Genomic DNA, 144,179 nt, shown 5'->3' on the forward strand with positions numbered 1-144,179 from the left:
GACCCCTCCTGTATTAATGCATTCACTGTTAAGCCACAAACCCCCCTGTCAGACCACAGTCAAATAACGGTGTTCCTAGAAAGAACAGGACAGCCCAGCAACACACTGACACAGCAATGCAAGCTGTATACTCTACACAACACCACAAATGGACTCCAAACACCACAGAAGAATTCATCAAAGCAAATAGCTCTATTGAAATTACCAATTATTAACACGTTCCAAAACACACAGTACCAAACTAACATGACAGCAGTAAATCTGACAGTTAACCAAATTACTGACGTTTTGAAAAAATAGCAATAAAAGCAAAACTCAAAAAAGTCAACAAGCAACACACATCAGAAACACAAACCCAAAGAAAAAGAAATGGTTTGATGACGAATGTAAAACTAAGACAAATATCCAATCATGTTTGTTATGCCAGTAATGCACATTTAATTGAATCATAGATATAGATAAAAACGTCAGCATGAGTTCCAACACATCTTTAAACAGATCACTGACAGCTCCTTATTGTAAACTTTCAGTTCCAAGAAATATGAGTAAAGACTTAGCTATTTATTAAGCTGTGATTGGATTTCCTTCGCAAAGAATTTCTCTGCAGCTTGTGGCGTTAGGAATACCTGGTCTGTCCCGTTGAAGGATTTACGCAGTCAGGCCAGATAAAGACATACTGGCGGCCCTCAGATTTTTCACATCGTTGTATGGGGCTCTCCGTTTCATGATATCCACACTGAAGTCTGAGAAAATGTGAACTCTGCTTCCTCTGAATTAATCTGCTCCTTTACCTGGAACCTGTGGACCTTTAAGATCATGACTCTCAGGCTTTCACCCACTGCTGGCTTTGCTCCAACTATGCGATGGGTTCTTTTCCAGAGAGGGTGGGGATACCAAGAACTTCCAAGACAAATTGGGACATAAACTCAGTTGGATTACCCTTCTCCATGCCCACTGGAATATCAACGACACCGAGGTTGTCCCGCTTCGAACGATCCTCCAGGTCATCCATTTTTGTTCTGAGTTTCTCATTTTCTGCCAGCAGGTTTGTGCAGTTTGTTTCCATGGAGCCGAGACGAGCATTGATATTTGTAACTGCTGTAACTGATATTTGATGACAGTGCAGTCTGCAATGGAGCAATTGCCGATTTGATTCCCAAATGCTTTCCAATGTTTGGCCATTCGGATCGTTGTGGTCAGGTCTCGCCGGATAACACTCCTCATCAACGGTCTTTTTGAGTACAAGGCCCTGTGGAGCTCGTTTCTTACTTGGAGGCCTTGGCATGGTGTTCGAAGAAACATATGATTAGAAAAGAAGAAAAATAGATACAAATAAAGGCAAATCTAAAGCAGCAAAGTTTTACTGATTGATCTCGACTTACCAGGAATAGAGCTGTGTAATAATTGTGGAGGACTGTAAAAGATGACTGTTTTATAGTAAGGAGCTCCCTTTAGTTCTTCTGCTTCATCAGACGTCCCCTAGTGGCCTTTCCGGGCAGAAGCTTTCTGCAGTACTTTATTATTCATTAACACTGATTGTGCTGCAGGCTTCTTAAATCTTTCCATGTGTAGACTGAGAAGGTGTTTTCATTGCATGGTGTTGATTTTTGGTGTGTTTTCTTTCTCAGGTGATGGTCCTGTCCATCGTTTGTTGGTGGCTGAAATGTAATGCTGGCTCCAGGAATCAACCACATTGCAGCCTGCCTTGTGCATCAGCACAACAGATTAATCTGAGTACAAATTGGAATGCTAGGAAATAATATAATAACAACCCCTATGATTTATATTCTTTAAGCAGGGAGTTCAGTAATTGCAAGCTACACGTGTGCTCTCACTCTCACACACTAAATATATGCGCAGAGGAATCGTTGCAACACACAAAAGTTAAGTTTTGTTTTCTTTTTTCTTTGAGGGCTGAGTGCTGTCATGAGAAAGAACGTGTACACGTGTGTGTCCACCCTGGTATTTAGACCTGCAGGGGCGTGTGCCCATTGATGAATAGGAATAGGACTGGGAACTATTGCTGCTGTAAGGGTGCTCTGACTCTACTTGGAAAAAGTTTTTTTCTCTTACAGGCCAGTTTGTATGCATGCTTTATGCATTTATTTTATTTAATTTATTTATTTAGTCATGTATTCATTTAACTTTTTTTCCTATGTTTGGCCTGTAAATAGTTTTGTAGCTCTCTCTTTCTGTTTTGTGAATTTTTTTATGACTTGTATGTGAGTACTTCTCTTAAAAAGAGATGTGGTTACATAAATCAAACTTTAAAATGCTTTTGGGACCTCGTTCTTATTTCGCCCCTTTTGAAAATCATGGTCATAATGCTGACTTTACTTTAATGCTTCCTTTCAACTGACAGGACAATCTTGCACATATAAAGGAATAAGCTTCTTCAGTGACCGTGTTGATGGAGCTTGATTTTCATAACTACTACTACCATACACAGAAAACATCACGAATCGTGATTTAGGGACCCTGAATCTAAACTGGGGGGACAAGGCCCCTAGTGCAGTATTTATCATCTTGATTGAGTGAGTCACTGCAGCTCAGTTACAGAGAAGATCTACATACTGTAGCACTAGTGTCTGATTAGCATGTTACAGAAAAGCAGCCAGAAGCTGTGCACATTACCTTGTACAACAGCCAGCCAGATCTCATGAAAGTAGTCAATAAAAGAAATGTCACTCTGCCTTCTGTCTGGTGTTTAAACAGGATATATTATATATTCTTTATTTCTCAGCCTCCTGAGCCCCTTTCCAATTACCCTTTTATCTAAACTCACCTAACCAAAGACAGAGTTGTGGCGAGTTGTAAATGTACACTCTCTCTTTAAATCTGTATCTTTAAATAGCTGTCTGGTTATAGAGATCGGGGCCACCTCTCATGTGTACTAGTGCTTAACTGTATTCTGATATTTTGCAACCACTAAGTCTGCTAAACAATTTAATAATAACAATGTATTTCGAACTCGGTCCGGGGTGTACCAGCATCAGAATCTTTTGGGGCAGAAAACTTCGAACGGTGAGACGCTGATTTTGGTACCCCATGGAATTCAGTATCCCCTGTAATTTCACGGCTGCGCAGATGCGTTTTGTTTTCTTTTTTTCAAAAGACGGCTGAATTGTAAAGTCAAGTATATCTGTGTTTACGCGCCACACTATTTTCTCCCAATAAAACTGTGATGTAGACAGGCTTGTTGTTTGACTTGGCTACCGTGATGTACTCAGACTTATTGTTTTGCTTAGTTTGAGCCACGAAAGCGTCACATTATATTTATTTTTAGCAATTCTATATATTGTTTTTGGCGTGAAATTCTGTATCGGAAATGTAAACTAATCAATGAGGTATCGCTGCCCAGAAAGACTTTGATAATATTTAATAAGCAAACAGAAGTAAAACAACACAAATACTGGGCAGCGTGTCTTTTTTTTACTCTTCTGTTTGGTTAAAGCTCTCTTTATCCCTCAGTGTAGACTGCAAATAAATCTTTGGCTGCGTTCACATTACTCCTAAAAAGTCTGCGTTGCAGTCGGGAGTCATGTTTTGTGTACAGTCTGTCCTGTGAAGTACATGTTCAATTGTATTAAACACTGGGGTCCCCCAATATTCTACATGGGTGGGGGTACAGTATCCCATAGCTATTGAGAAGACATAGAATTCTGTATCCCCTCACAATGTAATCAAAACACCAGTTTAATGGGATGTGATCTCTGTACAGTGTTTCTGCAGTTTGCTTAGGCACCAACATATTATGAAGACCGCTGTTAGCATTAACAAAATCTAAAATAAAAGCTGTCTACACTAGAACATAATGTTACAAATCAAAGTTTTATTTGAACAGCAAAGGAAAAGAAAAAAATATATATACTGTGTGTGTATATATATATTATATATATACTGTGTATATATATATATATATATATATATATATATATATATATATATATATATATATATATATATATATATATAAATTTCAGAAACTTATCTGGGCTAAAAATAAACAAATAGAAACAACATTAATAAACTAAATATAAATAACAAAGTAATGTAAGACTAGTTTGAAGTTGGCGGAAGAATAGTAATAATAAGACTATAGCTGCAAGCAGCAATACAGGGGGCCAAGTATGGAAAAATAGATCTGGCATGTGCCAGTCTGTGAAGATCCACGGGTGTACAACATTGTGGCTTGGAAGCCTCATTATTGACGAGAACATGATGGGAGACCACATGTGGGGGCTGATTCGTGAAAATGATTTACAGTATAATCGTAAATCTCGAAAAACTACTCACTTCTAAATCTTTTGTAGTCATTTTTGTATTACTTTAGTATAAATACATGTTAATTTGGATTCATATGTTGTATTTTTCTGACTTTATGTGAACGAAAAGACACAAATTCGCCCGTTTTCTCATTGGAAATAGGTAAATTTCAAAATATCACTGTCCTGGTCACAAAAGCAAAGTTTGTGGGGAATAATAGCCATTTTCTATACTTCTGAGGCATAAGCAATTAGGAAATAACACTTACTACCCAGGAACCAAAAAAAAAAAAAAATTGTTACACGGTGTAATTAATTCCATTAAACCAACACAGTGTTAGTCGTAATATAATTAACCGGCGTTTGCAGTTCTAACTCATATTGTTGAAGCTATACTATGTTGAAACGCTAACGTCTTTTTTTATTTTTATTTTTATTTTCCTTAACGCACTGTGTCGTCTTCATAAAACAGGGGCCATCTGCGTAGTGTCCCTTCTTTTTTTTCTTAACCGCCACATGATAAACTCAACAACAAAGCCAAGAGGAAAAAAAAACAGTTTTGGGCGGAGCTTATCATTATAAGGCCGTCTGTCAAAGGTGGGACGTACAGGCGATTCTCCTTCCTGATTGGTGCTCTGCATTGATTGACACGCTGCAGTGTAAAATTCAATCCCTTTGTGCGCGAAATTGCATTAAGGGGCGTGTAGTTTGTCTAATGCAGTTAATAATAACAATGGCTACAATCGCAGATTTTTAAAGGGGACTACATGTATACACTTGTAGCAAGAAAAAAAAGGAATGGTCCACATCTTTTGGTTGATGCTGTGGATTAATGCAATCCAAATGGAACCAGAAGCTGCAGCCACCACAAGCAATCTGTCAAAGAAAATGTAATGGATTGCATTAAAATTAAGCATCGATTGTAAAGTAATTATCAAGCATGGAAATCAACTTCATTATAATTTTGAAATTAATACAAATATATATTTAAAAAAAAAACAGGGAGGGCAAGGTAACAGCGTGTGGTATTTCTATGAGATTTATGTACAATTAAATTACTGAATATGAGATTCAGGTACAATTACATGACTTTTTACTGACAATAAGTAATTACATTAGTTATTACTGATAAGCTAATTAAGCTTAATTGGCTTTTAAACTGTGCTTGAACATATGTGGATATGACCACCTGTCTATATACACACACACAGACACACACACACAACAAAGTCAAATTTACCCAGTCCTCCTTCTCTTCATGGGAAACTTTCATCAGTGTTTCCTCTCCACAAATGCGGCACAGATCAGTTAAACTCTCTGAAATGCACACAATCTAGATTAGATTGCATTTTATTTAGCAGTGATATAACATTAAACCTAAAACAGAGAGGGTTTTTGAATTTAAGTGTTCAATTAAAAGCTTCTTTTCAAACAATTTAACACCAAACTGATGGTGCCTAACTCCAGAAATAACTTAATAATGGGAAGTTTAGTTATATTTTTTTTATTTTTACTTTGGGAGAAAAAGACAAGTTTACCTAAAATGAAAATGTAATGAATTTCAAATTAATTTCTCTTGACTGGATGTAATTATTTTACAGACACTCAGGAGAACATACATCCCATAAAATCAATATCCTTTTTTTCCAAAGAAGGAACCCCTGCAGAACAAGGAACCCCTGCAGAACAAGGAACCAATCCAATCTTTTAAAACCAAATCTGAACATCTGAACTGGAACTCTGAACTGAGTAGAGAAAATACATTTCTGGCTTACAAAAACAGCATTCAGCAATATTGTTACTCAAACCATTTGTTGAAGAAGGATTCAATACAAATGCCTTGTTGTTTCAATTGACACAAACCAGGCAAATGTTGGCCTATGAGTGCATACAATATTTTATTATAATAATCTATTATAAAACAAATATATTTTCTCAACCCATACATTTACCAGACTCATTAATTAAACTCTTAGCTATATCCCTTTGAAAGTTATTAATGGCATCAGTGCTGTTGTCGAAAACAATCCCTTCTCCGTTTAAGAGATATTCTGCAAACTTGAAAAATTAAGACATACTTGGAAAAAGTTTAAATGGCAATGTTTAATTAATTCATTATTGAAAACTGCTCAATCCTGGAGGTGGAGCCTAACCTGGCAAACAGAGGGCCCAAGGCGAGACCACACCCAGGATGGGACAATTGTAAATGTTATAACCATTATTAATACAAAATAATTATTATTGGAAACATATGGGAGTATTTTACAATAAAAAAAGTTAATCAAAAGTTAATTAAAAAAATCTATAGATAGCAATAAAAGACTTGTAAATGATTATGATTTTCATTACATGAGAGTAGATGTTAAAAGATAAGCACAATGTAAATATTAGTTCATAATAACATTAAAATAGATTGTTATTCTACCTAGCAATATTTAGTCATTCATTAATGTCCTTTATCCATTTGTCCTGGTGAGAGTCGAGGCTACCAAACAATATTGATTTACAGAATTAATATTGTTTAATGTTCTACAAAATAAAATCATCAGAAATATTTTTTTTTTTGCTTTCATGGTGACCCTGAAAATGTTTTTTTTTTTTTTTTTAACCTTGCAAACGTACACTCCACGTGATACACAGTCCCTCGGTTTTGGATGAGGAACAGTCAAACAGGACCATCTTGACATTACCACACCTTTCTTTCTCATGAAGGCTCTACAAAATAAATATTGCATAAAATAAATACAAATGTAAAATAAGACAATTTGGTTAAAACAACTGTCTGTCAACTACAATTGTTTGACAATTGTAGCTTTGTAGGTTTGACCTGTACATTTCTTAGAAACACCAAAATGTGGAACTTTAAGAAACTGAATACATTTCATTAGTCATGTATATTTTAAATGCACTGGTTTTTACAAAACAAACTAAAACATTCAACAATTCACACACAATTCACCACCTTCAAAATAATAATAATAATAATAATAATAATAATAATAATAATAATAATAATGACTATATGAATAGTTATACATATATAAATACCTCATTGTTGAATTATTTTCCACGGTCTGTCAGAATTCTCTTTGGAGCTCCAAATTGATAAAACATTTTCATAATGCATCCAGCAACCTCTGAAGCTGACTTGCTCTTTAGGGGAAAGCCTTCAATCAATTTTGTGTAGTAGTCTACAACTGTGCAGATATATTCATGTCCTCTTTCTGTTTTTGAAAGCTTGCCAATGAGGTTCATACCGACTAACTCCCGTGGTCCGGTTACCTGAAAACTGTAAACTGTTGAACTCAAACTCAAAATATAGTGTCAGATACTATTTGTTTTTAGGTTTATATATCTATATCTATATCTATATCTATATCTATATCTATATCTATCTATCTATCTATATATATATATATATATATATATATATATATATATAGTGTGGAAGAAAGGTGGTACAGCGAGGCTACAAAGTTAAAAAGAGTGCGAATATCGCTACTGTACAGACAGACGGCAATCGGAAAATACGCCGTAAAATAAATAGTCAGTTTGGGTTTAATGCAGCACACGGGTTAAGCAAAGGTAACTACAAGACCCAGAATTAATAGCGAAAGCAGGTAATGCATTGTGGGTAGTGGGCTGTATTTAAATCGGCTGAGTAAAGGAAAAAAGAAAAGGATAGGAAAAGGATAGGAAAAGGATAGGAAAAGGAGTTTAAAAGAAACACTGTTTGAAAAGCCAGTTTTTGAAGCACGCTGAAAACAAAGACCGGGATAAAAACAGTAAGCAAGTGGAACGCTGTAACCCGCTTGCGTACCGCTGGAACAACGAAGCACTGTTCTGGTAAAATTGTTAAATGTTGAAGTAAGTCGCTTGATATTATAAATGCTGTTAACAAGGTCGCAGTATTTGTTATTGAGAACTTGTGCTTGCATATGAACCTAGCTGGGGAAGTGGTTATGTACAAGCGAAGACGCAACGTGTTAGAAATTGCTATTCTCGTTCAGTAGTGTGTACACTAGAACAGCCGCGACGTGAAACAAGGTACCGTCGAGTTGTGAGAAGGAAACGACACGAGTATACGGACTGTTGTTGTGTGTAAAAACCGTCTTGATTAAATGCTGTCAGTACTGTGGAGAGAAAACGGGACTGTGTGTGTTCAGGCTGCAAACAGTTCTCTAAGGAGTACACTAATACCAAAGAGACTGCAGTGTTCCAAACGGCCTGGGAACACGGAGGAATAAGCACTGTGGTTTTTATACACGTTTTCTCCAGCAGCGGAGTATAAGCTGTGAGAGAAACATGTGGTTTTAGAAAAGGACTTAATTAACTTCCAGAGTTGTTCAGAACCACTGTTCGGACTATAAGTGCACAGAGCTGCTGGTTCCACGTAGTGCCAGGAGGGACAGTAGAGCGCCAGGGAGAGTGCACTACCACTGAACTCCAGGAGGGGCCGCACTGGAGAGGAGTTGCTGTTTCCAGGCAGAGGATTACAAATACCTACCATACCCTTCCACGCCAGGAGGTTTAAGTGGACGGTTTGGGGAACATTCTGGACACTAGTTCAAAGAGGAACTTTTTCTATTATTCTTTTAGCACTTATTTGAACTTTCTTTGGGATTTACCCCCAGCGTTGGTAGCAGTTTTATTTGCTGCTTCTTTTTCCACAGGGAGGAATAAATAATAAAACCTACCGTTGCTTGCATTCCTGTTGTCCGACCTCTCTTTCTCAAGGTTCTACCAGTCACTCGGTTATCTCACAAAAACAACGTGCACGGCGCCACCAGCCGTGTCACAATATATATGAATTGAAATGGTATAGTCAAATCATATCCAGTAAAAGTCTATACCGCAAAAGTTAACACTTTGATAAATGCACATATCTCAAAATGAATTATGAGAACCATACATACAACTATTTGGGTGTATGCTGTTGGTGCCTTTATTATTAAGCTCTTCTTTTGATACTGGGGACATTGAGGGATCTACAATTAAACCGAAAACACATTTTTATCACGGTTTGTGGAATGTGATCTATGTGAAAGGTTTGTAAATGTATGGATTGCTACTTTGTGAGATGAAGTTTATGTAACATGATTGAATAATACTGCAAGTCACCTTGGATGAAGGCATCAACCAAATGAAATAATGATAATATACTGATATGGGCTTGGTGGAGAACCCTATGAGTTTGTTTAATGGCATTTTTTAAGAGGGTCAGCAACATGAAATTAAACATTACATTAATATTTGCTCAAAAGTAAATGACAATGAACACAATACTACTGTGAGAATATAAACGGTCATTGTACATTCCAGGCCAGTAGCATCTAATTGAAACTTTTTTTAAACTCCACAATGGGCACCAATGGAGCTGGAGTTACATTCAATAAACATGTCATGTGCCTCCTGTGCTGTGGAGATGACTTTAACATTCCGTTTCCCACCAAGCTTATCGTTCCTTAAGTAGAACAGCTCCTCCTGGAAATTAATAATTAAAATAAGCAGTTTGTAGGTTTAGGCTGGATAGTAAATGGGGGGGAAAAATGTGCGTATGCATAACAATACAATGCAAACAGCAAGACAGTGATTTTTAAAGTCAACCTTAAACATGTGCTTGAAAATTAGCCCTATATGTAAAGCTATATGCGTAGGTTAATATACACTGAAAACACGTAGTAGATGTTCTGATACTTCTCACTGAATTAAATATTATAGTAGTTATAAAAATAAAACACCTTCTTGTTTTCTTCAGTAATTCTGGAAATTATTAGACATTTTGCACACGTTCACACACACACTGCATTATAATTATCTTAACCACTACCATTAAATCTTAACCACTACACACGTTTTGCAAAAGGGAAGCCTACTGCTTGTTTAATTTAGAGCTGTTCTGCTACTCTGTACCCTTGCTATCTGGCCACCAAGTTCAACGTCAATGTTTGAGGAACGGAGCGTCTTCTATCTAACACCACACACCGAAGAGTAAAAACAATATTTCAAATGACCGATCAGTATACTGTATTTAGAAGCATTTTTGTTTAACAATGCCACAAAAACATTATCCCTCAAAGCTCTGGAACATACCTGAATCACAGAAGCACATTGTTCTCGATGTGTCACATCTCTCATTCATGTACTGAAGAGCTGGAAACAGACACTGATTGACTGTGAACATGAGCAAAAAGTGGATGCGCATATAAACTCATGTTTTGATTACATTGTGAGGGGATACAGAATTCTATGTCTTCCCGATAGCTATGGGATACTGTACCCCCATCCATGTAGAATATTGGGGGACCCCAGTGTTTAATACAATTGAACACGTACCTCACAGGACAGTTTGTACAAAAAACATATGACTCTTGACTGCAACGCAGACGTTTTAGGAGTAATGTGAACGCAGCCAAAGATTTATTTGCAGTCTACACTGAGGGATAAAGAGAGCTTTAACCAAACAGAAGAGTAAAAAAAAAAAGACACGCTGCCCAGTATTTGTGTTGTTTTACTTCTGTTCGCTTATTAAATATTATCGAAGTCTTTCTGGGCAGCGATACCTCATTGATTAGTTTACATTTCCGATACAGAATTTCACGCCAAAAACAATATATAGAATTGCTAAAAATAAATATAATGTGAAGCCTGATTACATCACGGTAACAAAGTCAAACAACAAACCAGTCTACATCACGGTTTTATAGGGAGAAAATAGTGTGGCGCGTAAACACACATATATTTGACTTTCCAATTCAGCCGTCTTTCGAAAAAAACACATCTGCGCAGGCGTGAAATGACAGGGGAAACTGAATTCCATGGGGAACCAAAATCAACGGTATATGTTTATAAAGGGATTAGTGGCAAGTGAGCAGGTTTTATTTAACCCTTTACAACCCTAAAAAGCGTTTTATAAATTATTTTACTACCTAATGTCTGTTTTGCACTCTTGAAATAAAGAATCAGTTGTGTGCATTGGTTTCATGTTTACAGTGATATGTAAATGGTGACATTAATGGTGTGTGGTTCCTCATTGCTAATTTATTTGTTTTGTGTTTTTATTAATGGGTAATAGTAAATGAGTATGATTTCATCTCTATCTGATTTTTGATTTTTTTGGGGTGCTTTTTTAAAACATAAGTCAAAAGGTTGAAATGTATATTATATTAAATCAGCAGGATCACTGCCTCTTTAGGTCTTTTATTATATGCCAGGGGATATTATTATTATTATTATTATTATTTGTTTATTTAGCAGACGCCTTTATCCAAGGCGACTTACAGAGACTAGGGTGTGTGAACTATGCATCAGCTGCAGAGTCACTTACAACTACGTCTCACCCGAAAGACGGAGCACAAGGAGGTTAAGTGACTTGCTCAGGGTCACACAATGAGTCAGTGGCTGAGGTGGGATTTGAACCGGAGACCTCCTGGTTACAAGCTCTTTTCTTTAACCACTGGACCACACAGCCTCCTTATGTACAGTGTACCCTTATTTCAATTCTCATATTTGTTTAAAAGGGAATTTACAAATGTCAGCATAATTATCCACATTCCTTTATTTGCATTTCAGAAATCTGCTTCAGTTTATGCTATCATTGTCAAAGTGTGCCTGAAAAACACTGAAACAGTTTGAAAATTCCAAGAAGCATTTCATAATATGTTTTTTCCGTTTTAATTTGAATGCCAAAATAAAAAGTACAGGGGTAGATAAAGTTGAACTATATCCTACATATTTCATAGGTCTAACATCCATAAAAACCTACTGAAAAAAAGTGTTGCAGATAAAGTACTTTTTAGACACATTCATTAATGCATATAAATGTTTTATATGCTCTTAGGACAATGGTTTTAGAAACAACACCTTTTCAAATAATGCTTCATACTTGTTTGTGATTTGTGGAGGTTCTACAGTATATAGAATAAGAAAACTAGAACATTTACTAAAATGTTAAATATTAATATGCATCTATGCGTCTGAATATGTTCTGCAACATTCTGTTTCAATAGTGTTCCATCCAACTATAATTTATTTTAAATGTATAGTATGTGATGGCCTATGGCTCTTGTTCCTTTAAAACATTTCCTTGCAAAGCATTGTAACAATGTCACATTTTATTTACTATGTTATATGTAGATATGTAACAATATTTTTACATTTACAGATTGACAGAGAAGTAATCTGCCTAATGGATGATGACAGTCTGGCCAAATATGTCCTGATCTTTGGTGACAGGATTGCAGTACGCAATTTTTACAAAAGCAGAGAATCAGAATATAAGGAAAAAGCAGAAACAAAGAAACAGAACCTATTGCAGAAGCACAGACAAAATGATGCTACATAACAATGGGAAAGAAGTTGTGAACACTGGAAGGGATGGCGAGGGCTATGAGAACAACAGTAAAAGAAGATGTTTCTTTAAAGGCAACAGGCATGCAGTAAAAGAAAGTCGCAGGATTGAACTGCGATGGTTGCATGAAGGGAAGCAAGTCAGGAAGCGAAATGGTGGAGGAACCCGTGTGTTGGAAGTTCCCAAAACAGCAGACAAACAGGCACTTATACAGTTGGCGAAGGATTTGTTCTTTCCCAATGAAAAAATCCAATAAAGGTTCCTGGATTTCCAGGAAACAGTAATGCCAGATAGTTCAAATGTGGGGGAATTGTACAATGCTCTAAAATTGGGTGTTTTAAGATTCTACCTGGAAACCTATCCAATTTCTGAGAGTACATCAGATTCAGACAGTCAACCACAAAAGGATATTTTGTCTCAGATTGATCTAACTACAGACATAAATGACTCTAGACAATCCCTAGCTCAAACCCATGGCGAGGCCAAAGATGAGGGAATTAATCTTTCCACATTAGCCATGGAACAAGAGGCAGTTTTAGAGCCCATGAACAAACACAGTGAAGACAGGTCAGAAATAATAGTGGAACAAATTGCACTCAATACAAACGCTATAAGTGAAAAACCCATTGTGCATGAACCCACATTTCATGTTGTAGAAGGATTGTCTGCAACCAACATGGAGCCAATGCACCAATGTTTCTTGTATGAAATACTGTTTCGACCAGTGTCTGAGGACATAGCAGCTTCTCAGTTGACTGACACTCTCCCATATGAGACACCACCACCTCTACAATCAGTCAATTCACAACATGACCCATTCCACTCCAGAGAATTCACAATGTGTTGTGCACCTAGATTTATCTTCAATAGAGGTGGACAATGTTTCTTATAGTGTCCCACCATCTCCAAGAAGACTGACCCCTTCTCCTGAAGACCAGCCAATAACTAGATTACATAGATCTAATCTCCTTTGAGAAATGAATGCACACTTCAAGAATCCAGATATACTGTCAGCACAGCTAAAAATGTTCTTCATAGATGAAGCAGGAGCTGATGTTTTAGGACTGTCTAGAGGTGCTTATTCTGCCTTTTGGACAGAATTCTTTGCTTCTGTTGCTGAAGGGAAAAATGCTAGAGTTCCTGCCATATGTCCTGGGTGGCAAGAAGAAGAATGGAGGGCTGTTGGCAGAATTTTAGCCAAGGGATATTCAGACCACAGTTACTTCCCACTACAGCTTGCCCCAGCTTTCACAATAGCACTCATTCATGGAGAACACTGTTAATCCAGCTATTTTGCATGGGTCATTTCTTTCCTGTATAAGCCAAACTGAAAGAGATTTGGTTGATGCAGCAATTGAAGGCATTCTTACAGAAGATGACACAGATGACTTGTTGGATTTTCTGGACAGGATGGGGTGTACCACTATTCCATCAAAGGAAAACATGAAACAAGTCTTCCTACAGATTGCCCACAAAGAACTTATCCAGAAACCAAAATACACCCTTGATAAAATGTCAGAAGTCTCCAGAGTTATTCTGAAAGGGTTTTTCCCAAACAGTGAAGAAGTGGAGAAAATGTACACAGAGTAGATGCCAACTGTAACTGAAACTGTTGCAAGCAACTCCATCAACCGAAGCTGAAAGCCAGAGCTTCAAATATTTACAGCAATACCTCAGAGGTCTAGATGATGTGTCGTTAAGGAAGACGCTCCGTTTTATGACTGGCTCAGATGTCATGGCAGTGGAGAAAATCCAAATTATGTTTGGATGGTCCAGCAAGACGTCCAGTTTCACATACATGTGGCCTTGTGTTTGAACTTCCTTCAACGTACCAGAGCTATCCAGAATTGAGGGGGGAATATTTTGTCAAGCAAGGAATGTTTCAAGATGGACATTGTTTAATGTCAAGTACAATTTAATTTTGAAGAATCATTGTAACTACAATTTAGAACTAGTAGAAACTAAAAAAGATAAAAGTCTAAACGTTTGTTTCTGGAAGTTTTGAAAATGCTGTTTAGCACCTAAATAACCACCCAATTCATTCAGAATCTGGATTTGTCAAATTATTTACACCATTTTTGTGAAAGTGAAATCAGACTGTTAATGTTACAGCTATAGTAAAATAAAAGGCATTTAAGTCCGTAAATTAGTCGTGTAAATTTCTTGTTCAGAGTTATGTAACATTAACAGTTTGGAATTCCTATCACAACAAATGGTGTGAGTTGCAGTTTTGAGTCTGTTTTCTACAATTTCAGCTTTCCTTTTCAGGAAGCATTTCAGAAATGTTAAAATATAGATACTGTGCCTTGCATAAGTATTCACCCCCCTTGGACTTTTCCACATTTTGTAGTGTTACAACCTGGAATTAAAATGGATTTAATTGGGATTTTTACCATTTGATTTACGCAGCATACTTAACACTTTGAAGGTGCAAAATATTTTTTTTATTGTGACACAGAAGTTAATTAAACAAAAAAAAGACATTTGTTGGTTGCATAAGTATTCACCCCCCTGAGTCAATTCTTGGTAGAAGCACCTTTGGCAGCAATTACAGCTGTGAGTCTTTTTGGGTAAGTCTCTATTAGCTTTGCACATCTGGATCCTGCAATTTTTGCTCATTCTTCTTGGCAAAATTGCTCAAGCTCTGTCAAGTTGGATGGGGACCGATGGTGAACAGCAATTTTCAAGTCTTGCCAGATTCTCAATCGGATTGAGGTCTGGGCTTTGACTGGGCCATTTTAAGACATTCAGGTTCTTGTTTTTAAACCACTCCAGTGTAGCTTTGGCTGTGTGTTTAGGGTCATTGTCCTGCTGGAAGGTGAACCTCTGCCCCAGTCCCAGGTCTCTTGCAGACTGAAACAGGTTTTACTCTAGAATGTCCCTGTATTTGGCTCCATCCATCTTGCCCTCAATCCTGACCAGTTTCACAGTCCCTGCTGATGAAAAGCATCCCCATAACATGATGCTGCCACCACCATGCTTCACCGTGGGGATGGTGTTCTCAGGGTGATGAGCAGTGTTGGCTTTGTGCCACACATAGCGTTTTGCGCTAAGGCCAAAAAGTTCAATTTTGGTCTCATCAGACCAGAGAACCTTTTTCCACATGTTTGCTGTGTCTCCCACATGCCTTTTTGCAAAATCCAAACAGGATTTGATATGGTTTATTCTCAGCAATGGCGTTTTTCTCACCACTCTTCCATAAAGCCCAGCTTTGTGGAGCGTCCGGGTTATAGTTGTCCCATGGACGGTGGATCTCTCCAGCTCCTTCAGAGTTACCATTGGCCTCTTGGTTGCTTCTCTGACTAATGCCCTCCTTACCTGGTCACTGAGTTTTGGTGGACGGCCTTCTCTAGGCAGAGTCGCGGTTGTGCCATATTCTTTCCATTTTTTAATAATGGATTTAACGGTGATCCGGGGGATGTTCAAAGTTTGGAATTTTTTTTATAACCCAACCCTGATTGGTGCTTCTCCAGAACTTTATCCCAGACTTGTTTTGATAGCTCCTTGGTCTTCATGATGCTGTTTGTTTAGATATGCTCTCTAACAAACTCTGGGGCCTTCCAGAAAAAGGTATATTTAATCTGAGATCATGTGACACTTTAATTGCACACAGGTGGACTATATTCAACTAATTATGTGACTTCTGAAGGCAATTGGTTGCACCAGAGCTTATTTAGGGGTGTCACAGCAAAGGGGGTGAATACTTATGCAATCAAGACTTTTCAGTTTTTTATTTGTAAATAATTTAGAAAAATATGTAGATTTTTTTTCCCCACTTCGACATTATGGACTATTTTGTGTAGATCAGTGACAAAAAATCCAAATTAAATCCATTTTAATTCCAGGTTGTAACACTACAAAATGTGGAAAAGTCCAAGGGGGGTGAATACTTATGCAAGGCACTGTACGTGGTACTATATGTGATTTATGGATCATTTTATTTTTATATTATTTTGTTGTCTCTACTTCCTTTTATAAACATGTCTCCAGTTAACACACAAAAAAAGAAAACTTTTTTTCCCGCCCATACTTTACTTATTTGATACCAACAGGGAACTTTTCTAAAATCTTACAACACTTAACTAGTACCGCACACATTAGACACTGATGCTTTGGGGACATGGTGTTCCAAGTTCATCTGCTCGGGGCCACCATCCTGCCACATTATTGTGTCAGAAGCGGGATGGCAGTAATAAGATTCAGGGAGACAGAATTGCAGATTTAGCTCTTCAGTGCATGTTTATTTACACAGAATACAGCACACAGTATCACCCTCACCTTCACCCCACCTCCACCCCACCCCACCCCACACTCTCCACTCTTCTCCCTACTCAAACAACTCTCTCACATAGACCTAGCCCCCTCCCTCTCTCTCTCTCTATGTATATATATATAGATTTATTTTAGCTCAAAGAGCCAGCTGCCCAACGTTTCGATATGTTGTACATATCTTTCTCAAGGGAGCCTGTGTTTGAATCAAAACATTGGAGGTATTTATAGGTTTTTGACGGCATGACAACTACTTGTTATTGTTTACATTCAAATCCATGATTTATTCTTACATGATGTAATGGTGTTCTATATATTGTGACATCATTTTTACTTCTATCTTTGAATCTGTATTAATTCTAATTAACACTACTTTATATAAACTTATATTTTTATTATATCATGCAATGCTGGCTCTGAGGATCAGTCTTGATTTGGCCTCCCCAGCGCATCAGCATGCACAACTTTTGAATGAATTTTGTTTATTTATTTAAATGTTATATATTTATTTAAGTTAATTAGTTCATTCTTTTCTGTTGAGTCCCGCTGGCATAATCGTGTTCAGTCTATTTATCCATTTACTTTCTTTTATTCTTCTATATGTCGCATTGTCTAATTTTAGCTGTTCTAATACTACAAACTTTACATCATTTATGTCATGTCCTTGACTGGTGAAGTGCTGTACTATTGTTTCATTCATTTTTTTTTTTTATTTCCAATTAATGAAATGTGGTTCTGAATTCTTTTATATAAAGTATTTCCAGTCTCTCCAACATATTTGATTTCATCACATTTTTCACAGGCTATTCCATAAACAACATTGCTATTTTTACAGTAGGTATTAGTTTTTAGTGGATATGTGGTGTTCTTATGTTTAATTATATTTTTACTTTTGTCTATGTATTTACACACTTTCCATCTACTAGTGCACATGTTCGTAGAACCTATTTTGTCAATTATTCTTTTATGTTTACTGTGAACTAAAACATCACCTAAATTAGCTTCTCTTTTGAATGCTACAACTGGGGCCTTAAGAAATACTTTTTTAATTTTTTCTGAATTATGTAGAATCTGCAAGTGTTTCTAAACTATCTTAGAAATACTGGGCAAAAGTCATTACTAATGGGACTCTTTTGACCTTTTTATCTCTATTTTTATAATCTAGTAGATCATCTCTTTTTAGTTTATCCACTTTTCTTAACTCCGTCTCTATAATTCTTTCTTTGTATCCTCTTTTTTTAAGATTTGTTTTTAATACATTTCTTTGTTTTACATAGTCACTTTCTTTTGAGCATATTCTTCATATTCGTATTCTTATTCCTAGACCCTTTGGGATTTTCCTTTTAGTGTGTATCGGATGTGCAGAGGACATGTGTAAATACTGGTGCATGTCAGTAGGTTTACAGAAGAGGTCAGTCTCAATTGAACCTTCTTCAAGTTTTACTATGGTACCTAAAAATTCTATTTCTTTTCTTGTCCATCAAAGGTTCACCTTAATATTACTGTGTATTTAATTTGCCATTTTATGAAACTGGAAAAGAGATTCTTCTCCATGTGTCCAAACCCCAAAAATATCATCTACAAACCGAATGTATTCTAAAGGTTCTCTTTCCGATTTTCTAAGTAACTGTCTCATTTCTGATGGAGGGAACATGCAATTTATGTCATTTATTACTATCTCTATTTCATTACTTATTTCTCTAATTCGTCTTGCCGATGTCAATTTAGCTTCCTGCATTACCTTAAACAAAGTCTCTTTTAATATCTGATTACATTTAATCTTTCTGCTTTAATAGTCTTCATGTTTTATCTGTGCATTACACAATCACATACAAACTACAAACCGCAAGTGAACAATAAAGCAAACAATTATCTAAACAACACACACAGAGACATGGATTTGAATCGTACGCGCACTCACGCAATCAATCAAACATTCTCACATGGACACAATCTCACAACAACACACTATAGACACAGACAGGGCTCCGCCCTGTCACACCATGAAAGATGGATTCATTACTTTTGTTTTTCAATGTAGAGAAAAAAAGCCTAGTCTTTGAAGGGCTTCTGTTAAATACCAAGAGAAATATGTAACATTGACAAAAGTTGTTGTTCATTTGATATTGTTCAAAATAAAAAATGAAAAAAAATACATTTGAAAATTTATTTTATTTCATCTCACCTACATCAACCTTTAATTATTATTATGTGTTTAATGCATTGTTATAGAATTTCTGAGTCATTTTTATTTCTGATAAAAAAAATAAAATCAATCTGTTAACCGTCCAGACACATTTATGAGGAGCAGTGTTTGTCTTTAACATACTAGTTCGTACATCTGATAGCTATCATGAAATAATTACATAGAGAGAGAGAGAGAGAGAGAGAGAGAGAGAGTATAAATCTGAGTATATTGTGTTTTGAAGGAACTCATAGAGCAGAACTGCATCTGATAGGTTGGTTGGTGGGCTGTAATCATTTTCCTGCATCAATAAACAGCACAGTTCAAATACAGTTTTGTCACAAGGAAGGGGACCCTCCTGTACACATTCTTCCAGGCACATGTGGGCATGCTCAGCAGTGACCTCACACAGATGTGCTTGGGCACCATAGATGTGGCAATTTATACATCATCATTGGACGACCACAAGTACAACTTGACTCCGGCAAGGATGACTGTGATGATTATTACATAAGTGAACAATTCTGTTGAGGTCATCCTGTAGATAATAAACCAAAATGTTAGAATTGCCTTATGTCAACTAAATACGGGGGTTGCAGTTTGTGTATAATATATATATATATATATATATATATATATATATATATATATATATTATTATTATTCATTTCTTAGCAGACGCCCTTATCCAGGGCGACTACAATTGTTACAAGATATCACATTATACATTATTTCACATTATAGAGTTATCACATTATTTTTACATACAATTGCCCATTTATACAGTTGGGTTTTTACTGGAGCAATCTAGGTAAAGTACCTTGATCAAGGGTACAACAGCAGTGTCCCCCACTGGGGATTGAACCCACAACCCTCCGGTCAAGAGTGCAGTGCCCTAACCACTACTCCACACACACACACACACAGTACTAGAAATAAAACGCAAAACAATAAACTAGATCCTAACCGGCAAAGGTTTCGACGATTAATAAGATAAAAGTTGGTTATTCTGGTTATTTAACACGGTGGTCCTAATCATGTAACCTAACATCTATCTTAATTCAATCTGCAAACCATATTTTGCCAATGTGTTGATCCCAGTGTAATGGAATGGATATTTACTATATATTCATTATTTACCCCTGAAATACAGATGTATTTTTATTGGGCATATATGGCATTGCAATTAGACAATAATTGAAAAGATTAAAGTGAATAAATGTAATTTACTGTTTCCAAAACAAGCTAGTTTTCAATCAACTAAAAGGAGCACCGCAGCACCCAGGTTGCTTTAAAATCATTTAAAAAATTGCGAGACAAGGGTATACTCTGAGCACCGTTTAAATGGGAAACTTACCTGTATTATTTGTAGGAAACAGAACTGTATCAAGTTCTTATCTAAAAATTGTCCTGCAAATTTGTCATTATCCTTGAGACCTTTTCATCCAAAACTATGACTTTTGCTTGTGCAGGAAAGCCCACCAGCACTCAATCCTTTGGTTGTGGTTGCTTGAACCATACAGGAAACTTCACTGTGAAAATTCGTCTCCATGGTCAGATCTCATAAATCTTTGCATGTTCTCTATGTGGCCGTTTTCAGTTCCCAAATCTGCACGTATTTGCTTGGGACACCCCATTCTTCATTTCACAGCCTCCATAAAATAACTTGCTACTATGGCCGGATCACTGTTAGTTGTATATGCTTTTAACCAAATAATATGTCTAGAATAGCCATCGATTGCTCCGTAATGCAGATTCCGTAGGGTTTCAGTTTATCATAGGAATCAAGGTGCCATAGAAAATCAGGGCCTGAGTTGTGGAATGTTCTGCGTCTCAAATGATTTCTACCCCTAAAGTGAACTCCTTGGGAGTCAATAATATTAAGCAACTGTCTAACGTTATTCTAGCTGACAACAAATCCTTCTTGAATTTTTTTTAAGTGCATTAGTCTGTATCCATGTAATTGTCCAGAGTGTTCAATTTCTTGCATTAAATACAGCACCACGTCTAGTTCATTAGATTAGTGTTTTCGTCGATGCAGTCTTGTACTTTTCAAGTACCGTCTAAGTGTTCTAATGCTTATAATAATCCCATCCAAGTGCGCTAAACATTCCAAAATCTCCAAAGGCCTAATCCAAAATAAAATCGGATTTTGTTCACCAAGTCCGCCATGAGTCTCTCCTAATATCTGGGGTTTTGTGATATTTTAGCGAGATGTTGGAATCATATGCATGATGTTGGAAGTGTCGTATCTGATTTCTATTTCCGTTTTTACGAGATAACTATTTCCTTATCACGAAATAACTATATCGTTTTAACAAAATAATTATTTCGTTCTAACGAAACAGTTATATCATCATGTATGAGGTGCCGTTAGGGACATCATTCAAACTGACACCTCATACACTACACACTGAAATCTCATACACTACATGGTGAAATCTCATACACTACACACTGAAATCTCATACACTACATGGTGAAATCTCATACACTACACACTGAAATCTCATACACTACATGGTGAAATCTCATACACTACATGGTGAAATCGCATACACTACATGGTGAAATCACATACACTACATGGTGAAATCTCATACACTACATGGTGAAATCTCATACACTACACACTGAAATCTCATACACTACATGGTGAAATCACATACACTACATGGTGAAATCGCATACACTACATGGTGAAATCACATACACTACATGGTGAAATCGCATACACTACATGGTGAAATCGCATACACTACATACTGAAAATTCAAACAAGGTCAGTAACGTCACATCATAAAATACTCCCGCGTCAGGCAAAGGAGTTCATTTCAGTTTCACAGGTTGTCAGAATGGAGGGATTGAGGTGTACAGCGGCAGAGCTAATAGAACAAACTTTAACTAGACCTGGAATCATAAATACTCTTTCAAATGCACTTGATCAAAGGGCATCAGTTCAGAAATTAACAGTTTGTTTCATAGCGAGAAGGGGTTGTGGCATTCTGTGGCGCGTGGTCCGGACCACTCCAGCTGTCGGTGTTATGTTATGATTTCACAGTTTCCTTTTCATTTTCTTTATTGGCAGTTATGTTATTTTCCAAATATGTATCTTTCAGTAATTCATGCCAGTGTTTAAGTTTATAATAATGTGCTTGGTACCCGTTACCATTATCATGTGTATTTAGAAAATTGATTTTACACTTCCAGAAACGTTATCTTTTATATAAGGTAAATATTTTCTTGTTTTAAAACTTGCTGGTATAATATAGCCTATAGCCTACATATGCATTATGATCGACTTAACTACAAAATACACAATGACAATAATAAAACAAACATGGTGTAGCGGGTTTTCTGATGAGTTTCATAGAGATTTAGTTGTTGTAGATTTAGTTGTTTTTAAATGTCTTACGATGTTTTTCTATATGTTGTTTAAAGTTATGTTGACGTTGAATAGTACTTTTGCACTTTTGACAATGCCAGTGGCTTCTGTTTACTTTTGAAGAACTTTTCATTTCAGCACAATAACAGGGAATGATGCACTTGTCTGTGGAAATAAACAATAATAAAATATACTACTAATTATAATAATCTTGATTTTATATAGCGCCTTTCATAACCAAATATCTCAAAGCACTTCACAAATAAGAGAAAAACAGATAAAATAACACTAAACCAACCATGACATATACAAAGTGATCTACAAAATACGAACACAATTAGAAATAAAGAATTTAATAACAGCAGGAAAAAAGGCAATTTAAATAAGTGTCTTTTTAGGCGAGATTCAAAAACAGACAGCAGCTCATAATCTCTGATCTCAATAGGAAGTGTTTCTGTTTCTACACCTAGGTGTGTAGAACAATGTTACATGACAGAAAAATTTGGGAATTCGAAAGGATTGTATAATGGTTATTAACCAATGATATTGATTGATTAAGAATAACATGTTTAAAGCGTTGCAAGTTTACGAAATTAATAATCAGTGTATCTTCTTCCAATTATTTAACATTAAGAAACAAAAACGACACAAACACAATGTCTTGTGTGTGTGATTACGTCACCTATCAGCCCTACTTCTGCCTATCCTCGTGCATGTTACAATATAAATATAAAAAGGTGTAAATAAAATATGTCAGCATTGTCTATTAGTAAATGTCTGTTTTGCACTGTATTTGTGTCGTTTTTGTTTCTTAATGTTAAATAATTGGAAGAAGATACACTGTGATTATTAATCATTTGAAAGAGTATTTATGATTCCAGGTTTAGTTAAAATTTGTTCCATTAGCTCTGCCGCTGTACACCTCAATCCCTCCATTCTGAACCTGTGCAATTGAAATGATCTCCTTTGCCTGACGCGGGAGTATTTTATGATGTGACGTCACTGACCTTGTTTGAATTTTCAGTATGTAGTGTATGAGATTTCACCATGTGGTGTATGAGGTTTCACTATGTAGTGTATGCGATTTCACCATGTAGTGTATGTGATTTCACCATGTAGTGTATGTGATTTCAGTGTGTAGTGTATGTGATTTCACCATGTAGTGTATGTGATTTCACCATGTAGTGTATGTGATTTCACCATGTAGTGTATGTGATTTCACCATGTAGTGTATGAGATTTCACCATGTAGTGTATGTGATTTCACCATGTAGTGTATGAGATTTCACCATGTAGTGTATGAGGTTTGAAGATTTCAGTATGTAGTGTATGTGATTTCACCATGTAGTGTATGCGATTTCACCATGTAGTGTATGAGGTTTCACTATGTAGTGTATGCGATTTCACCATGTAGTGTATGTGATTTCACCATGTAGTGTATGTGATTTCAGTGTGTAGTGTATGTGATTTCACCATGTAGTGTATGTGATTTCACCATGTAGTGTATGCGATTTCACCATGTACTGTATGTGATTTCACCATGTAGTGTATGCGATTTCACCATGTACTGTATGTGATTTCACCATGTAGTGTGTGAGATTTGAAGATTTCAGTATGTAGTGTATGCGATTTCACCATGTAGTGTATGTGATTTCACCATGTAGTGTATGAGGTTTCACCATGTAGTGTATGTGATTTCACCATGTAGTGTATGTGATTTCACCATGTAGTGTATGTGATTTCACCATGTAGTGTATGCGATTTCACCATGTACTGTATGTGATTTCACCATGTACTGTATGTGATTTCACCATGTAGTGTGTGAGATTTCACCATGTAGTGTATGCGATTTGAAGATTTCACTATGTAGTGTATGCAATTTCAGTGTGTACCGCATGCAATTTCAGTGTGTAGTGTATGAGGTGTCAGTTTGAATTATGTCCCTAACAGCGCCTCATAATCATGTGCTGAATTTTATTTCGCTCTACGTGGCAGCAATACGCTTCTTTATTATTTCACCTTGTGAATGAAATTTATCCATTTTGTATTGGTAGCCAAATTGAACTTTTCTTTCATGACCAGACCTATTTTATTTACAATTGATTTGAACACCCAGACTTTTATTTTTTTTTTTTACCTGGTGTGCTTTTTATAAATAACTATTTTGCTATTACTACTTCACCAAGTCTCACCATTAAACCTTTTTAACTGCTGTGCTCTGTGGCTTTGGGCTACATAGATATTTAAGAAATAACAATGTTATGTGTTGTTTTTAATTACGTGAAAAAGAATACCTGTAAAAATGGGCTAGCCAGAGGGAGGGGCCAGGAGAAGACAGGTGTTTAAGGTTGGAAGCAGCTGCTTCTTTTGTTTGTATTCCTGGTGCAAGTTGTAGGGGCTGCAGATACAGGACAGTCTGCTTTTCTACAAGGCCCTCTCAGACTCTGACCTCTCCTCCCTGCTCCAGGGTCACAAACCCACCACGTGTGCCTTGGACCCCCTCCCCACTCACCTCTTTCAAGCTGCTGCTCCTGCTCTACTCCCCTTCATCTCCTCACTCCTCAACACCTCTCTACTTTCTGGCATCTTTCCCTCTGCCTTCAAAAAAGCCTCTATCACTCCCCTCCTCAAAAAACCCACCCTCGATCCCACCTCCCTCCAGAGCTACCGTCCTGTCTCCCTCCTACCCTTCACTCCAAAACCCTCGAGCGGACTGTACACCGCCAGCTCTCTGCTTTCCTGTCCAACCACTCTCTGCTTGACCCTCTCCAATCTGGCTTCCGCTCTGCTCACTCCACTGAAACCGCCCTCCTGTCTGTCACCAACTCACTTAAGTGTGCCCGAGCTGCCTCTCTCTCCTCTGTCCTAATTCTCCTCGACCTCTCTGCTGCCTTTGACACTGTTGATCACTCTATTCTACTATCATCTCTTGCTGACCTGGGGATCTCTGGCACTGCTCTGGCCTGGTTCTCCTTCTACCTCTCCAACCGCACTTACCAGGTAACCTGGCGTGGAGCAACCTCCGCACCTCACCCTCTCTTAACTGGAGTCCCCCAAGGGTCAGTCTTGGGTCCTCTCCTGTTCTCTCTCTACACCCGCTCCCTGGGCCCCCTCATCGCATCCTATGGTTTCTCATACCATTTCTATGCTGATGATGCTCAGATTTTCCTCTCCTTCCCCACCTCTGACTCCACCATCTCCTCCCGTATCTCTACCTGTCTGTCTGCTATTTCCTCCTGGATGCACTCGCATCACCTCAAACTCAACCTCTCTAAATCTGACCTCCTTTTCTTTCCCTCCTCCTCCCCCTCCTCTGATCTCTCTATCTCTGTTCCTCTGGAATCTACCACACTCTCTCCCTCTTCCTCTGCTAAGAACCTTGGAGTCACCCTGGACCCCTGCCTCTCTTATTCCCAGCACATCTCCACTCTGGCACGCACTTGCCGATTCTTTCTGAGCAACATCCGAAGAATCCGACCCTTCCTCACCAACTACGCTACCCAGCTCCTGGTCCAGGCCCTGGTACTCTCCCGCCTAGACTACTGCAACTCCCTCCTGGCTGGCCTCCCTGCGTCCGCCACCCGTCCGCTCCAGCTCATCCAGAACTCTGCTGCCCGCCTGGTGTTCTCTCTGCCTCGCTTCGCCCACGCTACTCCACTACTCCGCTCGCTCCACTGGCTCCCGATCACCGCTCGCATCCAGTTCAAGACTCTTGTACTAGCCTACAGATGCCTTGACCAGACTGCACCCAGCTACCTCCAGACCCTCATCTCTCCCTACACCCCCACTCGACCTCTCCGCTCCGCCTGCACTAGAAGACTGGCTCTACCTCCGCTACGCTCCCCTGCCTCCCGAGCCTGCTCCTTCTCCACCCTTGCTCCGCAGTGGTGGAATGACCTCCCTACAGATGTCAGGACTGCCCAGTCCCTGACCACATTCCGGCGCCTCCTTAAGACTCACCTCTTCAAACAGCACCTGTTGAACTTCTCTGTTGTATCCTTGGACACTATCACCCTTCATTTAAATATGCTTTATTTTGCTCTTATCTGCCCCCTATTTTACTACATTTAATCCTGTACTTCAGAATATTGTAATCTGCCAACTGTTTAACCTGTAGTATTTTGCACTTAATCATATCCTGATGTAACTATCGCTATCTAATCATATCCTGATGTAACTCTCACTATTATCTGCTGTAATATTGAATTGTGGTTTGTCACACTTGAAAAAAAAATATTGTAATTCTTGCTCTTATTGTATGACTTGTATTGTAACACTTGAATGTATTTGCTTGCGATTGTAAGTCGCCCTGGATAAGGGCGTCTGCTAAGAAATAAATAAATAAATAAATAAATAAATAAATAAATAAGGCCAGGGCCTTTCAGCTCGCTAAGCTTATGGTCCCCTGGAACACAAGTCTCCAGTGGTGCACATATAGAATAGGGATCTGTATGGCTGTGGTCCCCTGGAACACCAGTATCGGATGGGGTAGATATGTTTAACAGATAGGATTGGACATACTTAGCTGGGAGCAGCTAAGGTGAGAGGATTGACAGGACAAAGCAGGAGAAAAGCAAGTACCCTGTTAAGGTGAACCAGATGTTCTAGAATGACTGGTCAGTCTCCAGACTATCATGTGCATGGGGGGTTTCTTTAGGATCTGTATAAAAAGGGGGTTTCTTTGTCTGTAATCCACGAGAATTGTTATGTTCAGAGCCTCACAACTCTGAAACTAGACTTTGTGTTCATAAACTTCGTATGCTGTTTCTTCTTAATAAAACTCTAAAAAGACAACCAGAGAGGTTTCATGTTTCATCCCAGTCTGCACTCACAGGTCAGCAGAGCAGCAGCAGCATTAAGGGCTATTCATAGTCCAGGATGTGCAACCTACTCACAGAACAATCGAAAAATAATTGGTGCGCGTCTTGATGTGTGAGGCGCAAGGTGTAGACGCGTGCATTAAATCATGAAGTTGAAAATTTTTAACTTTTTACTTCCATTTCTGTAGGGAGAAATGGAAGTATATACACGACAGATATGTTAAAAATAAGAAAAAAGAAAGTGCATCTGTATGTCAGCTAGATTACGCACCTGTTCCAGAAGTCTCTGAGTCCCAGGTTGGGCCACCAGCTAGGAAGAAGAGAAAGAGTTTAGATCCTGTGGAAGAAGCTTTGCTAGACAAGCTAAAAAAATATAGATACATCAAAAGAAAAAAACGAGTATGAATCTTTTGCAAAATTATATTATTTGGTGTGTTGGGTATAATATTGTTACCATAAAGGACTGAGAACTATTGCTGCTCTAGGGTGCTGTGACTCTACTTGGAGCAGTATCTGCTGTAATATTGAATTGTGGTTTGTCACACTTGAAAAAAAAATATTGTAATTCTTGCTCTTATTGTATGACTTGTATTGTAACACTTGAATGTATTTGCTTGCGATTGTAAGTCGCCCTGGATAAGGGCGTCTGCTAAGAAATAAATAAATAAATAAATAAATAAATAAATAAATAAGGCCAGGGCCTTTCAGCTCGCTAAGCTTATGGTCCCCTGGAGCACAAGTCTCTAGTGGTGCACATATAGAATAGGGATCTGTATGACTGTGGTTCCCTGGAACACCAGTATCGGATGGGGTAGATATGTTTAACAGATAGGATTGGACATACTTAGCTGGGAGCAGCTAAAGTGAGAGGATTGACAGGACAAAGCAGGAGAAAAGCAAGTACCCTGTTAAGATGAACCAGATGTTCTAGAATGACTGGTCAGTCTCCAGAGTCTCATGTGCAAGGGGGGTTTCTTTAGGATCTGTATAAAAAGGGGGTTTCTTTGTCTGTAATCCACGAGAATTGTTATGTTCAGAGCCTCACAACTCTGAAACTAGACTTTGTGTTCATAAACTTCGTATGCTGTTTCTTCTTAATAAAACTCTAAAAAGACAACCAGAGAGGTTTCATGTTTCATCCCAGTCTGCACTCACAGGTCAGCAGAGCAGCAGCAGCATTAAGGGCTATTCATAGTCCAGGATGTGCAACCTACTCACAGAACAATCGAAAAATAATTGGTGCGCGTCTTGATGTGTGAGGCGCAAGGTGTAGACGCGTGCATTAAATCATGAAGTTGAAAATTTTTAACTTTTTACTTCCATTTCTGTAGGGAGAAATGGAAGTATATACACGACAGATATGTTAAAAATAAGAAAAAAGAAAGTGCATCTGTATGTCAGCTAGATTACGCACCTGTTCCAGAAGTCTCTGAGTCCCAGGTTGGGCCACCAGCTAGGAAGAAGAGAAAGAGTTTAGATCCTGTGGAAGAAGCTTTGCTAGACAAGCTAAAAAAATATAGATACATCAAAAGAAAAAAACGAGTATGAATCTTTTGCAAAATTATATTATTTGGTGTGTTGGGTATAATATTGTTACCATAAAGGACTGAGAACTATTGCTGCTCTAGGGTGCTGTGACTCTACTTGGAGCAGTATCTGCTGTAATATTGAATTGTGGTTTGTCACACTTGAAAAAAAAATATTGTAATTCTTGCTCTTATTGTATGACTTGTATTGTAACACTTGAATGTATTTGCTTGCGATTGTAAGTCGCCCTGGATAAGGGCGTCTGCTAAGAAATAAATAAATAAATAAATAAATAAATAAATAAATAAATAAGGCCAGGGCCTTTCAGCTCGCTAAGCTTATGGTCCCCTGGAGCACAAGTCTCTAGTGGTGCACATATAGAATAGGGATCTGTATGACTGTGGTTCCCTGGAACACCAGTATCGGATGGGGTAGATATGTTTAACAGATAGGATTGGACATACTTAGCTGGGAGCAGCTAAAGTGAGAGGATTGACAGGACAAAGCAGGAGAAAAGCAAGTACCCTGTTAAGATGAACCAGATGTTCTAGAATGACTGGTCAGTCTCCAGAGTCTCATGTGCAAGGGGGGTTTCTTTAGGATCTGTATAAAAAGGGGGTTTCTTTGTCTGTAATCCACGAGAATTGTTATGTTCAGAGCCTCACAACTCTGAAACTAGACTTTGTGTTCATAAACTTCGTATGCTGTTTCTTCTTAATAAAACTCTAAAAAGACAACCAGAGAGGTTTCATGTTTCATCCCAGTCTGCACTCACAGGTCAGCAGAGCAGCAGCAGCATTAAGGGCTATTCATAGTCCAGGATGTGCAACCTACTCACAGAACAATCGAAAAATAATTGGTGCGCGTCTTGATGTGTGAGGCGCAAGGTGTAGACGCGTGCATTAAATCATGAAGTTGAAAATTTTTAACTTTTTACTTCCATTTCTGTAGGGAGAAATGGAAGTATATACACGACAGATATGTTAAAAATAAGAAAAAAGAAAGTGCATCTGTATGTCAGCTAGATTACGCACCTGTTCCAGAAGTCTCTGAGTCCCAGGTTGGGCCACCAGCTAGGAAGAAGAGAAAGAGTTTAGATCCTGTGGAAGAAGCTTTGCTAGACAAGCTAAAAAAATATAGATACATCAAAAGAAAAAAACGAGTATGAATCTTTTGCAAAATTATATTATTTGGTGTGTTGGGTATAATATTGTTACCATAAAGGACTGGGCACTATTGCTGCTGTAGGGTGCTGTGACTCTACTTGGAGCAGTATTAGTAAAGCTCAAGTGAAACCCAAAGGTACTTACCCTGAGAAGAGGCCGGGGAACCTGCTGGCCGTGTCCTTGTAAAGGAAACAAAAAAGGGGAAAAGTTGAGTGTTTTAACAAAAATGAAGACCATGGGATATTACATGGGAAAAGGGTAGCATTGATATGAAATGCTAGAGCTCTATTTTGGTAAAGACTGTCCAATGTTTTCTGCAGTGTTTTAAAAGTTAAGTTTCATTTTCTTTTGAGTGGCAGCTTCTCGTAATGTTGGCTGCATGGCTGAGGGCTGAGTGCGGTCATGAGAAGGAACGTGTGCACGCGTGTGTCTGCCCTGGTATTTAGACTTGCAGGGGTGTGTGCCCATTGATGGACAGGAATAGGACTGGGAACTACTGCTGCTGTAAGGGTGCTGTGACTACTAGAGTTTTTTTTTCCTCTTACAGGCCAGTTTGAATGCATGATCTATGCATTTATTTATTTAGTCATTTATTAATTTTATTTTTTGGTTCTGTTTTGTTTTCATCTGTTTTGCCTGTAAACAGTTTTGACTGTCCCTTGCTTTTAAACCACCAGCTGTGGTCATGAGGAGCTCTCTCTATTTTGTGAAGATTTTTTTCAAATAAATAAAAACAGCTTTTGGACTTTTATTGTGTGAGAACTTCTCTTCAGTCTTCAACACCATCAGGACACTTCCTTTAGCCTGCTGATCCTTAACTATACAGGATAACATCCACTAACTTACAGAAGTTTTCACAGAAACATATTGTACATTTCATCTTGAGAATTACAATTATATTACTTGATATTCTACATTAGATGTGTTCTATTTCCAGTGTAGTATTCATCACCTTGATTGAGTGAGTCACTGCAGCTCAGTTACAGAGAAGATCTACATACTGTAGCACTAGTGTCTGATTAGCATGTTACAGAAAAGCAGACAGAATCTGTGCACATTACCTTGTACAACAGCCAGCCAGATCACATGAAAGTAGTCAATAAAAGAAATGTCACTCTGCTTTCTGTCTGGCGTTTAAACAGGACCTTTGTGACTGCTGATGAGCATTATATATATATATACACACACACACACACAAAGTATATATATATATATACACACACACACACAGTATATATATATATATATACACACACACACACAGTATATATATATATATACACACACACACACAGTATATATATATATATATATATATATATATATATATAGTGCATTGCAGACCCCTGACCAATTCTCTCATATTACTGAATTACAAATGGTACATTGAAATTTCATTTTCGTTTTGAAATTGGTTTTCTGTTGGGAAATATTAAGAAAAATAAAAAACTGAAATATTTTTATATATATATATATATATATATATATATATATATATATATATATATATATATATATATATATATATACAGTGCCTTGCGAAAGTATTCGGCCCCCTTGAACTTTGAGACCTTTTGCCACATTTCAGGCTTCAAACATAAAGATATGAAACTGTAATTTTTTGTGAAGAATCAACAACAACTGGGACACAATCATGAAGTGGAACGAAATTTATTGGATATTTCAAACTTTTTTAACAAATAAAAAACTGAAAAATTGGGCGTGCAAAATTATTCAGCCCCTTTACTTTCAGTGCAGCAAACTCTCTCCAGAAGTTCAGTGAGGATCTCTGAATGATCCAATGTTGACCTAAATGACTTATGATGATAAATAGAATCCACCTGTGTGTAATCAAGTCTCCGTATAAATGCACCTGCACTGTGATAGTCTCAGAGGTCCGTTTAAAGCGCAGAGAGCATCATGAAGAACAAGGAACACACCAGGCAGGTCTGAGATACTGTTGTGGAGAAGTTTAAAGCCGGATTTGGATACAAAAAGATTTCCCAAGCTTTAAACATCCCAAGGAGCACTGTGCAAGCGATAATATTGAAATGGAAGGAGTATCAGACCAATGCAAATCTACCAAGACCTGGCCGTCCCTCTAAACTTTCAGCTCATACAAGGAGAAGACTGATCAGAGATGCAGCCAAGAGGCCCATGATCACTCTGGATGAACTGCAGAGATCTACAGCTGAGGTGGGAGACTCTGTCCATAGGACAACAATCAGTCGTATACTGCACAAATCTGGCCTTTATGGAAGAGTGGCAAGAAGAAAGCCATTTCTTAAAGATATCCATAAAAAGTGTTGTTTACAGTTTGCCACAAGCCACCTGGGAGACACACCAAACATGTGGAAGAAGGTGCTCTGGTCAGATGAAACCAAAATCGAACTTTTTGGCAACAATGCAAAACGTTATGTTTGGCGTAAAAGCAACACAGCTCATCACCCTGAACACACCATCCCCACTGTCAAACATGGTGGTGGCAGCATCATGGTTTGGGCCTGCTTTTCTTCAGCAGGGACAGGGAAGATGGTTAAAATTGATGGGAAGATGGATGGAGCCAAATACAGGACCATTCTGGAAGAAAACCTGATGGAGTCTGCAGAAGACCTGAGACTGGGACGGAGATTTGTCTTCCAACAAGACAATGATCCAAAACATAAAGCAAAATCTACAATGGAATGGTTCACAAATAAACATATCCAGGTGTTAGAATGGCCAAGTCAAAGTCCAGACCTGAATCCAATCGAGAATCTGTGGAAAGAACTGAAAACTGCTGTTCACAAATGCTCTCCATCCAACCTCACTGAGCTCGAGCTGTTTTGCAAGGAGGAATGGGCAAAAATTTCAGTCTCTCGATGTGCAAAACTGATAGAGACATACCCCAAGCAACTTACAGCTGTAATCACAGCAAAAGGTGGCGCTACAAAGTATTAACTTAAGGGGGCTGAATAATTTTGCACGCCCAATTTCTCAGTTTTTTATTTGTTAAAAAAGTTTGAAATATCCAATAAATTTCGTTCCACTTCATGATTGTGTCCCACTTGTTGTTGATTCTTCACAAAAAATTACAGTTTCATATCTTTATGTTTGAAGCCTGAAATGTGGCAAAAGGTCGCAAAGTTCAAGGGGGCCGAATACTTTCGCAAGGCACTGTATATAATTTTATTTCCCAGCCTCCTGAGCCCCTTTCCGATTACCTTTGTATCTAAACTCACCTAACCAAAGATAGAATAAGCAGATCAGACAATGTAAGGTCTGTTGCAGGCAGCTAGAACAGCAGAGCAGCTCCTAAACACAGACCAATCAAACAATAAAAGAATGACATTATATTTGAAGCTTCTTACTGTTTGCACCTTTTTTATTAAGTGAACAAGCTTCTTCACAGACTTCTCGTTTTCCTCACAGTCACACAGTTGTTGCCCACAGTTATTTTCAAACCAGTAGCATACAACGATGGGTAACTCATCAGGGATCTCCAAGGGCCGGGTTCTGGAGTAGAGATCACTGGAGTCTGGTTTGTCATATGGTGTTAATTTCCTAAATACAACCACAGCATCATAGGAATCTTAAAAACAAAACAAAACAGAACTTGTTTTTAGTTTAAAAAATGTACAACCCATCCACGTTTTCTACAGTCAGCACTCACATATCCGACCCTATAACACTTTGACTTCAGTGACAGATAAACGAGTGTGAAGCATATCTGATTATTTCATCTGATTTGACATGTATGTAGGTGAGCACGTTGTAACCACAACCCCCTGCCCTGCACACATACACACACACATTCCATACGGAAGGAAAAAATATGTCTTGGGTTTGAGGAACTGTACAGGGAGACGTATACTGTAGCGTTTTATTTTCTTTGGCACTGTTGTCGTTTTCTTTGTTTTTCTTATATCTGACATAACACATGAGATGGCTCATGATGATGGTGGATCGTTCATGGAAGATTTGATTCAGCAGGGTCAAGGCAGGATATTTACAGCAATCTGTCTCAAATCTTTAACTATCTGAAGACGGTCCCCCTGTTAGTTTTATTCTTCATCAGGAGGGGTCTTTCATTGATTCTGTCATTGAAATTTGTTAAATTTGATACAAATGTCAAATACATAACTGAATGGACTGTGTTTTAAAATACAGTAAGTATTTCGATGTACTGTAGTTGGTTCTCTTGGTACAGTACTATATTTTAAACAGAAGTATTTGAATTCAAAACAATATGATTCTGAACATATCACTTGCCAAAAGAGACGACATGTGGACTGTAATACAGTACATACTTTTAAATCCAGTATGTATTGTAGCAGTATATAAAATTCCCCATTAGCGACCCAACAGTAAAATCAAATTAAAATACCCATACACAGAACTGCGTAAAACATAAAAGGCAATGCAATTTAGCAAAAGATTCAAAGAAACACCAGTTTCCAGAACTAAAACAGTATCCAAAGTCAGTATTCAAAATTGCAGAATATAGTGCTTGATAAGTCCCTAATGTCACAGTTCACTTGCAAATGAAAATGCACATTAAGATCACAGATTTAAAAAAAGAAAATGCATCACAGTATCTAAAACTAATGATTAACTTTTACATTACAGTCGCTGGTCTCGTTTGCTTTGTTTTGATTGCATTTTCATCAGGTGAAACTGGAGGAAATTCACAATAAAGACAAAAAAAACCGCGGGCTGTGATGGATAATTAATTAATTGTAACACTGAAGAGATGGGCTTTGGATCAGAAAACTGGTGACGGAGTTGGAAATCGTGTGTGATGGGAAAGTACATTAATTTGTTACACATTTTATATATATATTATATATATATATATATACACACACACACACACACACAGTATTTATATATATATATATATATATATATATATTGATTTTATTCTTAATACAAGGGCAGTAAAACGTGACACGTGTATCTGCGTAATGGATCTCCGAGTGCTGACTGAATTATTATTATTATTTGTTTATTTAGCAGACGCCTTTATTCAAGGCGACTTACAGAGACTAGGGTGTGTGAACTGTGCATCAGCTGCAGAGTCACTTACAACTACGTCTCACCCGAAAGACGGAGCACAAGGAGGTTAAATGACTTGCTCAGGGTCACACACTGAGTGAGTGGCTGAGGTGGGATTTGAACCAGGGACCTCCTACTTACAAACCCTTTTCTTTAACCACTGGACCACACCGCCTCCTCATGACATATTTTTCCTGCCAGGCACTCCTTGCTGATTTGTGGTGTCAAGTTTAAATATGTACAATCTGCAGGTTAGGTTTACTGTTAAAAGTTTAGCCATTCACTGGGTGTTTAAAGTAACCCAGAAAGCATTATCTTTCTGTTTATCTTCTTTCAACGTTGGTACTAAAGGCGAGCTCTGCTTTGAAAGGACTTGCACACACAGCGTAGTTCATCAAAGAGGAAGGCTACCCACCACCAGACATGGATCTATATTGTATGCCAGAAAGTTTCACTGTATTACAAGCCCCACAGAAATCCTGTTTTTTATTGATGGTAGAGGTAGACACATACAGTAAAGCAAGGTTTATTTAAATTACAGGTACGAGTATTTAATTTTATTTTTTAAAAGCTCTGTACCAGCATAGTGTATGATGAAGCAAATAAAGTAGTTTTATATCAATCCAGGTGCAGTATCTAACTTGGGTATTTCATTTAATATAGGATTTATTTATTGTGCCTTGATAATTTCTAGTGTATTGAAGTCCATCTCAGTACCAGCTCAACAGTGGCACCAGCCAGATTTAATTGAATTTACATTTTCGCTGCAGGGGGAGGTTGGGTCATTTAAAGTGGCTGTATAAACGAGTGTTCAGTTGCTTCCTCTTTCTTGCAATAATTTGTCAATAAGAGGCAATAACAAGGATTTGAAAGCCTTGGATATCAAGCTTTAAAAAAATGTAATATATTAGATTCTCATTCATTTTCAGTTCAGCTATGTGACAGGTATGGTCATGTATGTTGCAGCATTATTAAAGAGATGTTCAATAAACATGACTAATATACTTACTGATATTTCCAGCACTATTCAGTGCACTCTTAATGTCATGAAAAACCCGGGTAACTTCATGAACATACAGAAAAGACAGCTTCGGAATGTCAATACAAACTGATACTTTATATCTTCCTCTTTCTTCAATCTTCCTTGTAAATTGTTTACAGATCTCTGTATTTTGTCCTCCATGTTCATACACTAAAATTCAGAAACAAAAAGAAATATAGCTGATTGATATACATTTACAACAGTTTCTTACAGCACAGCCAATTTCCTGTCCACACCTTTCCTCTTAATAATTGTAATAACTTTCCTTATTACTATTATGTTCAGCCAGGGAGATGTATATTGGTCAATTACCTACGTCCTCAGAATTGACTCTTGTTTTTTTTATTATTATATCTCCAGGATGTTTCTATTTCTGAGTCAGCTCTCCATCTGCCCTTGAATTTGGGCTTGATTCTGACCAGACAAGAAGGGTACATTTACAGAGCTGAATCCAGCTACTCCAAAAACACACTCAATATATTTTTATTTTATGAAGTACATATAAATGACATTACCTTTAAACGGTCTGGTTTGAACCCATGCCATTTTATTCCTCCTCTCCTATAAAGAAAAAAACACAAACTTTGCATTTACCCTCAATGCTAATCTTGAAGAATATATTGAAAAGAATGGTAGTTCCTCGTACAAGTTAGAAAAACGTGTTTAAAACTACCGAGAGTCTCTATACAGCTCCAGGAGTTTTGCTGTTTTCACTGTGTTGCAGCAGCAAAACTAAATCAGTTAGAATTACCATCTGTACCACTACCAAAATTCTGAAACTTTCTTACATCATATGTGAAGAAAAACGTAAATACCTCTTATACACAATAAGATATAAGTCATCAAACTAAGGTAAAATTGTTATTCTCCTTCTTCCTCTTCCATCTACTTTTTAAGGATGTGTAGCAACTTTTCAAACAGGAAAGCTAAACAACTGGACATCTACCAGTCATGTGATTCCACATGTTGGTCAACGGCAAAATAAACCAGGGAATGCAAGCAGTTTGATATCCACACCATTTATATTAAACAAATTATTTATGTTTTAAAACAGCACATATCACAAGAAAAAAGAAAAAAAATACTGTGGTTTGAACTTGCAACATGACATTTTTGAAGAACACATGGGCTTAGCCCGCTGCGCCACTGCACAGTTGTCAAAATGTGGTAATTTTTTAAGCTTGCATCCATGCCTGACCAGCTTTCGCTGAAAACCTGAAAGAGCTGATTGATTCTTGACATTTACTATTTCCTGTTTGAAAATATCCAGTTTCCTGTTTGTTTGGTAGATACCATAGAATAGCATGTAGCTTCCTTGTCTAAAACTCTGATCTCTGATAAATTGTAGTTCCTCGTTTAATTAAAAATAAATAAAAGGAATCATTTATTTGTTAGAAATAAATAAATCCATCCATCCATCCATTATTATTAACCACTTACTCCTTTACAGGGTCGCGGTGAGCCGGAGCCTAACCCGGCATACACAGGGTGGAAGGCTAGACTACACCCTGGACGGGACGCCAGCCCATCGCAGAGAAATAAATAAATGATTTAAACAAATGCATAGAGGAATAAATACATTCAGAAATAAATATTTTTAAATAAATGTGGAAATGAATACATGTTTATATTATAAATGTATAAATTAATTAACAAATAGCAAGCTAGAAAACTACATGTCATATTAATTGATTTGGCTGATGCATTTATGCGCAGCAATTGACATTTATATACCTATATAAAAAGTACAAGTTTCATGTAAATATATACGAGATAATTCCTCGTACGTTAGAAAAACTTGTCGGAAACTGCCGAGATTTAGTTATACAACGAGACACTAGTGATCCTTCACTTACAGCCTCTGTGGAGTTGTGGTTAGAGCACTGTGCTTCTTACTGGAGGGGTGTGAGTTCAATCACAGGTGGGGGACACATTGCTACTTTACCTAGATTGGTCCAGTACAAAAAAAAAAAAAAAAAAAAACTCAAGTGTATAAATGAGTAAATGTATGTAAATAAAAATAACGTCACAATTGTAAATTGGCCTGGATAAATTAGTTATCTAATTGAATGCGAAGACACTTTATCATTATTATTGTTTGGCACTGAAAAAATGTGTACATTTCAAACTTTGCATATGATTTGTATCAAATTAGCTTTATACAGAGCTTATTTGTATCCGAATATCTCATAGGGTGCTCAAAGCAACCCACGAAAACATATGAGTCGATGGGGCTGACGGACCACCCTGTACTAGTGTATGAACGATCCTTAAGAGTGTAGAAAATATAAACCATGTTCACAGCGCTGTATGGTGCAGAACCGTAGAACTGTATAAGAACAATAACCGCAGACAGGTAGACAGACACACACACACACACGGATGATGTTTCATACATTTTTATATGGCACAAATGCAGCTCCACAATCGGGAATAATATATATATATATATATATATATATATATATATATATATATATATATATATATATATATATATATATATATACACAGTACCAGTCAAAAGTTTGAGTACACTTGCTGGAAACTAGGTTTTTTTCATAATTGACAATGTTTTACGTCATATAGTTTCTGTAAATACTTTAAAATGAAAACACATGTTACAATATACAAAACAAAACAGAAGGAGTATCAAAACAATGTTCAAGAAAATTGAAAATTGTCTCTAAATCTTGGATTCCTCAAAATAGCCACCCTTTGCCTTAATAACAGCCTCACAAACACGAGGCATTCGGTTAACAAGTTTCAGCAGGAAATCACCCGACATGTCTTTCCAGCTCTTCTGCAGCAATTCCCAGAGATGTAGGGCACTTGTGGGTAGCTTTGCTTTGACTCTTCTGTCCAGTTTGTCCCATACAAGTTCTATGGGATTGAGGTCTGGAGACTGGGCAGGCCAGGTCATTAGATTGAGTTGTCCTTCACTTTCCTTATTCACCAGATAGTTCTTGCACAACTTTGAGGTGTGTTTCAGGTCATTATCTTGCTGAAGAATGAAGGACTGCCCAACTAGCCGTAATCCTGATGGAATGGCATGCCTCTGAAGTATGCTATGATAGCCATGCTGGTTGAGCTTGCCATGGAATTGGTAAAGATCACCAACTCTGTCAACAGCAAAGCAACCCCAGACCACGACACTGCCTCCTCCATGCTTGACAGTGGCAACCACACATGCAGAACTCATGCGCTCACCCTCTCTGCGTCTTACAAATACTCGGCAGTTGGACCCAAATATTTCAAATTTTGACTCATCGGTCCATAAGACCGACTTCCACTCCTCAAACGTCCAGTTTCTGTGTTTTTTGGCCCAGGCAAGTCTCTTCCTCTTATTCTGCACTCTTAACAATGGTTTCTTTGCAGCAATTCTTCCAGTTAGGCCAGCTTCACGCAATCTCCTCTGAACAGTTGATGTTGAAACATCTGTACTTCTAGTAGCATTTAGCTGAGCTTGTATTTCAGGGGCAGTTAATCGCCGGTTTCGCAGACTTGTGACTCGAATGAACTTGTTCTCTGATTCTGAGGTCACCCATAGAACTGTACACAACACATTTAATCTAAACCCCTTGAAAGCCATTGTGGCAATGTGCCCCGCCCCTGTGTGCTTATTATGTGTTGTATGTTGCGTGCGTGTGTTAATGTTGGTGTATAGTCATTGGTACACGGGATATAAACGAGTCTGTGTTTCACGTGTATTTAAAAAGTGTAGATTTGTATTTAGGCACGAGGAGAGCACAAATCACTTCACGTGCTGGTTAAATGTAATATGTGAGCACGGGGTTGCACGTAATGAATTCATGTGCTGGGATTCAAGTGAATAATTAATTAGTAATTGAATCCCAGCACAACAGTATTTATAGAGACACGTAGCACTCAGTCGGGGTTGGGTGTTCGAGAGTGGAGAACGGGTGAGGAGAAGGAGGAAAGTAAAGGAAAGTAAAGTGAAATCTAAAAGTGTTTGTACTCACCGTGTTTGTTTGTCTCTCCGTGCACCGTTTGTTAAGTGTTTAGTACGTTTTGTTTGTCTGTTTATTTTGGCGCAAGTGCCGTGTCCTGTTTTGTGTTTAAAACCTTTTATTTTCTGTTCTGTTGATTAAATCCTGAGCGCGATCAAGCGCCCAGCTTCACCAAACCACATCTCTGTCTGTTTATTTCCTGCTTCTGGTCTGACGCCACCCACTCCGGCCGTCTTTGTGACACGTGGTGTCCTGCGTGGGATCGACAGCGCCTCCAGGACTCAGGCCAGAGCAGGAACCGCATTTTTTGGATTAAAAAAAAAAATAGTAAAGCGAGGATGGGAAGAAAGAGCTGCAAGAAGCAGCAGCAGCAACAACAACAGCTGCAGCCCTCATCCTGCATGCCGGGCTGGGAGGAGGACAGCCACAACGGGGCAGTAGCCACCCCTCTACCCCCACTGGCACCGGGTTCCCCACCGTCCCGGGAAATATGGGACTGGCTGGTGCACCCCGAGGGGAACTTCGCCAGTGACCTCCCCTGGGTTATTCACGCACTGCAGATGCGAGATGGGAAACGATGGGAGGACTGGGAGCAACAACACAACCCGGCATCCGTTCGTGACCTCACCATGGTGGTGCTGGGGTACCTAGCTGCAGACATGGGAGGGATGCCTTCCAGTGAGCAAGAGGGAGAGGAGCAGTCGCTGCCCTCTCCAGTACCTGAGTGGGAGGAGCCTGAGCGTCCACAGCCCAAGCGGGAGGAGCCTGAGCGTCCACAGCCCAAGCGGGAGGAGCCTGAGCGTCCACAGCCCAAGCGGGAGGAGCCTGAGCGTCCACAGCCCAAGCGGGAGGAGCCTGAGCGTCCACAGCCCAAGCGGGAGGAGCCTGAGCGTCCACAGCCCAAAAGGGAGGAGTCGGTGCGTCCACAGCCCAAAAAGGAGGAGGTCGGGGATGATGGCTGGGAGGTTTTTTTAAAGAACCTCGCGGCAGAGTTATGCCCTGGCTGTGGGGCTTATGGGCACACGTTAGCCATATGCCCCACCCAGTATGAAGAGGAGCGTCCAGCGCCCAGACGGGGGGGACCGCGAGCGTCCAGCGCCCAGACGGGGGGGACCGCGAGCGTCCAGCGCCCAGACGGGGGGGACCGCGAGCGTCCAGCGCCCAGACGGGGGGGACCACGAGCGTCCAACGCCCAGACGGGGGGACCGCGGGAATCCGAAGCCTGAGAGGCAGCTGTTCCCACCTTCACCAGCAGAGCAAGAATGCCTGCTGGTTTCCCCAGCACAACCAGCAGAGGAAGAATGCCTGCTGGTTTCCCCAGCACAACCAGCAGAGGAAGAATGCCTGCTGGTTTCCCCAGCACAACCAGCAGAGGAAGAATGCCTGCTGGTTTTCCCTTCAGAGGCAGAGCCGCACCAGTCCCCTGCAATAGGGGCGGAGCCGCACCAGTCCCCTGCAAGAGAGGCAGAGCAGCACCAGTCCCCTGGAAAAGGGGGAGACTACACGCTGCTCCCACCTCCATCGGCAGGAGACTACACACTGCTCCCACCTTCACCGGCAGGAGCAGAGCAGCCGGAGCTGCCTCTGCCTCCACCACCTACACCGGCAGGAGCAGAGCAGCCGGAGCTGCCTCTGCCTCCGCCACCTACACCGGCAGGAGCAGAGCAGCAGGAGCTGCCTCTGCCTCAGCCACCTCCACCGAAAGGAGCAGAGCAGCAGGAGCTGCCTCTGCCTTCGCCACCACCACCGCCAGGAGCAGAGGAGCAGGAGCTGCCTCTGCCACTTCCAGGAGCAGAGGAGCAGGAGCTGCCTCTGCCTCTGCCTCCGCCACTGCCAGAAGCAGAACAGCAGGAGCTGTCTCTGCTTGCCGTACCTCCACCACAGGGAGTACGGTGGCCGGAGCCCCAGAAAGGGGAGCTGTCGGCCACGAAGAAGGGGGAGGAGGTCTTGAGACCACCAACCCCAGCAGCAGTTTCGCTGCCGGAGATCGTGGGGGAGGTCAGGAGACCTGCTCCCACTGCAGCAGTTTCGCTGCCGGAGATCGTGGGGGAGGTCCGGAGACCTGCTCCCACTGCAGCAGTTTCGCTGCCGGAGATCGTGGGGGAGGTCCGGAGACCTGCTCCCACTGCAGCACTTGTGCTGCAGAAGAGACTGTGGCCGGAGCCCCGGAAGAGGGAGCTGCCGGCTACGAAGAAGAGGGGAGGTCAGGAGACCATCCCCCAAGCAGCCTTTCCGCTGCCAGGACTGCCCCGGCTGAAGGAGTCAGTCTGGGAGCTGTCAGCACGTCTGCTGACAGCATGGCCAGTAGCAGCCTGGCTACTGGCAACATTGCCACCTGTGGGCCCCTGGAAGCCTCCCTTCCCAGCCCGAGACTTTGGCCTGGACTGCTGGATTTTTAAGGGGGGAGGTGGCCGTTGAGGCCATGTGTGCTGCGCACAAGGGGGGGTATATGTGGCAATGTGCCCCGCCCCTGTGTGCTTATTATGTGTTGTATGTTGCGTGCGTGTGTTAATGTTGGTGTATAGTCATTGGTACACGGGATATAAACGGGTCTGTGTTTCACGTGTATTTAAAAAGTGTAGATTTGTATTTAGGCACGAGGAGAGCACAAATCACTTCACGTGCTGGTTAAATGTAATATGTGAGCACGGGGTTGCACGTAATGAATTCACGTGCTGGGATTCAAGTGAATAATTAATTAGTAATTGAATCCCAGCACAACAGTATATATAGAGACACGTAGCACTCAGTCGGGGTTGGGTGTTCGAGAGTGGAGAACGGGTGAGGAGAAGGAGGAAAGTAAAGGAAAGTAAAGTGAAATCTAAAAGTGTTTGTACTCACCGTGTTTGTTTGTCTCTCCGTGCACCGTTTGTTAAGTGTTTAGTACGTTTTGTTTGTCTGTTTATTTTGGCGCAAGTGCCGTGTCCTGTTTTGTGTTTAAAACCTTTTATTTTCTGTTCTGTTGATTAAATCCTGAGCGCGATCACGCGCCCAGCTTCACCAAACCACATCTCTGTCTGTTTATTTCCTGCATCTTGTCTGACGCCACCCACTCCGGCCGTCTTTGTGACAGCCATATACTTAGTGACCCAAATCAGCTTTTAGAAATCACTTTGCGACCTTATTTCGCCCCTTTTGTAAATCATGCTGTAAGTGTGATACTGGAACTCACTTTAACAGTAGACAAGCATGCGTTTTTCTGTCCAATGAGCCGTCAGAACGTTTTAAAAAAATAAATAAATAACCCTCCCACTCAGTTTTAGTGCTTTGCTCTATTACGCGGTTCAGTGACTAACTTTCTGTTTAAACAATCACTGCTTGTGTTTCAATAAAACAAATCAATAAAACACAACCTTCCAGAGAATACAATTTTATTTTGCATGGATGTAAAATCCTTGTACCCAAGTGTCCCTCATAAAGAAACTTTAGAAGCTTGTCAAAAAGCACTAGATAATAGACTAGATAAATCAATGCCTACAGCAGAGGTGCTGAACATCATCAACATAGTTTTAGAAAACAGTTATTTTACATTTGTTGATAATTATTACAAACAGAACGATGGTACAGCAATAGGATCTAAATTAGGAATGCATTTTGCCAGTACATACATGGGGAAATGGGAAGAACAATTACTTAGAAAATCGGAAAGAGAACCTTTAGAATACATTCGGTTTGTAGATGACATTTTTGAGGTTTGGACACATGGATAAGAATCTCTTTTCCAGTTTCATAAAATGGCAAATGAAATACACAGTAATATTAAGGTGGACCTTCGATGGACAAGGAAAGAAATAGAATTTTTAGATACCATAGTAAAACTTGAAGAAGGTTCAATTGAGACTGACTGACCTCTTCTGTAAACCTACTGACATGCACCAGTATTTACACATGTCCTCTGCACATCCGATACACACTAAAAGGGCAATCCCAAAGGGTCTAGGAATAAGAATACGAAGAATATGCTCAAAAGAAAGTGACTATGTAAAACAAAGAAATGTATTAAAAACAAATCTTAAAAAAAGAGGATACAAAGAAAGAACTATAGAGACGGAGTTAAGAAAAGTGGATAAACTAAAAAGAGATGATCTACTAGATTATAAAAAAAGAGATAAAAAGGTCAAAAGAGTCCCATTAGTAATGACTTACTCTAAACTTTTGCCCAATATTTCTAAGATAGTTTGGAAACACTTGCGGATTCTACATAATTCAGAAAATTAAAAAAAGTATTTCTTAAGGCCCCAGTTGTAGCATTCAAAAGAGAAGCTAATTTAGGTGATATTTTAGTTAACAGTAAACATAAAAGAATAATTGACAAAACAGGTTCTACGAACATGTGCATCAGTAGATGTAAAGTGTGTAAATACATAGACAAAAGTAAAAATATAATTAAACATAAGAACACCACATATCCACTAAAAACTAATACCTACTGTAAAAATAGCAATGTCGTTTATGGAATAGCCTGTGAAAAATGTGATGAAATCAAATATGTTGGAGAGACTGGAACTACTTTATATAAAAGAATTCAGAACCACCTTTTATTAATTAGAAATAAAAAAATGAATGAACCAATAGTACAGCACTTCACCAGTCAGGGACATGACATAAATGATGTAAAGTTTGTAGTATTAGGACAGCTCAAATTAGACAATGTGACATATAGAAGAATAAAAGAAAGTAAATGGATAAATAGACTGAACACGATTATGCCAGCGGGACTCAACAGAAAAGAATGAACTAATTAACTTAAATAAATATATAACATTTAAATAAATAAACAAAATTCATTCACAAGTTGTACATGCTGATGCGCTGGGGAGGCCAAATCAAGACTGATCCTCAGAGCCAGCATTGCATGACATAATAAAAATATAAGTTTATATAAAGTAATGTTAATTAGAGTTAATACAGATTCAAAGATAGAAGTAAAAATGACGTCACGATATATAGAACAGCATGACATCATGTAAGAATAAATCATGGATTTGAATGTAAACAATAACAAGTAGTTGTCATGCTGTCAAAAACCTATAAATACCTCCAATGTTTTGATCCAAACACAGGCTCCCTTGAGAAAGATATGAACAACATATCGAAACGTTGGGCAGCTGGCTCTTTGAGCTAACATATATATATATATATATATATATATATATATATATATATATATATATGAGTTTAGATGCAAAACGCGATATATATGCCATTCGCACCGAAAATGAGGTAAAAGCAGGATCATTCATCTCACAGTGCCTACTTTCTGATATTCCTTTGTCCTCAAAACACGATATACGCCATGTTACATACAACTCAAATGATTGTTTCTTTCCATAACACGCTATACGTCAGGCTTCTAATTTAGCAAAATCCGACATCCTCTGAGCCAATCAACATACAGTATCGCAGTCGTGTGACCCTATTGGCAGCGCCCAGGAGGTATAGTAGCGTATTTAATCTTGTAAATTGTGATTTTATGATTAAATGATGAATAATTTAAAAAAATATGCAAGAGTCAAATTTCTAAGAGGGTGTAGCAATGGTGAATAAGCATTCACAAATAATGCTTAGAAAACTGTCACTCAATTGGAACTGCAGCAGTGTGGAGTAGTGGTCAGGGCTCTGGACTCTTGACCGGAGGGTCATGGGTTCAATCCCAGGAGGGGGACACTGCTGCTGTACCCTTGAGCAAAGTACTTTACCTAGATTGCTCCAGTAAAAATCCAATTGTATAAATGGGTAATTGTATATAAAAGAAATAATGTGATATCTTGTAACAATTGTAAGTTGACCTGGTAAAAGCTGCCTGCTAAGAAATAAATAATAACTGTGAAATCTCCCTTGCAATGTCAACCCCACTTAATGGTGTTTTACGTTTGTGTTCTCCCTCTGTGCGGGATGCAAAGTTTATTGTTTAATTTAATCTATTCAGTCTATTAATCTATTAATCTATTCAAAAAGAATTTAATCTATTCAGTCTTGAACAAAGAAGACTACGCGCAATCTGATTCAAACATTCAAAATCCTAAAAGGTATAGACCCAGGGGACTTTTTTGACCTGAAAAAAGAAACAAGGACCAGGGGTCACAAATGGAGATTAGATAAAGGGGCATTCAGAACAGAAAATAGAAGACACTTTTTTACACAGAGAATTGTGAGGGTCTAGAACCAACTCCCCAGTAATGTTGTTGAAACTGACACCCTTGGATCCTTCAAGAAGCTGCTTGATGAGATTCTGGGATCAATAAGCTACTTACAACCAAACAAGCAAGATGGGCTGAATGGCCTCCTCTCGTTTGTAAACTTTCTTATGTTTTATGTTCTTATGTCATTAGCAAAGGGGGCCGGTGTAGCATGAGAAACTGCATCCCATGAGATAGTGCACAGTTACGTGACCAAACATGTCATTGAACAACAGAGTATGATATACTGCATCCCCTTCCTTTATCAACTAAACTTTGTGTTTAAAATCAAAATATCTCACTAACGTCTTATGTACTATTAACGTATTAAATAGCAATTCATCCCCTTTATTTTGATGCAATTCATGTCCCGATCTGACATCACACAGGAAAATAGAATACGGTACACGAGTACTGCGAGTGCACATCTTTCCATTGTAGGTGTTTAACGATTATATATTTGTGTGAAATTCATGGTTTTTATTTTTATTTCAGCATGCATTAAAACATAAAAATGTGAATCTTATGTGTACATGTAGTACTTAATATACTTCATAAGGTACAGTTGAGTTCAATTTTAGGGACACATTGTGAGTCAGAGTCAGTGTAAAGTAATATTTAGCCAGCTAAGGCACCAGAGGCACGGGCCTCGGTAAAAAAAGCATAGTAATAATTATTGATCTCGGCTCTTTTACACGTTGCTTTACCGCAAAACAAAATGCATTTAATCCGTTGTTATTTTATTATTATTATTTATTTCTTAGCAGACGCCCTTATCCAGGGCGCACATGAATCCCTGAGTCCCGCTGTGCTTTTCAACATCTTTACTATTTACTTATAACGTGTGATTGATGTGTGAAGTAGGCTACTGTCAATTTAATATCGTTTTCCGCTATTTTTTCTGACGATGTACCTGCTTTTAAATAAGTTTTATGCCGATTGTTTTTCTTAAAAATTAAAACAAGCTGATTAACTTTTAAGACTTCTTTCACTCCAGCGAATAACTTAACGCGCAGAATAAAGTGAATTGTCTCCATTTTAAGTAGTGCTCTTATAATGCAAACACATAATTAATCATCACAGACATTATTCATTTTATATGACTAGTTTAGCGAGGGTGAAGTCTTTGTTTGATGAAACATTTATGTAGCTACAACCTCCAAGCAGCGACAGGAATGTCTAGGTAAAAAAAAAATTGTTGATTAAACTTATGAAACTGAGATGGTTTAATGATGCTAATTACAACATTAAAGTTGTATCAAATCAAATCGACTGGTCAACCAAAAAGCTTGAGCTGCAACCCTCTGAACTACACATTGGTTATGATGTGCTGACAACTCACGCTGCTGAACTGTCTCCAGCCTGCTTATGAGACACTGCACCCCTTCAGAAAAGGTGTTTTCATAGCTACGAGATACCGCACCCCCTCAGAAAAGGTGTTTTCATAGCTACGAGACACTGCACCCCCTCAGAAAAGGTGTTTTCATAGCTACGAGACACTGCACCCCCTCAGAAAAGGTGTTTTCATAGCTACGAGACACTGCACCCCCTCAGAAAAGGTGTTTTCATAGCTACGAGACACTGCACCCTCTCAGAAAAGGTGTTTTCATAGCTACGAGACACTGCACCCCCTCAGAAAAGGTGTTTTCATAGCTATGAGATACTGCACCCCCTCAGAAAAGGTGTGTTCATAGCTATGAGATACCACACCCCCTCAGAAAAGGTGTTTTCATAGTCATGATAACAAATATGAAACAAAAGTAAACAATGAAGCAAACTGCACTCAATCTCGTTTTGTGATAAATGTAGAATGAGGGGTGTAGCAGGGCGATTGCCCTGCACGTGTATTTAGTGTTGGTATCATTTGTATGGGGAAATGGGTTTATTGTGTGTCGTTTTGGAGTTGATTTGTTTAATTGAATTATTGTTTTACAGACGGGTGCTCGATTGAGACTTGCTGCCTGCTAGGTTTGGTTGAGGGGAAGGGCAGCAGGTGATTGGCTGTGCTGGACCTCAATCAGCAGGTGGGCGGGTCTTGACCGAGTGTCCGTCAGTTCAAAAGCATCCGCGGGAGATGGTTCGAGGCGACTGTAACACCATGCCAGAGGGGAGCGGCGTGATACTTGGGAGGAGAGGGTCAGCTCTGCAGGAACAACAGCTACGCAACCCTGAGACTGCAAGCGGTGCTTGTGAAGGCAATGCCCAGCCAAGGCCGTATGAAGCACCAAGAGTCGTTGTATGAATACCGGCTCATGAGTAGGTTAGTTAGGGGATTGTGATCCCATGTGATGTATAGCGAGGGTTACGTAGTGTAGCCGGTTCCTGGAGCGGGACGCCTCGTTTATAAGGCTAGCGCTCGCCCTCTGGGGCACCTTTTATTTGTAGTTTTTGTACTGTGTTTTATTTTGCCTTTTGTACAGCTTGCTGTATGTGTCCTCTGTGCGTTACCATGGCTGATAACGTCACATGACCACCTTTACATTCGTTTCTGTTTGTATTAATAAATCCTGCGCGCCTGTGCCGGCGTTTCAACTCCACCCCCCCAGTGTCTCTCTGTGTTGTAAACAGCGGCTATCCACGCAACTGACGTAAGACCCGGTCACATAGGGAAACATGCATTTTTCAATCATCATTAGCAGTCTAATGTAATGCAGCGTTGTGTTTACCGTTACGGTTACACATTTGCAATGACTGCTGTTAGGTTGCTATGAAGTTTTGATATAAGAAGAGGAGGAATGATGAGGCGCAGATACAGGCACTTGTAATAAAATCCACTGTGTTGTGCTCGATCTTAGTGTTGCAATAAATGTCCATCTTCTCCTTCATGACACCCGAGCCTGAAGACGTTCATGTTTCCGAAGTATAACTACAAAAAACAACGTTCACATTCCAATAACACCAGGGCCGTAGCCAGCCATGAAAAATCACAGAGGCACTTTACCATGCATAGCAAATAAGCAGCTTTTTCTTTGCAACATTCTAATTCAATATATAACAAAATATGAAATGCAACATAGTTTTAAATCCTAATCTTTCAAACTTGAATTTTAACAGTGATGTCATTATCCAAATACTGAGAAGGCAAGAGTGCTTGCATACATAAAGATATATTCACGGGGTGGAGCTATGCCACCTGATAGTGTTTATTGACAGAGTTAGTAAACATATACACATGGAGAGAGGGGCTCCGCCTCTTCCAGGCCCAACATTTACTTGATCGATAGACACGATAAACAGGAGGGGGGCCACCGTCTTTGAGGTTACCCGACATACGAAGAGGCTCGCGAACCGGAAAGAAAACATAAAGTTAGTATTTGTTAAAACATATAATGCGTGGTGTTCCACCTCTTTGAAGCCCAACATAATAGAAGGGGGGTTCCGTCGCTGAGGAGACCCAACAAACAGGAGAGGGGCCACCGTCTTTGAGGAGACCCGACAAACACGAGGGATGCCACCGCTTGGGGACCCTCACATAGAGGCATCAGACCTGAAAGAAGAATCCCAAAAGAAACATACATGCAGATGGAAGGGTTTGGCCGGGGGTCCCCTCTGACTCATGGAGAACCCTCCTCTATGAGGTAAATGAAGCGGAGCTTAACAAAGGGTTGGAGAATGTGGAATCACTAACCCCCCAAAAGATGGACCCCCGGCTCCCCGCTGACGCAACATGAAGAAAAAAGAGAGAACCGCCAATGCATAAGAAAGAAGAAAAGAGAAAACATTTAGACGAAAGAAAACAAACGCTTAACGTGACAAAGGGGTTAGTAGACTGTACCCTAATGACTATGTGAAGACCCTCTGCACAGTGGAAAGAAAAAAAACCCTTTCTTTAATTTTATTTCTTAGGGGGAAATCTTTGGTGGCTCAGGCAGAAAGGTCGTCCCCACTCCGGACATACTAGCAATGGACTGATGTGCGGAGGATATTTCAGATGATGAAGAACGAATATAACTTTCAACTGCTGATGAAGTCCAGCGCCCCATATTTTTAATTAAATGCTGGTTAATGTTGCCTTTTGCGGCTGAAGTAGCTGCCCCTATTCTAAATGAATGAGGAGTGTAGAATTGCAAAGGAAGACCTGCTCTGGATACCACAATGGAAAGGTGTGTTGAAAACCAATGCCTTGATACAATGGACCGGCTTGAATTGATAAACAAACATCTCAAAAATCCAAAAAATGCAGATAGACATATGACTTCCATAGTTAAATAATCAAATGGAGAAAAACAGCCGTGGCGGAGAATTGAAATCAATTTACTGAGAATGTCTATAGAAATAGGCAGGCGAGCAGAAGGAGGAGCCGGAGAGCACTTGGAAATTCCTCGTAAAAGGAGACGAACCGCTGGAATTGATAATAGAGTTGGGGAATTGATGGACATCAAGCGAAATTGATGCTGAATTCCTGACAAATATAGTCTGATTGTAGCTGGTGCCAGATGTAGAGAGTCCTTTGCATGCACTATGAACGCCATGATCCAGTCCTGGTTGAATGGAGTAGGATTAATCCTGCTTTGTAAACAGAAAGTTACATAACATGTCCAACCTGTAGAGTACGAGGATCTGGTAGATGGGACAAGTGCTGATGCCATGTAATCTTGAGCTGAATTAAGAAGTTTATTAATAGTTGGATTTAGTTGAAAATCAGCTGATTGAACTGTGGCGTTGCTGCTGGATATTGCAGAGCTGAGGGCAGCAAACTGTGGAATTTGGAAATCTGTAAACGGGAAAGAGCATCAGCTGCATTATTAAAAATGCCCGGTAGGTGGCGAGCTTGTATTAGGAAGTTATTAGAGACTGAAATCCATACTAGCCGCCGCAGCAATTGCATTATAAGAGCGGAGGAGGAACGTCCTTTATTTATAATATGCACTGTAGTTGAATTATCACAGTAAAATAGTATTGATTTCTTAGACCAGAGATGACCCCATAGCTGGGCAGCTGCTACTATTGGGTATATCTCTAGCAGAGCTGTGGATTTTAGATGAGGAGATATGTTCTCGATTTCCTCAGGCCATGTACTGCAAAACCATTGATTATTAAATAGACCTCCGAATCCCAGAGATGAGGCATCAGTAAATAAAGCCATATCGTGAGGAGCTGAAATGAAATCATCATAAAACATAGAGAGACCGTTCCAGTGCTGAATAAGCGCAGACCACATTGTAATGTCTTTCCTAGCTTCTGAAAAGATATTTAAATAGGAGTCCAGATTTTTTGCTGTTGATGCCAGCACTAGCAGCCGAGATATAAACGTCCTCCCCTGTGGAATGATACGTATTGCAAAATTAAAGTAACCCAGCAATGAAAGCAGTGCCCGTTTTTTAATTGTTTTACTGATCTGAAAATCCTGAATGAGCAAACGAATATGGTTAAGTTTAGACTCAGGCAGGCGGGATTCAAACTTTTCTGTATCTAGAATGATTCCAAGGAATTCCAAAGAATGAAGGGGACCGATTGATTTTTCTTCTGAAAGCGGAACGCCAACTTCAGAAAATAAGCTTTTAAGATTGGAAATCGCTTCTGCTGGTGCATCTGAAGGAGGAGAAATTACTAAAAAATCATCCAGCAAGTGGACCAAGAACGGGACATGATAGACATTAAGAAGAATCCAGCATAATGCTTCCGACAGGGTATCAAATATCTTCGGGCTGCTGCGGCAGCCGAAAGTCAATTGAGTGGCAAAATAAAACTTCCCTTCCCAGCATATACCAAACATGTGACGGAGAGAAGGATGGATTGGCATTACTTTAAATGCGTCTGATATATCTGCTTTTGCTAACCAGGAACCATGACCTGCTAATTTAATTGAATGTATTGCGTCTGCAATAGTGATGTAATGCAGGGAAAATTGATCTTGGGGAATTAATGAGTTAGTGCTGCTGGTGCTTGACCCCCGTTGTGCTGATAAATCAATAATGAGATGCTTTTTTCCTGACATTTTCCTCGTGGCAATGCCGATAGGATTAATTCTATATACTGGAAAAGGAGGAGCTAAAAATGGACCGACAAAAATCCTTTTTTAATTTCTTTTTCGATGAGAGACTGCACTGATTGTGGATCTTGAGTCGCTGAATAAAGATTTTTGCTTTGGAACGAGGAAGAAGGAATTTGAGTAAGACCGGTTGAAAAACCATTTTTTAATCCGTCGATCAGGTAATTAATTAAGTTACTGTCGGGATGATTCTGTAATTTACTTGATAACGCCAGGATGTTTATAGGAGTAAAGACGGTGAGCATCGGGGAAAGTCACTTGCGTTTTAAAGGGCAGATTGTATTAGAGTGAGCGTCACCGCAATTGCTGCACATGTCGATAAAATTGCATTGCCTGTTCGAAACAGAAGCCAGTATTGAAATTGTTGCAGATTTGTCTTCCTCCTGAAAATCTAATACTGCGCCCGTATTTGTCTTTCCTTGTAGATTGATCGAGGGGAGCTGAAGAATGTATAGGATTAGGTACTGAAGATCTGTATGAATTAGCGGCGAAACCGGGTGCTTTAGAAGTTGATGCAATTGCAGCTTTAGGGCAGAGGGCTGTTGAATGAGCTGTTGAAGCGCAGACCCCACATGCATTAGCCCTTAGACCACCAAAAATTCTATTAAATAGATCTGGATCAGGTTTTGCCCAATTGATGATGTGATTATCTGCTGCCAATATCGCTGCTGCTTTTGCAGAGAATGCTTTATGATACTCATAAAACATAGTCCCTCCGTATCTGACAGACAGCTCCACGATGTAATATTCTTAAGATTCCAATTCAGCTCTGCGGTTAGGATATATTGAGCATAACACATCTCTGAATATGGAGAAAGCAAGGACAAACTCCCCTAATGTAAGATTTTTAAGCAGTCTGGGATCTCTGGATTTTAGAGTTACCGCCAATTCTCCACAATCGACTACTCTATGGTCCAAGAATTCTGAAGTCGTCATTAATAGTGAAACAAGATTAATGTCCTTACCTTCGAGAATGACATGTCTGATTTGTGGAGATATAGTGTGATGTCTCGCTGCAGTTGGAGAGGAGGATCCGTATGTAGATGCAGTGGCGAGGTTGAATATTGGAGGATCTGCTTCGCTGGCTGAAATTAGGGCTGGACCGGAAGAAGCTGTAGGCGGCGCTGCAGTATTTGATGCTGAAATTAATGACTGCGCTGTAGATTGTTTTCCCTGTTCTATAATAGACACCCTTTTTTCTAGATCCGACAGTTGAGAACTGACCGAAGATAGAGTATCGGAAAAAGGCTGCATAAATGATTTTATCTCGTTGAATATTTGTGAATGTTGGATTTCAATGGCTGGCTGCTGGTTAGCGGTGCTAGTTGTGGGGGTGGTTAGATCCGGAATAGACTGCCTGCTGTCTGTTTTAGGACGCTGAATGGCTGGGCGCGGCTGATTATGTTTTTTAGGAGGAAAGACTGGTTCTGCTGAGACTGAATTGCAATAGAGAATGAAAAGAGACTCTCTATCACTCCCTGCCGGAATCGCATTACCATTTTTAAGGAGGGTTTTTATCAATTTATTCATGGGCCAGTCCTTCCAAAACAATCGATCCGGAGGGGCGTCCTGAGGCCGAAGACGCTTGGATCGCCGCAGATTTGATGTTTGGGTGGCAGGAACGGTAGGCAGCATTTGAACTGGAACCTGGTCAAGAGCCTGATCAGGAGCCTGATCAGATGTAACTGAAATACCAGAAGGGGAGAAAAAACGGAGACTGGATGGACCCTGGATTGAAGCTGAAGGAGAATGATCTGTTAATGACAGAAAATCCTGGGAATCCTCTGAATCCGATGACAACTGCTGTAAGTACTCCATTATTGAGGTACGCAAAAGTAGATGGGTCTTGAAATCGCTTAGGTTTAAGCCAAAAACGAGAAAACACAAGACAGCGAGGTAGAGGTGACTAATGTTTAAATAAGGTAGATTTAATTGATGACAGCAGATGATAGGTTGTTGGTGCCTAGCTCCGCCCCCTGAACCCCACCTATAGGTTAACATTTAAATTATATTCATTGATATTAATCTCATTCAGCAATAAAATGAGTTTAAAACACCCTTTTCTGAGGGGGTGCGGTATCTCATAGCTATTAAAAAAAAACATTTTCTGGGGGGGGTGCAGTATCTCATAGCTATTAAAACACCGTTTCCGTGGGGGAGCTGTATCTCATAGCTATGAAACACCTTTTCTGAGGGGGTGCAGTATCTCATAGCTATGAAACACCTTTTCTGAGGGGGTGCAGTATCTCATAGCTATGAAACACCTTTTCTGTGGGGATGCAGTATCTCATAGCTATGAAACACCTTTTCTGAGGGGGTGCAGTATCTCATAGCTATGAAACACCTTTTCTGTGGGGATGCAGTATCTTGGAGCTATTAAAACACTTTTTTGGAGGGGGTGCAGTATCTCATAGCTATTAAAAACATTTTCTGGGGGTGTGCAGTATCTCAACTATGAAAACATCTTTTGTAAGGGGTGCAGTATCTCATAGCTATGAAAACACCTTTTGTTTTATTGAAGAATGCTGTAAATAAATGAACAATTGATACGTTCCAGCAAACAAATATTAAAATATCAATTTCAACAGAAAATAGATATAAACTGTATTCACGAAAGTAAGAATTTGTGCACAATACAACAATCTACAATTACATAGTTTAAGGCACAGCATGAGCTGCAGTACCTATTGTTTGCAATAGTTATTAATACATCTAATGTTTTCAACTGCAAATTGATTAATTTAAAATATATTTCCAACAGCTTTATGTATTTTAATAACTTTACCTGACATTGCAATAGATTCATATAGTGTTACTCCGAGGTTGGAAAAAACGCAGTTAAACCTACTGCTGGAAATAGAACATTGCAATTCACCTATCAAGTGGACAAAAATCTGCCACGCTGCAATTAACCCAATGTTTTTTTCATCGTCTCTCCTGTCTCCATTCTCCCTGTCTCTGTGGAATAAAAACACAGTAAATAGAGGCGGAGGTGCTTTTTTTATTTGATTTGTTTTAATGTAATCGCTGGCAACACTAGTAAACCTGATGCTTTATTCTAATCATACTGAATAGCTAATGAAATGCATGTATATTAGTATAACTATTTTACAATTGTCTTCATTTTTAAAAGTATATATTTGTTTTATAAAACATGCAGTTTGCGTTACAAGGTCTGTTGTTAAAAAAAGTAATCAAACACAGAGAATGATTACTCAACCGTTAAATAGCATCTTTAACCCCCCCAAAAAAAAAAAAAAAAAAAACTTGTTAAGGCACAAACATACATTCAAACGTGGAATGGAAATCACATGAATTGTTCGCATTACTAACAGTGTGAAACAACATATTTTATTAAACATAAACAGCTAAATGTGAATATTAATATAATAAAGCAGGGGTGCACAATTGCACGGGATGCAGTTTCTCATAGGTATAGCTATCCTACATTGTAAAGTCAATGGCGCTGAAGGCCCGCACTATCTCATGGGGTGCAGTTTCTCATGCTGCACCTGTAGTACTAACAAGTTCAAACAATATGTCACGTTTTACTAAACATTTGAAAACTAATAATCAAACAATTACCATAATGAACACTGTCGTAGTATGTTGCTTAAAACATAACACAATATTCATAATAAAGTTGAGTTCTTATCTATAAACACCGCCTGTACACCTATCTTTCCCTTGCTTTATTCATTATTTGATCAAGTAAAAAAAGAAGTGATATCTATAACAAAAACATTGTCAATTTAAAAAAACAAGTTAGAAAAACACAACAGCCGTTTAAAGGGGTGATATCAAACACAAAAACCCAAGTTAGGAGAAGCAATTGCGGCAACCTTGTCAAGCATCAAGCAAATAGGCACAATTGGAAAGGTGCTGGGGCCCAACACTCACACAATTGTTGCTTCTCATCGCTCCACTTTACATTGAAATGCTCTTTGTACAACTTCAAGGGCATTATGACCATTCCCTTATCAGCTCAAAAGTCACATCTGCAACAAAAAAACATTGACAATGCACAACCAAAAGAAATGCTCCAACACCCCAGCCCTGGATCTGCAATGCCTACCCCATCAACTGTCACTTCCCATACACTTACCCTGCATTCTCATTATCTCTTGTACTCATTGCCATTATTGGTCTTGTTCATCATCTTCATTGTTGGAAAGATATTGCTTCATGCTCTTTTACATATTCTTGTATGTATGGGCTAAATGTCTGTCCATGTGTGCCCTGATCTACCTGTGCCTTACCTGCATGTTGTCCGTGTGTCTTCCCAAAGCATACTTGTCTGCGCCTGTGATGGCGCCTCTCCCATTCCCTGTCTGTCTTTCTCTCTGTAGTAGTGTTGAGTGGGGGACGGAGGGGGGTGATGCTGGGACGCCAGAATCACCGTTGAGCCCTCTTGAGGTGTCGTGGGCTAGTCGACGAAACACTGAGGATGGAAGGTGCCCACTTGAAAACCCCAGAGATGTCCCCTACTTAGCTCAATCCAGACGGTTGTCATGCTGATGCGCTGGGGAGGCCGCACTTTGGTTGATCCCCGGAGCCAGCATCGCAGCCGTTGTGTGTGCTGATGCGCCAGGGAGGCAAAATAAGCTGATCCCTGGAGCCAGCATTACACTTCAGCCATTAACACCAGACAGAAGGATATCTACATCATCATATGGAAGGAAATGTAAATGGATGGAGGCACATATGGATCACATTAGTTTACTGTAAAGCTACGTCTTAGTTGGTGCTTATCTTGGCGAGAGCCGAGTTCAAATCAGCATGAAGTTTTAACATCTACTCTCGTGTAATGGAAATCTTGTAAGGATAACCTAAAACACGTCAGTCTGTGTTGAGCACTTTCCTTGGCACATGTGTCTTAGCATCTTCATTCTGGTTAAACCCAGCTGATAAGGGAATGAGCATTTCAATGTAAAGTGGAGCGATGAAAAAAAGAAGCCAAGTTAGAAGCAACAATTGTGTGAATCCTGGGCCCCAGCACCTTTCCAATTCATATTTGCTTGATGCTTGACAAGGTTGCCCCAATTGCTTCTCCTAACTTGGGCTTTTGTGTTTGATATCACCCCTTTAAACGACTGTTGTGTTTTTCTAACTTGATTTTTTACATTGACAATGTTTTTGTTATAGATAAGAACATTACAACTCTTAACACTACTAAATTAAACTAGATGCCATTCATATGAAATGCTACATCTCTTTATTTTTATAAAGACTGGCAGATGTTTTCTGCAGTATTTTAAAAAATTAAGTTTTGTTGTCTTTATCTTTTGAGCGGCAACTCACGTTATCAGTTAATTTATTTTGAAATGTCTCTATTAGACATAATCACTGCCCTTGGATTACTGTACGAAACGAAAATAATTATATTGTGACAATATAATCATAAAAGGCAGTGTTTTTATTATTATTATGACTGATATATATTTTACAGCATTTAAAGAAATAAAGAATTATCGTTCATTTTTTATCTACGTGTAGTACTGTATGTTAAATTGAGTTTTACATATTTGGCTTATTTGCTTTTATTCTGTAAACGTTACTACTTTATTATTATAATTATTAGTTGTTCAATTATTTAAAGATGACAGTAATACTAAATAGTTGTACTAATGCTTGGTATTTGTAAGTATGTGACCTGAAAACCAGAACCACGTGACGTAGTTCTTAAAAATGATTGGATATTGCTTGGATTAAAGGCAATTTGTATTGAATGCGAGTTGCCTGTTAGTTGTATCGTGTAACATGTCAAATCCCCCGTGGTGACGTCACAGGCAACACGTTGCTACAATTGATGTTGTCAGCGCATTGACTCGTGTAACAAGAGCTTTACGTTAACTTACTTATGTCATCACTAACTGTTCTAAAGCTAATGTTTCATACAAAGACAAGGATTTTAATCGCAATAACCAAATATATGCTACCCTGCTTCACTGAAGCCAATAGTTTCAATTCCAATCACAACCTCTAGATGGCAGCATAACACCACAAGCTCTATATAATTTAAGCTGAGTTGCGAATCTTGCACACTTCAAACTTTCTATCAATTCCTGCAGTTCATTGTCATTCCAAGGGATTCTCAGTACCCTCCTGAATTTTTCAAATCCAAACCCCATCCCCTCGAGGACCTCGTCATGAAGCCAAGCTTATCAGCTTTCTGAGGTGTTAAGAATCCACCGTCACATTAATTTCCAGCTTCCCTGCATCAGGCCATTCCTGCAACCTTCTTGTTCCTGGATTTGCACTTCCTCATTTGCCCCCAACTCCATCAAGGCACTTAATATAACTTTCAAAGTCCATTTCATTCAATTGTGCTACCAGTCACATACGGAAACTATGTGCTACGATTATCAACATTTCAGTCAAGCGTCATCCTACCCCGCAATAGACAATACACTCTTAGACTGCTCCTGATCAAATCAATAGGTTTTGCAGCAGCCTCCGAGCAACGCATTCCCATCCTCTCAGGTTCTGCAGCGGCCTTAGGTCTATTGACAGCATTCCATCCTCTACTCCCTCAGATCTCTGCAGGCAGTCGGCCTGCAGCTTCAGGGAGAATTGCCTTCGCCCCTTCCACTTGCTCTTCTTATTCTACTGCCTGGTCTCCCTTCAACACATTCTGTGCCCAGATTAGTATCTCTCTCACCACTTATAACCTTCAGCACCTCCTTGCCTTTATGACAGACCTCAGGCTATCACTTAACCTGGCCCCTTTCTCCATCAGGAATTATCTCTCAGGTATCCAGCATCAGTTTCTCCTCCATCCCCATGCCACCCCCCCCCCTTCCCCCCCCCCCCCCCCCCCCCCGCCCCGCTCCTTTCAATCCCGGAGGTCCGTCTGAGAGTCTTGCATCCTCCTCTCCATCAAGACAACCAACCTCATCGGAATCTCCAGTTTCCCAGCCATCAGCCTGCGGCGCTTTGACCTCACTCAAGTCCCCGGAAATAACTTCCTCCTATTCATCAGGACTTCAAAACAGACAGTTACATCAAGATCCAGAAGTTCTGCAACCTGGTCCCAGGAGCAGACCCCATCCCTCGTCTCGTACCACCCTTCAGCAAAACAATATTCAACTGAATAACTCTCTCTCCGGCCTCCTTCAATCAGCATGTGGATTCATGGAGTATGCTCTCGCCCCATCTACCTGTTCTTCCTACTCGACTGCCTGGTCTTCATTTACTCACATTTGCGAGCAAAAACAGGTCTCTTACTTCTTTCAACCTACAGCACCTCCTCGCCTTCATCACTCACCTCAGGCTGTCTCTATGTTTAGCCCCCTCCTCTATTTAGATGCTACCTAGCGGGCATTCAGTATCAATTTTGCCTTCAATCTATCTCCTCTCGTCCGTTCTAGAGATGGCGGATCTCTAGCGAGGACACTCAGAGGCATGGAGAAAAGCCTGCTCCCCTCCTCTCCATCAAGTTAACCAATCTCTACAGACCTTCTCCTTTGTCTCATCACTGCTCTCCAGATAGGGTGCTTCAACCTATTCAACGACATAGTCATGGAAACCCTGTGCCTGACCGCCACCTTTGGATTTCTCCGCTGTGCAGAATTCTCAACTCCATCAACTTCCAGCTTCCCAGCTCTAGGCCTCAAGCGGTCCGATCTCTCTCAAATCCCAGGAAACCACTTTATCCTCCACATCAGATCTTCAGAAAACGGTCCATTCCGTGTCTTCCGTTGGATCCCCTCTTCATTGACAGCTCCAGATCTAAACTTACGAGACACTGGTTCTCATCCCGTTTATGCACCCTCTTGTCACGGATCGGGCTTCAAACTATTTCTCCCCCATTCATTCCAGATCAGAGCAGCTGCCTCCGCGGTCAGGGCAGGAATCAATCAACACTTGATTAAGTCTATGGGGTGCTGGATCTCTTTAGCTGTTGAACTTTATATTAGATCATCCACTGCAGACATCGCCACAGCTCACCAAGCGCTCGTTAGCTTGCCTGGAGTGGGGGGTGCCCTCTCCGCCAGGCCCACAAGAAGTTTCCTCCCTGCAGGGGGGGGGGTTCCTCTCCACAGTGCGTATGGCTCATAGGCATAGGTTGTCTACTAACATCATTTGTCTTTTCTCTTTTCTTCTAGCTTTTGTCTATGTGTGCGGCTCTGCGATCTCTTGCAGGGAGCCGGGGGTCCTCTTTTGGGGGGGAAGAGAGTCTCACTCCCCCGGCTGTCCGGGTGAGCCTCTCGTCTCAACCACTGCCGCCCAGCTGTTCCTCGCCGGCCTGAGGGGACCCCAGGCCACATCATATTCTTCTGCTCCTTATGCGCTAAGCCTTCCAGGCCTGTTCGTCCCCTTCCTGTCTCTTGCTCCACTAAACGCCCAGCAGCCAGAGGATGCTGCCTGACCCGACGACAAGGGAAAACTCTTCGTCCCCCTATCTGGTCCTGCTATCAGTATCTAACCTCAGTGTTACTAAGCACCATTCCCAAACTCCATCCCCAATCTCGCCATCCCTCTCAAACTCGTTTCACTCTTAAACTCCCAAATCTCTCACCCCTCTCAAGCCTCCTAACCAACCGGAGAAATCCTATCATCTAGTGTCATTCTTAATATCTCACTCCCAATTTCACCACCTCTCAAGCCCTCGTAGACATCCAGTGAAATGCCACTGCAAGCTCAGTGATGCTTGGCCGTACCTGAGAGGTGGCAACATTTGGATGCAACATTGTTATTTTTTCAAGTGTCGAAATATTGTCTGGCAGTCGTTTTTTAAATCTCAGTATAGAGACTTACAAGGAATTCCTTACAATGTTCCTTTACTTCAGTTAGAAGGTTATTATTTTCAGCATTCCCACATTCCAAGGTGAATTCGTATCCAAAATTGATGGCTGTTATTAGCATAATGTAATTTTTGAAATTGTAGTTTACCAGTTCATTCCTTTTCACGGTCTGAAGCTGAGCCAGCACAACAATCTTAGTCAGTAAAGACATGTAAAGGTCTGTAACGTCTTCAAGTAATTTAATTTGCTCAACATTATCACTTTGGAAGAATGTATTTACCCTGGTCACATCTTTTAGTATTCCGTTCAGAAACACTAGGTACATCTTACAAGTTCGGTTATTGTACATTTGGTAAAGCTGATCAGCTGTGTAGCATCTTTCCTTGTCTTTGGCCAGCATGAAGTGAAGCCTAAGGGTATCCCATTAATCTAAATTTACAGATATTGACTCATGTCTTGAAAGCCATCTATTGTTAGCCAGTTTGATGCATCTTTCATTTCCTAGGACATCAAATAGTTGCCTGTATTCATGTTGCCTCTTGCTGCTATGAACAAACCAGTTGTAAGATTCCCGAACTAGAAACTCCAGGTTTCTTGGAAGCACACTGCAAGCTTTTTCTGCTGCTAGATGGAGAGAATAACAAACGCACCTCACTACAACTAAATGACTGCACATCTCTTTAAGCATCGATGACACTGAACAATGTTGTCCTACCATCACATTTGCACCATCCACACCAATGCCAATTAAATGGTCGATTTTTAATCCATCAGCATGTAGTGTTTTAATGATAAGGTTTGGCAAAGAGTCTGCATTTGCCACTTCAACCTCAATAAATTTGTAAAATGTAGTTACAAGTTTATGTTGCAACTCGCTTATTTACTGTATATGGTTTCCATTTTATAAAATGTGTGAAATTTCCTGACAACAATAGCAAACAAAAATATTAAAGTTTAAAATAAAATATGCCGAAATATAACATAGGATTATGATACATACATTATTACACCCCGGGGAATTACGCAATTACGCGCCTGCGGAATTTTACTCATAACACGTATGATAAAGCATTGCCGCATAATAACCCTTAAGACTGTTGAAAATGGTCCATCAGTGGTACTGAGAGTGGGCAGCCCGCAATTAAGTTCTTGAAATGCGTACAGATTTTCAACCCCGGAAGAGTTCCTGTAATGTCTCATGTCAAGGTGGATTCCGCTTCAGTTCCTGGCTTCAGTGACATTCCAGAGTAGGAGTTTGCTTTGTATACCGGGAAGGTGGCGCTCAATGCGATCCAGCGCGCTGAACAGTCAGGGGGAATCGACATCGCCATGTTTTGGTCAGCAACATCCGATCGACTTCCGAATATAAAAACATTAGCTTTTAGATACATACATGCTCTAACAAACACAGCTGATGCTGAGCGCAGCAACTCGCTGTACAACCTTGTTCTCTCTGATCGAAGGTGTTCTCTTTCGGAGGACAAACTAAAAGAGCCGGTTTTCCATTACTTCAATCTTGCAATTTAAAAAGACTTCAAGTCAACATAAAACCATTTTGATTAGTCTTTGATGCTTTATTTAATTTGTACCTGCTGTGCTATGGTAGTATGAGAAGTACCCAATAGAACTGCATATTTTTTTTTTTTGTTACATTGCACAGTACTTTTGTTTAATAGTTTGTTTGTTTGTTTTTTTTCACTTGTGAGCATCTAATTCACAGCAGGGTAATTTTGCTGAAAAGTCCTTATTTTCCTTATTTAATAACTGCATTTAGTTTTAAAATTTACACCTGATGGGTCACTTTTTTGTTCAAGGAATGATAAAGCAGTTGATTCTGTGATACAAATGTGCTGTGTGCTATGTAAAAACAAAATACCTGTACATATTTCTAAAGAAGGTTAAAATAGTGTTATATTTAATTCAATTTGTAAACAAATAATAAAGGATTTAATGTTGTAGTAAAGGATATAATGTTAATTTTGCATAATTTTGTATTTTTCCTTGCATCATTTTGTTTTTTCCTGTGCATAATTCCCTGGGGTCTACATTATGTTGATTATTTTCAAAGATCTGGCCACGACTGAAATTCATAATTAAATTAAAAACTTAATATAATTTTTGGAATCGCACTGAAATTAATGTTTGTTTCTAGGCCTATACAAAATATACTACTATAAAATAAGAACTGCAGCAGCTTAATTTCGCACCTTTTCTTTTAATGTAAGGCGCATGTATTTTATGAATAATACATTTTTCACGGCACATTCATGTTATCAAAAAAAAAATGTCTTGCTCGTAAAATGTTCTTGTTTTAATTTTACAGTATACTATTTCTTCATTAACTTTTTTTCATTACAGTAACACTTATACTGTTTTTCACAAGACATTCATTAAACTTAAGCATATGGCCCCCAACTCACCTTTCAGTGAGTTGGGTTCACTTTCCCAAAGTGTTGTATATTTTTGTTTGTATTTTTCATCCTTTGACATTTTGATTTACGTTTTTTTTTGTTATTTTGTATTTATGAGGTGTGTGGCTGATTTAATGTAATATCTAGCCTACTGTTTTCAGTGGCAACGAGCAAGATGTATTTTTCGTGCACTAAGCAGTGCGAACGCTGACGCTCTTACATTACAGTGAATGAGGTATACGTTTGTACGTACAGAATGTGCGGTAGACTGACATCAACCAATCCGGGGACAGTACGTGTTTTCAGCCCCCTTCAAGAGCATTGTAAATCACCTAAACCCCCCCCCCAGGTTAAAAAAATAATCCCCCAAGATTCTACAAAGCGGTGTAGGGGGTAAAGTTTACGACATAATAAAGTCAATGTACTCAGAAAACAAGTGCAGAATAAAAATTGGCAACAAAAGAACAGAATTCTTCAAACAGGGTCATGGAGTGAGACGGCTGCAGTTTGAGTCCAACACGTTTCAGTATTTACATCAATGAATTAGCAACAGTGTTGGAGCAGTCTGCAGCCCCTTGCCTCACTCTACATGACAAAGAAATGAAATGCCTGCTCTATGCAGATGACCTGGTCCTGCTGTCGCCCACTGAACAGGGGCTGCAGCAGAGCCTGTCACTGCTAGAGCAGTACTGTCATACCTGGGCCCTGACAGTAAACATGAAAAATACCCAAATTATGATCTTCCAAAAAAGGCCAGATCTCAAGGAAGCAGGTCCCACTTCACTCCACCCTAGAACACACCAATACACATACCTAGGCCTGACCATCAGTGCGTCAGGGAGCTTTAACCCGGGACTGAATGCATTAAAAGAAAAGCCTGCAGAGCTGTTTATGCCATCAAAAGGAAACTATACAAAATAAATATACCTGTTAGAATCTGGATACAAATATTGACAGTGTTATCCAGCCCATTGTACTATATGGAAGTGAGGTGCGGGGTCTACTCAGTCAACAAGACTACAAGACTACAAAATGGGATAAACATCCAGTAGAAACCCTGCATGTTGAATTCTGTAAAAGCACATTACAGGTAAAGCGAAAAACACCAAACTATGCATGCAGGGCTGAATTAGGCTCTGCTCACCAACATGCAATAAAGAGCACCAAAATTCTGAATGCATCTAAACAGTCAGACTCCATCCAGTACAAGGCCCTGCTAACCCAAAAGCTCAGCCCAAAAAGGAGAGTCCCCTCAGCCAGCTGGTCCTGAAGATCACTACACTAACACACACTAACACTAACCAGCTTCAGGACAGCACTGCAAAAACAATGCCAATTAGAATCAAACAAACTGTAAAACAAAACAAAAGCTTCTATTTGGAACATTGGGACAAAGAAACAAAAACCCCAAACAAACTTGATTGTTATCAGACAAAAAAAAGAGACTTTACTCTAGCAGAATATCTCTTCACTGTCAGAGATACAAAGCAGAGGCAGATCCTGACCAAGTACAGAGTGAGTGACCACAGCCTGGCCATTGAAAAAGGTTAACACAGACAGACCTGGCTGGCCAGAGAGAACCGGCTGTGTGGTCACTGTGAGACAGGAGAGGTCGAGACAGAGATACACTTTCTCCTACACTGTGAGAAATACTCCTAAACAAGGGTCAAATTCCTTTAAAAAATTACTATTTCCCTCCCACACTTCACACAATTGAATGATCTAGAAAAACTGGCAGTCCTACTGGGAGAGGGACACACAGAACCACTGGCTGCCCAATATGTAGCCACAACCTGAGGCACACGCACAGAGGCATACATTACTTTACCTTTCTACCACTGCTTTGTATTACATTATACCAGTGGTCATAATTATTATTGATATCATAATTATCATCATTATTATTTTTTGTTGTTATTGTAAATATATTGTTCATATGATATGTGATGTACTTGCTTTGGCAATACTGCTGATGTTTGTCATGCCAATAATGCACATTTAATTGAATTATAGATACACAGTGCCTATAGAAAGTCTACAACCCCTTGAACTTTTTTCACATTTTGTTGTGTCAGTGCCTCAGAGTTTCATGCATTTAAATGAGGATTTTTTCCATTTATCTACACACCATACTCCACACTGTTAAGGGGAAAAAAGTTATATATTAAAAATACAAAACTGAAAGATCATAATTGGATAAGTCTCCACCCCCCCAGTGTAGCTTTGGCTGTGTGCTTTGGGTCGTTGTCATGCTGAAAGGTGAACTTCCGTCCCAGTTTCAGCTTTCTTGCAGAGGGCAGCAGGTTTTCCTCAAGGACTTCTCTGTACTTTGCTCATTTTCAGGATTTTCCCTTCTATCCTGACAAGTGCCCCAGTCCCTGCCGATGAGAAACATCTCCATAACATGATGTCGCCACCACCATGCTTCACAGTAGGGATGGTGTTCTTTGGGTGATGCGCTGTGTTGGGTTTGCACCAAAAACTTAACGCTTTGCATTTAGGCCAAAAAGTTTAATTTTAGTTTCGTCCGACCACAAAACTTTTTCCCACATGCCTACAGAATCTCCTGAGTGTTTTTGTTTTGCATGCTTCAAACGGGATTCAAGGTGGGCTTTCTTGAGTAATGGCTTCCTTCTTGCCACCCTACCATACAGGCCAGATTTATGGAGTGCTTGGGATATTGTTGTCACATGCACACTTTGACCAGTCTTGGCCATAAAATCCTGTAGCTCTTGCAAAGTTGCCATTGGCCTCTTGGTAGCCTCTCTGATCAGTCTCCTTCTTGCTCGGTCATCCAGTTTGGAGGGATGGCCTGATCTAGGCAGGGTCTTGGTGGTGCCATACACCTTCCACTTCTTAATAATCATCTTGACTGTGCTCCAAGGGATATTCAAGGCCTTAGATATTTTTTTATACCCATCCCCTGATCTGTGCCTTTCAACAGCTTTGTCCTGGAGTTCTTTTGAAAGCGCCTTGGTGCTCATGGTTGAGTCTTTGCTTTGAAATGCACTACCCAGCAGAGGGAACCTACAGGAACTGCTAAATTTATCCTGAAATAATGTGAATCACTACAATTTAACACCGGTGGAGACCACTTAACTGATTAGTTACACCTGAGCTAATTTAGGATTGCTATTACATTGGGGGGTGGACACTTATCCCTACAAGTTATTTCAGTTTTTATTTTTAATTAATTTTCTACAAATCTTTTGAATATTTTTTTCACTTGGAAGTTGTGGGTTAGGATGTGTAGATAAATGAAAAAAAAAATATTTTAATGCATTTTAATTCCAGTCTATAAGGCAACAAAAGGCACAGTAGATAAAAACGTCAGCATGAATTCCAACACACTTTTAAACAGATCATTCACAGGTCCTTATTGTTAAGTAAAGACTTAGCCATGTATTAAGCTGTGATTGGATTTCCTTCATGAAGAATTTCTCTGCTGCTTGTGGCGTTAGGAATACCTGGTCTGTCCCATTGAAGGATTTACGCAGTCGGGCCAGATAAAACCATACAGGCTGCCCTCAGATTTTTCACATCGTCGTATGAGGCTCTCCGTTTCATGATATTCACACTGAAGTCTGGGAAAATTTGAACTCTGCTTCCTCTGAATGAATCTGCTCCTTTACCTGGAACCTGTGGACCTTTAAGATCATGTCCATCGATATTTACAACTGCTGTAACTGATATTTGATGACAGTGCAGTCTGCAGTGGAGCAATTGCCGATTTGATTTCCGTTCGCAGAATGTCAATCTCCCTTCTAATAACTTGCTGAATGCTTTCCAATGTTATGGCATCCGGATCACCCCATCAATGGTCTTGGTGAGTACAAGGCCCTGTGGAGCTCGTTTCTTACTTGGAGGCCTTGGCATGGTGTTCGAAGAAACATATGATTATAAAAGAAGAAAAATAGATACAAATAATGGCAAATCTAAAGCAGCAAAGTTTTACTGATTGATCTTGACTTACCAGGAATGGAGCTGTGTAATAATTGTGGAGGACTGTAAAAGATGACTGTTTTATAGTAAGGAGCTCCCTTTAGTTCTTCTACTTCATCAGACGCCCCCTAGCGACCTCTCCGGGCAGAAGTTTTCTACAGGACTTTATTATTCATTAATAACACTGATTGTGCTGCAGCCACATCTTTCCATGCGTAGACTGAGGAGGTGTTTTCATTGCGTGGTGTTGATTTCTGGTGTGTTTTCTTTTTCAGATGATGGTCCTGTCCATCGTTTGTTGGTGGCTGAAATGTAATCCTGGCTCCAGGAATCAACCAAACTCTACTTGGAATTTTTTTTTTTTTCTCTTACAGGCCAGTTTGTATGCATGCTCTATGCATTTATTTTATTTTATTTATTTATTTAGTCATGTATTCATTTAACTTTTTTTCCTCTGTTTGGCCTGTAAATAGTTTTGTAGCTCTCGCTCTCTGTTTTGTGAATATTTTTTATGACTTGTGTGTGAGTACTTCTCTTAAAAAGAGATTTGGTTACATAAATCAAACTTTAAAATGCTTTTGTGACCTCGTTCTTATTTTGCCCCTTTTGAAAATCATGGTCATAATGCTGACTTTACTTTAATGCTTCCTTTCAACTGACAGGACAATCTTGCACATATAAAGGCATAAGCTTCTTCAGGGACCGTGTTGATGGAGCTTGATCTTCAAAACGCCTACTACCATACACAGAAAACATCACTAATCATGATTTAGGGACCCTGAATCTAAACTGGGGGGACAAGGCCCCCAGTGCAGTATTTATCATCTTGATTGAGTGAGTCACTGCACCTCAGTTACAGAGAAGATCTACATACTGTAGCACTAGTGTCTGATTAGCATGTTATTATTATTATTATTATTATTATTATTTATTTATTTATTTATTTATTTATTTATTTATTTCTTAGCAGACGCCCTTATCCAGGGCGACTTACAATCGTAAGCAAATACATTTCATGTATCACAGTACAAGTAATAATACAATTAAGTCATGTTACAGAAAAGCAGCCAGAATCTGTGCACATTACCTTGTACAACAGCCAGCCAGATCGCATGAAAGTAGTCAATAAAATAAATGTCACTTTGCTTTCTGTCTGGCGTTTAAACAGGATATATTATATATTCTTTATTTCTCAGCCTCCTGAGCCCCTTTCCTATTACCCTTTTATCTGAACTCACCTAACCAAATATTTTTTACTTGCTCGATACCTAAAAAGACCACAAGGTGGCATGTGCGAGCCAGTTTTACTGCACACATCTCCACTCGGTAAGAAAAGTAAAAGAAAACAGAACAGCATATTTCTATTACCATTACCCTGTAAGGTTATGCTAAACGGAATACATCAAATACTTTTTTTGTTTAATTCGACAATATGGTATTGACATGAAGAAGCGTTTATTATCACCCATATGTGATTGTCTGCACTGTTTAGCGAGGTTTTCTTAAACACATCTGTTTAATCTGCAGAACTAGAACGGCAACCTCGTTTTTCTTTTTCAGTGTATTTAATAAAATGCAAAACAATGTGAATTCTGGTCATGCTCTGAAGTCTTAAACATGCTACAGTTTGGATACACGATAGAGATTAAAAATATTTGTATACATTATGGAGAAAACGTTAAGTGCAAAAAACAATAAATGTAGACTTATAGCTGATTAGATTGTGTTGCTGACTCGGTAAATGTTTCAAGGAACAGTTGCAAATGCGTCAAGGAAAGCACCCGATCTGATTGAGATCAGTCGATTGAATGGGACGTTATCAAGCAAACATCATCCCATAGGAATGGATCAATAAGTACCTACTAGCCTCCCAACAGAATAGAGAAGGTACGGGTGAAGTGCTTTAATGGACGTGGGATGTAGTAGCTGCTAGAGAGTGCTAAATAACGGTGATGAAATAATAGTACAAATTAACAAAGTAGAAAATTAACAATAGTAGAAAATAACACAGAGGAATTGTATTGTACACGCATTCTAATGCTAAACTAAGAAGAAGAAGAAGAAGAAGAAGAAGAAGAAGAAGAAGAAGCAGCGAGGCAGCAGCAGCCGACTCATGCAAAAAAAGACCAGTGGGTTTCTGTCATTACTTAAAACAATATATATATATATATATATATATATATATATATATATATATATATATATATATATATATATATATCTGTCAAATTTCAACCAACCCAAAGCACCCAATAAGTATAAGTAGATAAATTGTGCCCTACCTTCTTCTCTTACTCCTCTCTGCAACTGGATACACTGTATTCTGGTGACAATGTATTGTGTGTTCCCAGCATCAGATCCTACATGTGGCAAACAGTCTGTTCAGACACAGTCATTTACTAGAATAATCTTACCATGCCCCTCCCATTTAACCAAATATAGACTGGATTTAGATTTCCTTTCGTCAGTGGGTGTCACCTCATCTACCATATATATATTAAACAAAACAATATGTATATATTGTTTTGTTTAATAGCATCATTACTTCTGTAACCTCTGAGCACCTTCCACAATACATATCCTCATCTCAAGGTCTGCTGCAATTAAAAGCCTCATCTTTACCACAGAAAAAAACAGAGTTGTGCGTATTTATGTATCTCTCCCTATTCTGCAGAACCGCCGAAACCAGAGCCGAGACCAGAGCCCGGGCAGAGTTTAGTGAGTTGGTGACAGACAGGAGGGCGGTTTCAGTGGATAATGATTTAGGCAACGCGATACAACTTTAACAACAACACACGTTTACTAAGCAGTTGGCTTCACTTACAGGTTTGCTAGCATGCTTCTCTGTTCTTTTTCCTTCTCTCTAAACACTTTATTTCTGGTGTTACGTCTCTGTTCTGTCCACAGCTGTGGCCCAGTACAGAACCACTGTTTCCCGATATATTAATACATAAATACGTGATTCTGTATAAGTCCAACTCCGAAATGTCGATGTGTCCAGTTTAAAACAAACCGCACACACACATGTGTATTCATTTTAAATGTAGTCATTGTGCTAAAATAAAATTAATGTGTTCTCTGTACACATGATATAATGTACGAATATAAAGCTGTAATAGGCTTATACAGTACGGTAGTAAGCTACAAATCAAATTAATAGTACACTTTCTGTTTTATTTTAGTGTATAAGCTACCAGTAATAAATCAAATACAAATCCATCGTGCTGATACGTTGTACACATTGTTGTATGACACGTAGATAATAAAAGATAACTTAAAATATTTTAGCATATTTTCTTTTTAGCCTATTTCGTCTACAATTAACCCAAAATAGATCATAGTGCCTCATAACACGTGACAGGAAATATAGCCGACTGCAAACACTTTATAGATATAAAAACATTTTACAATTTCCAGACACTTTGTAAAACACATCTGTTGAGTTTACACCCCCCTTACAAATCCTGTTCTTAATGTTAGCGGTTTGTGGGCTGCTTACATCTGTTCTTTCGTTTATTTTCTTCTATTTTGTGTCAGTGTAACAACCTTTATTTAAACTGTTGCAAAATACTGAAGGTGTTGTGATTAACTGAAATAAACACCAGGGGCTGGCTGCACAAAACACCTGAACTATTACAATTAAGCACAACACATAAGGATACATTTCCCCTTAACTGGGTGTGACAGGTAGCTGAGTGGGTGATAGGGAAATAAAAGAAACCAGTCTCGATTTTCACTTTTACTGCTGCCCGGCTTTATTTGGCCACAATAGAAATAATAATGGAGCCGGGATACACAACGATGTGTAACCCGGCAACCACAAAGCAAAAGGAACAGGGGGGGGGAGGAAAAAGAACTTCACAAAAACGAACCAAAAACAACGAGGACGGAAAATAACAAAACAAAACAATCGTCCGTCCTTCCTCCTTCCCCTGAGGTAAAACAGGGCGGGACCAGCGTAGCACTTCCGGGTTCGCTCCTCCCGTCTCGCTCCCGAGCGTCCCGTTAGTGCTCTAATAAGTAAAATAAAAACAAGGGGGTTAACAGGGAACCTCTGGGCCAACCAACCGTCCTTCTTATTTCTTTTCCCCTCTTTATTTGTACTCCGTTTGAGTTGCCACTGTTTTCTCTCTTTCTCTCTCTCTGTCTCTCACCGTACCTTGCCAGAAGGAACAGAGCCCCGGGCCACGCCCCCTTTTGTACGCTCCGTCCCGCTCCCATTGGGCAGCGTGGGCAATCGCCGTTGACCAATGCGCGATTGCCACAGCGCTCCCCGTCTGGGTTGATGACGTTGCGCACCGTGGCTCTGCCTGTTCCTCCTCTCCACAGCCCTCACCGGTCGGAAGGGAGATCTAAAACAAGAATTCATTCTCTCTTTGTCACACTGGGGTATTGACTTCAGTGTGTTGTGTTCCTGAGCTTCTGAATGAGTATACATATACCTATCTATCAGTGAGACAGCATCTCCTGGAATCCACCAATTTATTTGATCAAAACCTTGTCACAATGAAATGTAACAACATAACATTGTTCGCTAGGTTTAACATTTTAGTGACATACTATATCCTAAATTGTAAAACTATTTTTGCAATGGTACAGAAATAGTCTACACATTTAAAAAATTGACCTATTCTGTAATGGGGAAAGTATCCTAATGTTAAAAGGGGTGTTAGTGTCGTATTGTTATTTAATTTATAATGCACACAGTACATGGTGCTGTAGATTTATTGACTGGAATGGAAGTGCAGGAAGGAGGAACATGGTGTATCAATATAGATATTGTTTGAGAAGTTTCTGTACTGGGTCACAGCTGTGGACGGAACAGAGAGACATAACAACACGTGTGTTGTTAAAGTTACATCGAGTTGCCTAAGTCATTATTAAAGTCGTTATTAAAAGCAAGCGGCACACATAGAAGGAAGTTGATGTTCTTTGTTTGGTTGCAGGTTTGCTGCAGGCTAAAGAACGTGAAAGGTACTTACTTTGTCTGTTCACCGATACATCAATACATTAATACGTGATTATTATTTTCATTATTAATAATAATAATAATAATAATAATAATAATAATAATAATAATAATAATAATAATAATAATAGGTTCTGGGCGTCTCCAGACGCTTCCCCGGCGTCTCTGGACGGGTTTCACGACGACCGTGGTAATGTGTACTACTAGTACGACCAGCTCCAGACCCGCGCCCTGAATGCATGCATGCCACTGGGTTCACCAGGGTCCTAAATACTGAAATATATAGGGCTCGATACTCAACCGTCAGTATTTTACCGAAACAATGTTTTACCATTATTGTCTGAAAGCTGAAGTGATACACACACATAATTCCTTAAAATAAAACACTTCGGTGAGCACACATTCCCCCCTAAATCCGTCGGTGCAATCCGTCAATGAAGGATTTAATCTGTACAAAGGAACTGTATTAAAGACAGGGAGTAACAGGTAGATGATGCTCCTCCCAGGGAAAAGCAGACGAAACCCGATCGAATATCATCATGAACTACGAGGTAACAATATGAGAGGTGAAAGTAACAAAAAGTAAATAATATAATGCAAACTCATCTATTAACAAAAATACATCTATTAACAACAAAACAGCACACCTTCAAATTCAATTTACTCAAGGACAAAAAACAGCACACCTTCAAATTCAATTTACTCAAGGACAAAAAACAGCACACCTTCAAATTCAATTTACTCAAGGGCAAAAAACAGCACACCTTCAAATTCAATTTACTCAAGGGCAAAAAACAGCACACCTTCAACTGAAATTCAATTAACTCAAGGACAAAAAACAGCACACCTTCAAATTCAATTTACTCAAGGGCAAAAAACAGCACACCTTCAAATTCAATTTACTCAAGGGCAAAAAACAGCACACCTTCAAATTCAATTTACTCAAGGGCAAAAAACAGCACACCTTCAAATTCAATTTACTCAAGGACAAAAAAACAGCACACCTTCAAATTCAATTTACTCAAGGACAAAAAAACAGCACACCTTCAAATTCAATTTACTCAAGGACAAAAAACAGCACACCTTCAAATTCAATTTACTCAAGGGCAAAAAAACAGCACACCTTCAAATTCAATTTACTCAAGGACAAAAAACAGCACACCTTCAAATTCAATTTACTCAAGGGCAAAAAAACAGCACACCTTCAAATTCAATTTACTCAAGGACAAAAAACAGCACACCTTCAATTGAAATTCAATTTACTCTGGGCGCGGAAGTTCTTTATTTGAGCTGTGTACAAAAAAAAAAGCTTCCCTTAAATTGATTTCCATTACACGAGAGTAGATGTTAAAACTTCATGCTGATTTGAACTCGGCTCTCGCCAAGATAAGCACCAACTAAGACGTAGCTTTACAGTAAACTAATGTGATCCATATGTGTCTCCATCCATTTACGTTTCCTTCCATATGATGATGTAGATATCCTTCTGTCTGGTGTTAATGGCTGAAGTGTAATGCTGGCTCCAGGGATCAGCTTATTTTGCCTCCCTGGCGCATCAGCACACACAACGGCTGCGATGCTGGCTCCGGGGATCAACCAAAGTGCGGCCTCCCCAGCGCATCACCCCCCAGTTTATTTAAATACGTTTTATTTGAACTGTGCAAGCACAAAGTGTCAATCATTCCCCTCAGCCTCGCCCACTTCGACCAATCACAGCTAACTTTAGTTGGAACCCAAAACTGACACTCAACAGACGACGAGTCCTGGATGGGGGCTCCGAGCTTTACAGAAGGACTGGGCTGAAGTTAGTTACTTATTCGCACAGTTATATATTGAATATTAGCTCACATTCTAAGAGGGAAATCACATTGATAGTCTGGATGTGCCACCTCAAATAGGGTATCATTTTAAAGCTTGAGCATTTCTTTTCAACATAAAGTAGATTGCAGAGTGGCACAAGCAGGCATTCACAGGCTATGCTGTGAAATATACACACACCCCCTTCTTTTCTGCATATTAGCGCACATTGTGAGGGCTTTGCCACCTCAAGCTGGGTGTGATGTTGAAGGTTAAGCAGTTGTTTTGCGCATAGATGGTGTATAGTGGCATGTACAGTACTAGTAAGTGCTATTTAGTATGAAAATTAGAGCATTTATTATGAATTGTAATAGCATATATTTAATTAGAAAGTCACATGTTGTTTTGAACTAAGTAACAAATACAGAATGTGAAATATACCCATTTATAATAAACATTTATAGGTACAAAATCATTTAGCTTATGAAAGTATGTCTTGTGTTCTTCTTTGAATGAAATTGTACATGATGCAGTAGCCTGGTATGTGCAATGCATCACATTTCTGGAAATTAAATGTCTCTAATGTTTCTATAAAGTGTGGTGTTTACGTCAGTACTTACACCCCTATGTAAATTACATTACACATTGCAGCTTTTATTTTGTGTTTTTTATATATTATCTGGAGGTCTTCCTTTAGGCCATCATATAAAATCCAATTACTCTTTCTTCATATCACGGATATAAAGTGTTTTCCACTGTTGCTCCAAAAAGTGTGTACCTAAAATAAAACACATTGTGTGTGTGTGTGTGTGTGTGAAGTACATTCAAAAATATATTTTGTTGTAGAATTTAATCCACAATAATGGAGAGTAGAAAAAATAAAAAAATAAAACATTTGTACAAAGATTAAAAACAAAACTAGTGAAAATAAATAAATAAATACCAAAATCATAAATTAAAGTTCAGATAGCACAATCTATTCATAAATCAGTGTTTCAAGGATCTTCAGTCTTTTTTTAAATTTAATTTTGTTTCAAAGTATTAGTTATTGATCCTAGCACAGACAAAATACATAAATTAAAACACATACAAAGTTTAGAGAAAAGTCCTTTTATAGAATGATGCAGTGAGATTCCAAAATTGTATTTTTGTATTTATTAAATATGTGTAGCCCAAACAACCTCTGATATGAGCCTGAAATGTCCACATTAGTGTATACTAACCTTAAAGGGTACATAAGGACCTTTTTATTTGATTGTGTTACATGTTCCAGTGTGTGTTTTTTTTACATTTACATTTTGACCACTTTTTTAAACATTTAAATTGCATTCCCTGCCTCAAGATGGCTTCACATGTACCCGCATGGACCTCTCACAACTACATTTCCAATCATCCTCTTGCACACTGGTAAATCCATCTCAGTTGCATAGTCATATATATATATATATATATATATATATATATATATATATATAACCCATTCATTGCAGGTTGGTGTATTATATAAAATGTGTACAGTATTTATTTATTTATTTATTTATTTATTTATTTATTTATTTGGCTGACGCTTTTATCCAAAGCATTTTTTTTACATACTGTAACAGGCCGAGGTGCCCTGTAAAATGTATTTATTTTTAGCCCCCATGTTATTTTGTATTCGTTTTGTATTATTATTAGTATTATTATTATTGTTATGTATTATGATTTAGTTATTGTATTTCTATGACGGCGAAGCACCGTGTGTTTTGTTATTGTTTTGTTTAGGGACGACGTAGCTGAATGTTTGTTTATATTTGTTTAGTAGTGTGGATGGGAAGCCCCATCCACAGTAATTTAAAAAAAACTGGTGGTGGCCGAGGGGTAATATAATAATTGCTAGCTAGTTAAACCCCTCAGCCTCAGGTTTAAACCTTTTATTTATTTTTGTTATTTGTAAATATAACGGCGGCCAGCCGCGTCTTTCTTTTGAAACTGCAGTGCCTGGTGTCAGTTTTTAGTTCCTGCCTCTGCCTGACGTCATCGCCCAGTCATCCTGTCACACATACAAACTGTGGTCCCCATTTATACAGTTGGGTTTACTGGAGCAATCTGTTGTTTTGCTCCAGTAGTTAAACAGATGAGCCACACAGTGTTTCAAACATAGTATGAGTTTGAGGTCAATAAAATTACTGTTCAAATACAACTCTGGACTGCATTGGGTTTATGTCACACATACATGTCTTACGTACAGTACATGTTACATGTCTTAGCACATAACTATCCAATAACACACATGATGTGGCTCTTGTCAGCATTTACTATTATATGTACATGTGTTGTAGTAGGAAATAGGAGTAGTTTGGGCTTGTTAAAGTTGCTGGCCAGTAAAAGCCATTATCATGTTTAGTTAGAGTCCAAGCTATTTTCGTCTGTTTTGTTTGTTTTATTGTTGTTAGATGTGTGCCTATACCTCTTCAACTATAAAGGTTACAGGTACATGTCATACATGAAATGAAAGAGCACACACCAGGCTTCCATAAAGAAAAAAATAAAATAGTCTGAGACTTGTCCTGTTTAGAAACAAAAACCACAGAAAACTAGATGCTTTTCAGAAGAAAAAAAAAACATTATTTATTGTTTTATACCATTTCTTCTAGCATGGCCAGCTCAAATCTGACAGTGTACCATGAAACTTCAACATGCAGGGAACGTGGGAAAATTGAACAAATTGGATAATAAATAAAGGAATTATGGCCATATATACAAAAGGGACCAAAAGCAACAAAAAAAAAACTGAACAAAAAGAAATAAAAAGATAATAGTAAGAGTGAGAGGATGTCTGTTTAAATAACCATTAAAACTACTATATTTAAATGGTTTAATTAGTCTTATCAATTTAACAATGTGTCCTGGTTTGACATTTAATTCTTGCAGTGCTGCAGCTCGTGGTGCAAAGACTGAGCTCAATCCTCCTCATTTATTACAGCAATATTAGCAGCAATACCAGCAACAGCAACAGCATTGCCCATACATGCTACAACACCAGAGCACAAATCCATGTCTACAATTTGCACTTCCTATGGAGATCGCTGGGCTAATGTGCTTTTAAGGCAGACCTGAACTGTCGGAAAACTTTCATGGAAAAAGGTTTCCTCAAACATTCCTAAATCTTTTGAGTAATGTAACACAATTTTTGTTCCTGGGTAGTAAATGTTATTTCCTAATTGCTTATGACTCAAAAGTATAGAAAATGGCTATTATTCCCCACAAACTTTGCTTTTGTGACGTGATATTTTGAAATGTACCTATTTCCAATGAGAAAACGGGCGAATTTGTGTCTTTTCGTTCACATAAAGTCAGAAAAAAACAACATATGAATCCAAATTAACATGTATTTATACTAAAGTAATACAAAAATGACTACAAAAGATTTAGAAGTGAGTAGTTTTTCGAGATTTACGATTATACTATAAATCACTTTCACGAATCAGCCCCCAAATGTAGTCTCCCATCATGTTCTCGTTATACTGTCCTTCATTGACAGCTCATCCAGGAGCCTCAAAGCCGTGCTGCTCCATAATGGTAACAAGTACCCGTCTCTTCCCCTGGCTCACTCGGTGCACCTCAAAGAGGATTACAACAGCATCAAGACCTTGCTGGACGCCTTGAAGTATGATGAGTACGGCTGGGACCCCCAGAAGGTGCTGATGCCACCACTGCACATCAAATTGGCCCTCATGAAACCATTTGTCAGAGCTCTAGATAAGGAGTCGGCAGCCTTCAAGTACCTTCAAGACTTCTTCCCTAAGCTGTCTGAGGCAAAGGTCAAAGCCGGTGTCTTCGTCGGACCACAGATAAAGAAGATCCTGGAGTGCAATGAATTCCCCAAGAAGCTCACTAGTAAGGAGAAAGCGGCTTGGAACAGCTTTGTCGCAGTGGTTCGGGGCTTCCTGGGCAATCACAAGACCGAAAACTATGTGGAGCTGGTTGAGACTCTGGTGAAGAACTACGGCACAATGGGCTGTAGGATGTCCCTCAAAGTCCATATCCTTGATGCTCATCTTGATAAATTCAAGGAGAACATGAGAGCGTACTCGGAGGAGCAAGGCGAGCGCTTCCACCAGGATATACTGGACTTTGAACGCCGCTACCAAGGACAGTATAACGAGAACATGATCGGAGACTACATTTGGGGGCTGATTCGTGAAAGTGATTTACAGTATAATCGTAAATCTCGAAAAACTACTCACTTCTAAATCTTTTGTAGTCATTTTTGTATTACTTTAGTATAAATACATGTTAATTTGGATTCATATGTTGTTTTTTTTCTGACTTTATGTGAATGAAAAGACTGTTTTTTTTGGACATAGGTACATTTCAAAATATCACTGTCCTGGTCACAAAAGCAAAGTTTGTGGGGAATAATAGCCATTTTCTATACTTTTGAGGCATAAGCAATTAGGAAATAACACTTACTACCCAGGAACCAAAAAAAAAAAAAAAATTTGTTACACGGTATCACTTGGAACTCCTCAATGAGCAGTCAATGAGGGGATATCAAGCCACACAGTCGGAATTGTTTCACACTCAGCTCTTTCGTTATATAGTCGGAGTGTGTAAGAAGTGTTTTGTGTATCGCAAACATTTGTTAAACGTGTGTTCAACGTACCTTATTAAGAAGTTTTTGCACCAACAGTTTTGAGTATAGAGCCCATATTCTGATATTGCGTTGCAGTCACCATGATTTTAGAACTTGAAATGTTATCAAAGAAAATTCCTTTTCAAATTATCTTTAAAATATGTGAAAAAGTCCCGGGAGCTGTCTTGGAGAATGGTCCAGAATAAAGCAGATTCCCGGTAAATAAGAGAGAGTTGTCAGGTCAGAGCTGGGGGGTTGTGTTGTCAGGACAAGACGTGTCATTTGAGTTTGACTCTGTGAGTGATGTATAATTCTATTGCGCGCTCTCGCTTGTTTAGGTCTGTAAATCGAGAACACCCGATAAATAGTGAAGTCTTGCTTAAACTGAGTGTTGTCTGTATTGCTGCATAGAATAAACCGAGGTGTTTCCAGTCCAGTTTCCGGCGCACGTTTCCCTTCTCTCGCAGGTGTGGGGATCTGTAGTGAAGGGTGTTGCTTTGTTTATTTTTATTTATTTATTTTTGGTATTTCTTACGTATGGTTTGCATGATTTATTCACTTTGATTTGTCACATTTTAGATTCTTTGGAGCACGGCTTTTTCTAGCTTGTATTAATGTTTATTCTGTTTTGTAGGATTGCTGCACGGTGTGTTTCTTTCTTCATTTAGGCACCTTTGCATGTGCGGATCCGGGAGGGGGGAGTCCTGGGGGTCCGGACCCTCCTCTTTCGTTAAAAATGTCAATATATTGTTTACTTTAACGGTATGTTTTGTATCAGGTATCCCCCCTTCACGACAGTCTGGATCCGCCCCTGCTTTGGTGATAGGAGATCTGTGCCTGACGTGTCTCTAACACACTCCTTTCATTTTTGTCTATGGTACTGAGCCTGCATAACAGTTTTGCATGTGTTCTGATTTTTTTTAAAGTCTGTAACTCTAAATCCACCATTTATGTGCTTTTTTTTTTTTTAAAAAAAAGAAAAAAATAACTTTATGCTAAATGCATTATTTTGTTACTTGTAAAAAGTACACTTTTTTAATTGACATCTCACTACTTTTCGTTTTAATTGAAAAGTGTTTGCAATAGTCGAAATGTGGTTAAGTAATTGTTAAAAGACCAAATTGAGTTCCTTCTGCTCTATATTTAACCTGGAGGTGACGCAGGTTTTGTAGCACTTTATGTTAACTGGGTTTTCTGGGCTTGAGTGTTAATGTTCCTATACCTATAGCATGTTACACATAACATCAATGCATACGCATAATAAATATGATCATTGTATAATTTCTTTGCAGCTAAGATGCAAAGCAGGATTTGAATTGGAGAAAACAGTAAATACCACGATAATATTAAAGAAGATCATAGATGGTGAAGTGGCTGAAGGCTCAAAGGTATGTAAGTAATGTTAATGCAATGATGTGTAAAAGACTTGTAGAAAGCATTTTGAAAGTGCATTGGCTCCTTTGAGTGGCTCAGCAACTGTAACATCATTGAATACTATGTTTACACAGCATGATGCAATGCAAGTAAATACAGTTCTCTTTCAATTAAAAAATAACCATCAAGTATGGATTATCGCCATCAGGCGGTAGGGATTGGCTGAGCTTTATAGCAAAGCTGCCGATAGGCCTCTGCGACCTGTAAGCCCGCCCCCCTGGGAGTTTACATTACGCAGCGCGCAGAGATCCTCTTCCTCTTTTGCCTTTAGCCTATGTAGGACATTTTGCTGGTAAGCTTTCTCTCTGAGAAATTTACTTCACTGATTGTACTCGTTAGCTATTAAGCTTGAGAAGCTGGCTATCGCCCCTTCTTGGAGTTGATTTCAGTGTTCGCTCTGCGGAACATTTAATATATATATACAGTATATTATATATATTATTTTTCACTCTCACACTTTGCTTTGGCATTGCGTTCTGTCCGTGTTGGCCTCTTCGCCGCCCGTCTTACTTACATATTAGTATTTTTATTGATATTACAGTATATATATATATATATATATATATATATATATATATATATATATATATATATATATTGGGTTTTTGCATTTGTCTGTTCTCTCCCTTAGGTAGTAGAATAGTGTTTAGAGGACGCGTTGTGCACTTGGCCTTAGGCTGTGTAATTTTTTGCAGCCTCGGTCTCGCCTGCAGCTAGACCCAGTGTGGAGTCTGGTGCTGCAGTCACTCCAGCAAATACCACCCGCAGCTTGGTAACTGTAGGGCTGTAGCCCACTTTTCCAGCGATTGTTTCGCACTAGTTATAGTGCTGCTGCATGTTTTCCCCATACATATATAAGGAAGACGACCACCAAGTGACCTATACAGTTACCTCATAAAACACCATAGGTAAATATTGTCTTTTAAGACAAAGACACTGTACTAGCACTTAGCTCGGTGTCCCATGCATAGCATCTTGACGGTTAGTACTCGCGTTTCGGTACACAGCACTTCGGCGCTCGGTGCTTAGCACTTCGGCACTTGGGGCTCGGTGGTCGACGCTCGACGCTTCGGCGCTCGGTGCTCGACGCTCGGTGCACGACGCTCGGTGCACATACCTTCGGAGCCTCGACGAACGGCGTCTCGACGCTTGGTGCTCGGCGCACAGCACTCGATGCTCGGTGCTCAACGCTTGCACGCACCTCGACACTTGACGCTTCGTGCTCGACACTTGGTACCTGACGCCTCGGCGCTTGGTGCACGCACCCTTAACGCTTCGACGCTCGGTGTGTGGCGCTTAGACTCTTGGTGCTCGACGCTTCAGTACGCGGTATCGGCGCTTCGAACAGCACATTATTGACACGTGGCGCTTCGGTGATCGGGGTGTCATAAATATGTCCGGGTTCCACCGCTGTGTCACCTGCCAGGCAAAATTGCTGGCAAACAACCTACATGAAGACTGCGTGGCGTGCCTGGGTCCAGACCATGCTGCGTCTGCCTTAGCGGACAGGACGTTCTGCGCATTGTGGCAAGGAAAGTGGTTGGGGGTCACTCCCCCTCCTCAGGGTCTTCTCACACTCTATCTGCCCCGCCGTCGTCTTTGGTGACTCCGCCAGTGAAGCTATCCAGAAGTCTGTCTTCCCAGCTTATAGCTGGTCAAAGGTCTCTGGACACCAGACACTCTCGGCAACGTTCCCGTAGCCCGTCCATGCAGCCGCGAGGTCCCTCCCCTCGCAGGGAACGCCCCCGCCGGACCTCAAGATCCCGTTCCAGGTCACCTCGCAGAAGGAGACTCTCTCGTTCCCCTCGTCGAGACAGGCGCTACAGAGAAAAGTCCCGCGTCTCAGAGCTCACCTCTAGGATGTCCCAGTTTATAGACGTCATGATGGGCCAGCAATCGCTACTCATGTCTCTGGCTAATAGGGTGCCACGAGCCACAGATGAACTGGTCAGGCTGATTGCCAACCAGCCGATGGTTCCTCCACAGCCTCTGTCCGTCCCGGTCATGCAATAACCCCAAGGGGTGTGGGACATGGATGCCATCTCAAGGGATGTATCAGAAGGGGAGCATCTTCTTGAAGAGGATAGCGTAGAGGCGGAGTTAGTCTCTTTTAACTCAGAGCAAGAGTCTGAGCTGGAGGTGTTGGACACCAATGACCCCCTATAGTCACTGGTGGAGCGAGCAACTGCCATCTGGGGATCGAATGGCCAGCCGTAGAACAACATCGGCAGTCTCTTTTTGAGTCACCTTCGGCACGGTCGCAGCAGCCCAGGATGCTCCCGGCCTTCCCCAGTTTTATTAAGGAGGTGCAGTTCATGTGGGGGACTCTGGCTTCTTCCCCTGCAACTTTGCGGAAGGCTTCCGCCTTTGCCATGCAGGGAGCAAGCCAAGCGGGGTTGGCATCCTTCCCACCAATTGATGCTGCATTCGCAGCCTTGGTGAAGACGCCAACACTCTCGGGGCTGACAAAGGATCCTGTGTGCCCTAACAAGTAATGCAGGATCACTGAGGTGCACCTCAAGAAGAGCTATTCGGCAGCTACAGAGGTGGTTAGGCTGTCCAATGTGGCCAGCATCCTATCACTGTATAAGGCTGCGCTTATAAAAGACCTCCCAGAGTGCCCTTCGGTGTCTCTCAGGACTGAGTTGCGGCTAGTTGACAACTCTTGGTAAAACTAGCCCAGCTAAACGCGCGGGCGCATTGCAGAAGTATTGTGTTCCTGGTGGTGGTCAGTAGGCAGCACTGGTTCTCGCAGGCAAGAGTTCAGGAACCTAACAAAGCCCCTTTGTTAGATGCTCCCATTACACCAGGGCACACATTTGGCCCAGTGGTAGAGGAGATGCTGCAATGCTCTGCTAATGCCCGGGAGGCATCGCAGTAGATGGCGAAAATGTGGCTGCATAAGCCTTTTCAGCCCAAACGCCCACAGGAACAACAGTGGCGTAGGATACCACCGAACCAAGCATGTCCAGGGGGTACTAAGACCTCTCCCGGAAGTACAGCAGCACGTGGGCAGCCTACCTTTGTAAGGCCGCAGCGCGGAGGGTGGAGTCCTTGAGGAGGCAGTAGACCATGTCCTTGTGGCTCTGGTCAGGCCCCTCATGAGCGAGCACAGCCAAAGCATCCCTGAAACATCCAGGCAGCTTTCGACCCACCCCTAAACTCTCTCACAGCTCCACTTCTGGTAACTGTGCACTAACGACACCTGGGTGCAAAAAAACATTTTCACCTGTTACACCCTTCAATTCCAGTTAAACCCCACCCCCCACCCCTTTCAGGGAGTGGTGGTAACTGCAGGTGGGCTCCGTCCTATTTTAGATCTGCGAATACTGAACAAATACCTACGGGTGTTATCGTTCAAGATGCTTACGCACCGGCACATCATCCAGTCTGTCCATCACGGCGACTGGTTTACCACCGTGGATCTAACAGATGCATTCGGCCTGTCACTGGCTCCTCGAACCTTTTCAAAGTGTATGGATGCCATTTTGGCTCCCTTGCGGACTCAAGGCGTCCGACTGCTGAACTATCTGGGCGATTGGCTCGCCCTCGCGCAGTCGAAGGAGCAGTTGGCACAGCACATAGTGATGGTTACAGCGGCTAGGTCTGAAGGTGAATTCAGAGAAGAGTCACCTTGTGCCGAGCCAACAGAATTTTTAGGTCTGCATCTGGACACAGTGTCCATGGAAGTGACCCTATTGACACAAAGAGTTTATAACAAAGTTGACTAATAACAGCAGTCAATTGCTACAGCGAAAAGAATTATGAAAAGGGGCCACACAGAGGCTACCAAAAATACATTTATTACTACAAAGGAAAATGGACACAAATTGTCTATTCAACATCCTATAGAAAACTACTGGAAGGCAATGAATGTCACTAGTAGTAAAAAATAAAGAAATCCCAATAACAGTCCCGAACAAAAAAACAATAAAGGCAATGTAAAAATCACCAAAAAAACAAACAATGTCCCAGAAAAATCCTATGCAAACATCCCAAAAGTAAAGCACATGAATGGCCATTCAGAAAAAAAAATGTAATCCAGTAGAGAAATAATTGAAGAAGATCTCACCCTGGCTGCTCTTGATCCGGTGCTGGTTCTGTGAATCTGCAATGCAGTTGATGTAAGTCCTTTGAACAACAAAACTGGCAAAAACAAACAGAACCCCAAACAAAAAAGGAATGCAGGAAAAAACCTGGCGGTAAAGAAAATGCAGCCTGCGCTGTTAGGATAGTTGAAAAAGGAAAAACAAAAACTATATATTGAAAAATAATGAAAAAACAAAAAAGTATCGTAATACAACCAAAGATCCTAACAAACAAAGGTGAGCAACAACCACACCCTTCTTCTCCTTCCTTCTACTCCCCACCCCTAAAACAGGAAACAGGAACTCAAGGCCTTCCCCCATCAGGTGACTAGTGGAGGGAAAAAAAGGAGCAAGCACCAGTCATTACCGTAATACCCCCAGTAAAAGGGTAATGAAAAAAAACACAGGTAAAACAAACCAATTCAATGGAAACATATAGATGTCCTGAAAAGCTCTAAAAATAAGAGACAGGAATAACACTATAAGGCGAATGAAAAAACAGAGCTAATAATAAAAAAGAAAAGACATTGCCTGGCCAGGCTCTGCTATTCAGAATTATGAATAGCAGGTGATGCATTTCCTGCAACACTGTGTGTGGCTATTGCCACAAGTTGCCTCGATGGAGCAGTGTCTCTCCCTATTCAGGTTGAGAGAAACAGTGAGCATGGCGCTGTGTCAGCGCAAACTGGGATTGATGGCTGCCGCCTCGCAAGCCCTAACCTTGGGCTTACTACACCAGAGACCTCTGCAGGCCTGGTTCAATGCCTTCGCGTTGCATCCGAGGAGAGATAAACACTGCAGGTTGAAAATTTCCCAAACCTACTGGGAAGCTCTACGCTGGTGGAATGTTCCTTCGAACATCCACCAAGGCGTACACTTGGGTCCCATCTTCCGGAGGGAAGTGATCACCACTGACGCTTCCAACGAAGGTTGGGGAGCAATCTGGAACGGGACAGGGACCCGTGGAGTGTGGTCAGGACCTTGGAGGGCAGCCCATATCAATGCTCTGGAGCTCAGAGCAGTGGACCTTGCCCTGTGGCATTTCTTGCCAGTGCTTCTAGACAAGCACGTATTAGTGCGGTCAGACAACACCACGGTAGTGGCGTATATCAACCGCCAGGGCTTACGCTTTTGGGAGTGGTTCGGCACAGCGCGAGTAGATCTCTTCACCTCGCGAGAGTCCACGCACTGCCCACTGTAGTTCTTGGTGAAGGACCTCAACAGCCCCCTAGGAGCCGACGCAGTGGCCCACAAATGGCCGCCAGGGCTCCTATATGCATTCCCACCAACACCGATGCTCCCCGCCTTTTTAGAGAAGGTCAGAGTAGAGCAGGTGACAGTGATTCTGATCACTCCTTGGTGGCCTCGGAGAATATGGTTCCCGAACTTGGTGCAGTTATTGCATGGTCGCCCGAGGGGACCCGAATCCTGAGCTCATGCAGCTATGGGCCTGGCCCCTGAATGGGAGCGCCTGTCAGCCTTAGGGCTCTCGACTGCGGTTATTTCTACCATTCAGAGTGCGGTAGCGCCCTCTACTAGGTCACAGTATATGTACAAATGGCAGTTGTTTCAAGATTGGTGTCTGGCTGAGGGCCATTTTGGGGGGATTCTCCATGAATAACTATGCGATCTTTACAGTTACAACGCTATTTTATAGAGCAAGCGATTGTGAAGCGTTCTATCTATACATTTGATTACAAGAAATAAATATTTCAATGAAAGATACGGCCCAAAAGTCACTCCCTCCCCCTCTCCCTTCTCACATGCATCTTTTAAATGGATTACACACGAGGTTTCGTTTCAACAGATTCAGGATTTGTGACTGTGTTTGACCACAGTTCAGTCGTAAAAATAATTATATAACAATTTTTAAGCAAACTATATTCATGTGACTTGTAAAGCTGATGTTGTATGCATTTCATTGTTTCGATTGTGTTAGTTTATAAAGCATAGTGCAGTTTTTTTTTCGCGTGGATGCAGTTGCAACAGTTATTCAAAAAATGTTTTCTTAGTTTACAGTATGTGTATGTATACCGTACTATGTGTACGTCTAAATATAATCCTTTCCACTGTAATCACTGTTTTTTAAGTTACATGTGTTAGTAAAATTGTACCAGCGAAAAATGGCTGCTTTAGGATTTTTTTTCTTACCTTGTTGTTTTCCATGGAAACAGCTGCCCTTAGTGGTGGGAATGTGTCATTTCAGGGTGTAATTTGGGCAAAAGTGGCATGTCACCCATATTGATTGGCTCATGACGGTCATGTTTGTTGATGTAGGAACTTTTCCTGACTAACTTTTTTAGAGGACAGTACAAAAGATAACGTATACCCAAGATTCACGTCAATTAGCCAAAGGGCTCATGAGGAGTTGTTGTTTAAGTGTTTTACACAAAATGCAACATAGCTGCCAGACTATGTGACCGATCCATTTTTCCTTAAGTAGAATCAATCGTGAACATGAGCACTGTGCTATTTACCATTCATGAGAAGAAGACTTTTGAATATTGTCCAAAATGTTCATTAAATCCAAGATGGCTGCCACACCATGTGACAAAAGGCCGCCATATTGACCACGACACAACATCCCATAGTCCTCTACATTTGTGTCAAATTTTGTGTGTTTTGGTGCAGCCAATAAGAAGTTATTCACAGTTTTATAGCCAGTTGCGTATGTTGATGATGTCATGCAGCGTGGACGCCATGATTTTCACAGTAGCAACTTCCCTTGAACAAGCGGAACAGATGACCATACTGAGATGTTTTATTCCAATTTTTGTTTCAATTGGATAAGCGGTTTCAGAGAAGAAAATGTTTGAATTTTGATGATTTTATATTTTTATGGTAATTTTATGTCATTAATCAATTTGGACTATCCCTCAACATGTATAGCAATTTTCAGAAAAGTTTTAACAAATTCCACAAAATCCAATATGGCTGCAGAACCATGTGACTTGCACAAATTTGCTGACTACCACCGACTATCATCCATAGGCATCTAACAGTGTACCAAATTTCATGAGTTTTTGAGCATGTTTTGGCAGAAAAATAATAATAATAATAATAATAATAATAATAATAATAATAATAATAATGCTAACAAAAACAATAGGCTTCCCCAGCCTATGGCTTGGAAGCCTAATAAACACAGCAATAACAATAGGCTTCCCAGCCTTTGGTTTGGAAGCATAATAATAATAATAATAATAAATAATAATAATAATAATAATAATAATAATAATAATAATAATAATAATAATAACAATAACAATAGGCTTCCCAGCCGTAATAATAAGTAGAGGCATAAAAAAGAAAATTGCAATGTAATCTCAGAAAAAGGGACTTTTCTTGGTAATATTCTAAGTGTCTTTTGAGAAATGGTAACTGTTTTCTAAAACTTATTTTTGTTTTTATTTTTTAGTTTGATGATATTCTGAAAACAAAAAGCTTAATGGAAGGAGACAAAATCCACTGTGTTGTGTTGGTTATATCAATTCATACCGATAAAAATCTGGACCCAGCCTTGATTCAGTTCTATGAAGAATCAATTGGAATGCTCACAGAGACTGGTAATATATCATTAGCATTGTGTGTGTATATATATTTATATACTTAATATAATATATATATATAGTGTTTTTTTTTCTTTTCCTCCTTCTCTTGCTCTCTCATATATATATATATATATATATATATATATATATATATATATATATATATATATATATATACAGTATATATATATATTATATCCCTGCTGCCACCACCAGGTAAGCAGCTTCAGACTGTTATCATGTGCAATTTGTATCTTTATTATTATTATATTATTATTATTTATTTTTTAGCAGACTTACAATTGTTACAAGATATCACATTATTTTTACATACAATTACATTATTTTTTACATACAATTACCCATTTAAACAGTTGGGTTTTTACTGGAGCAATCTAGGTAAAGTACCTTGATCAAGGGTACAGCAGCAGTGTCCCCCACCTGGCATTGAACCCACGAACCTCTGGTCAAGAGTCCAGAGCCCTGACCACTAGTCCACACGCTGTCTTGTGTTTGGTTAAGTGCTCCTTCCTTCAGCTTACTGTGGTAGATTATCTAGCTGGTAATGACTGCTGCGTTGAACATTACTGCTTAAACAGGTCTGGTGGAGAGTCCCCGAGTGGCTCATCTGGCAAAAGCAGTACCGCGCGACGTGCAGGATGAGTCCTACACAGCAGGTTCAAATCCTGCCTGTGCGCAGTTAGACAGTCTGCGCTGGGGACTCCAAGGGGGCATTGCATTGGCTCTGACGCTCCCAGCAGGTTAGGGAGGGAAAAGTCATCAGGGACTGTCTCCTCATCAAGCCATAGTGAACTCTACAGGCCAGACAGCTGGTAAGCCTGGGCAGAGATCTGCAGGGCTGGCCTTTGTCCTCCAGAGGTCGGTACCTCGCTGATATCCGCTCTCGGTTTGTTGGGTATAAAAAGGAAGTTGGCTTAGTTGTGGGATAGGAGGATACTCACTGAACCTTCAGATCTTCTGTGATGTGTGGAGATCGCTGTTCAGTGAGGAGAAACGACGATAGTTGTAGATTCCAAATTGGGGGTAAAATAAATAAATAAAAAATTGGTCTGTTTTCAGTGATCCTGATTAGCATTTTTCTTGGGTAACCCCTCCTACAGGGGTAAAGGAACATTAGGTTGTTGATGATTAGTGTTAATCAAGTCTGTTAAATGAGATGATTGACCTGAAACATGATTTTTTTTCTATCCACCATCACATTAGACGCTATATAACACAACACTTCTAATGTATCACTTTTGCTTGTTACATTCATTGATAAACTTGTTAAGAAGACTGAAGATTTGAAAAGTCTGTACAGGAGAAAACATATAAAACAAAGGGTGAGTTAAAACAATATCAACATGGATTGTAACATACGCTAATAAAATCCAGGGCTCTTCAAGAAGATTTAGAGTCTAAGTAGCACTAGTCCTGAACTGATAAATGGGTGATTTCTCAAGTAAACACTAGATACAGGAAAGAAGAACTGTATGAAGTTATGTGGCAAAGTGGTTAACAGTGTGCAGGTGCAGGTGATCAATAATCAAACAGACAATGATAATCCAGGTGCAAGGGTGTTTTATTTTGTAATCCAATTGCCTGATGGCGAAACAGCAGTAAATAATGTTAACAGGCAATACAGCATCATGTATTGCTCTGTGTATAATCCACTGTTGGTTCCCAAATAATATACAGTCCCGTTCTTATTCACCCGTACGTAACACAGACACAAACACAAGTCCACAGTGCGTGCTCTAGTGCTCGTAGTGACAATACAGTGATAGAAAGCGCAGTGATGTTGTCCTGGTTTAGTGCTGGCCTCTGGTGACAGCTCCAGATCGTGTTCAGATGTCTAATAATAACAAACAGTAATTCTTTAGACACGACAGAACAAAACAAACAAAACACTCACGATTACAATACACGGTCTCCTTCCGGTTCAGCTCTAACCATACAAAGGAACAGATCGCTTGGCCACATGGCCCGTTTTATACCATCAGTCACGCCCCCTTTGGTAGCGAGTGCAATCGCTTTTTCTCCAATCTGCAATTGACACATCAGTAACCATTTTGGGGCAATGACGTGCAGTATTGTGGCTCCGCCCCCTTTCTAAGATGACTGACTTCCAACCCTGGAATAAATTGTCTGGCTATCCAGTCCAGGGCACACTGTTCCCTTTACACAGCGTCCTCATAGGTAGAGAGGGAGATTTATCACCAAGAATCATTCTGTCTCTGTCACAAGTTAAAATTATTTCTTATAAATATCAACTGATTTTGGTGAATTGCAGTAAAATCCAAACGTCCAGAAAACAGACACCCTTTTTGGATGGGTCAAGGTCAACCCAAATATTCAAGTATTTATTTTTAAAACAACAACAATTGTTTGCATGGCAATAAAACAAAGAAATATAGAGAAAGAAAAGCTGTAAAATAAAAATGAAAATCGCTGTGGAGTATTTCTGGAGGACATCAAGTACAGCATGTTTCACACGACACATGCAGAAGGCATTGAAGTGTGCTGTTCTTTCTAAACTAATGATTTCCATTACATGAGAGTAGATGTTAAAACTTCATGCTGATTTGAACTCGGCTCTCGCCAAGATAAGCACCAACTAAGACATAGCTTTGCAGTAAATTAATGTGATCCATAGGTGTCTCCATCCATTTGCACTTCCTTCCATATGATGATGTAGCTATCCTTCTGGCAGGTGTTGATGGCTGAAGTGTAATGCTGGCTCCAGAGATTGGCTTATTTTGCCTCCCTAGCGCATCAGCACACACAACGGCTGCAATGCTGGCTCCGGGGATCAACCACAGTGCGGTCTCCCCAGTGGATCAGCATGACAACCGTCTGGATTGAGCTAAGTAGGGTACATCTCTGGGGTCTTCAAGTGGGCACCTTCCATCCTCGGTGTTTCGTCGACTAGCCCACGACACCTCAAGAGGGCTCGGCAGTGATTCTGGCGTCCCAGCATCACTCCCCTCCATCCCCCACTCAACTCAGCCCAATTTACTTACCTGTACATCAGCGTTTCTTTCTTCCTATTGTGCTTGAGATCCCCAGCCAGCATCTTTCCGTCTCAACCACAGACAGTTGCTGCTCCTCTCTGCTGCTTCAGATAAGTTCTTCACTGTGCGATGCAACTCTTGGCCACTGAATCCGACGTCTCTGAGAAACTGGGTTGTAGAGTGTGCCACAAATCCTCGACAACCCACCTCCACTGGGTAAACCCGGACTCTCCATTCTCGCTGTTCCGCTTCAGTGGCTAGTTGAGAATACCGCAGTTTCTTCCACACCTCATCTACAGCATCCTCCCATGGCACTGTTAACTCTACCAGGTGAACAAGGGGTGCTGATCCAGACCACAAGACAATATCTGGTCGAAGGTTAGTGGTGGCAATCTCAGGTGGAAAAATAAGCCGTTGACCAACATCTGCCAGCATTTTCCAGTCTCTAGCAGCTTCCAGTTGTCCTGGGTGAGGATTGGTTTTAACACCTTTTCTTGGTGGTTGCTCTCCTGGGCGGAGGTATGTTGTCTTTTGTGTGTAATGTTTTGATAGAACAGGTGGCAACTTATTGGTCATGTTACGCTTGTCTTCCAATGCTAAGGCCAAACATCGCAGCACCTGGTCATGGTGCCAAGTAAACCGTCCTTGGCTAAGAGCCACCTTACATCCTGTCAAAATGTGCCTTAATGTTGCAGGTGATGAACACAAAGGACATGAGGGATCCTCTCCTACCCAGAGGTTTAGGTTCTGTGGTGATCGGAGAACATCATATGTTGACCTGATGAGGAAACTGATCCTGCTCTGTTCTATTGCTCATAGGTCTTACCAGCCAATCTTGCGTTGTTCCACACTCTCCTATCTCATCCATTCTCCCTGCTTGGCAACTGAGACCAAGACCCCCTCTTCTATGCTGAACTTGCCTCATGATATCACCAATTCGAAGGGCAGCCTTTGCATCCTCCACAGCTTTCTTTGCCACCCACTTTCTTCCAGTTTTCAGCACAGCTGCTGCCTCCCTTACGCATTTGTCGCATGACTCTACCAATGTCATTTCCAGTCTGACCTTGGCGCACTTGAACTCCTCGGTTAGAGCAGATGCTGGTAGCTGCAGTATTCCTTTACCATAAAGTCCCACTCTGCTGAGGCAGTGTGGAACCCAACCATTTCCTGATGTATGAACTGATTAAGGCTTCCAGCTTCTCTACTGTTGTCAAAGAAACCTCATACACAGTCAGTGGCCACAGCAACCTCGGCAGTAGACCAAACTGAAAGCACCAGAGTTTTCGTTTGCCTGATAAAGCACTGCTGTCTATGCTCTTCAACCCTTCCACTGCTTGTTGTCTAACTTCTCCCACACGAACTGTGTCATTTAGATCCCCGTCGTTCCATCTCCCAAGACTCTTCACTGGCTTCTCAGACACTGTTGGTATTGCCTCATCGTTACTAAGAACGTTTTATCTACTACTTTACCTTTAATTATAGAAATGCTCCTTGATTTAGTGGACTTGAATTGCATTCGTGCCCATTCAATGTTATTGGTTAATTTGTCCAATAACCGATTAGTGCAGGCTACTGTTGTAGTCATGGTTGTCATGTCGTCCATGTATGCTCGTACTGGTGGTAGTCGCATTCCAGAAGCCAAGCGCTCTCCTCCCACTACCCATTTTGATGCCCTAATGATTACTTCCATTGCCATGGTAAAAGCCAGTGGAGAAATGGTGCATCCTGCCATTTTTCCAACTTCTAGGCATCCATGTAGTGCTGAATTCTGAAGCTGAAAAACTAAATTGCAAATCTCCAAAGTAGGCTTTCACTAAATTTGTTATTCATTCTCTTTCAGATTGAAAACCTAGCAAAGAAGATGAGAATTTCAATGAGCAATGTTATTGTGGTTTCAAACTACTTCCAGGAGATGAAAATTAACCAAATAAAAGGAACTCTACTGTTGGAGGCAGTTGGTCAAATGCTGATGGCTGCAAAACCCTTTCAAGAGAGAATGTAGAGAATCAGCTGTCACACCTGAAGCACACTGAGCCCATTCACAACTTTAATTGATTTCCAATTGGAGAATGGCCACTTTGTGTATAAGAGAAGCCAATTCCTTTGTTTGGAGAGAGCAGGAGGGAGCAGCAGGAGGCTGTGGTTCCAGATACAAAAAGTAACACCCAAACAGCGCTATCACAGTGTTACTTTTTGTATTTATGAACATTTTATTCAACTCTTACTCTACTTGTATATTCTTTGTTAAATCTATTTTTTTTTAAAATAAATTTAGAATTGGCAATTTTTTCACCATTTTTATACCCAATTTGGAATTGGCACTTCTTATTATTCAACACCTACACTTGGGAGCGATGAAAAAAGTCGTCAGTGGCATAGCCATCTACTATTTATTCTATCATTTTATTAAAAATATATATATTAAAAATACTCTACTTGTGCACTCTCATTTAAATCTAGTTCTAATGTCAATTAATGATCTTAATCAGCAATAACCTTTGCATTATATATTGGAAGTTCCTTTAACCGTTTCCTTATTAATAACAGCTGAAACTTACAGCTTACAGATACTCTGCAATAATTTAAAGGACTGGGGAAAATGAAGAATGTAAATCACAGGGGAACATGAGTCTTAGTTTTCATAACATCATAAATGAAATGTGAATGATGTTTTTTGAAATAAATAAATAAAATCTGCCTGTTTACACAGATTTTCACTCATGTTTACTCATGTTTGCTGTTCCATAGTACACATGGTTGATTTTAATATTCCAACGTACTCTAAAAACCTATTTAATGTTAGTTTAGAAGTTAAAAAATGTTACCACTACATTATTTGGATTAATAAGATTATTTTAAGACCAAATAAGACCTAATTAGGAGTAAGAGTCTATTGAGCCTGTGCTTTTTTTAGGGAGGTAGACTTGGGGGTGGGCTGTTCACTGTATAATTATTTTTTATTATTTATTTCTTGGCAGACGCCCTTATCCAGGGTGACTTCCAATTGTTACAAGATATCACATTATTTGTACATACAATTACGCATTTATACATTTGGGTTTTTACTGGAGTATTTTAAGTAAAGTGCCTTGCACATGGTTAATGCATCTACTGTTCCCACAATGCTGTTGGCTGATATTTGAATACAGGATCTTTCTATCTACTGTATACAGGTTCTCTAATTGTTTTCTCACTGGATGTTCCTCACTAAAGGACTGAATCTTATTTCAATACCTTATATTCAGTACTGTTCTCCTTAATCTTAGTGGCATCTCTCCTGTCATTACTTGCAAAGCCTCGATTGGGGTTGATCTCATTGTTTCTGTACATATTCTTAATGCCTGTCCCTGAATTGCTTCTAAACTCTTTAATTGACTCACACTTGCTGCCTCTATAAATTGGCTTCCATAATCTATTACCAGGGGTTGACATATATATATATATTTTTTTTCATTAGGTTCTCACATTAGTACCAGCAGAAATGGTTTGGTGCTCACCAAAATTAGTTGTCTTTATCCAAATCACTGTCTAGTTCCACCTCCTCCTCTGTCAGTGTAAGAGACAACCACAGTAGTTGATGAATGTTTAAGAAGGAATCTGGATTGCTGGTTATCACAATATTTATGTTGCTACTTTTTTTGCCTGGCCTTTTTACAAATAGAAGCTCAGCACCCTAACAACACAGCAATTGAATATCTCGCAGGAAGGTCATTCCACCACTGCGGAGCAAGGGTGGAGAAGGAGCGGGCTCTGGAGGCAGGGGAGAGTAGCGGAGGTAGAGCCAGTCTTCTAGTGCAGGCGGAGCGGAGAGGTCGAGTGGGGGTGTAGGGATAGATGAGGGTCTGAAGGTAGCTGGGTGCAGTCTGGTCAAGGCATCTGTAGGCTAGTACAAGAGTCTTGAACTGGATGCGAGCGGTGATCAGGAGCCAGTGGAGTGAGCGGAGTAGTGGAGTAGCGTGGGAGAAGCGAGGCAGAGAGAACACCAGGCGGGCAGCGGAGTTCTGGATGAGCTGGAGCGGACGGGTGGCGGACGCAGGGAGGCCAGCCAGGAGGGAGTTGCAGTAGTCTAGGCGGGAGAGTACCAAGGCCTGGACCAGGAGCTGGGTAGCGTAGTTGGTGAGGAAGGGTCGGATTCTTCGGATGTTGCTCAGGAAGAATCGGCAAGTGCGTGCCAGAGTGGAGATGTGCTGGGAATAAGAGAGGCAGGGGTCCAGGGTGACTCAGAGGTTCTTAGCAGAGGAAGATGGAGAGAGTGTGGTAGATTCCAGAGGAACAGAGATAGAGAGATCAGAGGAGGAGGAGGAGGAGGGAAAGAAAAGGAGGTCAGATTTAGAGAGGTTGAGTTTGAGGTGATGCGAGTGCATCCAGGAGGAAATAGCAGACAGACAGGTAGAGATACGGGAGGAGATGGTGGAGTCAGAGGTGGGGAAGGAGAGGAAAATCTGAGCATCATCAACATAGAAATGGTATGAGAAACCATAGGATGCGATGAGGGGGCCCAGGGAGTGAGTGTAGAGAGAGAACAGGAGAGGACCCAAGACTGACCCTTAGGGGACTCCTGTTAAGAGAGGGTGAGGTGTGGAGGTTGCTCCACGCCAGGTTACCTGGTAAGTGCAGTTGGAGAGGTAGGAGGAGAACCAGGCCAGAGCAGTGCCAGAGATCCCCAGGTCAGCGAGAGATGATAGTAGAATAGAGTGATCAACAGTGTCAAAGGCAGCAGAGAGGTCGAGGAGTATTTGGACAGAGGAGAGAGAGGCAGCTCGGGCAGACTTAAGTGAGTCGGTGACAGACAGAAGGGCGGTTTCAGTGGAGTGAGCAGAGCGGAAGCCAGATTGGAGAGGGTCGAGCAGAGAGTGGTTGGACAGGAAAGCAGAGAGCTGGCAGTGTACAGTCCGCTCGAGGGTTTTGGAGAGGAAGGGTAGGAGGGAGACAGGACGGTAGCTCTGGAGGGAGGTGGGGTCGAGGGTAGGTTTTTTGAGGAGGGGAGTGATAGAGGCTTTTTTGAAGGCAGAGGGAAAGAGACCAGAAAGTAGAGAGGTGTTGAGAAGGGAGGAGATGAAGGGAAGTAGAGCAGGAGCAGCAGCTTGAAAGAGGTGAGTGGGGAGGGGGTCCAGGGCACAAGTGGTGGGTTTGTGACCCTGGAGCAGGGAGGAGAGGTCAGAGTCTGAGAGGGGAGAGAAGGTGGAGAAGGAGGGTGAGTTAGTAGGAGATGCAGTGGGTGTAGGGGTTGGAGCAGGAGGGGGTGGGGGGGAGGGAGAGGTGTTAAACAGTTTGCGGATATCTGAGATTTTAGAAGAGAAGGAGGCAAAGTCATGAGGGGAGATAGAGGAGGGAGGAGGAGGGGGGAGGGTTTAGGAGGGAGGAGAAGGTAGAGAATAGTTTACGTGGGTTGTTAGTGGAGGCTTGGATTACAGATTGGAAATAAGTACATTTAGCAGAGGAGAGAGTAGAGGAGAAGGAGGAGAGGAGAGTGCAGTAAAGGTCTAGGGCAGCAGGGAGTTTGGTTCTCTTCCATTTCTTTTCAGCAGATCGCAGTGTGATTCTTGCCGAGCGGAGCGCAGAGGAGAGCCAGGGATGGGGAGGGGAGGGGCAAGCAGGTCGGGAGGTGAGGTGACAGAGGGAGTCGAGGGAGGAGGTGAGGGAGGAGAAGAGGGTGGAGGTAGCAGAGTCTATGGAGAGTTGTGAAAAGGAGTCGATAGGAGGGAGGTGAGAGAGAGCAGTGGAGGCAAGGACAGAGGGGGAGAGAGATCGGAGGTTACGACAAGAGGTGACAGTGGGGGTAGGAGGAGCAGGGAGAGGGGGGAGAGACAGAGAAAAAGAGATGAAATAGTGATCAGAGAGGTCCAGGGGGGTGACAGAGAGGGTGGAGGGGCAGCAGGCCCTGGAGAAGGTGAGGTCCAGTTGACGGCCAGCTTTGTGGGTAGGAGGGGATGGCGAGAGACAGAAGTCAAAGGAGTGAAGGAGAGGGAGGAATTCAGCAGAGTGGCTGGGGTTGGAGAGATGGATGTTGAAGTCACCCAACAGGACAGTTGGGGTAGACAGAGAGGGGAGGGAGGAGAGTAGATAGTCGAGTTCATCCAGAAAGTGAGCGAGAGGCCCAGGGGGGCGGTACAGAACAATGAGCAGGAGTTGACAGGGAGAGGTTAGTTGGACTGCATGAAATTCAAAGGTATTAACAGAGAGTGAGGAGAGATTGGAGGGGACAGAAAAGAGTAAGGAGGGAGAGAGGAGAAGACCAGTCCCACCTCCCCGTCCAGTGAGACGCGGGGTATGGGACAGGACGTAGAGAGAGGACAGGGCAGCAGGAGTAACAGTGTTATCAGGGGACAGCCAGGTTCCAGTGAGAACAAGGAAATCGAGAGAGAGGTGGGAGGCAAAGGCAGAGATGAAATCAGCTTTGTTAGCAGAAGAGTGACAGTTCCAGAGTGCACCAGAGAGTGTGCGGGAGGGGGGGAGAGGCAGAGAAATGAGGTTAGAGGGGTTGGAGGAGTAGCAGCGGAGGGAAGGCAGAGGATGAGGATGGGAAGACAGAACAGGGATGTGAGAGACAGTCATAGCAGGACAGGCAAGACAAAAGGCACAGTAGGAGCAGTGGGGTGGAGGGTACAGACCTGACTAGTAGATGGCTTCTTCCAGAGCGCCGTTAGGTTCGGATCTATACGAAGTGTCTCAGTGCAGACCTCCCCTTGCTAGACTCCCACAGCTAGACTCCCAGCTCTTTTGTTGAGGCTCTTCGGTTTGCTGGCACTTCTTGCTGGCACCGAAATAAGCTGCTTGATTAAATGTCACAACTGCTTGGCAAAAGAACCAACTAAACTGTGTGGAAACCAATCAAATAGCAAAATCAACTGCTAATCAATTTAGCCACTCACCTGGTACTAATCACACACTAACTCAGCTAATTCAAACACCACCTTACAATGTCACCAAATGTAGTTAGTTTAAAATTACTTGAAGCAGGAACTTACCTATCTGCCTCTGTCCCTGGTTACCTGTAGACTGAACTAATTACTAGATGCCCACCCTTAAATAAGTTCCACCTCACTTAGCAAGGGAACTAGCTGCTAACTGCTCTGGAGACAATAGTTTCACACACTTCAATGGGATCACACAACTACAGGAGCTGTGTGGAGATCAATCCAAATGCAAACTACTCTATTGAAGTTAATTAAACCACCCTCCCTGATACAATGAATCAAAAGGTTAATCTTGAATGTTTTTGGATCACATTGTTTTATGACAGCTGAATAATAAATGATGTTGAAATATGTTACAGACCTGGGATACGGAACACATTCAGTTTGGGTTTTGGTTAAAATCTGCTGCCTCCAGGGCTTTTGTTTTTCATTATTTTCATTTTGCATTCATTTTTATTTGCACTAAAGCAATGAATCCTCTGAACTCTGATATGACAGGAATCCTGCCCGGAAAGGTGCTTTTTTATGTTTAAAATTGTCAATAACAGAAGACACCATTGCACACAGTGCCTTTCAATATAGGACAATAAATACAGTTTACAGGACTATAAACATGTAGTAAAATAAAATCAAAGACAGTGGAAAGTTTAGAAAGCTCAATATATTTCATGGGCTCAAAGAAATTGATTTGATATTTTTTTAGTGAAACAGCCAAAATTAAATGAGAAAAATTCTTACCTGCATATATCTGCAGAAATTTGAATGTATTTTTAAATATTTTTGTTAAATGTTTTAGCACATAAATCTGTCATTACCGTAACAGTACTAAAAACTGTTGTATAAAGAGAAATGTACATCAAATTGATTAGGCAATATAATATTACACATTAGTGAAAATATTTATTTCATTTTTTAAGAGATAAACTTTGATTTTCATATGTATTGACTAATAACATTAAAGTTAAACTTAGTTTTAGCACTGTAACGGTGGGAGATCTGTACTGACTATCTGGCGCATGCGTGGTACTGCAGGAAGGGGGCAGCAGCCTCGTAGATCCACCTGTCAGTCATGGCAGTGACACGGAGAGGTGGGGAAGAGGGTGTGTTGGCTTTCCATCTCTCTGAGTGGCTGAGAGGCGGGCCTTGGGGGATTGCTCGGCCCATAAGTACTGCGCTAGGTTATGCATTCGTGTGGCCGTGAGTGAAATCACACAAAGACGCTGGCTGAGAAGGCCAGTGTTTGGAGCGAGCGACCAAAACACACAAGCACGGCTGAGGATCAGGCAGAAAAAAATGAACCATTTTATTGAAATCTCTTGTTACGTACCCAAGGGGTAGTGATAGGGGAACCTTGGCCACTCCAGTGTATAGTGCATAACAGTGTAGGACAGAGATCCCGAGCTGACTGGCTTAGCGGCAGTGGGCACTTTATTTTGTAGTTTTATTACTGTGTTTTATTTTCTCTTTTCATTTCGCCTTTTGTTTTCATTATTATTTTGAGCACCTGTGAGTGCGTCCGCATTGAACTGTTTACCTGTGTTGGTATTTCTGTGGACCTGATTATTATTATTTATTTCTTAGCAGATGTCTTTATCCTGGGCGACTTACAATCATAAGCAAATATATTTCAAGAATCAAAGTACAAGTAATAATACAATTAAGAGCAGGATACATACAATGACTTTGGTTCAAGCAAGTACAAGTGTAACAAAATAAGATTCAATAATACAGCAGATAACAGTGACAGTGATAGTTACATCAGGATATAATTAAAGTCATTGTATTTATCTTGTGGTACTCCACTGGTTACCATATGTCAGAGGAAAGGCAGCAAAGACCTCTTGGCACACAGAAAATACAAGTGTTTTTTTGTTGTCGTGATGCGACACATTCGCTTGTCGCATCGCGTCCGGTGTGTAGAGGCCTTTACTCTAAATAATGTGTAAGTGCAGTAAAGTATTAGGATATGCACTGCCACTTACTGTGTGCATTTCTATGCTATTGGATTTGGTGGGTGTGACAGGGCGGCTGAGTGGTAGTGACGTCAGGCCAGAAGCTGGAACTGAAACACAGACTCAGGTACTACTCGGGTGCAAAGCGCACTGCAGGGCTATTTTTATTTTTAAACAACAATAAATAAAATATTTAAACACAAAAAAAACACTGCTCACGGAGCAAAATAAAAAGGTTGTACAAAACAAAATCTAAAACACCAAAAACTTAACTAAACAAATACGGTGCTGGGGCCTCCAGCACTCGTAGCAGTTGTTTTTAGTTTTACTTTTAGTTTCGCTTTCTCCTCTCTCGCTCCTGATCCTCCTCTCGAACACCCACACGGAACAACAGAAGCTGCAGGCTTTTATATTGGTGACCATCTCCCAATTAGCACCAAATGAATCAATTAATTAAAATCGGGAGATAGCCACCTGCTGCACGAGGTTTTGTCTGGATGGGGCTTCCACGCTGCCAAACAATAACAAAATAATACAAACTATACAGAGGGGCAGGGGGGGTAAGCGGGGGTTGGGGGGGTGGGTAAGGGGGGGGGGGGGGTTAAGGGGGGACGTAAATCATACTAATCCAACAATAAACCATTACTTTTAAATCATAATACATCATGTTTTAAAATAAACAAAAATACATTTAAACAGCAGGGTTTTTCCTCCGCCCTGCCACATATCCCCCCCTTGTGCACAGCGCAGCTGGCCCCAAAGGCCACCTCCCCCTTAGTGCCAAAGTCCCGGTCATAGTCCCGGCCCAAGAACAGGGGCAGCAATATGTCCATGGGTAGCGTCCATGGTGGGAGGTCCTCCTCCCATACCAACACCAACACTGGCCAGGCTGACCGTGCACTGCCTGGTTCTTCCAGCCAAGGCAATCCCAGCAGCTGAACTGCTGCTGGTGGAGGTGGTCTCCTGACCTCCCCCTTCTTTGTAGCCAGCAGCTCCCTCTTCTGGGGCTCTGGCCACGGTATTTCAGGTAAGGCAATTGCTGCTGCGGAAGGTGGTCTCTTGACCTTCCCCACCCCTTCTTCGCAACCAGTGGCTCTCGAGCTAACAGCGGAAAGGCTGTCAACTTCCCGGCTGGCAGCAGAGCCATTAATGGATTCCGGGCTGGCTCCCCCAGCCCCATCACATCCCTGGAGGTCATCAACAAATGATGAAGAATAAGCAAACCCAAGGGGACAGCGAACAGGCGACCCTAGGCAAAGCAGAGCCGGCGACCCCAGGCAAAGGAGGACAGGAAGCAACCCCAGGCAAAGCAGAGCAGCAAGCAAGCCTAGGCAAAGCAGAGCAGCAGGAAACGCAGGCGAAGCAGAGCAGATGCCCCTGAGCGGAGCAGGCATGGCATCCTTGGGCGGTGACGTGCAGACAGCGACAGCTCCTCGATTGTGTTTAGACGTCTAACTAATTACAAACAGTATTATTCCGACACGACAATAAACAAACAAAACACTCACGATTTTCTCCACACAAACACAGGTTGTTCTTCTAACCAAAATAAAGGAGAAGGAACAGATTACGTCTAAACAAATCACATAACTATAACCGTTGAAAATTACCACCATTTTGTGTCCTGCATTTATCAATAAAGATCTGCAATATCCTAGCATCCACCACAGCAATCCCATTGGAAATTGCTTGCCTAAGCTCATTTATATTACAAAGTAAACATTTTCTCACACATAAATACACAAGCCCACGAGCACAAGTGCATAAGCTCCAAGTTAGCAGAGGCAACGGTGCATGTGCCCAGCAATACTGATTTTGGGGGAGCAGTGCTAACGCAAATCCAGTCACTTGCGGTGTACCTCAGGGGTCTGTTCTTAGGTCTCTTCTCTTTAACATCTGCATGCTTACCTTGGGTCACCTCATCCACCAGCATAACCTCATGTTTCACTCCTATGCAGATGACACCCAGTTCTACCTAAAACTAGACACTGGATGTCCCTCTGCCACGGTCCTGCTCTCAGCTTGCATCCAAGACATCGAGGCCTGGATGTCTGACAATTTTATTCAGCTAAACACTAACAAATCTGAACTTTTTCTAGTAGGATCGAAAACTCAACTCAAGAATCTCAATATTGCTTCCTTGAACCTTGGAAACTGTCTGCTACTGCCTTCCCCTACTGTACGAAGCCTTGGTGTATTTCTGGATAGTAACCTCTCCTTTGATGCCTAAATCTCCTCTGTAGTCAAATCCTCCTTCTACCACCTCCGAAAAATATCAAAGGTCCGTCCCTAACTTTCCCTCCCAGATGCAGAGATACAGACGTGCTCAAATTTGTTGGTACCCTTACAGCTCATTGAAATAATGCTTCATTCCTCCTGAAAAGTGATGAAATTAAAAGCCATTTTATCATGTATACTTGCATGCCTTTGGTATGTCATAGATTAAAGCAAAGAAGCTGTGAAAAGAGATGAATTATTGCTTATTCTACAAAGATATTCTAAAATGGCCTGGACACATTTGTTGGTACCCCTTAGAAAAGATAATAAATAATTGGATTATAGTGATATTTCAAACTAATTAGTTTCTTTAATTAGTATCACACATGTCTCCAATCTTGTAATCAGTCATTCAGCCTATTTAAATGGAGAAAAGTAGTCACTGTGCTGTTTGGTATCATTGTGTGCACCACACTGAACATGGACCAGAGAAAGCAAAGGAGAGAGTTGTCTGAGGAGATCAGAAAGAAAATAATAGACAAGCATGGTAAAGGTAAAGGCTACAAGACCATCTCCAAGCAGCTTGATGTTCCTGTGACAACAGTTGCAAATATTAATAAGAAGTTTAAGGTCCATGGAACTGTAGCCAACCTCCCTGGACGCGGCCGCAAGAGGAAAATCGACCCCAGATTGAACAGAAGGATAGTGCGAATGGTAGAAAAAGAACCAAGGATAACTGCCAAAGAGATACAAGCTGAACTCCAAGGTGAAGGTACGTCAGTTTCTGATCGCACCATCCGTCGCTTTTTGAGCGAAAGTGGGCTCCATGGAAGAAGACCCAGGACGACTCCACTTTTGAAAGAAAAACATAAAAAAGCCAGACTGGAATTTGCTAAAATGTATATTGACAAGCCACAATCCTTCTGGGAGAATGTCCTTTGGACAGATGAGTCAAAACTGGAGCTTTTTGGCAAGTCACATCAGCTCTATGTTCACAGACGAAAAAATGAAGCTTTCAAAGAAAAGAACACCATACCTACAGTGAAACATGGAGGAGGCTCGGTTATGTTTTGGGGCTGCTTTGCTGCGCCTGGCACAGGGTGCCTTGAATCTGTGCAGGGCACAATGAAATCTCAAGACTATCAAGGCATTCTGGAGTGAAATCATGGGTCCTCCAACAGGATAATGACCCAAAACACACAGCTAAAAGCACCCAAGAATGGATAAGAACAAAACATTGGACTATTCTGAAGTGGTCTTCTATGAGTCCTGATCTGAATCCTATCGAACATCTATGGAAAGAGCTGAAACTTGCAGTCTGGAGAAGGCACCCATCAAACCTGAGACAGCTGGAGCACTTTGCTCAGGAAGAGTGGGCCAAACTACCTGTTAACAGGTGCAAAAGTCTCATTGAGAGCTACAGAAAACGTTTGATTGCAGTGATTGCCTCTAAAGGTTGTGCAACAAAATATTAGGTTAGCGGTCCCATCATTTTTGTCCATGCCATTTTCATTTGTTTTATTATTTACAATATTATGTTGAATAAAAAATCAAAAGCAAAGTCTGATTTCTATTAAATATGGAATAAACTATGGTGGATGCCAATTACTTTTGTCAGTTTCAAGTTATTTCAGAGAAAATTGTGCATTCTTCGTTTTTTGTGGAGGGGTACCAACAAATTTGAGCAGGTTTACTTTGAAAATGTTCCTGCTTGCCTACAAGGCCCTCCATCAAACAGGTCCAGAGTATCTCTCCAACCTGTTGACCCGCTATGTCCCTGCACGCAAACTAAGGTCTTCTGACTCTGGCCTGCTTGTTATACCCAAGCAAAAGTGCACCACACTCAGAGCACTCTTTTAGCTTCATGTCTCGGACTCTCTGGAACTCTCTCCCAGCTTTAGAGCATGCAGCTCCCACAGTCGCTCGCGTCAAATCAACTCTCAAGACCCACTTGTTCTCTTTTGCTTTCAATGCTCTTTAAGAATGATATCTGTTATTAGCTGTTGTCTAAATTGTTATTTCAAGTTTTTCATTCCATCTTAATCGTATGATTCTTTATGACACACGTATCCAAAATGTTTAGAATTCACATCCTTGCCCTGTATTTTATGTAATATGCCTGTATTTAATGTATTTGCATTGTAATATACCTGTAATATGCCTGTGGGGGATGGAGGGGAGTGATGCTGGGACGCCAGAATCACTGTCGAGCCCTCTTCAGGTGTCGTGGGCTAGCTGACGAAACACAGAGGATGGAAGGTGCACATTTGAAACCCCAGAGATGTACCCTACTTAGTTCAATCCAGACGGTTGTCATGTTGATGTGCTGGGGAGACCGCACTGTGGTTGATCCCCGGAGCCAGCATCGCAGCTGTAATGTGTGCTGATGCAACAGGGAGGCAAAATACGCTGATCCCTGGAGCCAGCATTACACTTCAACCATCAACACCAGGCAGAAGGATATCTACATCATCCGATGGAAACGCACATGGATCACATTAGTTTACTGTAAAGCTACATCTTAGTTGGTGCTTATCTTGGCATGAGCCGAGTTCAAATCAGCATGAAGTTTTAACATCTACTCTCATGTAATGGAAATCATTATTATTTGTTTATTTAGCAGACACCTTTATCCAAGGCGACTTACAGAGACTCGGGTGTGTGAACTATGCATCAGCTGCAGAGTCACTTACAATTACGTCTCATCCGAAAGACGGAGCACAAGGAGGTTAAGTGACTTGCTCAGGTACACAATGAGTCAGTGGCTGAGATGGGATTTGAACCGGGGACCTTCTGGTTACAAGCCCTTTTCTTTAACCACTGGACCACACAGCCTCCTTTGCAATGTTTTTTTTTTACTGTTTGTATATAATGTACTATGCCCTGAATTTCACTGTATTTAATGTATTATGCATTGTGCCTCACTATCTTGCAAAGCGCTTTGTGATGGTGGTCCACTATGAAAGGCACTATGTAAAATAAAGATTGATTGATTGATTGATTGATTGATTGATTGATCACTACTTGCCCCATGTTGTCGATAAGAAAAACAATCTGTTCATGTTTTGACTGGGTTTTAATTGTATGTTTCTTTTTCATTAACATTATTTTGTTTATTTCAAGATTTTCAATTTGTATCTTACATGCCGTCTTAAACGTTTTTAGATCCCGGTGTAACCCTGAAAAGCAGAGTGAAACTTGAGGTTTTTTTTATAGTGATAGATGTATTATTTTAATGACATTATTCTCCAAAGATTTAAGTTTAGGTAACTTTTTGCATGATAAATATAAGGAATGGCGTGGATTGTTACTGTGATGACACACTAATTTCGTGTTTATGAGGCATAAAGAGAGTTCTTGATAAGTCGGCACCTTTGCACACGTGACTCACTCTCACACAGTTTCCAGTAACAAGCAATATAGTCTTATCAATTCAGTTTATTGCTCCAAAATTTAAGTTGTACAGTATGGTTATTTAATCGCACTGTTTGATGGCAGCTGTATAATAAATTATGTTGAAAGTTGTTACAGAACTGGGATAAGGTACAAATTTCGGTTTCAGTTTTGGTCAGAGTCTGCTATCTACAGGTGTATTTATTATTTTAATTATCTTTGCATTTATTTATTTGAATCCATTGAAATCTGAAGTACAAGGGTTTTTCTGGTGCAAAGTTTGCAATATGTAAGACTGACCCCTGCGGTGTAAATAAAGTAATACATCAAAATATACCAAGTCTGCAACAGCTTTTGCAAAAGAGTGCCTGCAAAAATATACATACGCAGCATGAGCTCAGGTTAAACTGGTTAGCTGGGTGCCAACTCAACCAGACTACATGTATAAAGGCTCACTATGTCAGCTCAATACCAAGTGAGTTTTTCTCATGAAAGTATTATTGTTTCCATGCTTGCTGCCTTGCTTGGCTACCCTGTTTGTGTTAAACTGTATTTTGACTACATATTCCATTTGGCGCCCTTCACGTCACAGGTTGGTGGCCAGGATGCAAAATTAATTTCCATCCTTTCATTTTGCAAAGGCTCTTTTCCTTTTATATCATTTTACAAGCTGTTTGTTGTGTTCCTGACAGACATTAAAACTGTCACAGAACCTCTGTGAATGAAGAAGAGAAGAAACAGCAATGGTAAACGCGCAAGGCTGACCATCAGAAACGAGTGAAAAAATGCAGAAATATGCAAAACATCTTATATATACTCATAAATACAGTATATACCTTAAAGTCAGCTAAAAATGTCAAATTGTTCACTGTTACTAAATGTATGGGGTCATACCTACTGTTTATTTTGAACCAGTTATGAGTTCCTACAACTCAATCTACAGGGTCCCCATGTTTTTTTTTTCCTAAACTGACTGACCAACAACTGAAACATGTGGAATAATGATGATCATCATCAGCTGTTTGTTTCACAGAGTGATGTTGAGTATTGAGAGAGAGAGAGAGAGAGAGAGAGAGAGAGAGAGAGAGAGAGAGAGAGAGAGAGAGAGAGAGAGAGAGAGAGAGAGAGAGACTTTGACTTTTAAGATCCTTTATTAAACATTACAATTAAAATCCATTAAGATTCCTGCTCGGAGGAGAGTGTACAGAGGAGAGTACGGGGAGTGGAGAGAGCGAGGAGAGAGAAAACAAATAATAAAAAAAAACTGCTAAAACTTTATTTGTTTGGCAAACGCGCCTTTTTGTTTTGTGTTTTGTTGTTTGTTTAAATCTTTTGTTTTAATAAAATCAGCTTCACCCGCCCATCCACTGTTTTGGTTCTGTTACTTCCTGGTCCGTGACGTCACCACACCTCACCACTGCAAGCCATCCTGCCACTGGGTCATTCATTACGTAGAGAAAGCTCGTCCTCGAGCGTAGAGCAACTGAGCAGCATACATCGAACCACTAGTTGGGCGCCATTGTAATGGACCCTTTTTTTCTTTATTATTTTTTCGATCCTCTGTCGGGTCAGGATTTGAACTGCTGACCCTCGGCACTAAAGGTAGACACGCTACAGTTTCGCTAAAGGTTTGTAGTCATGTCTTTTATGCACACTTACAATGTGCCTATTTGGCCAGTAGGTGTCATTCATTACAGCTGCTAGTGTGTCCAGCAGTAGGTGAAGGAGAGGAGGATGGAGGGAATGAGGGAATGCTTCTAAACTTAGACACAGTTAAAGACTTAACTCTTCACAGAGCAGAGAGTAAGAAAATCTACCAGTTGTGTGTGAAGGCATCACATTTTCACCAGTTAAGGGGGTTGGTGGATTCAAGGTAGAGGGCATGTCTGAAGGTAGAGGAGAGGTGCAGGCCAGTGTGGAGGGTGCTGTATAAACTGCCCCTCACCAAGAGAGCGGGGGACATGCAGTGGAGGATCCGGCACTGTATTGTCTTCACCGGCAGGTTTCTCCACAGAGTTGATTCTAGCATTAGTTCAGAGTGCTGTTTCTGCTCTGCATAGGAGACAGTGTTTCACATGTATAGTGAGTGTGTCAGGCTAGGACCACTCTTCCATCTCCTACACTATCTCTGGGGCCAGGCTGACTGATGTTGTGGTGCAGTTCAGGGTGTTGGTGGTCAGCTGGATAAGAGTGGATTTTGAATTTTTTTAAACTAAAATTTAAGTGGAGCGCCAGTTTTTGTTCTAGTTTTAATTTCATTTTTATTGTTTTACAGTGTTGTTATTAATTTTGGCTTTTAATCTGTTTTTAACAGAAAGAAAACACTTTGTTTTTTTAATTTATTTTTTTATGATCCTTTTATTTTGTTTAAAATCTGTTTTTAAGGAGAGCATGATGTATTTTAGGATTTTTTAATACTGATGAGGCAGTAGGAATCTTAATTTTGTTGTGTTTTACTTTTATTGAATTTTAATGGATTTTAATTGGAATGTTTAATAAAGGATTTTAAAAGGCAAAATCTCTCTCTCTCTCTCTCTCTCTCTCTCTCTCTCTCTCTCTCTCTCTCTCTCTCTATAGATTGAGTTGTAGGAACTCAAACAGTAGGTATGACCCCATACATTTAATAATGAGGAACAATTTGACATTTTTAGCTGACTTTAAGGTATAAACCAAAATTTGTAACTTATCCCAGTTCTGTAACAACTTTCAACATCATTTATTATACAGCTGCCATAAATCAGTGCAATTAAATAACCATACTGTACAAGCTTACACTTTGGAGCAATAAACTGAATTGATAAGACTATATTGCTTGTTACTGGAAACTGTGTGAGTGTGAGTCATGTGTGCAAAGGTGCCGACTTATCAAGAACTCTCTTTATGCCTATCATAAACATGAAATTAGTGTGTCATTCCTTATATTTATGTTGCAAAAAAGTTACCTGAACTTAAATCTTTGGAGAATATGTCATTAAAATAATACATCTATCACTATAAAAAAAAACACAAGTTTCACTCTGCTTTTCGGGGTTACACCAGAATCTAAAAACGTTTAAGAAGGCATGTAAGATACAAATTGAAAATCTTCAAATAAACAAAATAATGTTAATGAAAAAGAAACATACAATTAAAACCCAGTCAAAACATGAACAGATTTTTTTTCTTATCGACAACATGGGGCAAGTAGTGATCAATCAATCAATCAATCAATCTTTATTTTACATAGTGCCTTTCATAGTGGACCACCATCACAAAGCGCTTTACCACAATGCCGCTAGCAAGGACAGTATAACGAGAACATGATGGGAGACTACATCTGGGGGCTGATTCGTGAAAGTGATTTACAGTATAATCGTAAATCTCGAAAAACTACCCACTTCTAAATCTTTTGTAGTCATTTTTGTATTACTTTAGTATAAATACATGTTAATTTGGATTCATATGTTGTTTTTTTCTGACTTTATGTGAACGAAAAGACACAAATTCGCCCGTTTTCTCATTGGAAATAGGTACATTTCAAAATATCACTGTCCTGGTCACAAAAGCAAAGTTTGTGGGGAATAATAGCCATTTTCTATACTTTTGAGGCATAAGCAATTAGGAAATAACACTTACTACCCAGGAACAAAAATTGTGTTACATAGTGTAATAAAAAGGTAAATTGATAATTTACCTCTGATTAGTTAACGCCTAAAATGTATCTGGTATTTTTGAATTTGGGACACTGAGCAATTCAAGACTAATGTATTTTTACCTGTGGAACTAAAGCTGTCAATATTCCACCATCTTGTATGGCAAGTTACATGACAAGCTACATCACTCAAACCTGCTTCACCATTGGTTCACACCCTTATAATCAGTCTCAGTCAGTCTTGGTCGGCAACCACCGCACACAGACACACTGATCACATCTGAACGAAACTGCATCTGAAAAAGATTCAACATGTTCAATCTTCAAATCTAAAGACATCCCGACTGAAATCTGCATAATCTTGGTTTTAAAGGCATGCACACTGATGCGATTCATCCAAACTCTTTACAGCCAGTTGAGATGAGATGAGTCGGGACGGCTTGAGTCGGGCTGGGTGCGGCGGGCGTAACACGTTCCAGAGCTGTCGCCAGAGGCCAGCACTTACCCGGAACATCACTGCACTGGAGCACGATAAATTGTATTTACAGTACAAGCACTACTGCACTCACTGAGGACTGGTGACCATGTATGTGTGTTTGTGTATGCGTTTTGAATACCGTGTACATTGTTTGGGACTGCCCCATGAATTAAATATACAGAGCAGTACACATCGTTGTGTATTGCCTGTATCTCATTATTATTTCTGTTGGTCAGTTTCGACCCCTGGATTATAAATAAACAATCATCACTTCATCAGAACTGTGTTGTTTGTCTTTGTTTGGAGCGCTGCATCACCTCCACACCTGCGCACTGCAACCCACTTTGCCACACTTATGTATATGTTTTTGTTTGGTTTGATTTTCGTGCTCCACAAAGCTCATTCAGCGCCTGCTGCTCTCTGTACTCCTAACTCACCTCACCTCAAATGTCTAAATACCCCGATGCACAGGCGGCGCTCATTGAGACCCTCATTATCATGATTGCAGCTCATTATTGGTGCTTGTTGAGTAATTTGCATTGCTCTTAAGTTTACATAGACCACAGTGCAAAATAATTGCCTGGCCGCGAGGCAATTTGGATTTTGCAGCCGCAATTGTTTGCACTACAGCGATCCTTACATCAGCCTCAGTGTGTTTTAAAATTTCACGATTTCCAATAAAACCTATTTTATTTATCTGTGTAGTGTTGTTATAAGTGGTTTGTTTCTTTACATATTTATTTTAAATCACTGTTTAATCTTTAAGTCTCATTCCTGTCACTGTAATATCATTCCCATAACAATAGTTATTTTACTGAATAAAACTGCAGCAGCATTGACAGGAGTGAAAGTTATATTAGCAAAGACTAAGGGGCTTTATAGTCCTGTAAACTGTATTTATTGTCCTATATTGAAAGGCACTGTGTGCAATGGTGTCTTCTGTTATTGACTATTTTAATCATAAGAAAACACCTTTCCGGGCCAGATTCCTGTCATATCAGAGTTCAGTGGATTCATTGCTTTAGTGCAAATAAAAATGAATGCAAAATGAAAATAATGAAAAACAAAAACCCTGGAGGCAGCAGATTTTAACCAAAACCCAAACTGAATGTGTTCCGTATCCCAGGTCTGTAACATGTTTCAACATCATTTATTATTCAGCTGTCATAAAACAATGTGATCCAAAAACATTCAAGATTAACCTTTTGATTCATGTTCATCTTTATTGAATTGGTAAGACTAAACTGCATGTTACTGGAAACTGTGTGTGTGCCATTGTGCTTGACAATGTGCAATGTTGTGTAATATGAATGAGCTGAGGCAAGCAGTTTCCAATGGGATTGCTGTGATTGATGCTATGACATTGCAGATCCTCATTGATAAATGCTGGACATTAAATAGAGGTCATTTTCAACGGTTTTTGTTCTATGAATGTCTTACCCACTTTTTTTTACCATACTTTCCCCTCGCAGTGTCTTTCAGGGCATTAGGAAAGGAGCTGCTTGAAGGTGTTGAAAGGTGGGGACAGTTTACCTATCAACATGAAATGACCTTGAAAGTGATAGTGTAGTGCTTTCTTTAATCGAGTATAACCTGGAAACGTAAAGAAAGTGGATCAAATATGTGGTTTTAATGTCCGTCAGACAGACTACAAAAGCCTTGTGTAATATTAGAAAAGGAAAAATGCCTTCAGAAAATTTGAGGAGGGAAATTCATTTTGTATTTCTGCTGGTTACCCACCTGTGACCTAAAGGATGCTGGGTAGGTCAACAACATACAGTTTAGGTTCGCCAAGCAAATTAACAAGCCCTCAAACTACAATAAATAACTTACATATATTCAGGGGTTCACATAACTGGTACGCATTCGCTGAAAACAGCGTACTTCCATGATGCTTATGAGGTGGACGGTTTAGGGTAGCAGGATCGTCTTCACTTACTGTAGGTATGTATCCTTGATAATAATAGTCTGATTTATTTACTTCGATGCCAAAATCAGAAAACATACACAATCGTTGCCTTTCAGACTTAACAATAACAGTAAAAGTTGTGAATTATTTAGGCCTACTTAAATATGCCGCTATTTTAGTTAGTTAATTAAAACAGTCTTTGCCTTTATATAAATTATTACAGCAGACCTGCCAGACACCTATTAATATAATTATTAATAATTATTTTGTGATTTTAGGTTAATGCCTCAAATCAATATGTCAAAAAAACAATGTCAATTGTGTGATTTCTTTGATGTCCCTCCTCCTCCAAATAAAAGTTCTTCAGTCATCCAGTGTTTCAAAAACATGAAGCGTGCTGAACATGTAAAAGTTGTTGAAGCTATGTCAGCTGCAAATCTCAGTCCTGAGGAAAAATCAAGTCGTCCACTCGACCGATGGCAACAAGAAGCAAATGAAGAACAGAACGTAGCTCTTAAGAATAATTTTTTTCTTGCATTTCTTGAAGCCTAACATGCACACTCTATTCGCAACTATGAAGAAGATGGTGTACTTTTAAAGTGGCTGGGTGTAAACGTTGGAAGTGCTTATCACAGCAATACAGGGGGTGCACAGATTATTAATACCATTGCAGACGGGATTAATTCTGCATTGCAAGAAAAACTGAAATCCACCGATTTCTGGGGTGTGGTGTTTTGAAAAAAAGGGAATTTTCTTCTGACTTGCTAGATGAAAAGCGGTCAACCCAGAATATTGTGAGTGCAATTGTGAACCTGTTTGACGTTTCAGGATTAGGGGATGCACAGATGGGGCCTGAGTAAATGTTGTACCAAACCTACGCAGCATGGTTGCCATAGGGGATTCCCTTGTTCATATTCTGTGCACTGCACATACGCTAGAAAACTGCTCCAAATCAGCTGATCGTTCAGTTCCATATTGCGAGATATTCAATCGCTGTGTTGTTAGGGTGCTGAGCTTCTATTTGCAAAAAGGCCAGGCAAAAAAAAAATAGCAACATAAATATTGTAATAACCAGCAATCCAGATTCCTTCGTAAACATTCATCAACAGTAGTAAAGGCACGACAGCAAATGTCACTTTTCTAAGCCCCTCCCCTTTGATTGATGTATGACCATAAGCACGCCCCTTTTACACGTTTTGATTGATTTGTGACCTTAGCCCCGCCCCCATTGGTTGATTTATGGCCCTTAAGCCCCGCCCCTTTCCCACGCTTTGAGTGGATAAGCCTTTTCACATACTGCTATCTGGTGTTTGATTTTTAATATTGCAGCGTCCTCGAACTGATGTCAAAATATAGTCTAAAAACCTTTTTAAAAAGTTATTTTCGACGTTGATAAAGGTTAGCACTACATTCTTTGGGTTAATATGATTATTTTAAGACCAAATAAGACGTGATGAGGAATAAGGGAATCTTTTCTGTTAAAACTGTATGTATGTGTGTGTGTGTGTGTGTGTATATATATATATATATATATATATATATATATATATATGTATATATATATATATATATATATATATATATTCTTGAATAGAACAAAGATGTAATATTAAAGGCTATTACATAGGAAAAACATGTAATATTAGTGACTATTACATAGAAAAGAGAAAGAAAAGTGTGTGTGTGCACATTTCTTTTTTGACCATGTTCAAGTCTCTCCATAACAATAACATAGGTTATTGACAAACAGAGAGTCCCTAGACATATGCAAGCATTTCATCATCAGTATATTCTACACATTCTACACAGAGCATTAACCTGTGATGGTATGATGAAGATGTGCTGGGTCCCTACATATCTGCTGTTTTTTCCAGGTCGTGGTAGGTATCGGTGTCGCTCCATAACACACATGGTTCTATATAATGGTTGATTTTAATATGATAACGTATTCTAAAAACGCTTTAAAGTTGTTTTTGAATCCAATAAATGTTAGCACAGGTTCGAATTGTTAAAGTTTTAGGGTTGTAGGAGCCTACCCATAATGCACCTTGATTTGCATAATGGATTCTATTAATATTACAAACAACTCTAAAAAACTATTTTATGTTATTTTAGAAGCTAAAAATGTTACTACTACATTCTTTGGGTTAATACGGTTATTTTAAGACCAAATAAGACGTGATTAGGAGTAAGGGTCCTCCTTTTCTGTTAAAACTGGTTGTATTTTGTGGTTAAATGCTGGGGGGTTTCTCAAGACATAAGAAATTATAGAGAAAGAAAGGAAGAGAGTCTGTTTTTTTGACCAAGCAGCAAGGTTATGGGGAACATTGTGAAAAGAATCTGTCTTTTGGCCAAGGGGAGGGAAGCAGCCATGAAGAAGAAAAGGTAAAAAAAAAAACTGTTTTGACTTAGTAAGTAATTCTTCTTAAATAATAGCTTTAACTACTATCCTTCAGATGAACACATCTTACATAAAGGTACATAATATTTTACACTACACTATTACACCTTATCTAACTGTGAAAAGTCTATTGAGCCTGTTCTTTTTTTCACTGTGTAATTTTATTATTATTATTATTATTATTATTATTATTATTATTATTATTATTATTATTATTTATTTCTTAGCAGACACCCTTATCCAGGGCGACTTCCAATTGTTACAAGATATCACATTATTTTTACATACAATTACCCATTTATACAGTTGGGTTTTTACTGGAGCAATCTAAGTAAAGTACCTTGCTCAAGAGTTATGCATGGACTGTTCCCACAATGCTGTTGGCTGATATTCGAATACGGGATCTTTCTATCTGCGGTATACAGGTTCTCTAATTATTTTCAAATTAAAGTCGAAAACAAAAAATCTTTCAATGTCTGCTGTTTGTTTGTGTGTAAATTCAATTCTTTAATGACATAATTACAATTATTTTAGTTAAGATGAAAACATTTACAAAGCGATGCAATTAATAAATGTTTGCTGTTCAATTATAGACTATAATTGTAGACAGAGTTCGAGAGTTTGTTACAAATATTTTAGTTCAGATGTAAGCAGCTACAAACTATGGACGCTTACCTTTGAATTGATTGAATTGAGGTCAGAAATTGTTTTACAATCACAAATAGTCTGACATTATGTAAAAAAACATTTTTAGTACAGTATTTCTGATTTTACTAGGAAATAGGCAGCTACAAATGTGATATGGTTGTCTTTTTATGATACACTTTATATGACCTAACATGATATTGCCTGTGTGTTATAATGTTCAAGATTTTAATGTATTTAGTATTTGCATTATTTTAACATATTAATTTTAGATCTTGAAAAAAAATACTAAAAATACCTGAAAATCTTATCAAACACCTTTGTGGTATATTTCATGCATGTGGATAGAAAAATAATTCTCTACAGAAGTTATTTGGGCGTCGTTTATTTTGGAATTGTTTATTTTCTGTCAGATTAAGATTTCTTGCTGTCAAATTATAATATATATTTTATATATATATGTGTGATGAAGTGCCCGCCCCTGTGTGTATTTTGAGTGTTATGTGTTGTATGTTGCATGCGTGTGTTAATGTTGGTGTATATTGGTACACGGGATATAAACGGGTCTGTGTTTCACGTGTATTTAAAAAGTGTAGATTTGTATTTAGGCACGAGGAGAGCACAAATCACTTCACGTGCTGGTTAAATGTAATATGTGAGCACGGGGTTGCACAGAATTAATTCACGTTCTGGGATTCAAGTGAATAATTAATTAGTAATTGAATCCCAGCACAACAGTATATATAGATGCACATTTCTTTCACTCGGGGTTGGGTGTTCGAGAGTGGAGAACGGGAGAGAGAGAAGGAGAAAGAAAAGCCAAATAAAACGTAAAGTGTTTGTTCTCACAGTGTTTGTTTGTCTCCGTGCACCGTTTGTTAAGTGTTAGTTCGTTTTGTTTGTCTGTTTATTTTGGCTACAAGTGCCGTGTCCTGTTTTGTGTTCAAACCTTTTATTTTCTGTTCTGTTTATTTATTAAATGCTGAGCGAAAGCATTCGCTCAGCTCCACCAAACTCTACCTCTCGTTCTGTCTGTTTATTTCCTGCTCCTGGTCTGACGCCACCCACTCCGGCCGTCTTTGTGACAATATGTTATACATTACCTTGTAGAATGACTGGGAATTTACAAATAGTGTGAATGAGAACAACAAAGCATATTGCATAAAGAGGATACAAAATACCCTTTACAAAGGGAATCATTTCAACCTTCACCAGGGTATGTATAAAGAAAATCAGCATATCTCTAAACTAGCTGTTTTAAAACAGAAAGATTCCTGTTAAACATAACACCACAATCAGCATATCTCTAAACTAGCTGTTTCCCATTCTTACAGAATAATATATTTAGAAGCCATGCGTCGAGTATCCAAAGAAGCAGTACCCATATACACGTGCACTTTATTTTAGGGTTAATAGATTCCTTGTATTGGCTCTTCTGTTTATGTTTGACACGTCTGTGGCGACGGGTCAGGCAGCATCAAAACAAGACCAGAACAGTTGAGTAGGGGTGCCGACACCGCTTTGAACTATTGAGGACGTTTCCTGTATTTGTAAAGCAGGTTCATAAAAGGTTAATAAAGTCGTAATAAGCATATTTCTCAATTAGAGGTTCAAATTTTACAGTTGGAAACATTACAAAAGGTTAACATTCTAGAAACCAGAGCAAGACAGCTTGCTTCCCTGAAGATTTTAGAAATCTGACGAGATCTAAAGCAGAATTGCTGCTTCTTAAAACTAGACATCTTTACTACGAACATGCTGAAAGGCCTAGTAGGCTCTTGGCTTTAAGACTTAAACAATTGGAATGTTTGGCTTCTATTGATGCTATTAAGGACTGCAATGGCACAATGCTTTCCCAACCCTCCCAAGTTAATAAAGTTTTTCAAATGTTTTACTCTCAGCTTTACAAATCTGAAGCTGTTTCTGATTTGGATAGGACTAGGGAATTTCTGAATTCACTGAATTTGCCTAACCTAGTGGCTGATCAAGCGGAACAATTAGACGCTCCTATCACTTTGGAGGAATTAAAAGCTGCAGCTGCGTCCATGCAAAAAGGTAAGTCTCCATGTTTAGATGGCATTCTGCCTGAATTACTTTTGGCAGTCTGGGATATGTTTGGCCCTTTAATTCTAAAATCTATAAATTATTCTTTACAAACTGGCTCATTTCACAGAGATCAGAAGTCAGCTTTGATTTCACTACTTCTCAAAAAGGGTAAAGATCCACTGGAATGCTTCAGTTATAGGCCCCTTTCACTCTTGAATTTGGATTTAAAATTATTTGCCAAAGTATTAACCAAAAGATTATAATTATACGTAGGTAATTTACTCCATTATGACCAGACAGGTTTTATGAAGGGCCGGCTTGCATCTGACAATATGCGCCGACTTTTGGGTATTCTTGACTCAGCCCCCAATAAATCAGTTTCCTGTGCTGTGTTTTCTTTAGATGCTGAAAAAGCATTTGATCGCTTGGAATTGAACTGTTTATGGGCAGTTTTGGAAGGTTTTGGTTTTGGTCCCTCTTTTATTAATATGGTCCGCACTTTATACACCAACCCTACTGCGTGTGTGCAAACCGGCTCAGTTATGTCTCCTCAGTTTCCACTTGAAAGAGGCACACGGCAAGGCTGCCCGCTTTCTGCCTTGCTCTTTGCCCTTTCCTTGGAACCCCTAGCTCAGGCTGTTAGGCAAAACCCTGGCATCACCCCCATTGACATAAAGGGATCCAAACATCACATATCTCTTTATGCTAATGACATACTACTTTTTCTCTCTGACATTTCCAAATCAATTCCACAGGCTCTGAAACTATTTGATGAATTTGGCTCTCTGTCTGGGTACAAAATAAACTGGTCTAAGTCTGTCCTAATGCCCCTGAGCCCAGCAGCTAAAACTGCCCCTCTCCCTCCTGACATCCCTGTTCAAATACAAACTTCAGGTTTTACGTATCTGGGCATTAAAATACATCCTAATTTTCAACAGATTCGCAAAGACAATTTTACAGGTTCCTTGATTAAAATCAAAGCTGATTTGGCGAGATGGTCTCCTTTGCAACTTACGCTGCATGGTAGAATTTCTATTATTAAAATGAATGTTCTTCCTCACATTAATTTTCTATTCTCAATGCTACCTTTATCACCCCCTCACAAATATTTGGAAGAAATTCATTCTATGTGCAATGTTTTTTTTTTGTGGACTAGCAAACGCGCTAGAATTCGATTGGCTACTTTGCAATGTCCCAAAGCACTTGGTGGTCTAGCCATGCCAAACTTTAAATTCTATTATTGGTCCTTTCAGTTGAGAGTTTTTAAGACATGGCCGGACCCAAATGCCCCAGTTTCATGGTGTGCAATAGAAGAGGCTATAATTAAACCTATTAGGATTCAAGATCTCCCATTCCCTGGCCTTAAAAATAGGGCTATCTCTCTACGAATGGGCCCAATTATTGCTAATTCATTAGACATCTGGAAGAAAGCTAATAAATACCTTGTTACTTCTTTTAATTTTTATAAATTCTCCCCCATCTGGAATAATCTCTTTCTGTTGACAGGCTCACAGCCTTTCTTTTACCCACCCTGGTCCACTAGAAACGTTCATGTTTAGAATGATATATTTGATGATACAGGCTTACGCACATTCCAAGATCTTAAGGGGACTTACTCACTCCCTGGGTCTTCTTATACTATGTTTACACCTGCACACCCGAGGTGAGCCGGTGCCGAGTCGAGCCAGCCTGGTATGGCTCGAGTAGCTTGAGTTGCGTTTACACTAGAGAAAGGCGAGCCGAGCTGAGTGACGTCATGCATAATGACGTGTTGAGTTGATTACATTAAATGTCACAGACTGCAAAAATAGAACAAAGCATTAATTTAATAAAATCTTTTTTTTTACCATGGATTTTTTTATTATTATTATTATTATTATTGCAGAGAAGTACTGAAAATGCGTGGGGTGTGTGTGTAATACATACATAAACAAAAGAAGCAAAGACGGGGGACCATATTAAAGGTATACATAATAACGCGCCTCGGACATAACGCTCCTACAGCATGTCTCCCAATTCCCTATACAAGTGCAATATTTCTACAGTAAATACGGTACCGGTGTTCAAACTGTAAACAACTTATCAGTGTAACTTCCGTTTCTGTCTCTCCCTATTGATACAGTATCTGAACTGGAGAAAAGCTGGGCTGGTACTTTATAACACAGACATCTTATTCAGCATTAATTTTATAACTAAATAAATATTAGGTCTGTAACGTGGTTATCTTTCCTAATCTATTAACTTTTTTGTTGCGAGAGGAGCTGCAGCTTTCTCCAGGAGATGAGACGCTTCAGCCCCGCTCCGGCAGCCAAACCTGGAGCAAGCCCATTCCCTCTTCCCCTCTCCCGACCCGCTGTCCTTCTCGCACTTTGTTGGTTTGCTTGTCTGTCGCCTCGAACTGAACTCCCCACTGCCGTTTAGCCGGGCTATAGTTTAAAAACTGCTGATTAAAATGTGGGAATGTTACGTTTTTTTTATTTTTTTGTTAAAAATATAGCGTTGATTACATTGTGCTTTATGCATGGTTAATTCACGGAAAATTACATTTTTGATTCACTATATGCGTATTATAGAGAGGGAGTTATTTTATTTAGTATTTCAGTCAGATGTGTGTTGTTATGTGTCCCGCCTTGTAACGGTAAGGAGTTAAGAAAACATTTAGCGGTTGAGGTCCTGGGGGTTGCCACTTTTTCTTGTAATGATGCTTGAGCGTGATGACGAAATGCAGTAACCTCGCCCACAGCCTGCTTCGGCCCCGAGCCACATTCAGATATGTTGCAGGGCTGGAGTTTCATGGCTTGGTTCCGGCTCGGCTCGGTTATTTGCTAGTGTCAACACACCCGTACCGTGAGGGCGTGCTGGTGTAAACAGGGTTTTATTTTATGTATCTTTGGCTTCGCTCCACCCTTCGTGCTTATGGAGTTCCATGGAATGTGGCATTGTCCACTCACCCTTTAGCTCAATTACTTAGTTCAACTCCTGCCACCAGAGGTCTTGTATCATCTCTTTATAATAACTTTGTAACTCACAATATCAGTTCTCTTGCTGTAACTTCTGTTTGGGATAGGGAACTCAACAAGCTGGGTGTTAGCCCTGTCTGGGATAGAATTTGGGAAAATATATTTACATCTTCTAAAAACTTAGCACACCAATTGGTTCATTTAAAATTTGTACATAGATTTTATGCTACCCCATATCGTCAATCTCAGATGAAGGTTTCTACTGATAATCTGTGCCATGGGTGCACTCTAGGGGCAGTCGGCACTTATCTCCATATGTTTTGGGAATGTCCACGTATCCAAAGTTTCTGGAAATTTGTAGCTACAGCTCTCTCAAAACTTATTAATATAGAGGTGCCTCTGTGTCCTGGTCTGCTCCTGCTTGGAGATGATTCTCAAATTGTGCTTAATTTACAGACAAGACGACTCTTTCTTGCGGGGCTGACAGCAGAAAAGAAGGTTATTTTGAAGGGCTGGTTGGAACCTGGTATAATCTATAACTGCGCATGATTACACTTTCTTTTAGATATCTCACTTATGGAGAGGTCGACAGCAAGATTGCACCAGGCCAGTGCTAATACTTTAACTGCATGGTCTACTGCTATCATTCTTATTAAAGACCTTCATTTAAGTTTGGGACCAACAACTCACTAGATATATATATATATATATATATATATATATATATATATGGCTGTTTTTGACCCATGACCACAATGTAACTTTTTTTTTATTTTGATAATGTTCATGGAACTGCCCCTGTTAAATCTGTTTTGACCAAGTAAGTTAGATGCAGATCTGTACTTGGCCCCGATGTGCTCCTGCAATACAAGCTTATTCCCACTCTAGCGGTGTTACCTGAATCCTGCATGCTCTGTAACAACCTCTTCCAAAATATCACCAGATTTCATACCTTTTGCAAGAGGGAAATAGGTCATTTTGTTACGTGCATGAATTGTTTGCTATCCGACATTTTATTTTGCTTGTTGAGTTTCAACACAGAAGACGGTCCATAATAGTACTTGTAAAAACTTTTGACGCACAGAATTTTAAAATGAAAAAACTTGCTTATAGTAATCGTTTACTAATTTATAAAAATATAGTATAGCGATTGTTTTTAGCAAAATATACAATCTATTATCTACTCACGTCTTAAAAAATAAATAAATTAAATAAAATACAGGGTCTTTAGTAAACTGAAATCTTAGCGGCCTAAATTGAAGAAGGCCTATAAGATAAAGGCGTGAACCTAGTCCACTTTATTACTTCCTTCTAATTTAGTTTACAGTAAACAGGTCTACTGTATTTGATTTTGCAAAACAGCAAAGAATATACAGAGGCCGTGCTTCCTTTTTTTCTTTCTCCAAACTCGCACTTTGAATTACTAAAAATAGTACTAAAAATAACCCTGCCAAAAACGGAAAAAAAAAAAAAATCAGTCATTTTTATTTTCTAAATAAAAAAAAAACATCTTTATTGTGTTACTTAATTTATTCGTAAAATATTCTGTGTACAAATGGTATTTTTCGGAGTGAGGGGTGGCTTCTCGAACGTGCAGCCGTCATAGAGGGATAAATATGGGAGCTTGCCTCGCGCAATGAATGAAGCCAGGCATGCCACAGGGCTCCCCTGGGGCCTAAACCCTGCCAGTACAGAAGTGGATTACAGTAACCACAGACCTACATGCCATTTGCAGAAATGTAAGGTTTGTTGACATAAGTATGTAAGAGTTTTTGAGCAAAATAAGTGAGAAACTCTGTCCCGGAGTTAGAAATGACCACAAATTTGATATTTTTGTAGTATAAAATAGGTCTGTCTTAAAGTATAGCTATACCAACTTTCTTAAGGATTTTATATGAATGTATTTAACATAGTACACAGATGGCCAGTCTAATTAAACACTTACAAGCTACCAAGTGCCAACAACCAATAATTTAAACAAACTTACCATTTTACTTTAAAAATTACAATATGGCTGGGTAGTAATAGAACATTGCATTCATATTACTTTATGTCCGAGGAGTTAGTCTCTGGCACCACTGAAAAACATAAAATATATAGATAGGATAAATTTACTTTATTAAAATAAAGAAAGAAAGAATGAATACAAGTAACCTACACTAAACTATACTGAAAGACCGCCTTTTTAAAAACAAATGAACATCAACTGAAAACAAACACACAATAAAGAAAACACAAAAAGTGTACATCCCCGTTACTGAGCAACCAAGTGGAGATACCTATAGGGCGTGCGTGGAGGGTCCAAAAAAAAAAAAAGTTACATCGTGGTCATGGCCAAAAACAGACGGGGGTTTGGTCGAGATCTTAACATGTAAATTAAGCAAAGGTGTTTTATGAACCTGCTTTACAAAGACAGGAAACGTCCTCAATAGTTCAAAGCGGTGTCGGCACCCCTACTCAACTGTTCTGGTCTTGTTTTGATGCTGCCTGACCCGACGCCACAGACGTGTCAAACATAAACAGAAGAGCCAATACAAGGAATCTATTAACCCTAAAATAAAGTGCACGTGTATATGGGTACTGCTTCTTTGTATGCTTGTCGCATGGCTTCTAAATATATTATTCTTTGGGGGTTGTATTCTGTAAGAATGTGAAACAGCTAGTTTAGAGATATGCTGATTGTGGTGTTATGTTTAACAGGAATCTTTCTGTTTTAAAACAGCTAGTTTAGAGATATGCTGATTTTCTTTATACATACCCTGGTGAAGGTTGAAATGATTCCCTTTGTAAAGGGTATTTTGTATCTTCTTTATGCAATATGCTTTGTTGTTCTCGTTCATACTGTTTGTAAATTCCCAGTCATTCTACAAGGTAATGTATGCTTGGTTTAATCTTTCTTCTTTTATAACATATCTATTATAATTTGACAGCAAGAAATCTTAATCTGACAGAAAATAAACAATTCCAAAATAAATGACGCCCAAATAACTTCTGTAGAGAATTATTTTTCTATCCACATGTATTGAGAGGAACGGTAGTTCCTCGTACAAGTTAGAAAAACTTGTTTGAAACTACCGAGAGTCTCTATACAGCTCAAAGAGTTTAGCTGTTTTCACCATGTTGCAGCGGCAAAACTAAATCACTTAGAATTACATCTCTACCAGTACCAAAAGTTTGAAACTTTATTACATCAAATGTGAAAAAATGTACATACCTCTTATACACAATGAGATATAAGTCGTCAAACTAAGGTAAAACTGTTATTCTTCCTCTTCAGTCTACTTTTTAAGGGCGTGTAGTGACTATTCAAACAGAAAATTTAAATAACTGGACATCTACCAATCATGTGATTCCACATGTTGGTCAACGTCAAAACAAAGCAGGGTATGCAAGCAGTTTGATGTCCACACCATTTATATTAAACAAATTATTTATATTTTAAAACAGCACATATCGCAGGAGAGAAAAAAAAAAGCCGTGGTTTGAACTTGCAACATGACGTTCTTGAAAAGTTGAAGAGCACACGACCTTAGCACTGCTGCGCCACTGCGCAGTTGCTGAAATAAGGTCATTTTTTAAGCTTACATCCAAGCCTGACCAGCTTTCGCTGAAAACCTGAAGAAGGTGCTTGAGTAGAAATATTCGATTTCCTTTTTGAAAATTTCTAGTTTCCTGTTTGTTTGGTACATACCATAGAATGGAATTGCACACAAGAGTGGCATGTAGCTTCCTTGTCTAAATCTCTGAACTCTGATAAATTGTAGTTCCTCATTTAATTAAAACTAAATAAAGGAATAATTTATTTGGTAGAAATAAATACATTATTTAAACAAATGCATAGAGGAATAAATACATTTAGAAATAAATATTTTTAAATAAATAAATGTAGAAATGAATACATGTTTGTGTTATAAATGTATAAATAAATTAATAAATAGCAAGCTAGAAAACAACATGTCATATTAATTAATTTGGCGGATGCGTTTATCCACAGCAACTGACATTTATATACCTATATAAAAAGTACAAGTTTCATGTAATATATATATATATATATATATATATATATATATATATATATATATATATATATATACATTGCAAGTTGACTAAAATTAATAGCGCATCAAAGAAAGTCACCGAAGTTGAAATATTTAATGGTAGCTAATCAGTCAACATTTACATTGTAACGTTTAAAACAATCTTTTAAAATGTAACAAACAAGGGTCATTTAAATGTGTTGACTGAAAAAAGTAACAAGCAGACAAAACTGATTAAAACAAAATAAGTTTGAATGACAAATTCGGGAACATTGTTGTGTTTTGTAAACATTTAAAACTTGTATGCTAAAAACAGGGTTTAGTGCATGACACAACCGTTTTTCTTTACACACACTAAATTATATATGACACGCACGCAAGCATGCTCTCACACACGCACACACACACTCACACGCATACACGCACACAGACACACACACTTGCACTTAATTGCATTTGGATCATTCCAGACACCACCTGATACATGAGCGCAACAAACTCAGCAATGCATTGAACATTAATACATTTTAAAAACAAAACATCAAAGTCACAGCATGCATTATATTCAGGCCGGGACATTTCAATTTGATGAGAATAAGCAGAGTGTGACATGAACAGAAGTGACATTGGTAGTAATATTACTATAGCTTATGTCAAAAGTCTGATTTATGAGCCTTTTGACCTTATGTGTGTGATCATATGAATATATAATGAGGGGGCGTGGATTTATGAATTCATGAATATGTAATGAGGAGGGTGGATTTTATATAGGAGTATGGAATATATATATATATATATATATATATATATATATAACCAGACCCCTATGTATTTCACAAGCGCTTATCGACATTAAATATTTATAAATGTAAAATAGTTTGAAATAAAAATAAATACTGTTGGTAGGATTTGAACCAAGCAGACAACTGAGTCAAATGGATCTTAAAGGGCAGCAGTGTGGAGTAGTGGTTAGGGCTCTGGACTCTTGACCGGAGGGTTGTGGGTTCAATCCCCAGTGGGGGACACTGCTGTTGTACCCTTGAGCAAGGTACTTTACCCAGATTGCTCCAGTAAAAACCCAACTGTATAAATGGGTAATTGTATGTAAAAATAATGTGATATCTGTATAATGTGAAATAATGTATAATGTGATATGTTGTAACAATTGTAAGTCGCCCTGGATAAGGGCGTCTGCTAAGAAATAAATAATAATAATAATAATAAATCCATCGCCTTAACCACTCGGTCACAACAGTTTTTCTTAAAACATTAATAAATAAGAATTAAGCTTACCGAGGGTTTCAGAGAATCAAGGTGGTTAGGTGTTTGAGCAAAAGGTTGAACTGATTGAGACTACGAGGGGTTTTTGTTTCTTGTTTTTGTTTTTAAAAAAGGGCAAGTCTGGGCATGTTTTCAGACCTCATAAAAGGAGGAAAATAGTTGTGCAGTTTTATTAGAGTGTTACACAAGATGTCTCATACTGTTGTTAGTTCCTGCTCTGAGAAAGTGGATCTTGAGGATCGGCAAATGTCTGAACTTATAAAAGACTTTAAAAAAATGCACATTAGCCCTTCCTCAGAGGCTAAAGAAACAACGGATTGTAAAAAAGATTCAAGAGAGTCCAAGCAAGGGGCCTTTAAGCATCTGTCCCAAGGATCCTCTGTGTACTGTACATACTCCTCTGTGGACTGAACTGAAAATAGACCCCTATGAGAGAGAGGGGGCGGATGTTTTAGGGTAACTCAGAAAACGCCCTTAGGGGCAGTGCCTCATGGACCACCCATTCATGGATCTCTGATAGGTCGTCTCAAAGGATCCCCCATTGGTACCAGAGGCGTCATCACCCTCATAGGCTGACACGTGATCTTTGGGAGCATACTAAAGGGGACCCCCACACAGGCCCTTTTGATTGAAGGAGTCTGACGCCATGTCTTCTGCAAACTTTAGATACTTCTCTGAAAATGCCGTTCTTGAACCTAGCGATCTAGAGATGGATTGGACCACTGAAGAAATGACCCAGCTTATAAAAGACTTTGAAAATGTTCCCCTCCTCAACCCTGTAGAGTCTGATGACGTCGATAGTCCTTTAGGCATCTCTTTTGAAAAAGTATTAACCCTTTGCGGTCCATTGTCGGACCTGGTCCGACATTGCAATTATTCCTATCAGGTCCATTGTCGGACCCTGTCCGACATCATTATAGAAACGCAAAAAACGGGTTTCTAGTCGTTTTTTCTCCGGAAAAAGCCGAGAAAACCATTCAATGGCCGAGTGGGAATGACAGGAGCTGAGACAAGTCGAAAAAAAGAAAAAAGGCGTATCTCATGAATAGTCATACATGGCCCTGGTATCAGATAACGGGGCGGTCATAAGTAAACAAGCTGCCTGTTACTGAATCAGCGCACAGAGAACATGGACATTTGCAGAGCTTTTTTGAGATGTTATAGTAATAAAATAATGACTTGGATCGCATTATTGAGGAGTTTGGTGATAAAACGAGTGATCAGAAGATGATTGATCGGTATGTACGACTATTATTATTATTATTATTATTTATTTCTTACATAGGTCAAAGCTATAGCGAACGAAAGGGTGGGGCAGGGCTGGAGATGCCTAGTGAGTGCTTTGTTGTTATGCAGTGCCTTTTAAACCTGTTTGACTGTGGAAAAAAAATACTTTTAAACAGCACGTCTAAAATTAACTGCGCGTGTGAAAATAAATTGGACCTGACGCGACTGACATGCACTTAATAAATGGACTGCAAAGGGTTAAAGATCTCTAGGGGTCTCCTGGCTTCTCTATTGGAAGTGATCATTGACCGTGATATGGTGAAAAATTGCCGCGGTTGTGAAATTGACCACCCAAGCCAGCTGAGACACAGTTGCCTTTATGAAGCGGACCCCGATTATTTTGATCAACATTTTGAAGAAATACTAGAAAAAATACACGTACCGTGGCTGAAGCTTCTGGTGGCTAAAGCTCTAGCTTGTTTCAGTTTCCATCCATCTTTGACAAAACTTCAGAAACTGGTGGAAGATATTTTAACAGAGCTAAGACCTGAACACAGCATTAGACGTAAACTGAGCCATCTACAAGAAACCCTGGATGACAAGACCCGAGACATTGTTAACAAACTAACCAAAGCTTTTTACCATCGCAGTTTTACTAACCACCAAGCTCCTTTAGCTTATTACGGAGCCTGTGACTTTGAAAATGGGGAACGTCCAGACTCCAGCAAAACTGAGGAAAACCATGGAGGGGCTGTTGTTTGAGTTAATAGCGGAGAAAGTGTCTTGTAAGAGACTCTTTCAAAACCTGATCCCCGTAAATGTAAAAATGTTCAACAATTTAAAAAGTGCAACTGATTTAATCCATAAAGATGTTGATGCTCAAGAATGGTTAGAGTTGGTAGATACACATGTAAAACACTGTAGCCCCTTAAATGCATTTTAATGAATATATTACCTAAAATGTTTGATGAAATAGAAGATTGCAAATGTATACATATCATTGTTTTGTATGCTTATGTGACAGATGTATGTTTTTATAACCTGGCAAGGTTTTTAAGCGATGAAGATATATCAAAAGTTGTACAAAATGTCGTGGATTACTTAGTGACTAATCATGAATGTTTGTGTAAAAACTTTATATGTCTTCTAAAATGTCCTAATCTTCTTGATAAACTGTGAATAAAACTTTTGAACTTCACACATGTCTCAGAGGTGTTATGATAAACTTTGAATAAAAACTTTTTGAAACTACATACTTGTCGCAGTTGTGTTATTTTGGTTAAAGATGTCACATCAGCGTATGAAAAAAATATACTACGATCCCTCAAATCCTGGGGGTTTAGGGGGTTTACAGACTCTTCAAAGGGCTCTGGGGTCTGATGGGCCTAAAGTCTCTGAGAGGGCCTTAACAGACTTTTTATCAGAGCAAGACTCATATATGTTGCATAAGCCCTCTAGAATAAACTTTAAAAGAAACACCGTATTTGATCTAATATCGATACACAGTGGCAAGCTGATTTAGTGGATATGTCTAGCTTGTCAAAAGAAAATGGAGGTTACAAGTACATGCTAACATGCATAGATATATTATCCAAATATGCCTGGGTAATACCATTGAAAAATAATTCATCTAAGACGGTGACAGAGGCGTTCAAGAGGATCCTCAGCACGGGTAGGAAACCTAAAAAAAACTACAAACTGATAAAGGGACAGAATTTCTAAACAAAACATTTCAGCACATGCTAAAAAAACATAATATTCTACACTTTACCACGGGGAATGAACTAAAAGCCTCTATTGTTGAGAGATACAACAGGACTCTGAAAACAAAAATGTGGAAATATTTCACCGCTTTTAACACTCACAAGTATATGGATAAACTACAAGAAATGGTTCAGGCTTATAACAACTCCTTTCACCGTAGTATTCAAATGAAACCTTCAGAAGTTAATGAAGATAATTCATTTAAAGTGTTTAAAACTTTATACTCTAAGAAGAAAGGCCCTAAACATATAAAGTTTAAGTTTACAGTTGGTGACAGCGTCAGAATTTCAAAGTTAAGAGCTCCCTTTATAAAAGGCTATGAACAGACGTTTACAGCAGAGATTTTTACTATAACAGAATGTATACCAAGATTTCCACCGGTGTATAAACTATGTGATTATGATGGAGAGCCTATAATGGCACCTTTTATGAACCAGAATTGCAGAAAATAAATGTCAAGACTGATAGGTTGTTTAGGATAGAGAAGATAGTTGCTGAGAAAAAGGAAAACGGTAAAAAGTCTTATCTCATAAAATGGGCCGGTTGGCCTGAAAAATTTAACAGTTGGGTCGCAGGGCATCAGGTGGTGGATCTAAAGAGTTAAAAATGTCAGGGGTGTATTTAATTACACTTAAAACATTATTCAAGATGTCTCAAGACTCTTTTTATGTGACTCTGCCTAGTAACGTTTCACAGGATGTTTTCCCTAAAAACACTATATCCAATTTTACTACCAAGTTGGTTAAAACACTGAATCTACCAGGAAAATGGGAAGTTTGCTTAGCAGAGATTCAATATCCCCATACCTGGGATAATATAAGCCTTAAAGACAGCACTTTTATTACTTATGATATAGAAAAAGTGGTAAAACGTGATTATACTATACCAAAAGGATATTATGAGACCCTTCAGGATGTAATAACGACCATGAACGATGTCCTGCTCGGAAAAGGACTAGATCAGAAAGGTGACAAGGCACCCGATGAACAATATAAAAATGATTTGAAATTAGTCTATAAACCTATAGAAAGAAGAATTTATATAAAAAGTACTACTCCATTTGTGATTTTTGCCAAAGAATAACTCGGACAAATGTTGGGATTTCGTGAGACTATAAAGGGTGAAACTATAGGACTATTGGGCCATATTGAGGCTAAACTGTATAGTGCTCATTTGAGGACCATCTACCCTGCCGATATCCAAGTGGGTTTTTATACCATGTATGTCTATACAGATATCATTACACATCAAGCCGTTGGAGATAGTTACGTGCCTCTTCTAAGGTGTGTCCCTATTAAAGGCAAAAACAACGATATAATCACGGTAACTTACGACAGACCTCATTACGTACCACTCAGCAAGACCAGCTTCGATACGATAACTATACAAATTAAGACAGATCAAAACAAGTTAGTGCCATTCTGTTTTGGGAAGGTTGTAGTGAAGTTGCATTTCTGACCTGTAAAGCCTCTTTTTTACACCTAATTGAAAATGGGCCCTAATGGGTATGTCAATCCTTATATTAATTATTACAAAAATCAAGCTGGTAATGGTTTGCCTGGATTTTCTGGAGCTCCTGTAATGTACGGAGCGGGTATAGGGGGTATTTTTCGAAGTCTTTTCAGAAAAGCTTTACCGTTACTTAGAAGGGGTTTTGAAATAGTTAAACCTCATTTTAAATCAGCAGCTAAAAATATTGTTAGTGACGTAGTGTCAAATGTCCTAACAAGTCATAACCCTCCTAGCCACAACAAGAGCCAGTCAGGGGATGGATTGATGGTGATGTCCAGAGGATATAAGAGAAAATGTAGCAACCCCCCGGGATTTCGCTATCATCATCACAAAAAGGCTAAACCCTCTACATTCAGGTCATTTAGTAGCGGTAACCGGAGAAGGAGCAAGAAACCAAAGACTCACGGAACAAAGAAAAAAGGGAAACATCTTTTAAATCATGACGCTGGTACATCATATGTCTCAAGAATGTGTGAAATCAGAATTGGATCTGTTTACTATCCCCTATACCCAAACAAGTATCGACAAAAACCTTTATGTTGAAATTCCCCCCGTCTGCCTTGTCTGACACGGCTCCGCTCGAATTTTACATAGCGGGAAATGGGGATGATTATCTTGATTTGAATAATACTCTTTTAAGACTTTCATGCAAAATTACTAGGGCTGATGGCGCCGATTTAGTTGTGGGCAGTATAGTTGGTATTATCAATTATCCTGTAGCTACCATGTTTTCACAAGTGGATGTAACTTTAGGAAACCGCCTAATTAGTCAAAGCAGTAATACTTATCCTTACCGTAGCATTATAGAAGCAATGCTAAACTTTAGTAAGGACACCCTAGAATCTCAATTCACAGCCGGCTTGTTTTACAAAGATACCCCAGGACACATGGATGAGACTGATCCAGCAGGGGATAATGAAGGTTTAGGTAAACGGCATGTTTTTACCAGAATGAGCCATACATTTGAACTTTTAGGACCACTGCATGCAGATATATTTTTTCAAGAGAAACTCATGCTAAATGGTATTGACCTGAAAATTAAAATGGTGAGGGCCAGTGACACTTTTTGTTTAAAGTCTGATGCCGCAGAGGCGTTCAAACTTAAAATTTTAGAAGCCTCTCTCTATATTAAAAAAGTAAAAATAGCCCCGGAGGTAAGAATCACTCACGCTCAAGCCTTGATGACCTCTAACGCCAAATATCCTATTGATAGAGTGGCTATGAAAGTTTTTAGTATTCCTAGAGGGAGCAGGGTCTGTAATCAGGAGAATTTGTTTCTGGGGCAGTTACCAAAGTTTGTGGTTATTGGTTTAACAGATAATGATGCATTTAGTGGGTCCTACGCTAAAAACCCTTTTAACTTTAAACACTTTGCCGGGAACTTTATAGCTATGTACAGTACGTCGATGGTGAACAAGTCCCCTCAAAACCTTTACAACCCGACTATACAGCAAGACACAACCCCGTCCGGGAATATTACAGTCTAATACAAGCCACGGGTAGACATCTCAAAGACAAACCGCTGATAATTGATCGGTCAGACTTTATTAGAAGCTATGTGCTCTATGCCTTTGATTTGACCCCTGACCAAGAATGCGGAGATCATTTTTCCTTAGTGAAAAATGGTAATATGCGTCTTGAAATGCGTTTTGCCAATGCTCTGCCAGAGACTGTGAATATGATTGTTTATGTTGTTTTTGAGAACGTGATTGAGGTTTCCCACCAAAGAGCAGTTCTCTTTGATTACTGAAAAGTTTGATACAACTTTGATCCTTTTTAAAATGAATACCACCCAGCTTACAGCGCTGCTATCCAGCAACCCCTTGACTGAAAAGTATTTTTATGGGGTCCTAGCTAGTGATCAACTACCTAAAGGAAAAATAAAAAAAACTTCTGGCATTGCTTATTGTCAACACAGACCCCCAAAATTATCCTGGAGAACACTGGCTGGGAATTTATCTAAAAGAAGAGGGTCATGGAGAGTTTTTTTATTCTTACGGTAACCCTCCAGATTTTACTTATTTTCCTAAGACTATCTCAAACTTTTTAGACAACAACGCTAAACAAACAGTGTACAATAATCAGCCTCTACAAGGTCTTATGACCACGACATGATGCCATCACTGTGTTTTCTTCTTACATCATCGAGCCAAAGGACTTACTTACCCCGAGGTTATGGCGCTCTACAGCTCTGATTTAAACAAAAATGATCTGATGGTGTCCAGATTTATACATTGTATGTCTAACCCTAAAAAACAGAACTGTATAAATGTATTTTCATGCATGCAGCGTGTCAAGACTCACCATGATTTTAAAAAATGTTATGAATGTTAGTCTTCAAAAAAACTTATGACAATGTAGATGTTGAATAAATATTTTTTATTGATGTAATGACTTATACAGACGTATATATCAGACATTGATTATACACCATTTGCATGAATATACAACAAATGTATCAGACAATGTTTACACAACATTTGCATGAATATACAATCAAATGTAAAGATGTGTGTGAAACTCAATAAATTTTTTTTTAAAAAGTACCACCTTAATAAGTTTCCCATAACTGTTGTCTTTTTTTCTGCTTCTTATTCATAGGGTCTAGGGTCGTTTTTTTATAGGCTTCTATGAGTTGTCGTGTTTGAGAATTAGGTACTGTAGAATAAGGGACATTTATCACCGCCAAACCTTTGATGAATTCAACCCATCCTATAGGTAGCCTATGTTCAGGGATATTGGTATTCCCAGTAACGGCCTTGATTAAATCAACCATATGTGACCCTCTAATGTTCTTGCCCGTAAGAATGAATTCAGGAGGCAGTAAATTATCATCGGTTAATGAAGCCGGTATGCCTTCAATAGTTTTTACTCACTTTTAGGCGTTTCTACCGTCACTGAGAGATTACTTAAAAAGACCTCAGTGTCAACCATTGGTATCGTTAGCTCCTGTTGAATGTGCTCTCCGGGGCAAAGTTTCTGAAATTTAAAGTCGACATGAATCCTTAGAGAAAAAAAAAAAGATTGTGATATTTAGGTCTAGCGTCGGTAACAAAAAAAAAATAAAAATGTATGACACATACCGTTATAGCCCCGAGCCTCTAGAAGCCATGTGGGGTATAGGGGGGTTATAGTAGTCTGGTCGTTATGCTGTTCAGTCACTACCTCTTCATATGAATTTAACTGTTCTTCTATAAGTTCCTCGATATCTGTAAATATGAAAAATATATACTTAATAATAATAATAATAATAATAATAATAATAATATAAAATAAAATAATAATACTTAACTAAATTGATTCATGTTAAAATATTACTAAAATTCCCAATGTTAAAGTATGTATTTTATAATCGAGTTTATATCTCTGAGTTATAGACTCGTCACAGACAAAACCACTAGGGTCTTCATTCACAAGCTAAAAACACCATTTTTTCCATAAGGCGTAACGACCTACATTCCCCTGCATACATTTCTAAACTTAGTGGCTTACGCTCTGAGTTAAAATGCATTTCAAACATTTTTTACATAGTATCTATTAACATTTTACAGACAATTTTCAAAACGTTACATTTATAATACATACATTTTAATTAACATCTTTTTTTCGCTCTGAGTTAAGACGGCATTTAAGCATTAAACATAGAGTTACGTACCGTGTAACAGATCATTGTTCTTGTTTGGTGCGCTGTCCATTTATCTTGAGAGTGTGGTTACTTGATTCGTTCTTGACGGATTCAGACTTTTTTTCAGAAGTGCTTACATGTCCTGATAGTCATGTTTATATTGTCTTTAGATCCGCGGTCTTGGCGGTCGTAACCACCCGGGGGCCGGGTCAGGAAAACGGATGCTGTCGCAAGTGACGCTGAATCAGCTAGGCTGGTCAGTAAAACATTGACACCTTTTGCATGGAGGATCTCAGTAGCTAAGGCTCATGGTTCATCAATTGATTCAGATTCAGTTGTATTGTGTTTACCAACTGATGAAGTGAGGCAGAACAGTAATTGGATACCAGAAAATATGAATAACAGTGAGTTTTGGCCTCCTTCAGTGTTCTGGATGGAAGGCGTACCTCGCAAAGTGACTCTGTGCGAACAGAAGGGAATGTATAGTAACAATGTGTACAGATCCAGAACTATTGTACATGGTGCAGAATTAACCCTGACACACAAATTGAAACATAATCCTCTTGTTATGTGTGCATGTAATATGTGCCAAAGCAAGACATCAGTGACTGGGCCCAAACTTTGTCCAGCCTGTAGTCATTTAGCTAAACACTGTAGAATCTTGTTTGAATGTAATGATTCTGAAGGAATTTCTTTCTCTCATCTAAATGTAGATCCAAAGGATATAAGAGGATTGAATGCATAAATTGTGAAGGAGGTCATTTAGTGAAATGGGCTCATCTAGGTAAATTGGAATGTGTAGAAGGTGTCCCTGCTAAACGTGTCCAAGTATCTTGTAGGTTTGAAGTGAGGAAGATGGCGTCTCACACCTGTGATGCTAAACTTTGGATACCGGGGCCTGTTGTCGTTTTCGCGGAACCAACCAGAGCTGAACCCGGCACAGAAGTTGAATCCTGCTGGGAACGCTGGGATACGCAGGACATGGACTAGGCAATTTCAAATATGGAATGTATTATAAAATGAAGTGTCAAAGATATTAGGAAGGATAGAGAAAGGGTATCCTTGTACCACCAGTAGATGGTTCTCTTGCTCCATGAAATAGGTCAGTCCACATATGGTTCTAATTGAACATTTAGTAATCTGAGAATTTCTAATATATATATATATATATATATATATATATATATATATATATATATATATATATATATATATATATATAATGAACGATTTACCACTAGCATATCTAATCTTCAGAAAGTATGACGCTTGATAAAAAGCACTATTCCGGCTAAAAGTGAACGTTAATCTACAAATTTATGTCAAGAAAAACACAAGATAAGAAGAGACTCTTTATGACTGAAAGATTAACTAACAATCCAGAGGTCTTGAGAAAAAATCCTGTCTCGGCTGGATTTTGTATGAACAAAGGGTCACGCCTAGTTGAATGCAGTTATACTAGCATATATTTGGATTTAAAGCCTAAAAGGGATTCACCAAAATAATATTATAGCAATTGATAAACAGAGGTAAATTAATTGAAAGATTATCTTATAATGAAACAGGTTCAGTGCTAATTGAAACTGTTTATAGTTCATAACAGTTATTTCATAAGATTAATAATATGTTTTAAGTATTTGCTATAATGAGAAAACATATTATTTAAAACTGACAAGTATTATTGCTTGTTCACGACCTTGCTGTAGTGATAAGAAGATTAAAACCTGGAGCAGTATTCGATTTACTTAAATGGGAAAATGGTACAAATTTATTCTTCTTTCTATTGAACAATAAGACTTCTAGACATTATGATATCCCTTGAAGTATAGAAGTTAAAAGGTGTTGTGTTATGTTTTTGTGTTAAGTTTGTAATAATATACTATAATGTACCTTGTTATTAATCCACTATACTATTGTCTAATGATGTTAGATGGATTCCTTATAATGTGGTGATTTGAAACTGCTACAGTGAAACCAGGGCCTCTCTTCTTATCTAGAAAGAAGGAATGTCCTTGGGTTCCACTTCAGCAGAGCTGCAAGCCTCATAGAGATGGAGTGTTAAGGTTTATGGAGTTAGTGGTTTAGTACTGATAAGTAAATGTCTTGAAATAATATGCACAACTCATGGCTTAATGGACAGGTCATATATCTAATAAAGTGCTTTGCACAGACTCTGACCTTGGGAAAAAACAAGACTGTGGAAACTGCTAGCAGTAACATATTCCCAGAGAGGTACAGGTCAGAGCCTGGTCAGTGCATCTCTTAATGGATAAATAATTGTAATGAAAACTATTACCACTTAAACTTAGTGAAACTAAATGACTTGAATATTGTATGAGACAAACTTGTGTCAAATACTCTGTTAGACAATGGTATATGGAATCAAAACTGACTCATTAACAAAATGATGAAACAATATGAAGTTAAAAGAAACACATACCTTTAATTTAGCATAATATAATCACTTAGAAGATGATGTCACATATTAAGAACATCTCTCATATATAACACATATAAAATTAGTGTTTTGCATGCAGTAGTGTTTTTATATTATATTATAAACCAAGATCCTGGGAACCTTGGTTCACTTAACTTTTCAGATAAAGGAGGGGCTCGGAGGAAAGCAAAGAAATGAGATCATATGTTTGGAGTTAGAAATGAGATATTGAATTTATTGAGTACATGACACCTATTAATTCTGAAAAGTTAGTCCGGATCTTTTGAAAACTATTATTTGTAAAATGGATAAGAACTGTCCCACCTGATTAATGATTGGATTTAATTGAGGCGTCCCATGTATTCCAATGAGACGAAAAACCTATAAAACTCCAGAGTAATTTCAATGGAGTACCACACTCATCCCAGACAGGGTAAGGTGGTCCATCTTCTGCAAACAAAAAAACACAATTGAACTGATTTAACTCAGTTTAATTTGCCTGGTGAAGACAGTCATATCCTTTTACGATCTATATTAAAGGGTAAGCATTAATCAATTATTATTTTATCTCACATGTATTGCATGTACTGCTATAAGGGACTCACGCTATGTTTAGAGGATAGGAGAACATTTGTTCAACGTGCTGAAAAGAGGCTACTGGGTGTATTTAGTGTCGTGGTCGTGGCCAGGCCTGCCGGCTGCACGAATACATAAAGATGTATTAAAGTGTTAACGTTAATATCTGTTAAGACACTGGACTGCCCAGAGCATCTGTCAGCTGGGGATATGAAGTAGCCTGTAGCTACTCAATCCAATATTTAACTGTTAATAAACCGAAGGAGTACTGATCATACTCTGATTCGTAAAAACACTTTAGATACATGAGTCTGTCAATTTCTTGGGTACTATATTGGTCATCCGAATATACTGCGGGTCCAGAGCACGAACTATATCCCACTAGGAGTAATAACATCTCTGTCCTCCTAACGTCTCCCCTGAGATAAGAGTGTGTGCTGAGCAAGTAAAAAGAGTACGTAAAGAAATCTGAACACGCGGATTTCGTGACAATGCCCATAAAATCGATTTTCACGATGGTGTGACAACTAACCCCAATAAAACTACTTCAGGGGGTTTAACTTCCCATGTAAATGATGCCTGCTTTCAGCACCCCATTGCCCCACTCTGTTCATTAAGTGTACAATCGAATTAAAAATATTTAAAAGATTTATGTGTGTAATACTTGTTTAAACACATTTTAAATGTCGAATAAGTTGTTTTCTGCATTTTTCAATTGCTTTTATGATAATCTATTTTAAACTTTCTCCTGTTTCAACTATTGGTTTTTCTATGTGAAAATATCTTTTGCTTTTAACGTAGCCTGGTAAAAATATGTATACACCCAGCATAAGTTAACATAAGCATATCAAATGTAAAAATCACTGCGCCTCAAACCTTTGAACAACCTCATGCGTCTTATTAAACAATGATTTTTGTAAATATGGACAAATGCAATAAGTGTGTATATATATATATATATATATATATATATATATATATATATATATATATATATATATATATATACACACACATATATGCATATATGTCTGTGTCCATTTTAAAATGACAAAACACTCCAAGTTTTACTGTGATTTCTGTGTGTAATGTTTGAATGCTTTTAAATGTCGAATAAGTTGTTTTCTTTTTTATTTTTTTATTTTTGCTTTTAATACCCTCTTTTAAACTTTCTCTTTTCGTTAAGTGTCTTATGTAAAAAATACTATGACTTTAATGTTGTCTACACCAAGCATAAGTTAACATAAGCATTTATAAAACCTGGGGTAAACCCCCTAGCCCCTGATTACATAAATAACATATTAAACACTGATTTTTGTACATATCTTATAAAAGACGTGCAATAAGTTTATAGACATATATATATATATATATATATATATATATATATATATATATATATATATATATATATATATAAGCCTATATTCAATAAGCATGTATGTCTTATAACAACCATATAATCCACGCCCCCTCATTATATATTCATATGTTCACACACATAAGGTCAAAAGGTCCCTAAAAGGTCAAAAGGCTCATAAATCTGACTTTTGACATAAGCTATAGTAATATTACTACTGACATTAAATTTGACTGTATTATAGCTACGTCTGTCTTCTTTTCATACATTTACACTGTAAAACATGAGGCTGAAGTTGGCTTATTCGCCAGCTTCTTATTTGCAAGCTTTTAAGTGCATAAATGTATTTGTCTACGTTGAAGAAGTAACCTTATATTTAAAGGGTTACATCACTTTGGGCCGCCGATTTCTCTGCAGGTACCTGAAGAGGGGCAACCCTCCTACAAGCCCCACTTGTATTTATCCCAGCCCAGCGTGGTTTACTGGGGCCACATGTGCCAATTGCACAGCTTCTTCGCTGGAAAAAGCCTTGCATTTAAAGAGTTAAATTACGTTGGGCCTCCGATTTCTCTGCCGGTACCTGACAAGGGCCAACCCCTCTGCAAGCCCCACTTTAGCCAAGCCCAATGTGTTTTACTGAGGAACAGCTGGTAAATATGCCACATATGCCAATCGCACAGCTTCTTATCCGCTCGTTATGTTTCTATGTTGAATAAGTAGCTTTGCAGTTAATGGGTTAAATCACGTTGGATTGCTGATTTTTCTGCAGGTACCCAGCGAGGGGCACCCCCTCTGCAAGCTACACCTGTATTTAGCCCGGCCCAACATGGTTTACTGGGGCAGAACAGCGGGTACACTTGCTACATATGCCAATCGCTCAGCTTCTTATTCTCTTTATGTATCTATGTTGAATAACTAGCCTTGCATTTAACGGGTTAAATCACATTGGGCCACTGATTTCTCTGCCGTAACTGAGAAGGGGCAACCCCTCTGCAAGCCCCCACTTGCAGTATTAGGTCCTCTGCTATTCCTAATCTACATTAATGATTTAGATTCTGGTATAGTAAGCAAACTTGTTAAATTTGCAGACAACACAAAAATAGGAGGAGTGGCAAACACTGTTGCAGCAGCAAAGGTCATTCAAAATGATCTAGACAGCATTCAGAACTGGGCAGACACATGGCAAATGACATGTAATAGAGAAAAGCGTAAGGTACTGCACGCAGGCAATAAAAAATGTGCATTAGAAATATCACATAGGAGATACTGAAAATGGAGATTAGATAAAGGGGCATTCAGAACAGAAAATAGGAGGCACTTTTTTACAGAGAATTGTGAGAGTCTGGAACCAACTCCCCAGTAATGTTGTTGAAGCTGAAACCCTGGGATCCTTCAAGAAGCTGTTTGATGAGATTATGCGATCAATAAGCTACTAACAACCAAACGAGCAATATGGGCTGAATGGCCTCTTCTCGTTTGTAAACTTTCTTATATGATTTTAAAATAATTTCAAAATGTCTGGCCAATAGACTAAAAATGTGTATAGGCATGGTGCAGGAGATCCAAAGAGTACTGCTGGAGTTCTTCTGGAGCGGGAGACATTGACTGGGACCAGCAGTCCTCTATCTCCCCAATGATGAAGGGGGGCAGGGGTTGGTCAGCATTGCCAGCAGGGTAGCAGCCTTCAGACTGCAGGCGGTTCAGAGGCTCCTGTACGCTGGGGAGGAGGCTCATTGGAAGAGGCTGGCTTTTTTTTTCCTCAGCAGAGTAGGGTGGCTGGGGATAGACAAACACCTGTTTTTAATTGAGAGAACCAGACTAGCTAAAGTAGGTCTCTCTTCTTTTTACTTGAGTGTTTTAGATGCCTGGAGGGCAGTGAGGGTGAAGAGAGATGAGGGGTCTCAGACAGGTAGGGTCCTCTTGGAGGAGCCCTTATTTTTCAATTTCCTCTTCCCTGTATGTTTCTTTCAGTCAATGACACTCTGTGCCAGCTGTGTGAGGGCAGGAGTGACCAGGCTGAGACATCTGAGCACCTTGAGCTCTACTGCTGGCTGACTGGTGTCTTGCAAAAGTATTCAGACCCCTGACCAATTCTCTCATATTACTGAATTACAAATGGTACATTGAAATTTCGTTCTGTTTGATATTTTATTTTAAAACACTGAAACTCAAAATCAATTATTGTAAGGTGACATTGGTTTTATGTTGGGAAATATTTTTAAGAAAAATAAAAAAACTGAAATATCTTGCTTGCATAAGTATTCAACCCCTGTGCTGTGGAAGCTCCCAGTTTACACCGATGAAAGAAATTGCCCTAACGAGGACACAGTTACCTTACCATTGGCCTCCACCTGTGAACCATTAAAGTTGCTGTCACATTTTCTGGATAAAAACCCCACTGTTGAAGGATCATTGGTCAGGCTGTGAATCTGAAGGAAAATGAAGACCAAAGAGCATTCTACAGAACTTAGAGATAAAGTAATACAAATGCATAGATTAGAGAAAGGTGAAATAATATCCAAGTGTTTGGATATCCCAGTGAGCACAGTTGGATCAGTAATCAGGAAGTAGAAGCTGCATCACACCACCCAGGCACTGCCAAGAAAAGACCGTCCCTCAAAACTCAGCGCTCAAACAAGAAGGAGACTTGTGAGAGAAGCCACAGAGAGGCCAACAATCACTTTGAAGGAGCTACAGAGTTCAGTGGCTGTGAGTGGAGTAATGGTGCACCAGTCAACCATATCAAGAACTCTGCATAACACTGACCTGTATGGAAGGGTGGCAAGAATGAAGCTGTTACTCAAAAAGTACCATCTGAAAGCACGTCTGGAGTTTGCCAGAAAGCATGAGAGTGACCCAGCTGCTATGTGGGAAAAGGTTTTGTGGTCAGATAAGATCAAGATAGAGCTTTTTGGCCAAAACTCAAAGCGCTATGTGTGACGCAAACCTAACACTGCCCATGCCTCAAGACACAACATCCCTACAGTGGAGTATGGTAGTGGCAGCATCATGCTGTGGGGATGCTTCTCATCAGCAGGGACTGGGCATCTTGTTAAAATTGAAGGAAGAATGGATGATGCAAAATACAGGGAAATACTGCAAGAGAACCTGCTTCAGTCCGCTAAAAAACTGAAGCTTGGGAGGAAATTCACCTTTCAGCAGGACAATGATCCCAAGCACAAGGCCAAAGCAACATTGGAGTGGCTCAAGAACAAAAAGGTGAATGTCCTACAGTGGCCCAGTCAAAGTCCTGATCTCAATCCCATTGAGAATCTGTGGCACTATTTGAAAATTGCGGTCCACAAGCGTCGTCCAACCAACCTGAACAACCTGGAGCAAATCTGCCAAGAAGAATGGGCCAAATCACTCTGACACTGTGTGCAAAGCTGGTACATACTTACCCCAAAAGACTTAAAGCTGTTATTGCAGCGAAAGGTGGCTCTACCAAATATTAGTGTGTGGGGGTTGAATACTTATGCAAGCAAGATATTTCAGTTTTTTATTTTTCTTAAAAATATTTCCTAACACAAAACCAATGTCACCTTACAATAATTGATTTTGAGTTTCAGTGTTTTAAAATAAAATATCAAACAGAACAAAATTTCAATGTACCATTTGTAATTCAGTAATATGAGAGAATTAGTCAGGGGTCTGAATACTTTTGCAAGGCACTGTATATATATAGAAGATGTTTTGCATATTTCTGCATTTTTTCACTCGTTTCTGATGGTCAGCCTTGCTTGTTTACCATTGCTGTTTCTTCTCTTCTTGGTTCACAGAGGGTCCGTGACAGTTTTAATGTCTGTCAGGCACACAACAAAAAGCTTGTAAAATGATATAAATGGAAAAGAGCCTTCGCAAAATGAAAGGATGGAAATTAATTTTGCATCCTGGCCACCAACCTGTGACGTGAAGGGTGCCAAATGGAATATGTATTCAAAATACAGTTTAACACAAACAGGGTAGCCAAGCAAGGCAGCAAGCATGGAAACAATAATACTTTCATGAGAAAAACTCACTTCACACATGGTGCAAGAAAAATTAAACAAGTTACTGTACAAAGCTGCTAAGCTTAAAGCTGGTTTAACAAACCATTACAGAACCCGCACACGGCATTACTCTTGGTATTGAGCTGACATAGTGAGCCTTTATACATGTAGTCTGGTTGAGTTGGTAACCAGCTAACCAGTTTAACCTGAGCTCATGCTGCGTATGTATATTTTTGCAGGCACTCTTTTGCAAATGCTGTTGCAGACTTGGTATATTTTGATGTATTACTTTATTTACACCGCAGGGGTCAGTCTTACATATTGCAAACTTTGCACCAGAAAACCCTTGTACTTCAGATTTCAATGGACTCAAATAAATAACAAATGCAAAGATAAATAAAATAATAAATACACCTGTAGAGAGCAGACTCTGACCAAAACCGAAACCGAAATGTGTACCTTATCCCAGTTCTGTAACTTTCAACATCATTTATTATACAGCTGCCATAAAACAGTGCGATTAAGAAACCATACTGTACAAGCTTACACTTTGGAGCAACAAACTGAATTGATAAGACTATATTGCTTGTTACTGGAAACTGTGTGAGAGTGAGTCACGTGTGCAAAGGTGCCGACTTGTCAAGAACTATCTTTATGCCTATCATAAACATGAAATTAGCGTGTCATAACAGTAAAAATCCACGCCATTCCTTATATTTATGTTGCAAAAAAGTTACTTAAACTTAAATCTTTGGAGAATAATGTCATTAAAATAATACATCTATCACTATAAAAAACCACAAGTTTCACTCTGCTTTTCAGGGTTACACCGGGATCTAAAAACGTTTAAGAAGGCATGTAAGATACAAATTGAAAATCTTGAAATAAACAAAATAATGTTAATGAAAAAGAAACATACAATTAAAACCCAGTCAAAACATGAACAGATTGTTTTTCTTATCAACAACATGGGGTAGTGATCAATCAATCAATCTTTATTTTCATAGTGGACCACCATCACAAAGCGCTTTACAAGATAGTGAGGCACAATGCATAATACATTAAATACAGTGAAATACAGGGCATAGTACATTAAATACAAACAGTAAAAAAAAAAACAATGCAAATAATGATTTCCATTACATGAGAGTAGGTGTTAAAACTTCATGCTGATTTGAACTCGGCTCTTGCCAAGATAAGCACCAACTAAGACGTAGCATTACAGTAAACTAATGTGATCCATCTGCGTTTCCATCCATTTGCGTTTCTTTCCATCTGATGATGTAGATATCCTTCTGCCTGGTGTTGATGGCTGAAGTGTAATGCTGGCTCCAGGGATCAGCGTATTCTGCCTACCCTGTGCATCAGCACAGAGTACTCAAAGAAATGAAAGAAGTTATTTACAAACCGCTAACCAAGATCATGCAACAGCCTCTTGACACAGGGGTTTTACCGACATGCTGGAGAATTGCAAATGTAATACCGATCCACAAAAAGAGAGACAAAACCGAACCAGGTAACTACAGACCAATAAGCCTGACTTCTATTATATGTAAACTTATGGAAACTATAATAAGATCCAAAATGGAAAATTACCTATATGGGAACAATATCCTGAGAGACAATCAGCATGGTTTTAGGAAAGGGAGATCATGTCTAATTAACCTGCTTGAATTTTTTGAGGATGCAACATCGACAATGGATAATTGCAAAGCATACGACATGGTTTATTCAGATTTATTATTTATTATTATTTATTTCTTAGCAGACGCCCTTATCCAGGGCGACTTACAATTGTTACAAGATATCACATTATTTTTACATACAATTACCCATTTATACAGTTGGGTTTTTACTGGAGCAATCTAGGTAAAGTACCTTGCTCAAGGGTACAGCAGCAGTGCCGCCACCGGGGATTGAACCCACAACCCTCCGATCAAGAGTCCAGAGTCCTAACCACTACTCTACACTGCTGCCCAGATTTCCAGAAAGCTTTTGACAAAGTCCCACATAAAAGATTAATTCTCAAACTGAACGCAGTAGGGATTCAAAGAAATGCATGCACAAGGATTAGGGAGTGGTTAACATGTAGAAAACAGAAAGTACTGATTAGAGGAGAAGCCTCAAAATGGAGCGACGTAACCAGTGGTGTATCACTGGGATCAGTATTAGGTCTTCTACTATTCCTAATCTACATTAATGATTTAGATTCAGGTATAGAAAGCAAACTTGTTAAATTTGCAGGCAACACAAAAATAGGAGGAGTGGCAAACACTGTTGCAGCAGCAACGGTCATTCAAAATGATCTAGACAGCATTCAAAACTGGGCAGACACATGGCAAATGACATTTAATAGAGAAAAGTGTAAGGTACTGCACACAGGCAATAAAAATGTGCATTATAAATATCACATGGGAGATACTGAAAATGGAGATCAGATAAAGGGGCATTCAGAACAGAAAATAGGAGACATTTTTTTTTACACAGAGAATTGTGGCAGTGTGAAACCAACTGCCCAGTAATGTTGTTGACGCTGGCACCCTGGGATCCATCAAGAAGCTGCTTGATGAGATTCTGGGATCAATAAGCTACTAACAACCAAACGAGCAATATGGGATGAATGGCCTCTTCTCGTTTGTAAACTTTCTCATGTTCTTATGATACGGACCTGCTGCTCCAGGTTTTGCCCAGCCTGAGCGAAGAAGAACAGCATCAATTAGACAAGCCGCTAACATATAAGGAGCTGACCACTGCTGTTACACAGCATTCAAACGGAAAATCTCCTGGCATTGACGGACTGCCCGCTGAATTTTTAAAAAAAATCTGGACTGTGATTGGCGAGGACGTTTTTCAGGTGCTGGGAGACAGTCTCCGAGATAAAGAAATGCCCCTCAGTTGCAGGAGGGCAGTAATCACACTACTGCCCAAGAAAGGAGACCTGTGTTTACTAAAAAAACTGGAGACCTGTTTCGCTTTTATGTTCTTATTTTTAAATAATGTCTGGCCAATAGACTAAAAATGTGTATATGCATGTGTGGCAGGGCAGGGCCCTGCCTGTAAA

The 144,179-nt window shown here is 39.5% G+C and overlaps 1 protein-coding gene across 1 annotated transcript; it reads right to left on the minus strand.

Annotated features, from left to right (window-relative positions):
- Window positions 1-16,944: 16,944 nt before the first annotated feature.
- On the minus strand, window positions 16,945-69,679 carry LOC131705040 (uncharacterized). The gene is made up of 9 exons (XM_059007063.1): window positions 69,570-69,679; window positions 36,561-36,606; window positions 36,013-36,195; window positions 33,326-33,537; window positions 30,111-30,145; window positions 29,835-29,873; window positions 28,688-28,726; window positions 27,545-27,583; window positions 16,945-19,607 (listed from the first exon to the last, which is right to left on the minus strand). Exons 2-9 carry the CDS (start codon window positions 36,589-36,591, stop codon window positions 19,511-19,513), a joined length of 675 nt encoding a protein of 224 aa, XP_058863046.1. The 5' UTR covers window positions 36,592-36,606; window positions 69,570-69,679; the 3' UTR covers window positions 16,945-19,510.
- Between the last annotated feature and the right edge of the window lie 74,500 nt (window positions 69,680-144,179).

Source organism: Acipenser ruthenus, chromosome 34, assembly GCF_902713425.1.
Source record: "Acipenser ruthenus chromosome 34, fAciRut3.2 maternal haplotype, whole genome shotgun sequence".
Lineage (NCBI taxonomy): Eukaryota > Metazoa > Chordata > Actinopteri > Acipenseriformes > Acipenseridae > Acipenser > Acipenser ruthenus.

Coding starts and splice junctions, on each gene's coding strand:
- LOC131705040 (XM_059007063.1), bottom strand. CDS start 36,591: ATGGCATGGGTTCAAACCAGACCGTTTAAAG. Junction 36,196..36,560: donor TCAAACCAGACCGTTTAAAG/GTAATGTCATTT, acceptor TCTGAATTTTAG/TGTATGAACATGGAGGACAA. Junction 27,584..28,687: donor CTCAGAGACTTCTGGAACAG/GTGCGTAATCTA, acceptor TCTTCTTCCTAG/CTGGTGGCCCAACCTGGGAC.